Here is a 144,179-nt window from a genome sequence, read left to right as displayed (position 1 = left end):
CAAAATAAAGTCTGATTAAGTGACATAAGTTGATTTGCTGCTGCAAATCAACAGACCCAACAATGTCAGGTTGATGGTGACAGCAACCACTAATTAGTTCTTCCTTGCATCGTTAAAAAATAAAAAGGTGATACCTGGCATGGTCAGTTGCCATTTCGATTTTGAGTGGGCACTCTTGCCTTGTTATACCAAGAGACTGAACAGTTGGTGCTTTTAAATTGCTTTTCCCTGGCATCTGGTGGTTATAGGCATTGTCAGTCAGAGTATAATTTCAGATTTAGATCACTCTGACCAGGTCTTATTAGATCAAGAGTGGTAAATTGTAGTGGTTAGTAAATTAACTTCTCTCAGTACATATAAACTCACACTAATTTCGAGCTTCCCAGAAGAACCTACCTGAAGTAGGAATTTATTTAAAAGTTGTGTGATTTTTCTCCAGGCTGTGCAATTGTCCATATGTTGCTCTAATGGGAGAAAAACTTGGCTTCTTCTAAAGGGTGCTTCATCACAGGACAAAAGGAGAGATCAGACACTAGAAAATTATCCTTTAAATGAAAAGAAGTGGGAATCTGGTCTGCATCTACAGAGAAAATTTGTCACCAGGTATTCACATAAGCAGAAATTAAATAGTTCCAATTCTGTCTGCCACTCTGGGAGGCCATCTGTGTAATTCCAGATACTCATATCATTGACCGTTTGGAAACTGAGCATGGTCTTAAAACTGTGTGACCATATTTTTGTGTGTTTTTGCTTATTTCTCTATATGAATTCAAGTCTGATAAATCTTTGTACTATTAAGAGTCCTTAATGATCCATGACAGAAAATTCTTTTCAAGTTTTTCTAAACAAAAGAAAACATTCTTTTAAAACTTTATTTATTGATTCATTGATTGATTGGTTTTGGGGCCACATCCATCGGTGCTCAGGTGTTACTCCTGTGTCTGCACTCAGAAATTGTCCCTGGCAGGCTGGGGGACCACATGGATGCCAGATTTGAACTTGGTCACTCCCAGGTCGGTCGCATGCAAGGCAAATGCCCTACGACTGTGCTCTCTCTTAGGCCCCCCCAAAATACAATTTATTCCTCCTCTAACTTAAGAGTTCAATAAACTGCTTACTATAGATGATTTTCAGCATCTTTCAGATCATCACCAAGAATTTTGTCACCCCTTTGCTCTTCTTCCATTTCTATTTGTTCCTTTTAAATCACATATTCACCACTTATTTAATGATAGAGACTTCCATCCTCAGTTCCCTTTGTCTGTACCACTATCTTATTAATACTCAGTAGATTCAACATAATTCTTGATGAAAATATACATGGGCTTTTCATAAGCTTGGGTCAATAATGTAACACCTGAAATGTCCATTCAAAGTGCACACACTTTCAGTGGGGCACAAATAAAAAAAAAGATTGCCTTAATCAGAAAACAAAATAAAACAATGGAATAGGTAGAGACAATAATCCTTCCCTATATGTTCTGAGACAGTCAAGCCTTTTGTGCTTTTTCTTCCTGGCCACATACAGAGACTCCATTACCCAGCGCGCTTTGCAATTTGGTGTGATCATGTGACTGTATTGTTCTCAATGAAAGCGGAAGTAATGTCCCAACTTTCCAGCGTGGTCCACTTGTGACTCCCAAGAGAGGCTCAAACTCACTTCCTTGTGCCCCATCTGGATGTGAATGAAACACCATAAAAATTTCATGTTGTGAATGATACTTCACTTTCTCATCTGAATTCCTGAGAGGAACAGAAGAATTAAGAACCTCACCATTTCTTTGAACAACCCAACTATGATTTTATGTAGGTAAAATAACAAGCAAATGTATTGCCGAACCATGAGAATGCCACTAAGAAGTATTTCATTCTATCATTCTTGTCCTGTAAGGTACCCTGTGCATATGTACTAGAACCTTTAGTCAATCTCAGGTCACTTCTTTCATGTTAGGTCATGTGCTTTTCAGAGCACAGGTCAGTAATCAGTTGCAGGCTATATCATGATATCTCCCTCTTTATGTCAGATGGGATGCCACTTATCACAGTTTGATTTTATTTTCATATAGTTCACATCCTGAAATTGTTTGCCTAGCTCAAGATCATAGTTTCTCATATTTTCATGTCAATATTTCCCAGTTTCAAATCATATTTGAATAATTTTTCAGTTAATCATGTGAGGAAAAGGCCAATATTTGCTTCTTTCCTCATGGAAAAACTAGTTTGTTTAAAAAGAACTTCCTGCTTCCACTACATTGATTTGGCAACTTTGTCAAAATCTTTCTCTTCTCACTTCTTCCTGCCCATGTAATTCTAAGCCTTTTGTCCATTGAGAATAATTCTGCCTTTTGTGCTGGTGAAAAACTGTTAATTATTGTGCTTTTTTCAATATAGATCCATTTCCAGTGATGGAAGTTGGAGCCTGGTCAATACTGGGACCAGTAGAAGAAACCTAATGGTGCAATATCCACAGGCCCTGTGAGAATTAAAAGTAGGATCTCAAGTGAGCTAGGAGTATACCCTACCACTTAGGCTATATCCATAGCCTATAATTATTCTAGCTGTATAATAAATCATTTTGTAAAATCAGGTATATCCTCCAACTCTTCTCTTTTGAGAAGTCAACTGGTTTATTTTAAGTCATTTGCATGATCTTATCAATTGCAGAATCCTTTTAACGGAATAAAATGTTCCAAACTTATCCTGTCTATGTTCATATACATTTCTAAGAACCAATGATTTATCCAAAGATCCACAGCTTTTTATTTTTACTGGACAATGCTGTTAGAAACCAAGATATAGGCATGCTCCATACTAAAGTGTAAATGTTCTCATCTAGCCGAGCACAGAGAGATGTGTGTGCTTGCTAAAGAGAAATATCTAAAAACACTATATATATATATTTTTTTTTTCAAATAACCATGTCTGTATATGTTGAGACAAATATGAATCCATACTGTGGTTTCCTATTCCAATTCATTAGTAGATGAACTTTTCTATTCTCCTACCCTTGCTTTTCAATAACTTCCATCCAATTGCACAGGCAAGAAATATGACCCTCACTTCACCTTAATTCAATAATAGTTTAGTGACAACATGTAAATAAATTTATCTGCATGTAGAAATATCAAATTATGAGCTCAAACTCCAAGATAAATTATAGTGCTTGTATAGTTTATTTGACATTAAAGATTTCACTCACTTCCAAAGCTATTTATATTCATATCCTTTGTTCCTGTTCGTTCAACGAACTGCTTGATACAATTTTTATATAATTAAAGTGTCCTGAAACTTTTTGAATCTCATAGTTTGATGCTCTATCCTAAATAATCTTTTATATTTACATGCATCTAAGATTTACTCTAAGCATGTATCGCTTTGCGAGTTCTGACAAATGAATACTGTCAGGTACCCATAATTACAGAATCCTAACATGCAAAACAGTTTATTGCCACAAAGAATTCTTTGTACTTAACTTTGTACTTAAATTCAGTTTTATTAAGCAATTTTCCTTCACCTCATAGTGAACTCCTGAGAGCTAATAATCTTCTGATCATCATTTTATCATCACTATAGTTTTCCCCTTTTCAGAGTATTGGAGGCTGCATTTCTACAATATGTTAACCTTTTCAGACTGAGTCCTTTCATTTAACAGTATGTATTTTAGATTTATCTATTTTGTGCGCATGTAATTATATTTCTCTTAGTTCTTTAAAGACTTTTTTTCTTTATTGATTTAAGATTAGTGTTTTACAAGTTGGATATGATATATCCAAGTGACATTTTGAGGAACTCACCATACTTGAATTTTCATTAGCTCCTGAATGCAAAGAGTATATTTTCAAAATAATTTTCACCAAATAGTAAGATTTAACATTTGGCCAACATTTTGGTGAATGTGTTCCTTTAATCAATGTTATGAATTTTCTTTGTCTTTTTGGGGGATTCCAGAATATATATACTTAATATTATGCTACATGTTCCTGATGTTGTGCTTATTTTTATTCAAATTGTTTGCATATGCCTTGGTTTTGTATTTTCTATTGTTCTACATTACAGCTAGTCCCTAATTATTTTCTTTACTTTACCAAATCTATTATGACGGTAAGGAATAAATTTTCCACTGCTACTGTATTTTTAGGTCTAAATTTATTTTTGATAGTTTTAATTTATCTAATATGATTTTATATTTATTTAGCTGTTGATATTTCTCCTAATAGTTATCTGATTATTTTCTAGAACTACTTGAATATATTGAGAAGATATGAGGTAAAACCTTCATCTGCACAACTCAACGTGTAATAGCACTCAGAGACAGTTTTTATCTTATTGCCAGAGCACAAAGAAACATATTTCTGCTTTGTCATATGTTTTAATAATTTTCTATTTAAAAGAAACTAAGTAGATAATACATTGCAGCAATTCTAGATTAGATTCCATTCTTTCATGACTGTTTAATTTAAAAAAAAAATTGTATATCCACATAATATACCTGCATTTAAACTGCAATATCTATCTCCTCATGCAAAGTAGAATTTGCAGATATTTCATTTCTTTCTTTCTTTCCTTTCTTTCTTCCTTCCTTTACTTTTTCTTTTTTCCTTTACTTTTTTCCTTTTTCCTTCTTTCCTTCCTTGTTTTTTTTCCTTTCTTTCTCTCTTTTTCTCACTTTTTTCTTTGTCTATTTATTTCTATAATATTTTTTTTTTGATTTTTGGGCCACACCCGGTGACACTCAGGGGTCACTCCTGGCTATGCGCTCAGAAGTTGCTCGTGGCTTGGAGGACCATATGGGACGCCAGGGGATCTAACCATGGTCCTTCCAAGGCTAGCACAGGCAAGGCAGGCACCTTACCTCTAGCGCCACTGCCCAGCCCCCTCCTTTTTTTTTCCTCCCTCCCTCCCTCCCTCCCTCCCTCCCTCCCTCCCTCCCTCCCTCCCTCCCTCCCTCCCTCCCTCCCTCCCTCCCTCCCTTCCTTCCTTCCTTCCTTCCTTCCTTCCTTCCTTCCTTCCTTCCTTCCTTCCCTTCCTTTTACTTCTGCAGAGGCTTTTCATAACTGTATGATTAGCAATTGGGCAGAGGTTATAGTCACCAACTTTAAGTTATAGCAATTTTACAATCTACTGCCTGAGTTTTCTGTGGTTTCAAGATTTGGTTGAAATGTGGATACAGTCGATAACACCTTTTCAGATCTCTCCATGTTTCTTAGACACATCTTCTCCTGCCACCAATTCAGTTTGGGGTCAGCTAGAAATGTACGGAGAATATTTTCTCTCAGTCTTTTTATTGTTTTCTATTTTTATTACTCCCCACTTACCTGCCCAATTGCTCTGTATTCTACCCTTACGTCTATCCATTGGTGAAGAAAACCAGGTTTTCGTTGCCTGTTCATCAGGGCGAGCCCTCTAAGCTTGAAGACTACAAATTTTACATATTTTTTGCTGTTTTAGGGCACACCTCATAGGACTAAGGTCCTAATTCTGGTTCTACATATAGCCAAAGCTCTGTTGAGACTCAAGTGGCCATGTGAGGTGCCAGGGTATTTACCAAGGTTGGCAGAATGTAAGGCAGACCCCAGTTCCCAAATGAGCCATTCTGACTTGAATAGAATCATTCATCAACAAACATTTTTGAAGTTCCTCTATTTGGGAATGTTTTGTTGTTATAAAGGAATATACCCTAGGAACACAAAAATACAATACAAAAACCCCTTCCTTACACCTATATTCATTGCAGCTCTATTTACCATAGCAAGACTCTGGAAACAACCAAGATGCCCTTCAACAGATGAATGGCTAAAGAAACTGTGGTACATATACACAATGGAATATTATGCAGCTGTCAGGAGAGATGAAGTCATGAAATTTTCCTATACATGGATGTACATGGAATCTATTATGCTGAGTGAAATAAGTCAGAGAGAGAGAGAAAAACGCAGAATGGTCTCACTCATCTATGGGTTTTAAGAAAAATGAAAGACACCCTTGTAATAATAATTTTCAGACACAAAAGAGAAAAGAGCTGGAAGTTCCAGCTCACCTCAGGAAGCTCACCACAAAGAGTGATGAGTTTAGTTAGAGAAATAACTACATTTTGAACTGTCCTAATATTGAGAATGTATGAGGGAAATGTAGAGCCTGTTTAGGGTACAGGCGGGGGTTGGGTGGGGAGGAGGGTGATTTGGGACTTGGGTGATGGGAATGTTGCACTGGTGATGGGTGGTGTTCCTTTTATGACTGAAACCCAAACACAATCATGTATGTAATCAAGGTGTTTAAATAAAAATAAAAAAAAAATAAAAAAAAAAAAATTTTTGAGCCAGAGAGATAGCACAGCAGCGAGGACGTTTACCTTGTACACGGCCAACCAGGCTTGATACCTAGCATCCCAGATGGTCCCTGGAGCCTGCCAGGAGTAATTTCTGAGCACAGAGCCAGGAGTAACCCCTGAAAACCACTGGGTGTGACTCCAAATTTAACAAAAATATTTTTTCTAGAGTGATGCTTACTTCCTGTAGATCAAAATAATTGCCTAAACTTCTCAAGCTACTAAACCTGTGGCAAAACTTAATGATAAATGTAAAAACTTTTCATGACCAAAAATGAAATAAACATATTAGAATACAGTGGCATCTACCATATTCATTTTAGAAGGAAATAAATATAATATATTTAGAGCCTTCTCAAGATATTAAAAGCTTCATTAAAATATTTTTTGCATGTTTTTTATTTTTATTTATTTATTTATTTTTTGCTTTTTTGGGCCCTACCCGGTCATGCTCAGGGGTTACTCCTGGTTGTGTGCTCAGGAATCGCTCCTGGCTTGGGGGAGCATATGGGATGCTGGAAGATCGAACCGCGATCCGTCCTAAGTTAGCATGTGAAAGGGAAAAGCCCTACCACTTGTGCCACCGCTCCGGCCCCTGCATGGCCTTTATATGAAAATATATATTGAATAAATAATTTAATTTTATATAGCTGTTTCCTTGAATATATTTCCCTTAACTTTTGTATGTTTAATATATTTAAAATTTTAGATTATAAACTTTTGCAATTATAAACTATAATTGATAAAATAATAGATAACTATATTTCCTACATAATTCTCTATAAAAAAATTAGACCAAATAGCTATTTGAAGAAGGCTTCTGTTTTACATTAAATTATTTTTTTCTGGGGCCCAGAGAGATAGCACAGAGGTGTTTGCCTTGCGAGCAGCTGATCCAGGACTAAAGGTGGTTGGTTCGAATCCCGGTGTCCCAAATGGTCCCCCGTGCCTGCCAGGAGCTATTTCTGAGCAGACAGCCAGGAGTAACCCCGAGCACCACCAGGTGTGACCCAAAAACAAACAAAAAATTATTTTTTTCTTAGAACCACTTTTGTGTCTTTTCAATATTATTGTTGATTTATTCTTGCTTAGACACAGATATACTGCCCCAGATTTATTGATTTAAAAAAGAGCATAAAATAAAAGTCATACATCTTTTAAGCCTAACCAATTCAGCATATCTATAATGTCCTATTGGTTAAGTTGGTCATTTGAAACAGGAAGGGACTTCATTGGGGCAATCTACTATATGGTGAAAATTATTGGGAATTATGTTCTGGTTAAAGAAACAGTATTTTTTGTGGTCTTTGCTCTATATCTATCTAAACTCCTATATATCTGTTCATACCAATTATTTAAAATACTTCTCACAGTTTGAAGAAATCATACAGCAGATAAAGTATTTGTCTCACACACAACTGACCCAAGTTTGATCCTGGGCCTACCAATAGTCTTTGACTCCTACAAGACCAAGATCTGAGTACAGAGCTAGGAGTCAGCCTTGAGCAATGTAGGGTGTTCTCCAAAACAGAACAAAAGATAATTCACACATATGGAAAGAGAAATTTCTAGTTTGAGAATGACTATTAAAATATGTGTGTACTTTGCAGGGTTTTTTGTTGGATTTGCCAAAGTGTTGTTCATAGAATCTAATAATTCATTTCATGATGAATTGTTCTTGTTTCAATTTCTAGTCCACCTAACTCTACTGAACTACTTCACCCCACTATACTTTGTCAATGATGTAGATCTTTTGATGATTGAACCCACTACAGCCCTGTCTATGAGTCTAAAATCCCAGAGTAACTGACAGTTCTTCTCTATCTACGACCTTCCTCTTATTCCTATCAGATTTTGGAAACCATTAATCTAGTCTCTCCCTCCTTATTATGGAACAATTCATATAAATGTATTTATACAAAACATGCCTTTTTATCAGTTCTTGCCTACTTTTGGGGGGTTGATAGAGCATACCCCTGGTGCTCAGGACTTACTCCTGGCTCTGTGTACCCAGGTCACTTCAGATGATGTTTGATGCATCCTAAACAGTACCAGTGATAAAACCCAGATCAGCCATGTGCAAGGCAGGCAAGGGACCTACCCAGTGTACTATCTCTCTAACATCTCTTTAACCTTTATAATATTTTCCAAGGTTATTAATATTTTAGCATATATTTTCTTTATAGGACTTAATAATATTCCATTGTCTGAATATACTACATTATTTTTTTGTGTGTTTCTTTTTTTCTTCTTGATTTTTGAGTCACACCCGGCTGCACTGAAGGGCTACTCCTGGCTCTACGCTCAGAAATCACTCCTGGAAGGCTAGGGGGACCATATGGGATGCCGGGATTCGAACCACCTTCCCTCTGCATGCAAGGCAAACACCCTACCTCCATGCTATCTCTCCAGCCTCATTGTGTTTTAATTAATAGACATTTGAATTAATTCTATTGTGGGGGTCAGGGGTCTTGAGTTTGGAACACAACTGGCGGAGATCAGGGATTATTTCTGACTCTGTTGTGTTCAGGAATAATTTTTGAATGTGCTCAGAGCATCATACTATGGTGCTGGGGATCAAACTGAGATAGGTCATGTGCAAGTATATTTACCTTTACTAGTTCACCAGAACCCACTTTTTGTGTTTCATGAATAGTGTTGTTATCAATATTTATGTAAAATATTGTGTGAGTATGGGCATATATTTTCAGGTCTCTTGCATATCTATCCAGCAGTGAATTACTGGATCACATAAAATTCCAAATTTCATTTCTTGAGAAGTATTGATTACTGTATCTTGCTGCAATGGCATTGCCAGTAGTTTTAAGTCCATGAAAGGGTAGAAATCATTATCAATATTAGCTCAATTCATGTTGAGTAAATATTAACAGCTATTCTTTTCACTCTTTTTTTTTTTTTTTTTTTTTTTTTTTGGTTTTTGGGTCATACCCGGCTGCGCTCAGGGGTTACTCCTGGCTGTCTGCTCAGAAATAGCTCCTGGCAGGCACGGGGGACCATATGGGACACCGGGATTTGAACCAACCACCTTTGGTCCTGGATCGGCTGCTTGCAAGGCAAACACCTCTGTGCTATCTCTCCGGGCCCTATTCTTTTCACTCTTAATTTATATAACATGGCTTACTCAACAAATTTTCAAGAAATGTATCTGTATATATGAATCCTAAAATTTGACTTGGTATCATGTGTTTTGTAGAACATATATGCTTAGGTTTAAAAATGGGATTAATACTTGCACCATGATTTTGCAGAAAAAATTGATAAAGAAAGGAGTTATTATTCTATTTATTAAAGGTTAAAGTCACTCATTGTGGTGGTACTCTTTAATTGTAGAAGCTCCATTGTATTTTCCTAATTTTATGAATGATGATGATATGCTTTTATGCTGTTCTTAAAAAATAAATAATTAACTCAAAGAATATTGCATTTGGTCTCTTAACTTCCAGTGATTTTCTGATTGAGTGTTTGAGAATTCAAATTCTTTTAATTTGGAAAGCTTTGTTATTTTTAGTTTTCATCAAGATAACTGACACTTTGTAAAACAAATCAAAACTGTGCATAAGACAATTGTGATGTGTGTGTGTGATTTTGGCAATGGGTCTGTATTGAAATTTTTCATTTTCATTTTGATTCAGAGCTTTTGAGGGTTTTGGTTGTTGTTCCTTCAAATATGTCGTTTAGGTACAAATGTTTGCAGATGTTCCAAGCTTGATTTATTAAAATGGTTTCAGTACAAATCCCTTATGCAATTAAATGCCTATTCATATGTTCTTTTCACGATGAAGTGTTGTTAACAAATAGCTCTAATATAATAACAGAGCAGTTAAGGGAAAGCTGGAGAGAGTGCCTAATAGATATGAGCTGGTGTGGATTTTCCAAAAAGGAGCATTTATTCTTTTTTTTTTTTTAACTCTGATTTAAAAGTGCTATCATTGTGGATAATTTCGAAAAGTGGGAAGGTACAGCAAGAAAACATGACTTTTAATTTCAATATCCATTAGAAATACTTGAATTTGCTATTTGCTTTTCTGATGTCTGGTCTTGAAATTTAAGAATTTTACCCATATTTATCTTTATGAATGTCGCTTTCTGTGAAATTTGTTTAGTGACACTGAATAGCTTAGGAAATAAATCTAACTGTAGTCCATTTTAAAATTTATTGAATTTGTATCTCAGCTTTAAGTTTGAGAAATATTTTAATATATAGAAAATGTATAAAAAATACTATGTAAAATTAATTTCATTTTATTCTATTTTTTATCATTTACTTAATCTAATTCACATCTTACATGTTACTTCTATAAAATGTTTAGCTTTTGGCTGTACACATTTATAAACATGTTTTAATATATTTTATTAGCTTTTAGTAATACATATTTCATATTGCAAAAGAAATCTAGTGAAAGAATCTTTTGATATTTGAATCATCTGAATAGCACAAACTATACAGAAAATTATCATTTAGATAACAAAAACCATTCAACGATTTTTTCTTACAGGTGGACATTGACGTGGCCTTAATTCAGTTTTTTTATAAAAATCTTCTAAGTCAAAAGCTGTATCATATTAATTAAAGGCCCTTTTAAAAGTTTCAGTTTCTAAACTACTGGTCTCCACCACCAATTTCTATTTCTTTTGTTTTGACACAGGTTCATCTTTGTCTGTGCCCTCTCTTGCTCTTTTTGCCAGTCCAGTTACAACTAGTTTTTATCACATTCATCATCACTATCAAATCTAGGTTTCTTGCCCTGAAACTGCACTTTTCATTTAATAGACTGTCTTGGCAATTTTATTTCCTTTTCCTTTTCTTTTAAATCTGGTATCTTTAGATTTAGATATTTATTTAGAGATTCTTGTTGACTGATTTTTTTTCAGTGCTTTCTTTTCTTCATCTCCACCAAGACCTTCCACATCACATCACTTCCATTGTAGTTTATCTTATTTACATCTTTGGCTTTATCCAGTGCATTATTTTTATTTTATTTATTTATTTATTTTTATTTATTTATTGGTTTTTGGGCCATACCTGGTGATGCTCAGGGGTTATTCCTGGCGTTGTGCTCAGAAATTGCTCCTGGCTTGGAGGAACATATGAGACTCCGGAGAATTGAAATGCAATCTGTTCTAGGTTAGCGCATGCAAGACAGATGCCTTACCGCTTGTGCCAATGCTCCAGCCCCTATCCAGTGCATTCTTAGCTTTTTCTTTTAAGAAAATTATTCTCTTAATGCAATAGTATAGCAGGTAAGACTTTTGCATTGGATGTGGCCAACCTAGGTTCGATCCCTTACACCCATTTGGCCCTTTGAGCCTGGCAGAAGTGATTCCTAAGTGCAGAGCAAGGAGTAACCTGTGCGCACTGCAGGTGTAGCCTAAACAACCCTCCCCCCCCAAAAAAAAGAATTATTTCCCTTTTTGCTTTTCTTTGGTGGGGGAGGGCAACTCCTGTTGGCACATAGGGATTACTCCTGGCTCTGCACTCAGAAATCGCTTCTGGCTGGTTCAAGGGAATATATGGGATGCCAGGGGAACGAACCCAGGTTTGCTATTTGCAAGGCAAATGCCAACCCACTGTGCTATCACTCTGGTCCCCCTCTTTTGCTTTTCTGACAAAGTTTATCCATTTCATTTCACCAATTTTCTCCACAGGTCTGGTCACCTAAATGACCTGACAATTTCAGGAAGCATTCAATCTTTTAGAGATTTTTTTATCTCAGCATTTCTGCTAACTTTTTGTTTTACTTCTTGCTCTTGCTTAGCTTGTAATTTGGCTTCCACTTTTTTTTTTTTTTTGCTTTCTTCAATTTTTTGACAAAGTAATCTTTCTTGAGAAGTCTTAGCAGATTCTTCCCTTTGTACATCTGTCCAGATATCTCCACAAACTTCTTTGCATATTCAATGTTATCAAAGAGAGAAAAACATCAATGCTTTGTGTTTGTGTAATGTTTGTGTAATGTTCTTCTCACCTGAATATTAGAACTTAATCTTTATTTTCTCTCTTTTAATGTTTTGTTTTGTTTTGGAGCCACAATAGGCAGTGCTTCAGGGTTAATCCTGGCTCTGCACTCAGAAATTACTCCTGACTGGATCAGGGGAACAAATGGGATACAGGGGATCGAACCTGGGCCAGTTGAATGCAAGGCAAACTTCCTAATCACTGTCTTATCTCCCTGAGCTGTATTACTATTCTTTTATGTCATCAAACATTGCATCAATTGGAAATCTTTCATGTGAACAGATCTGTTGTTTACATCTTTTTTAATGCTCATTAGTCATTTCAGAAAGGAGTTTGCTTGGAGATTTTTAAATTTTAGTTGTATCTTCACTTATTTCCCTGAGTTCTGCCTTAGGTTATTTCTTGCTTCGACTATTACATTAACATCTGTTGTTAAGTGATTTAAACTGCTGAATTTTATCATTCTCTCAAAAGGCACCCAGACTTTATCTATTTTGAGGAAAGCAATTGAAGTCGCCCAAATAATATTAAAGAAACTAAAGTATACTAAAGATACTAAATCATATTAAAGTAATTTTTAGAGCCTTGTATAATAATGAATTCATTCTCATCCTGATGACAGATTTTGGTTTTGAGAAGTCCTTTATTTCATCATTACCACTTTCAGCCATTGTGGATATCTTATTTTATTTTACTTTATTTTGATTTTTGGCCACTCCTAGTGACACTCAGGGGTTACTCCTGGCTATGCGCTCAGAAATTGCTCCTGGCTTTGAGGGACCATCTGAGACACTGGGGATCAAACCAAGGTCTGTCCTGGGTCAGCCGTGGGCAAGGCAAATGTCCTACCGCTGCGCTATCATTCCGGCTCCTTTTTGTGGCTATCTTTAAGCATACTCACAGCAATAACAAAGCCTTGACTTCCCAAAACCACAGACTGGCCTACAGTGAACAATAATGGACCATTCATCCAGCCCTCATGGCCTGGGTGATTTATAAATTATTCTTGATCAGAGTCTTGTAATTTATGTTTTTCTGAAATGAAAACATAAAATATACTAAACATAAAGCATTATAAGAATAATAAATGTCTTCACTTGTGCACTAGAATCCAGACATTTACAATAACAATTAATCTTGCTAAACTTGGTGTAGTTCCCTTTCACTTTCAGAAAAACTTTACATTTATATATTGAAAATAGTTTCCCTTCTTTGCCAAAATACAATGATTTTTTTTTAGACACTGTTTTTTAGACACTGTGATTTACAAAGTTATTTGTAGTTGCATTCCAGGAATACCGTTTCTTTTTTTCTTTTCTTTTTTTTTTTTTTTTTTTTTTTTTTTTTTTGGTTTTTCGGGCCACACCCGTTTGATGCTCAAGGGTTTCTCCTGGCTAATCGCTCAGAAATTGCCCTTGGCTTGGGGGACCATATGGGACGCCGGGGGATTGAACCGTGGTCCTTCCTTGGCTAGCACTTGCAAGGCAAACACCTTACCTATAGCGCCACCTTGCCGGCCCCAGGAATACCATTTCTAAAACCAATCCCAGTACCAGTGTCAACATTCCCTCCATCAATATACCCATTTTTCTTCCCACTACCCAGCATTTCTTTTAGATAGGCATGTTTTTTTAAGTTTGGTGGTTGTAGTTTGGATCTCCTACTTTCTATTTTGTTGGTTCTATGATTCAGATAAATTTAGATACAGTGAAAATGTCCTCTTAAAACTCTTTAGACATAACCCCATTTGTGTGATGAGGTAGAAGTAAATTGAGAAGGGTTATTATTGTTTGGAAAGAACATTGCAGGAGAGTCGAGGACACTATCATTGGCATCTATTGAAAAGGTTCTGCTGAATGCAGAAATGAATAAAAATGGAATAAGTAATATGTGTATGTGTGTGTAGACCTGCACATATGTTTGTGATTTATGCTTCTGTTTGGGGCTATCACCCCGTTTTCCAAAATGAAAATCATGTCCAAGTAATTTGTGTATCAGTAATTGTTATTATCCACTGTTCTAATTCCTGTTATGATAAATATTTGGGAAAGCACCGAATGCTGAACTTGGACAACGCTATCTCAGATGGATGAAGCCTTCCTAATTCAATTTTTATTTTGTTACTTCATTCACATTTCTTGCATTTATATCTGTTCTCTCTTAGCAATGCCTTCTCTGGCCCGAGTTGGAGTGATTGCACTCTGAGTGAATAGTTATACACTGAAGGCTGAGAGGAATGAAAACAATTAGATATGTTAATGACAATTATGGTAGAAGTGCACTTCCATTATGTTCTCATCTGTTTAATGGCAATTTTCAAAATCCAAATATGTTAAAGGGGCATTTACATAGCATGTTTGATTAATTTTATGTTAACAGCAATTATCATCATTTAAACAAAGTTGTGAGTCTGAACTAGTTTTTCCAGCGTATTGAAGACTGCACACAATTTTAAAGCAGGTTTTAAGAATGTAGGGGGTCTCTATTTCATCTTTTGTTAAGTAGTTGTCAAACACAACAGCTTTAGGGCACTTTCCATTTTTAAATGTGCAATACCAATTCCTCCATTTCTGACTTGATTTATTTTTTAAATGGCCAACATGAACCTCTGTCCATTCATCAGGGAAGAATTTGTGTCTATGCTCACAGTTCTGCTTTTTAATTGTTCTGCCACATACTGTCACGGCTTTGTTCCTTTCAGGAAGATGCTAAGCACTGTGTTGGCTATTAGGCCTGTACGACATTGTCTTCATAGAGCTTGAAATCTGAGAATGGGATTTGACAACATACAAAAGGCAGGGTTGGAGACACAGTACAACAGGGAGTCTTTGCCTTGCAAATAGTGCCCGGGTTGCATCCCTGGCATTGTATATGATTCCCTGAGCACCCCTAGGAGTGATTCCTGAGCATTGCTCAGTGTGGCCCCTAAACAAAACAAACAAAAAAGAAAGAGAAAAGAGACATCTTTTTCAATACTTAGAAAGCACTTATTTCAGAACTAGAAAACTACCCTGTGCTTTTAGAAGAATTTATAACTCAGCTGATTATCTTTCATTGGAAATGAACCAGATAGAGTCGGGGTAGGGGTTATGTGGAGAGTGACAGACAGGCGACTGCACAGACACAATGTAGGTCGCAAGTTCGCTGCTTGAGAAGACACTAGAATCTTAGGCGCTAGAACCATAGCATAGCAAGTAGGGAATTTGTGAGTTCTATCCCTGGCATCCCTAATGTTCCTTAGAGCAGTGCCAAGAATGATCCATGAACATTTATACTTGCAGAGTCAAGTGTATCCCCTGAGCACCTCTTGGTGTGGCCCCAAAACAAAAACAAAATAGGAATAATCTCAACTAAACTTATTTTATGATGACTTCAAAAGGAAGGGGTTCAGACCCTTAGCAAATTGTTATTGATGACATTGGGTAGAGGCGAGTGTCCAGTAATTCTTCCCAGACCTGTCTTCTACTCCTAAATAGCACTTGCAATGACTATTTAATGCACAAATCATCAGCCTAACCCCAGGAATCTTCCACCACAATTTTAAAGAGATGGAGACTGTGTTTAACCTATAGCATAGGGGATGCAAATGATTAGAAAAAGTTCTTAACACTGGAATGGGGATCGAGATGCACTTGTGATTTGAATGATGAGGTAGAAAGTTACCTCTTTAAAGAAAGCAACATGGGATAGGCTGGTGGGACAGGTGAACAACATGGTGTAAAAGTTTGAATCTTCATTTCATAAGCGTTCAGAAATTAAGAGGAGTCCTAGCCTGAAGACTGGTGGATAAGAAAATGCATAGATTAGAGAATGATCTTGTTTGAAGGTTATGAGTCAGCCACTTCTAAACTGGTCTTGACCTTGAGTGTGGCTGTCCTGTAGGGAATTAAAACCGAGGAGGTCCCACAGCTAAACCAGTAAAGGATAACAAGGGAAAGTATTTGAGTATTTGGGGGAAATACTAAAATTTGAAATTATTTGAAAAGTATTTGGGGGGGAGATGAAAATTTATAAAGGATCGGTTGTCACTGATGCAGAAACATTTTTGTGTGGACAGAAGGCAGAATATGATGTTGAGTAGAATAGACTTCCTAAGTCAAAGGAAAGAGGATTATTAGTACCAAGAATTCAGTTGAATGTAGGATAGTCAAGCACTTGGGTATGTAGGTCAAGAAGCTTCAATTTTTTAAAAAATTAATACATTTTTAATTGAATCAATGTGAGATACAATAGCAACAAAGTTGCTCATGACTGAGTTTCAGACATAAATTCCAGCACCCAGAAGCTTCAATTTATAACACAGGAATTATAAATTAATGAGTTGTTCTTGCAGCTAATATATGATCAAAAGCTTAGATGCATAGTATATACATTCAGTGGAGAGCAGAGCAGCTATAATCATTAATTGTGTGAGGGTCAAATGGGGCCAGATCCAGCCTTTTGGGGAAAAATATGAATTTTCCTTAAAAAGAATAGAAATTGAGCTTCCATGTGGCTCAGCAATTTCACTACTAGGAATAGAAGTAGCCCAAAAGCACAATGCAGAAAAGATCTCTGCACCCCTATGTTCCTCACAGCACTATTAACAATAGCCAGAACTTGAAAACTATTTATTTATTTATTTATTTTTGTTTTTTTTGGAAGGGGTCACACCCAGCAGCTCTCAGGGGCTACTCTGGCAGGCTCAGGGGAACCATATGGGATGCTGGGATCCAAACCACCGTCCTTCTGCATGCAAGGCAAATGCCTTACCTCCATGCTATCTCTCTGACCCCTGGAAACAATTTAAATGCCCAAGAGCAGAGAGTGGATAAAGAAACTATATTTCATCTACATAATGGAATACTATCATCAGTTGTACAAATGAAGTTATGAAATTTGCTTATAAAAATATGGAGAGTATTATGTTGAGTAAAATATTAGAGGGAGAGAGATAGACATATAATAATTGCACTCATTTGTAGGATCTTAGAATATAGTATGGTAATAATAACCAGAGATGAGAAATGAGGGCCAGTAGGGCCAGTCAATTATCTCACAAATAGTGGAGATTACAGTATGGACAGAGAAGGGACCACTATGACATTTATAGTTGAAAATGATCACTGTGGACAAGAATTTGGTGCTAAAATAAGATAAAATAATAGACATGATACTCCTCAATAACAATACTTAAAACCAAAATATCTAAAAGAGTGGGAGAGAATGAAAGAGAGAAAGAGAGATACAGAGATAGAAGACAGAGAAAAAAAACTGTCTGCCCCATAGTCAGGTGGGGGGGGGGGAATGTGGAAGGGAAACTAGGGACATTAGTGGGGGGAAATAAAATAATTTATTTAAAAAAGAAGATGGGGGGGGCCGGGCGGTGGCGCTAAAGGTAAGGTGCCTGCCTTACCTGCGCTAGCCTAGGACGGACCGCGGTTCGATCCCCCGGCGTCCCATATGGTCCCCCAAGCCAGGAGCAACTTCTGAGCTCATAGCCAGGAGTAACCCCTGAGCGTCACCGGGTGTGGCCCAAACCAAAAAAAAAAAAAAAAAAAAAAAGATGGGGTCAGAGAGATATGCTGCAGGCTGGACCCTGGCCTTACATGCTACAGATCTGGGTTTGGAGTTGGTCTTCTGAGCCTTACCAGGGCAGATTTCTGAGTAGAGTCAGGAGTGAGCCCTCAGTACCAGCAGATCTGGCTCCCCCCAAAACAACCAACCAACTAAACAAATAAAAACAACGAATAAAAGGAGGAAATAAAAGGAATAAAATGATTTTTCTGTGTATTTCTTTTCTATATTTAACTGAAACCTGGAAGTTAGCTGGAAGTTTGCTTTGGCACAGTTTCTTTTTATTTTCCTTTGCAGTTATAGAGACCAGAAGCCATATTTGGAGGTACCTACAGTGCTGCTTTCTGGAAATTATTAGCATTGGCTGAAAAGACTTACTTCATTCTTACCAGGATCTCAAGAAACTAAACTCTGTCACAAATTCATCAGGCTAGTGAATCCCAAAATAGTGTGGTTGGGTCAACCCTAGTCAGTGACTTCCTCCTGACTTTTCCTGTCTGGCCTGCCAGCACTAAATAATACAGACAATGTCTGTGAACGCAACATTAATGTGTTGGGGGGAAAAGAGACAGTAAAGAACCCATCCTCATGTTTCTAGGTTATAATCCATGTGGTCTTGAAATAGACAGAAATTTAAGTGAAAAAATATGGCATATATCTATCTTGTTATACTTACTGTTAACAAATGATTCACAAATGTTTTATGATTTATTTTATTTCTCCTGGATGTTATTTAAATTCTTTCTGGGATTTTGTCATTGCACATCTGAAATCAATATAACCCTTGCACAAATGTTAGCAAGTATCTCCAGAATATATTTTGATCAAATATATCAGATGTATACCTAGACTATTTAAAGTGCCTAATTAACCTTTTCTTATAGTCACAACTTTTTGGTACTCATTGCAATGATAACCAAAACAAGATCACAAGGATGATTATAGCACTGAAAATATAGAGCTGCCTTTAACAGCCATGACTATAATATTTTCATTATTTGCTACTGCACTAAAACATCGCCAAGTCCTGGTGGCATTAGGAGATCTGATATATCTATATTAAGGATCTATCAAGTACCAGATTTCCACTTGATATGAGTTGGACTTGTGCTTGACATGCAATCATTAATTCAGCCTTCAATTATCCAAGCAAGCATGTACTATTAGCATTGAAAATACTTTTACACTTGACAACACTGAGTCTTTCTAAAGATAAATAAAATTGCAAGATTTTGTGTTATGATTAAGGTAATAAAGAGGATTACCATCTGCACAAGTAAATCTCAGATTTTTGGTTCTAGAAAGATCACATCTAGTGTCAGTTATTTTCTAATAAGTGAAAACTTTCTTTTAGGGCTGGAGTAATGGAGATAGCTGGTAGGGCACTTGCTTTGCACATAGCAGACCTGGACTCTAGACCCTATCATATATGTTTCCCTGCATGCTTCCAAGAGTGCAAAACTAGGAGTAAACCCTTAGTACTACCAGGTGTGCCAATCCCAGTCTCCAAATAAAAAGAAAATACTGACTTCTACAAACTTGTCTTGAATAAAAGACTGAAATGACCTTTGAGTATTATTCATTAAAATATCTTTGGAAGTGTGCATGCATCCATTCACATAGAAAAGTACTATTTTGTGGGGTGGGAAATTGGGGCCACACCTGGTGGTGCACAGAAGTTACTCCTGGCTTTGCATTGAGAAAATACTCCTGGTAGGCTCGAGGAACCAAACCCAAGTCAGCTACCTACAAGGCAAAAACCCTACCCATTGTACTATCGTTCTGGCCCTGCAATATATTATTTTTGTAAAATAAATATTAAGACAAATACTACTATAATGTTGGTTTCCTAATAATAGAACTTTGCATTTGAGTCTTTCAGTGGATATTGGTATACAAATGTAAAATCCTATCCTGAATCTATTTATTGTAGATATTTTAACTCTATTCATCATAATAAATATTATTTCTGTGAGAAGATTAATCTATGGACTAAGATGTAAGTTTTTGAACTTATATGGAAAGTAATGAGTGTACACCTCTGAAGTATAAAAACCTTCCTTCTTTCTATCTACTATGATTTTTATGCTTACCATGACTACATATGTGGTTTTAATTTTTTTCGGTGTTCTATGCTTCAAAAATCATCTCTTTCCTACACTCTTCTACCTTTTTCACATAACTCATTTTTGTCTCAGGGGGTGCCTGAGAAACAGCTGAATAAATGGTATTTCACCTTTGACCATGGATGGCTCCTGAGTTCCTTTTGGCATTTTTCAAACCTCAGAAGGGTCCAGGAAAAGTCCTTTGATCTTAATTGGATTCGGAGTAAACTTTTGTGTCCTTAAGTTTCATGTCTAGTGACCCAGAAAAGTTGTGAAGCTAAGATGGATAAATTCTGTTTAACTTGAGAACCTAAGTTCTTCAACATGAGGAATTCACTTTTTTCCTGTGTCCATCTTTTCTTTCCTAATTTTATTCTTTTCTTTTCCTTTTCCTGTTGCCCTAATTATCTCTCTCCTTTCATTAAGCCTTCCTTCCTCTCTATATAATTCCTTCCTTTATTCTTTCTTGATAGTTCCTAGGGTTTGAAAATAAGTAGTCCTTTTTATAGATAATATCCCTATACACTTGCCAATCACCTAATGATCATGCAACACAATTAAATAGATTTTGGATAGAGGTGTCTTTGTTCCAAATTTTACAGAGAAAGGCAAATAGAGAAAAGAAAGGAAAATCATCAATGCTTGAATAAGACTCCCAAGAGACATGCTTGGATCTTTTGGACTTCCTGGCAAAGTCATTACCAATGAAAAATCCTCCTGTGCAATAAGCTGGTAGAAAAGGTTGGTGAAAGGAAGTATCCATGATTCATTGTCCTTAGTGATTTAGGCCCCAGCTCTGTATTCATAGTGAGACACTTCCCAGATTTAGGACATACTGAGTCAGCTGCTACTTACTCACTCCACATGCTGAGAATGATACATGAAAAATAAACTGGATGTCCCATTCGTAATGTGGAGAATTTCTTACAGGAAAACAAAGAGGCAAGTCATCTCCCAAATCAGTTTTCTGCTAGTTGAAATGGAAACTGTCAGAGCATTGAAGAGGGAAGAGTCATTAAATTGAACATATTGAAGGATGGAGACAAACTCAGAAGACCTAAACACACATTTTTTATGTGTTTAATTTCTGTGACCTTAATCACCCCACAGCCAGGACCTGTATTTATTTTCTCACCTCTATATTACACACAGTAGGTGTTCAACTCTACTGATGTTGATGGGATGTCATGTGGTTAAGCCACAATGGAAAGCAACAATTCAAAAATTAGGACAAGGACTCCTCTATGACTCGGTGATATCACTTCTTAGTATCTCTAAAACACAAAAATATTAATTTGCAAAGAGATGTGTACACAGTGTTCATCACAATGCTTTGTATAGCTTTGTAAGGAAACAACCCAAATACACAACTAGGGATGAATGGATCAAGTAGTGGTAGATACCTAGCAGAATATTATGCAGTTCTTAAAAAAACCAAACTATAAATATCAAGCTGAGAAAAGTCATTCAGATGGACAGAAACCGTACAGAATGATCTCTTTCTTAAAGATACACAGAAAGGAAGCAATAGAGGAGTGAAAGCAGCACAAGAGGAGAATTGATCTGCACAACTGATTTTGTAGGGGAATGTTTGAAAGGAATGACAGTATTGGGGTCTTTGGGGGAGGTCAATAGGCACACTAGTGATGGGTCTCGTATTGAAATAAGTACATAGGAAACTATCACTAACGATATTATAAGTCACAGATCACCAATGAATTAAAGAATGTTTAAAAGGGGCCAGAGCGGTGTCACAGCAGTATAGCCTTTGCCTTGCATGCGGCTGACCTAGGATGGACCACGGTTTGATCCCCCGGCGTCCCATATGGTCCCCCAAACCAGGACCAATTTCTGAGTGCATAGCCAAGAGTAACAACTAAATGTCACCTGTTGTGGCCCAAAAACAAAACAAAAAATAATGCTTAAAAGCATATATGATTATAAGAAATAAAATGCATGTTTTCTTAAAGGTCATTGAGATATGAAGGGGGTCCCCCAAATATTTATTTGTTATGTTCTGTTGCTATCTTCTCAATTGGTTAATTCTTTTAATCCATGACCAGTGTAAACATTTGCATTTATATTTTCTTTATTTTCAATCAGTTGCATTTGTAACTTTGTGTTGACAAGAAAACATAGAAGTAACTCTATGCATAACCATTTTATTTATACTGACATTATCTAAAATTAACTAATATATTTTTAAGGAGTAATGGAGGTAGTCTTTCATTTCACAGGTAGTAATAAGAATGCAAGTTGCTAAGAATGGTATTCATCTGTCTTTAAGACTCACATGTACAATGAAAATACCTCTCATTTGTAAAAAATATTTTGATCTCACTTTTTATTGTATTAATTTTAGATTTATTTATAAGTATTCTATCAGGGGTCCTCAAACTTTTTAAACAGGGGGCCAGTTCACTCTCCCTCAGACCATTGGAGGGTCTGACTATAGTAAAACCAAACTTATGAATGAATTCTTATGCGCACTGCATATATCTTATTTTGCAATGAAGAAACAAAGCAGATATAAATACAATATGTAGCCTGCGGGACATAGTTTGAGGACCACTGCATATGGTGGCATTTCATAAAACTCACAAAGTTCAAAATTGGTTATAAGATTCTTCTGTTGAGAAAATGATAATGAAAAAAGCAATATATGTGTATATTTATGTATTTACAGTGAATAATGATGTACCATTTTAATACATTTGGATCTTTGAAATGCTAGAATACTGGGACCAAAGAGATAGTACAGTGATAAAGACACTTTCCTTGCACATGGAAGGCTATTTGGGTTTCAAACCCTGTCACCACATTTGATCTCCTGAGCTCCCCCAGGTGTAACCTCTGCTCTCTTTCCCCCGCAAAAAAAGAACAAGCATAAAAAAGTAGAATTGGGTAAAATATAACTCTATTTCAAATCAACTATATTTTCTGTGGGTTCTTGTTTGCCTCAATTAAATCACTGTGAGAATTAACAGTTTTATACCTATAATTTTGTGTAATGTTCTGTCACAAGATGGTAGGATCAGTAGGCTGTTATTTTATCTTTGGGGTTTTAAGCCTTCTATTGTATAATTTGAACACAGGCATGAGTATGTGTGTGCTTATGTATATATGTGTATATATTTTATGGCATTGAATATGTAGTGTAGAAACAGACAACATAGCATACATTTAAGCATGTAAAATATATGCCAGAAAAATGTTATAAAGTTACCCATTTCTCACTATCCTTTGGGATACTTATTTGATGTCTTCTGGTGTTGCCTAACCATTGATGATTTTATAAAAAAAAAAAAAGCTCTAGTTCCAAGCTCAAATAGCATGATCATCATACTGGTCATAATCACCATTATTTTATTAATATCATCAAAAATTGGTCTCATTTTATTTAAAGGAAATAACTGGGTCCAGAGCAATAGCAAAATGGGTAGGGTGTTTGCCTTGTATGCTGACCATCTGAGTTCAATCCCTGGTTAGGTCTCTGGATTTAATACTGGGCATTCCATATGGTACCCTGTGCCTGCCAGGAATAATCCTTGAGTGCTGCTGAGTGTAGCCCCCACAAAACCTAAAAAAATAAAACAAAAGGCAAGAACTGTGAAGTACATATCACATGTATTTCTATCATTCAATCGTCCAATGTATTATATTGCACCTCACAATTTCTCACTATTGCTTTAAGGAATGGAAAGTATGATCTAATATATAACAACAAATATATGATCAGTGTGTATGGCTTATAAAACCTCCAGATTTCACCCTGTAATAACCACAAGTCATCCATTTTGATGATAACTATCACATTTTGAAAATATAATAAAAACAAGTGCTTAATATTCGAGAAGATTTGAGTATTAATTTATAGACGTCCTCAAATAATAGCAATAGCTTATCCAGGGCTCTTCTATCGTAGGAAAGAAGCTGTACTTCCATCACAAATCATTTTTATCAACCCATTAAAACAGAGCTACCATTAAGAAATGCTTGGCCTGTTTTCATTCATTTTGTCCATTAACTTGAACATTAAAATATCATAGAAAATTTTTATTATTTTTTAAAGCTTCTCATTACAGTGCATGAAAAGAAGTTATTTTTAAGAGCTTATTGAAGTTTGGGTTGAAGGTAAGTTAAATAGAGTACAGGAGTATTCTTATTGTTTGAACATTTGTTTATTGATGAAAATACTTTAATGTATTGTTCTGAACATGGTCCCTTCCTAGAATTATTTTAATGAGATATATTCCTAGACAAAAACATACAGTTGTCTGTTCTTATTTGACTCTATACACACTTTTCTGACAATATTATAATATATTACTTGGACTCTTCTTTCCTTACTCATTTCTGTGAACCTGCTGATTTTGCTTTAGGAAACACAAGTTGACCATGATCAATTCAATAAAAATAATTTTAGAACTCTAGGAATTTGAGGGGAAGATGGTCAATCTCTTGGAAATAATTGTTGGTATTAAACCTTCTACCCATGCTAAATAATCTAAATTGGAAATCAGAACCACATTCTGTAAAAGACAGCCTTGTTCTAGGTAGTGTATGAACTGGCTCAGTTCTGTACTGGGACCTACTCAATCATTGGAAACAAAAAGTCAATATTTTTGCTTTGGTCCACTAAATTTCATCACTTGTAAAATATTTAAAATATACAATTTTGAATCTTCCTCATAGTCAAAGGTAGATAGAATTTGAAGACTGAAAAAATGTGGAGATGAGAAAATTTTTAGAAGTAAATGTTCTAAGTGGGAAGAAAATGATTGATTGATATCTTTTTGGGTGGTGACTGGAAAAAATAAAAGATTTTCTGTGGCACCAAAAAATATGAACAAATATGCTTATAGAACACATATTCTATACTATTTTCTTGGCAGATTCAGTTATCACAACATTTTATGAGAGATAACCATATCTAATAGTCTTCAGTCTTCCCTAAATGGCATCAAAATATTAGTCCAACTTAAGAAATAAACTGATTATAGAGTGAATGAGAACTCAGGTCAGAAATGCTTACTGAAAATCATGTTAAAGAATTTGTTTTTGTATTTAAAATCATATTACACCTTGTCCATGTGTATTTTGTTACTCATATCCTTTCGTTAAGAAAAAGAATACCGTAATATTGTAATGCCAGCTATTTAATATGAAGCAATGATCTTTTTTGTTTGGTTTTCACTTTTCAAGCCATATCTACCTGTGCTCAGGGCTCACCCCAAGTTTTATGCTCAGGGATCATTCCTGGAAAGCTTGAGTGACCACACAGGGTGCCGGAGCTTGAACCCTGGTTGGCAGAATGCAAGACAAGTACCCTCCAAAATGTACTATTGTGCCAGCTTCTCAAAGTGCCCTTTAAAAATGCACCAGTTTCTTCAAAATGTGGTTATAATTGGTACTTCTCTAGATCACTTACAGAATTATATATTAAAGAATATATACAAACTAGCTTATATATAGTTCATGAATATTGGAGTCCCAAGAGTGATAGAGAATTGTACAGTGTCCTGACAATCGATTGAACCATTTAAACTCAGCAAAATCAACCGTGGGATGGAGCTAATAATCAGACCACAAGGTAAATGTACTTAGCTTGGTGTTGTTTTATAGTACCTAGGAAGTGCACTTGTTGCTCTGATATGGCCCTTTCTATCACTGTTTTCATTTTCTCCTCTGTGTAACCAAGAGATGTGTTCAATAACTGGGAATTCTGAAAATCAGAACCCTGTTCCAAGTTCTAGTATCAGCTACAAGTATTTTACACCACTGTCTCATGGTCTCTTCAATGAAAGATATTAATTAGGTGGTCTGCCTGTACTTCCTTCACTATATCTGCTTATGTCTGGGGTTCTTGCTTCTCTTCCTTTTTGTTAATATCTAGTCAAATCTAAAGAGAAATGACCACTGAAGTGATAACTGTGGGGAACTTTACTTAAAAGTATTTGCTGCATATTCAGTAAATTTAGTTCTACATACTTTCGCACAAATATGGGAGAAGTAAGATCTTTCAAACAATACACCCGGGCAACAAATCTTTGATTCCCTTGGTCCCATTTATCCTAAAATCAAAATGCCTGCTTCTGGGTTCAAGAGCTATTTATCTGTGTTCTTGATAAATACTTCCACTTTCCCTCTGTTCCCTGTAATAAAAAAATATGCTCTAGGCATACCAAGGGGAGGGAAAGAGAGAAGGTAGTCAGGAGAAATGGGCGGGGGGAAGGGGGACAGATTTATTTTCAATTAATTTTTTTGAAGAAAGCCTTTGAAAGTTCTCCTATCAATTTCCCATCTTTCTCCACTCTGCCCCTCTCTGGCTCTCCAGACTTTAAACAAGATGAAGGGTTAAACGTTTTACTGCTGGAGAAGTATTTATGAGTATTTACGTGCATTTAGCCAAGAGAGAAAATATTTTATTAGCCGACTGCTCCTGGGGAAAATTGATCTGCCTGCTTTATGTGAGAAAGTAAATGTGTCCCTTTAACCTAAAATTGCTGCATCAAATTCTACAAACTCCAATTATCTTGACAAAAGTGATTTAACCATCCACAGAACAGTAGAGAGACCAAAGAGGAAGGCTCAGAGGTAGGAAAGATACTGAAAGAGCTTAGCCTTGGGCCCCTCTCCATGCGAAGCCTCAGAAGTAGAACCAAATAGTTCCCCATAGGGAGAGCTGCTCTGGGAGAATGTGGCCTCTGACATTAAATACTGTGGTCTTTCTGTTTCTGCTGAGCAGAGGCAGAATCTGTCTCTCAGTTCAAGGAGACTCATTCTATTACCTGGCAAGCGTGCCATAAAATCCCATAGTCTCCAAACCATAGGAAGTATTTTCTTTGTCCCCAGAGCTCAGATCCACTATAAGGAGTGGGTACATGAATGAATAAAATCAATAGCAATCCCATGCATTTGTAAAATGTTTTTGAAATCTGAATTCAAGGCCCATTCCCCTGGCTTTTGTTTTACTTGTGACCCATTTTATTTGTGTAAGGTCTTTAGTCCATTGCCAGCTCAGAGTGGAATAGGATTGATTTGCAGTAAATCAGACTTGATGTGACCTTTGTCTTCCTTCTTTGGATATGTGTTTCTTTGATTAGGTTCTTCTGTGATTAGTCAGGGGGTTGACAAGGACAGTCTGTGGATGTGACCACTGTTTCAAGGTTTGATTATGGGCTGAAGAGCTAGTGGAGAGGGTAGGAAACTACCTTACATGTGGCCAACCTGGATTCATTTCCCTACACCACATATGGCAACCCAAACTTCAGTAGAAGTGGTTCTGAATCCTGTCTGGAGTGACCCTTGAATACTGAGCCAGGACTAAGTCCTGAATACCACTAGGTATGACCACTTCCCCCAATATTTTTGAATTACTGGGTCTGGAGTGATAGCACAGTAGATAGGGCATTTCCCTTGCACTTGCCCAAAGTGGATCTGATTTCCAGATTCTTATATGATTCTCCAAGCCTGTCAGGAGATATTCCTGAGTGCAGAACCAGGAGTAATCCCTGAGCACTGCTGGGGATAGCTCAAACACACCAAACACACACACACACACACACACACACACACGTCTGAATTACTTTTCTACAAGGAAAACTCAGAAAAATCCATAAATAGGCTTCGATTTATTTCTTCTTTTAATTTCTTAAGAATTATTCTTGAGCTAATGGGAAGTGACAAGGCAATAGATGGCTACTGTGGCTTGAAACTACCTTCTACAGCCTTAAGATGGAGTTAGCCAAAACCCATCATCCCATGGGGACCCTTGTGCAAATTTGTGTTATTTACTGAGGTTCTGGAGATGCTGAGTTTGCTTGCTCTTGATTTATTTGATCATGCCAAGTGGAGGCACCATTGTTTACACCCACCTTGACAAGCTCCCTATTTTATTGTCCAAAACAAATAAACCTTCACGCATTTAGATGGACCTTCAAAGTTGGAATGAAATTTCTATAGGGATAAAATTAGGGGCTGTCTCTTTTGAACCCAAAAGACTGGGCTGTGGACACACACACACACACACACAAACACACACACACACACACACACTGACACATTCACATATCTACTAGCTAAATGGCAATGCTGAATTGACAAAACAGCAGCCTTGGTGACTAAGGAGAAGAAAGGTTTCTGGGCACTATCTCCATGGCAACACATCTGTTTTGTAAGGAGGGTGCTTTGTAAAATTAATATGCCTAAGATAATAAGAAAAGAGCAGACCCTCTAAAGGAAAGATTAAGAGGATTTTTCCACCACGTTCTATTCTTTTTTGATAATGTTGCTCTAAACTCATATGTTTGTGGCCTTTGAAAATACCAGTCCAGCCTTTGCCTTTTCCTTGAGCCCCCACGATCACATTTGCTTATCTCCAGCGCCCAATGCCGTGGAGATGTTCATGATAATTTTACTTTGTTAAAAATGCCCAAGATTTCAACTGAAACTTGATAGGAGCTTTTGATCATCAGTATTCATCAGTTCAGGAAATTGCCTTTTCTCCTCATTTTGATTTAAAGTCCAACAAATGGATTATCTAGTAATATCCAGAAGTAAACTAAGATTTCTTTTCCTTCTTTATCAGGTGCTATTTTAGAAGTTCTTAGAATCAGAACACTGTTTCTTATTACTCTCAAATATATTTTATATTGAAATTCTGTATGCTGATCTGACAGTCTGTTAATCTTCTTGAAAATGGGGCTAGTTTTTAAAACTTGCTTCCCAGTTACACTGAAATATTGTTGTTCCTCTTATCTCCCACTTTGTTGACAAAGGTGCAATGTCTAAGGTTTATACACTTGAGTTGCAGTGTTTGTATATATTTGATTAAATACACTTTGCTGGTACACAAGGAATATCAGCAGTGGTGCTCCCAAGATTGTACTTGACCATGTGAGCAGTGCTAGGGATCAAACTCTATCCCTCACACCACGAAACTATCTTTTATTTCTCCAACCATTAATCTTTGTTGTTGTTGTTGTTGTTGTTATTTTTTTCCTCTAGGTATTGTGGTATGTATAGGTTGTATACAAACAAAATAATCTTTTGTAAATTATTTTCTCAAAAATTTTAATATATAGTTTGGCGAGAAAGTATAGACTCTATACTATAGAAAATAGGGCACTTGCCTATCCAGGGTTGGTCCCCAGTACCCCATGTACCCCAGTACCCATGTGGTCCCTTGAGTCTGCCAGGAATGATGAATACAATGCTAGGAGAAAGTCCTAAACAAAGCTGGGTGTAGCACCCAAATTAAAAATAAATATAACATATTGGACTTAGCACATGCTTCAATTATGAACACAATCTAAAATACAGATGTGAGAATTTCTCATGATCCAAGACCTCCAAAGCAATGGTTTTAGAAAACAGTTGTCAAACATTTTGATATACACATGCTCCAAAAACAAAATGAAAGTCAACAGGTAATAAAATTATTCTTTTGCAAAAGGAGAAATTCATGTTAAATGTCCCTGTCTTCTGACAGAACATTCACAGCAGTGCAACAATAGCACTGTCTCTCTGTGTAAGACTCCAGAAATTATCCCTTGCTCACTAAATGGCTGTGAGAATTTTTTTACTCTAATAGAAGATAAGGTGTTCTTGGAATAGGAGACTGTTGTCCTGGAGACTGAGTTTTGTTCTGCAGCCAGCCCACAGCCTCATAGCCAATGATTTGCACTTAGGTCATTTGCTCTGTTGAACATCTCAAACACCAGCACAAACAGAGGCACCTGCTTTCCTATATTTTTGAGCAGGACTGTGTTGACATTCTTCTGCAGAATGCCTATTAAAAGAAGCAAGGAACCTTAAAAAAGAATAAATACGCACCATCTTACAACTATTTTCCTGAATAAATGCCAGTGCCTGTCCTTATCTTTTGGTTCTGCTTGGGAGTGACTTTTCTGCAACTCTGGACTATGGGTATTGTCAGAGAAAAAGACATCCAGGTTTTATTATGTAGAGAATTATTCCATCTTCCTCAGACTTTTTTTTTAAAGATTTTACTTAAGGGATAAATAAAGGCTGATAAAATAGGTCGTTCATAATGTTATTTTTTCACCAAGAAAAATCAGAAAACAAATTGGGGGCAGTTTAAGCCCTGATCCAGACATAAGTCAGTAAGAGGATGTTATGAAAGAGAAGCTAATCGAGAGAATACAGAATTTCCTGAAATAGAAGTGAAAATATCATTATCCGAAGAGCTATCCTTCAGGCTTTGCAAGTTCTGCTGTTTCTTTATCATCTGTAACTATAAAGTTTGCCTGATTTTTTTGCTGCTACTCTAAATATGAGTGAATCAGTGGGGGAAGTTGCTTGTCTGGGAGGCCAGACCCTGTGGTTCTCTGGGGCTACTTCTAGTTAGCTCTTGGGGTCCATGTGATACCAGAGATCAAAACCAGTTCTCATGGCATCTGAAGCATGTCCTCAGCCCACTGAGCTAACTATCAAGCCCTATGATTATATTGTGAGTAGTAAATAGAAGTAATCAAAAGTTAGACTTGTTTTTCAAACTCCCGTTCTCCCTTGAACATACTTGTTTGTCTTTCTGCTTGCTTATTTTCACTCTGAAGAATCCTGTGATCTCTCTCTTTCTCTCTTGAACATGGACTTCTCTCTCCCCTCACATCTTTATAGCAAGTTTCAGTAGAAAGCTATCTTGCGTCACAGAAAGAAGTACTCAAAAATTGTGAATAATTCATTTTCTACAAATATTACTTCATGAGAGTTATTTACAGCAGGTAGGGTACTTGCCTTGCTTGTGGCTGACCTGGGTTCAATCTCCAGCAAAAAATATGGGTCTCCACCTAGAGTAATCCCAGAGCACTGAGTAAAGACTAAGCCTGAGTACCATCCCTGTAAGCAAAATTTAAAAAATGAAAAAAAAATAATACATCTTTTTAATATCTTTATTTAAACACCTTGATTACAAACATGATTGTGGTTGGGTTTCAGTCATGTAAAGAACACCCCCCCTTCACCAGTGCAACATTCCTATCCCCAAGTCCCAAATCCCCCTCCTCCCCATTCCACCCTGTGTGTGCTCTAGACAGGCATAAAATAGTAAATCTTACAATATTGGCTAAATACAAACATCATTTCGTGTTCAGTGAGTGAAAGTCTAGAGGGAGGGTACAGGATGCCAAGGAACATGCCTTCACTCCAGTGCTACATGGTCCCCTAAGCATTGCTAGATATAGCCTGGAGATAACAAGCAATCTCTCACAGAACATAGCTTCCTGCAAATCTCTTAAAAGGCCCTAAATTAATGAAGTAATAATAAAATAAATAAAGGTGTGTCCTCTCTTAAAGTTAGGCTTGATTATGCTGTTGCCTTCCACTTTCTGAAAACAGGTGGAAGTTGACTAAGCCTAGTCTTGGTTGCTTCTAGCTCATCTCTGAAAAAGTGTCATTATTTAATACTATTATCATTGGCTTGGAGTTGACACCTGGTGATGCTCAGGGATTACTTCTGGCCCTACACTCACTCCTAGAAGTAGTCAGAGAATTATATGGGATGAATACAGAAATCAAATCTAGGTCTGCTATAAACAACACAAGATTCTCACCTGCTGTACTTTCTCTCCATTCCCAAAAATGCTATTAATCAGAACTCTTTTCATTATATGTATCAGCTATTTTGATATGTTCAACCTTGAATAGAAAAAACACGAGGAAGACCAGAGACATAAGAACAGTGGTTAAGTAATTTGACTTGTACACAGTTGACCTGGGCATGATTCCAGCATCAAATAAGGTCCTCTGAACCTTCTCCAGGAATTATTCCTCAAAATAGAGCCCACAGTAACCTCAGAGCAAGGTGCATCCCAAACCCACCACCACCATCACTGAAAAAATGAGAGTGAAAAAAGATAGAGATATATAATGACAAGTGAAGTTTAAGTCGTATAGACATTGACTTCCAGTTGCTACCTATATTTACTGCATCAGGGCACCTTCACAAAGATGGTGGAGAAAAAGACATTGTTGTTTCCATCTCAGTCCACTTAAATTCTTCCTTTTGAAAAACTCCTTCCTGATTCCATGCTGTCCTGCATGAAAACACAGGGGAGGGTCAATAACCAATATGCTAGGAAACCAAGGGACCACAGTTTTGGAGTCAAGAGTTCAATCTGTCTTTTCTCGGAGTATCCAGTTGTGAGCATGGTATATAAGAATTAAACACAAGGGCCAGAGAGATAGCTTGGAGGTATGGCATTTGCCTTGCATACAGAAGGACAGTGGTTCGAATCCCGGCATCCCTTATGGACCCCTGAGCCTGTCGGGAGCGATTTCTGAGTGTAGAGCCAGGAGGAACCCCTGAGTGCACCTAAGCGGGTATGGCCCCAAAACAAAACAAAACAAAAAATAAGAATTAAATGAAGTTAATGTCTGAGGATATTTAAAGATGGATTTTCTGCATCATTGTTGACAGCTTTCTAAACCAGAGGGGAAGTCTAGTAGATCTAATGTATCCCAGAAGCTGAACTCAAAAGGAAAGAAAGAAAGATTTGAGGACTTTTGAATTATTGAAGGAGACTGCTTTAAAAAGACTCCTTAGTTCGAACTGATGCTAAGTTCCTGAAATAGTTGGGTTTAGTTTCTATGCCTTATGCCCAAGAGGACTGGCAAGGAAAAGACGAGGTATACTACATGCCAAGTCTAAGATTATTCCTAGCTGAAATTCACCTATATATTTTCATTGCACCTAGGAGAAAAATCCCTTTGCTCCTCTCTAATGAGAATGGTTTCTTGAAGTCTCTTAGGTCAGTGGTCTCAGGAGAAGTATGTCTTTATGTCCATTTTACTAATCCAAATTTATGTCTCTATGCCTTCCCTCCACCTGGTCTGCACATCCACTATTCTCCCTGTTTCTTGGCCAAGGAGAAGAGACCTTTATACTTTTGCTCCTCTGCTGTATCTAATGAGATTTATCTCTACTCCCCCAGTTTTGAATCAGATAATACAATTTAGGCATCTCTTCCTGTAATTTCTCCAAATTCACTCTTTTAATTAGTTATTTTACATTAAGTATCTTCATTTTCCAGAACTACCTTTGTCTCACTAAAGTAAGTCCTGTTTATTTGTATCTTTACATACAGATATGTCTTTTATTAATAATATAAATATATAAACATATTGAATTTTTAAAAATATTTTTAAAAATAGTTATTCATAGAACTTTACTCATAACCTCCATAGAGTTTGGTTTATAGTGTAAAATTCTGTATTGGGGGGAAGTGATGGTACATATTATAAATTATTCAAACATTATTGTTCAAAATGACTACATAAAACAGCTACATCAATATCATGTTGAAATTTACTTAGATTATAGATTCCCAGGCACTTCCTGCTAAGCTCTTGAGCTGAGAAGACTTGATTGAATTTTGAGAGTTCATAATATTTTTTAAATGCTTTTTTGGGTTACTTGCCATACTTTTCCCCAAAACTTTCAGCACTACTTATGAATTAAATAAAATCAATAATAATTAGCTCAGATAATTGAACCTATGGGGAAAATGCTAATGAATAAGATTTACTTATACAATAATGGGCAAGAAGTTTACAGTTTTGAGATAACAAATTCTTTCCACAATGATTCCCCTGAGAAGAGACATGCCTCGGGTGGGAAAGAGTTTGGGTTCATCACAAAGGCAATTAGAGGAGATTTAATTTATCATGAGGGAGGACATGGTTAGTTTCAGAACACAATGTGACTCCGAGTCAATCTCTTAACTTTATCAGTTTCAATTTCTCATTAGCCAAGCCCTGTAATGATAATAATTTTTCTTAATATTTTATGGAGGTTAAATAAATCATACAAGAAAATGTGCTTTAAAAACTACAAATAACTCACTTAAATTCAGGTTCTGGCCACAAAGAAATAGTTGGTGATATGTAAGGCCTGCTTAATGTTAAAGGTGATGGAAGAAACATAAGAGGAGGCATCTAGTTTCCAATAATACCGTTGCTGGGGTGTTTGGTGCTATTTACCCGAGGTCCTGAAACCCTTTGATCATTTATTTACTAACAAATATTCTTTCAGAACATTTGTAAAAACACAAAATTTTGAACTCTTTTGGCTCTCATGAATGATTGTAGAAGCCCTTGTTTTACCTTTAATGTAGTTAATTTCTTGTTCTTTTATCCTACTTAACTTTATGCTTTGTCTATAGCACATTGCTATACCAGTACCACCATCAAAAATGCTGGGTTCTTCAAAGGAGTTCCACATCTCACAGTTGAATGGATAAGTGGGCCCTATGTACATAGGAACAGGTGTAGGTTCATGGAGGTAAGGAGCTAAGGAATTTAGGATCACAATGACTGAGCTGGAAAGAGCAGTAGAAAACAGGCAGACAACCATATTGAGTGCTAAGGAAGAATGCAAGGCTATATAGCAAAGAAAGCATACCGTGCTTCAGGAGTGTTACAGAGAAAATGCCAAGAAAATGACCTCTGATCAGCATCATGAGTAGAGATTTCAAAACTTGAAGGAGTTAGGGAGTGAATTGAGTCAAAGAATGGCTCAGAAAAAGTGTACAGAAAGAAAATAATAAGGCAAAGTACAAAACCAATAGCTTTTAGCTAAGTTTCACTAACAAATCCTCAGTAGAGCACCCCTGATGTTTTTGAAGTGAGAATTTTATTTTTAAGTAAAATTTTCATTTCAAAAACATGTGAGATCCTACATTTGATCCATGGTATCTGAAAACATAGATATTTTTTTCTACTCTTAAAGTTTAAGATGTGGCAGTTCTGACCCCACTGCTGGAAAACAAACTATTTCCCTTATTGGATGAAATTCATATTTGTTCTTCTCTTAGTCAAGATATGTTATTGATGCTTGCCATATCAGTCATGAATTACTTCACTTTGCAACCCCTGAAGTCTTCACTCTAGTTCTGAAAGGTCTAAACTATTTCAGATATCTTTGTGAAAGGGGCAATTAAGGACTGATTTCATATCTGTCTGTGTTTGGAAAACTGTTTTTGAAGACCACTGTTGTTGAAGTAGATAAATTTAGAAGAAAGCACTTCAAAAAGTATCATGTTCATAGGACTGCTTAAAAATTGAATGGTAGCACTGGGGGGCTGGCGAGGTGGCGCTATAGGTAAGGTGTCTGCCTTACAAGCACTAGCCAAGGAAGGACCGTGGTTCGATCCCCCGGCATCCCATATGGTCTCCCCAAGCAAGGGGCAATTCTAGCGTTTAGCCAGGAGTAATCCCTGAGCATCAAATGGGTGTAGCCAAAAAAAAAACCCAAAAATAACAAACAAAAAAAAGTTACCCCTGAGCACTGCCGGGTGTGGCACCAAACCAAACAAACAAAAACAAACAAACAAACAAACAAAAATTGAATGGTAGCACTGGAAACACATTTATGAAGTGTGTAATAGTGAAGGAGTTACTGCAAATTATAGAGCTGTTGCAAAAAGAAGGGAATCATTGGTGAATTTTAGGGATTTTAATAATTTCACCTGATCACTGTATTCCAATATTAAAACCTCAGTTTCTAATGACCAAAACATCATGTTAATTGATGTTATCCCATACCCTTAAATAAAAAAAGGGTCAAGTTCTGGCTTTGTTCATAGCCTAAGCCCAAGCCAGAGAGAAGACAAGACATAGAAGAAAGATTAAAAACCTTTGCAGTCAGGGCTAGAGGAAGAGAAAGTAATTTGCTTTGACCCAGGCAATAAATCTGCTGGGCAGTAATGACCATCTCTTGACACCAGTAGTGACATTGATCAACTGCATTGTCCCGGACTCTTCCCTGGCTCCTCAGAACCACAAAGCCTCTCCCGATTGTCCATGTCACTATTTATGAACGACTGTCAGGGAGCAGAGATAAAGGGATGATAAAGGTACAGTGGTCTCTTTAAGTTAATGTGAGACCTGATTGAAATCATCACAGATCCCATTCTGGGCACCCAAGAAGGGCACTTGCTTCTGTTTATGTTATTTTCCACCTGTGGAAACATTCTCGCAGCATGATAGTCACAGCATTGCAAAGTTCTCTTTGGAAAGAAGGAAAATGAGAGCAGACTAAAGGGGTTGGTTGGTGCAGTTTCATTGTTGACTCAGCCCAATGACAGGGGTTAAGAGAGAGGGGTCACTGGAAGTTATTAATTTTCTTTCTTAGGAAATGTTATGGCTTGTTGTTGTTGTTGTTGTTGTTGTTGTTGTTTGAGCCACACCCAGTGGCTCTCAGGGGTTTATTCCTGACTGAACTCAGAAAGTACTCCTAGCAGAAAGTTCAGTGGACCATATGGAATGCTGGGGATCCAATCTGGGTCAGCTACCTCTGCAAAGCAATTGCCCTCCCTCTGTGCTATATCTCTGACCCCAAGCGCCATTATTTAAATGGGAGGTTAAGCCAATTCTCCCCAGACTTAATATAATAAATATCCTTTATATAAATTGTTGGAAACAATGTCCCTGATATTTGAACTGGTTGCATTTTATTTTTCTTGACATATAAAGTTAGCGTCATGTTCAGAACTAATATTACACCTGAATTTTAAACTGTGGTTAATGGTCTAATATGTATGATATTCATATCTCCTTCACATTGAAGACATTAGGAAAACTAACACTCAAATGCGACTTTTCTATCTTAAGAAAACATTTCCAATATATCTATCACATAAACAGCCACAAGGAGTATAAGATCTGTGATCCATCATTGCTTTATTCTTTGTAGTTGCGCTTACTACTATGTGTGTGCACAGTCTTAAACACCATATTGCTTACTTTTACATGTTTTGAGTTCCTATAAGTCAAATTACCCAGATAGTATTTTTAAATTCACTTCCCTACCCAGTACTGAAGATTTGGAATTCATATATTTCAATTTAAAAATGTGCTGGCTGCGATCAGTATACTACAGCCCCTGGCCAGAAATATAAACCAGTTCCCATACTTGAGGATTTTTATGGAGAAGAGGGAGGGTTTGAGTCACATCTAACAGTACCTAGAGCTTATTCTACTCTGTCTCTATATTCAGGGGTTACTCCTTGTGTGGCTCAAGGGAAATAGGCAGTTCTGGAGACCAAAACATGTCAGTTGAGTACAAAGTTAGGCTCCACCTTTCCCACTATTTCTCTAGCATGATCCTATGTTTTTCTGACCAATTAGTTATATATTTTTCTTCTCATACTTTTAACATCCCTGTTATCAATAGTTACATAAAAATAATGGTTCTGTAAGTACCTACCTAATATATTCTTTTTGTCCTCTTGGTCTGTGTTACACAAAAAATTTATTTTCTGGCTTTCAAAATTTGTTGGCCAATGAGATTTGAACTCCCATACTATATAAGTTTCTTTGAGACAGTGCTTCTCAATTATTTTTTGTCATGCTCCCCTAGGAAGAAGAAAACATCTTTTGTGCACACACACACACACACACACACACACACACACACACACACACACACCGCGTGACTGTAACGCTCAGCTCCAGAGGCATAAAGAGACATAAACACAAGTCTTAGCTTGTTATGACAGTATTTTTAGAGATCAAACGTCCCCCCCCCCCTTTACAGAGTCTATTTGAGAACCACTGCTCTGAAAGAACGGGCCAGAGATAGCCATTGAGTAGCACCACAAGTTGTGGTTCATCTTGTGGGAAGTAAAATACAATAAACTATCTAGTCCAAGCTACAGGCCATTTGGTGGGGTCCTGTTTACATGGTTGTCATTATACATAGCTTAAACACTCTAGTCCTATTTTCTAATGGGCACTTTTCTCCATAAATTACTGTTCATAATATGCATTATGGAAATGTCCATAAATTTTGTGTAATTTCCAAAATAGTTTTTTCCATTGTGGTTTCACTGTAAATGCTAAAATGGGAGTCTATTATCTCTACTTCCTCTCCACAAATTTGCCTTTTGTAGTTCCTTATTTGGGCATAATACAGAGACACCAGAAAAATAAAACCTAAGTAACCTATGCCCTAAGCAGCATGCATAACCATAATTGTTTAGAATAAGGCTTTTAATAGTTCATCAAGAGTGCTGCTTTATTATGCTGTTAGTCTATCAATTTATGTTATGACAATTTCATTAAAATCATAAAGGCATATTGAGTTGTATATTAATTCCATTTTACTAATCAATGATGTTGAAATATTGACATTTTGGTGTACATATTTTTTTGAAAATCAAAGCACATTTTCTAATCATTGGTGAGTTGATAAAAAAAAATCAGGAGAAAAAAAAGAGGTTTCAATTGAAATAGGAATAATAACAGCAGTCTCTCCAGAGTGAAGTATGATTTGTGTGTGTGTGTCTAAAAATGTGCAAGAAGACAAGAAAACTGGACAATCAGGTGGCAACCTCTAAAGACTGCTAGGCTCTCAGGACAGAGAAATTGTATTTCATCATGGAAATGGAAGTCGATCCATCTTGGGGAATGGTGCTTATGTAGATGGCTCTATTTAAAAATACTATTATAAGGCTAACCTAGGAAGTTCAATTTCCCTCCCCAGCTAGCATATCTTTGGAATTATTTTCCTTGCAGATCAATGGAACAGAGAATAGAATTGACTTCTCTTTGTCGGCATTCATACTTCAGGTACCCCCAAGTGCTTTGTGTAATGAAAAACAGCAATGTTGGTGCCTTTAATAAAACATTGACAATAATGCTTTCTTTCTCCCTGGCATTACTGCAGATATAGAACTGATTTGGAGTCAAACAGCATGAGAAAATGATGCATTCTTTTAAGTTAATGTATCTGGAAAGCATACATAATTATAGATTTGTCAAGTTCTGAAACAGCAAACTTCCTGTTATTTGGAGTGGCAGGAGAGCGAAATGTCCCTGTTTATTTTCAGCTGTGTGTCTGCCTTCACTCCAGCAAATATGAATAATTGAGGATGTGGATTATATTGCCTTCTCTGGTGTATTACCTGGCACATAGCGGCCAAATAATTCTTTATTTGAACAAAATACCTGAATAAGTTGAATAAATTAGTGCTCCCCTATATTCTAGTTGATGATGTTACTGATTTACTAAAGTTTGCTTGATAGCGATCATCAAGTCTGAAATTAGTAGTTTCCAATATTCTAACCAAAACAATATAAATATGATTCCACTAGTTATCATATGAAACCAGAAATTCAGAAACATGTTTTCTATCCATTGTTCAGAATGTCATTTGGCTTTATTTGTAGGTGTAGAAATCAGAATGAATTAAATTTTGTAAAATTAAAAAGTAGTTCTGGGGCTGGAACAATAGCACATTGGCAGGGCATTTGCCCTGCAAGCGGTGAACTTGGACAGACCCAGCTTTAGTTCCCAGCATCCCATGGGTTCCCCAAGCCTGCCAGGGGCTATCCCTGAGCACAACGGGGTGTGGCCCCAAAATAAAACAAACCAAAAAAAAGTAGTCTTCAGGGCTAATATAGGCATATCACTGCATAGATTCTATGCCATACTCCTTTCAAACCATGTTCAGAATAAACTTGCAAGATTGTAGGTTCACAACCAAAAGCATCAGGAATCCCAGTTTGGACTGAGGCTTGCAGAAGCCCTGAAAAATAGAGAAGTGAGTGTCCATCTCCCAAAAGACAAATTTAAATTGAAAGGAGAAGTCCCTCCTTGCTGAGAAAACACAAGCTTCTCCTGCCCAGAGACACAAAAGAAGAGGAGAGACAGATTCAGTGAGCTGGAAGATGAGATGCATAACAACTCCGTACAACAGAAGAGGCTGGAAAAGAGCCTTAAAAAAATGATCAGTCGATGGAAAAAAATCTTCAAAGAATGTGAACAAATAAAAGTAGAGGTGTGCAATAAACTCAAGAGAAACAACAAAAAATCATTGGAGTCTCATAACCCAGGAATAATCTGCATAAAAAAACAACAGTCAAGGACATCATTGCAGAAAATCTACCAGAGTGATAGAGTGCATGCAACCAAATGCTACATGCCCAAAGAGAACAGACTAAAATAGATTAAAAAAATATAAACACCAAAAGGCACATCCTAGTCAGACTTACGAATCCCACAGATAGGGATGTAATACTGAAGGCAGCAAGATCAAAAGGGAAAATATGTACAAAAGTGCATCTTTAAGGTTTACAGCATATTTGTCACAGCAACCATCAAGGCCCAAAGGCAATGTTGGGATATAGTGACAAATCTGAATGAAATTAATGCTTTGCCAAGAGTACTTTACCCAGCTAGACTTACATCCAAGTTTAAAGGGAAGATACACAGCTTCACAGGTAAACAAAAACTGAGGAACTTTACAAACTCAAAAACAACCTTAATATAACCAAAAGGTATATTTTAGGCAAGGTAGACTAAAAAAAAAACAAAAACCCACAAAACTTTTTAAAAATAAGATGACACTAAATCCCATGACAATGATCTATTTTAATGTCAATAAACCAAATGCACAGTTAAGAGACACAGAAAGGCAAAAATAGTTCAAAATGATGCCTCTAAGAAACACAGGGAAATATAGACTCAAAGTCAAAGGTTAGAGAACAATCATTAAAGCAAAAAGTTCTCTTAAAAAGGCTGGGGTAGCCATACTTATATCAGATTACACAGACCTTAGACTCAAAAAAGTGATAAGATAAAGAGATGAACACTTCTTGATAATCAAGCGATATGTGCACTGAGAAGAAACTGCACTCAAAAATATCTATGCACACACAGTGGGGCCAGAAAAATAATTAAAATAATTGCTGACTGATCTGAAGAAAGTCATCAATAGCAACACAATAATAGTAGGAGACTTCAACACTGCCCTGTCAAACCTTGATAGGTAAACCAGGAGAAAACCCATAAGAAATGAATAGACTAGCTTTGAAGAAAGAAATGGAAAAGAATGGCTTTGTAAATGCATATCAGGCTCTCCATCCGCAGAAAATAGGATACACATTCTTCTCCAACGTTCATGGGTCATTCTTCAAGAACATACCTCCATAAAATGAAGAGGATAGAAATTTTAAGAACTACTTTCTCAGATCATTATGCACTGAAATTAGAAGTGAATCACAGACACATAGAAAAATTTTTAAGTGGAGCCGGAGTGGTGGCACCAGAGGTAAGGCATCTGTCTTGCAATCGCTAGCCAAGGATGGACCACAGCATTCCGTATGGTCCCCCAAGCCAGGAGCTATTTCTGAGCGCATAGCCAGGAGTAACCCCTAAGTGTCACACCACACCTGGTGTGTCCCAAAATAAAAAAAAAGAAAAAAGAAAAAACTTTAAATATGGAAAATTTGGGGGTTGGAGTGGTGGTGCAGGGCATAAGGCATCTGCCTTGTGCATGCTGGCCTAGGACAAACTGCAGTTCAATGCCCCAGTGTCCCATATGGTCCCCCAAGCCAGGAGCAATTTCTGAGTGCAGAGCTGGAAGTGTGGCCTCAAAACCAAAAAAAAAAGGGGGGGATTTAAAAAGCCATTACTGAATAACCAGTGAGTCATGATGAAATGAAAGAAGAAATCAATTGATTTCTGGAAACAAGTGAGAATAAAGATGCAAATTATCAGAATTAAGAGGAAAATTTATAGCTTTACATGCATTCATTAGTAAAGAAGACAGATCCTACAAAAATAATTTAATGGCACAGCTTAAAAATTTGGGGGGGGGGGAAATAAAGAAAAAATAGGCAGGTGGAAGAAATAAAGCTTAGAGCAGAAATTAATGTAAGTGAATACAAAACAGTTCAAAATATCAATAAAAGCAAGATTGACAAACCATTAGCCAAAGTCAAAAGAGAGGGAGAGTAACAAAATTATTAAATAAAATTAGAAATGAAAAGGGAAAGATTACTACAGGTAACACAGAAATTCAAAGAGTTGTAAGAGATTACTCTTTGATAAACTATGCCACAAAACATGAAAACCTAAAAAAAATGATAAATTTTGGAACATCTACACCTCTGAAAGTATAACCAAGATGATCTGGCATATCAGAACAGACCTACCATTACTGAGTAAATTAAAATGGTAATCAAAAGTCTTCCCCAAAACAAAGGCACAGGCCCAGATAGATTCACTAGCAAATTCTTTCAAGTCTTTCAAAAGAACCTACTGCCAAATTTTTCAGGCTCTTCTGGGAAATTGAAAAAACAAAAATACTCCCAAATAGTTTTTTCAAAGCTAGCATCACCGTGATAACAAAAGCAGACACATATGCCACAGAAAAAAAAGAAAAATGCAGATTAATATTCTTTATGGACACAGATGCAAAGATCCTTAGTAAAATTCTAACAAACAGGATCCAACATCTCATCAAGAAGGTCATACACTATGATCAAGTAGGGTTCATTACAGAGATACAAGGATGATTTAACATGTGCGATTCAATCAATGTAATCACTATATCAACAAAAGGAAAAATAAAAACCATATGATAATTTCAATAGACGTAGAAAAAGTATTTTATAAGGACCAACACCCATTCATGTTAAAAATTCAACAATATTGGAATCATAGGAACTTTTCTCAATATAGTCAAGGCCGTTTACCTAAAGCCCCTGGCAAATATACTCAACGGAGATAAACTGAAAGCATTTCCCCTAAAATATGGCACAAAAGCGTTCCCTCTTACCATTCCTATTCGAACATGATAATGAAATCACTTGTCATAGCAATTAGACAAGAAAAATATATGAAGGGCATCCAGATAGGAATAGAAGTAGTCAAACTCTCACTGTCTGCAGATGAAATGATATTATATTTAGAAAACCCTAGAGATTCTACCAAAAAGCCTGTAGAAACATCAGATTTGTATGGCAAAGTGGCAGGTTACAAAATTAACACACACAAAAAAATCAATGGCCTTCTTATATATAAGTAATGATAGAGAATAGACATTAAAAAATCTCATGCACAATAGTACACACAGAAATTCAAATAAGTTAAGTAAACTTAACTAAAGAGATAAAGAATCTCTACAAACAAAACTACAAGACACTGCTTCAAGAAATAAAGGAGAACACAAAGAAATGGAGGCACATGCCCTGCTTATATATTGAACAGAGTAACATTATTAAAAATGCATTGTACAGGTTTAATGCAAAACCTCTAAGGATACCCATGACATTCTTCAAAGATGTGGATTAAACACTCCTGAATTTAATTTGGAAGAACAAACACCCACAATTTGAGAAAGAAACCCACAGGAAAAAGAAAACAGGATGTGTCACTTTCCCCAAGTTTAAATTTTACTACAAAGCAATAGTCATCAAAACATCATGGTATTGGAATAAAGACAGACCACCAGGTCAGTAGAATAGACTTGACATTTTAGAGACAATTCCCCAAACTTAAAATTAATTTATCTTTAATAAAGGGGCAAAATACACAAGACAGAGCAAGTAAAGCATCTTTAAGTGATGTTAGTCAGCTCCATGCAAAAAAAAAAAAAGTGAACTCAGACCTCTGTATAACACCATGCATAAAAGTCAAATCAAAATATATTAAATACTGTGATATCAGACTGGAGCCTATAAGGTATTTAGAAGAAAACAGGCAAAATACTCCATGCTATTGAGACTAAAGGCATCTTCAAGGAGAAAACACTGTCTAAACAATTGGAAGCAGAGGTAAACAAATGGAACTACATTAGATTGAGAAACTTCTGTACCTCAAAACTAACAGTAACTAGGATACAAAGACCACCCACAGAATGAAAGAAATTATTCATCCAAATTATGATAAGGGGCTAATAAGGTACTAAGAGAACTTAACATAAAAAAAACATCTAACCCTATCAAAAAATGGGGAAAAGAAATGAACAAACATTTCTTCAAAGATTAAATGCAGATGTCAAAAAGGCACATAAAAACTCCACATTGCTAATCATCAGAGAGTTGTAAATCAAAACAACATTGAGGTATCATTTCATGCCACATATATTGGCACATATCACAAAGAACAAGAATAGCCAGTGTTGGCAGAGATTCGGTGAGAAAAGAAATATCATTCACTACTGGTGTGAATGCCTCTAATCCAGCCTTTCTGGAAAACAATATGGATATTTCTCAATAAACTGGGAATTAAGCTTTCATATTATCCAGCAATACCACTCCTAGGAATATACCCTCAGAACACAAAAACAATACAAAAATGCCCTCTGCACCCCTATGTTTATTATGATACTATTTGCAATAGCCAGAATCTGGAAACAACCCAGATGCCAAACAACAGATTAGTGGCTAAAGTAACTGTGGTACATTTACACAATGGAATACTCCACAACTATTAGGAAAAATGAAATCATGAAATTTGCCAATACATAAATGGACATCCAGACTATTATGCTGAGTGAAATGTGCCAGAGGCAAAGAGATATAGACAGAATAGTTTTAGTCATCTGAAGGATATAAGATAAACAAAAGACAGTATGGCAAAAATATTCAGACAATAGAGCTGAATGTCTGGAAGACTAGCCCACACCAAAAACAGTGGTGAGTGCAGCTAAAGCACTACCACATAACAACTACTATGACAATGATACTAAGGAAAAGGGGCAGAATCCCTATCTGAGAGACAGGCAAGGGTTTGGGATGGGAGAGGAAAATGGGATCATTGGTGGTGGGAAGATTGTATTGGTGAAGGGTGGTGTACATTTTATGACTGAAACCACATTATTAAAATTTTTGTAAACATGATTAAATTATAAAAAGAGATCTCAGACTTGCATCCTCAAATTAACCATCTTGACTGCAGAGTGCAAATAATGCTTTATTCTAGGAAAAGAACAGAGAGGCCTGTCTTTTAGGCAGGATTGATCACAGACCAATGACATTTAAATTAACAGTAAAATCCCCTAATATAAAGCACTCTCTGTTTTATTGCTTAAACATTTAAAGGATCAAAGTTTGGGCAGGAAAACGTGATATTGTCCTTATTTTTGGTCAGGGTAAGATTTGGTCTGGCCTAGATAAGTTTTGATATTATTCTATTATAGGTTTTGGAACAATCCTTGTCAGAGTCTAGAGCTACAAAATTGATTCATTGTCCAAGTGACTATTTTGCCCTGGGAACTGCCTGATCTTCCAATTTGGAAGATTGTCCTAGATTTAGGAAGATTGTCCTTGGAACAGGGTCAGCTAAGGGAGGAAGGTTTTCCCTTCTACACTGGATGGAGACTTTGTTTATTGACTTTTGTGTGAATAAATAGTAAGGTATCTTTTTACTGATTAGTAGGATTTTTTTTCAATTAGGTCTACATTCTACAAGACTACATAGCTCTAATTTCTCCATTTACCCCACTGGGCCTCTCTCTTCTTAGGTCTTTCCTCACACATTTTTTTTATTTTATGGGCCTCATCCGGTGTCACTTAGGGGTTACTTCTGGCTATGAGCTCAGAAATCTCTCCTGGCTTGGTGGACCGTATGGGACACCGGGGATTTAACCACGTCAATCTATCCTAGGCAAGGCAGATGCCTTATGCCCTGTGTCACCACTCTGGCCCCTTGTCTTGTCCTTTTATTCATATTCATAGTTCATTTTTACTTTAAATTTTTTTTCACAAAATGGGCCTGTTACATTAGTAGTCCAGGGGACTAAAGTGGATATATGGGATACATGCAGGGAATTATGGTAGAAGGAGGTCAACACTGGTGGTGGGAATGGCCCTAATTCACTGTCAATATATGCCTGAAATACAATGTAAAAGACTTGTAACTCACAATGGTCTCAATAAAATATTTTTTAAAAACTTCATTTTAATTTTTATGGCTGATAATACTATTAGTAATGGTTTCTCATGAATATAATTTTAGCACTACACTCATCACCATCATATCTATTCCATATACCCAGGGATATTCCATCATATCCAGGAACCCTGAACTCAGTTGTTGTGTCAGTTCCTCATTAGGTTGCCTTTGGGTTCTGGTTGCCATCTAACTCATTGTGTATCTTAAGTCTCCTGTCTGAGAGAGATCATTCTGTATCTATTTCTTTCATTTTGACTGACTTCACTCTTGTTAATGCATTTGCTGCAAATTGTATTTTTAATTAAAAGTTTATTCATATGATTTTTCATTTATGTGCAGTTGTAAAAAGTAATGAGAAGCCATGCATAATTGAACTCATACCTATACAGTAATATTTTGCAAATTTATAAATGTTTTCTGCAGGTAAGCTTTATTTATAAGTAAATCATAAAATAAGTATTAATCCTTTTATTTTGTGTTAGGTAAGATAGTTTCAGTAGTGTTAAAGTAGGACTGGAGATATACATCAGTGGGTCAGGCACTTACTTTGCCAACTTGGGTTCTGTCCCTGACACTGCATATGGTCCCCTGAGCACAGTCAGGAGTAAGCCCTAAGAACCCAATGCAAAAAAGAACAGAACAAAAGATAATGTTAAAGTGTATGACATTTACATCTTAAGTCACTATACTCCACTCTCTCCAAAGCACTCATGGCCTTCTCCCACCAAGCTTGTGCCACCTACTAGAATCTTCATTGCCATCCTCATCCTCCCTCTGCTCAGTTATTAGTTTTTATATACCAAGACCAAGAGTTTGATATTACTTTATTAACTATCCTCATTTTTACTTGCAGTCCTCTGGTGTGTCTGTGTGTATGCATGTATTTACAAATGCACATGCAGGGTCCCTTCTCTGTCCTGGGTCAATACCACAAGAATTGATAATTGCCTGCTCTTTTATTAAAGGCTCATTTGTCCTATTTTGAATGGGAGCCTTTTCCACTTTAAAATATATCACTGAGCTCTTCTTGTTCCTGGATTTCTTTAAAAACACACACACCAAAAGACCATCTTGATTTTTCAACATATCAACAAAATCAGTTTCGGATCAGAAATTCCCCTGAAGCCAAACCCAAAGTCTAGACTGGCCAGCTCCAGACAGAGCTTGGAATAGCTTACAGTCAGGTTAGTGTACTCTAAATAGAGAGCCTCTGACTGTGTCTGCAATGAAAATTTACTGTTGTCACAATGGCTGCCCTTCCCGGGTTATAAAAATGAAACATTTGTTTGGAAAAACTCTTCTCTCTCTGTTTCTCTTTTGAGCTTGCCCCAGCTCTGATTCTGAGTGTGTGCCATACTGTACTGTTCATTTATGTGCTTACTCATATTTTTGTATTGTGGGGTACAGCAGGCTTTATCCTGGCTCTGTGCTTAAAGGTTACCTCTGATGGGGCTTAAGGGAAACATCTGTAGTGCCAATTCTTAAACCCAGAGTGCCTGTCTTTACAGTAAGCTCTTTTTTAGCTGTACTATCTCTCTGGCCCTGAACAATTTCTTTACATAAACTTGGTGAGCTCTTGAATTGTTTCATGCAATATGGAAGAACCTAAGAAGTAAGGCTGTCAGCCCAGGTCCTGACCTAACCTGCTTTGCCTGCCACTGTTTTGTGTATCTACATTTTTTGTATCAACTCACCACAACCATGACTAAAGAGATTGAGGTCCAAAAGATAGCTCAAAAGACTGGAGTGTATGTTTTATGTTCAGGAGGCTTGAGTTGAAATCCTGGAATTTTGCAATCCAGAGTAACTTCAACACCCAAGCATTAAGCAAAAACGTCAAGCAATTCCTGAACTCCTTAAGTACAGCCTCCAAGCAGCACGAAAAGATCGAGTCAATCCAGTCCACAAGAAACTTCAATCTTCCCCCTTTGTTACCATAACCAAACTCATTCAAACAACTGAGATAAACACAAATACTAAAGTTGCATGACTCCAAACATGTTTAATATATGTGTACTGATTGATTATGCAGCCATGAGGCCACAAATATTAAAGAACAAAAGAGGGTCATCTGATATCTGAGCTTCCAGACAAGAACCATGGGATCTAGAGATGTCAAAGGTCAGCACACATGAGTAGATGAGTGTTGTGAAATCAAGGCAGCAAAAAAGTGGTCTGGAGTCTATAGCATACTTTCAGGCATGTATGGTTAAACAGGTTAGCTTCCTTCTTGAACCACTTAGAGAATCTACAGAAAGTGTAATGAACTTTCATGTAATAATGTAATAAACAACAGGAAAACTTTATTTTTAGCAAAAGTGCTTTAGAAAAGTGAAGGTATTGGAAAGATGAATGAATTGTTTCTCTTTTTTTTTCTCAGAAAGAAAAGACCACTGCGTAGAATTAATGAGTCTATTAAAGGTAGTAACTGCAGAATCAAGCAAACAGAATAAAACGCTAATGGATTAACCATTTACATTGGGATTTTCTAGTATGTGTTGGAAGAAGCAAAGCCGGCATAGATATCGATACATAAAGCTTATAGAGAACATAGACTACAAGCAATGATAGTAACAGCGTCTAAGAACAAATATCATGTAGTAATATATTCCTGATCAAAGAAATCGATCAGTCCCAGTGGAGGTGTCAGGAAAGAGATGTCTGTGTTCCAAAGAATAGGCTTTCAGAAGAGTCTAGAGCACCTCTAATCAATTGAGGGAACAATTTTATACCCCAGATTACTATGAGAAGAAAATAAAAATTGATGCAGTTATTCCATATTTACAAGGTTAACACTCAAGCTAAACATTTTTACATCTGAAAATATTTAGGTGGAGTCTGGCACAAGACTCACTCATTTTTAAATTTTTCCCTTTTTTATCGCTTCAAGAGTTGACTCAAGAGTTCATGTCCCTCCATGAAAGCAGTCATCACTATTCCAAGAAATTTAACAGCTACCCTGTGGGCCAGAGATCTTATCTTATTCATTACTATACCCTTAAAATCTGGGATCATTATTGATTCAACACTCATTTGTCTGATCTGTGCAAGGCCCAGAAAAGACCTTCAGGACACTGAACAAAATAGACTTAAATTTTCACCCAGTAAAACTGAAAGTAAGTAGAGTATATAATTTCAACCCAGAAAGCATTTGAGAATTACCTCCCCTGAACAAAATTCAGTTCTATAAATGAAGCTAATTTATGCAGACAGATAGGGAATTTCTGGTAATGAGTTTTGAGGAATAAATCCAAGATCTTATTTAAAGAAGAAAAGTTACTGTACCACTCGAAAAGCATGAAGGAGAGACCCCTTTGAGGCAGGATTTGAGATCTGATAAATTCCAATGACTCTAGAGATGACTGGACCTTCATAGAAAAGAAGACATTTCAGCATAAACAAAAGTCTGCAATAAGAATATAAAGACCAGGACCAGAGCAATAGCATAGTGGATAGGATGTATGGCAGGAGTAAACCCTGAGCACTGCCAAGTGTGACCCCCAAATCAAACATAAAAGAAAAATAATTAATATAAAATACCACCCAAAGTTTTAAACTAAATATACTCTGACAGTTATTCCACATAAAGATCCCCAATCCAGGTGATTTTAGCAATGACCACCTATTAACCCTTCAAGAGAACTGTTTTGTTCATTAGAAGAAGCCACACTCCCTCTTTCCCATAACAGGGGCTGAGAAGAGGAAGAGTTAGTACATCAGAACTCCTCAGAGGCAGTTACTATCTCTGTGCGCAGTAGTGACTTCTGCCAATGCCTTGGGTACCATATGCGGTGCTGGGTATCCAACCAGGGTCAGCCACAAGCATGCCAAACATCTTATTTTCTCTACCATCTTTCTGACACAGTTTCTACTTTAAATAAGTTTTCTTTACTATTATTTGTTGCCTCCTAAAAATTCTTGTCTTCAAGAGTAGAAAATAAACCTGGGAAACCTTGGTGGAGGTCAGAACTGACTTTCCTTTTTTTTTGCCAAAAGCAGTATCTCACCTCTGCCTGAGGCCACAGCTCCCTGAAAACACAGGTTTTAGGGACCAGTTATTGTACCTTATAGACCCCAGGTACAGTTTGATCTTGTGTCCTGCACATTCTCAGGACATACTCTGACCATTTAGATCCAAAGCATTTCCCCCCAAAAAACCAAATAAGTAGGCCAATTAGAAGGACAACATCACTTTTTTTATTGAGGGTGTTACATCCTTTACTCCTCACATCAACCATTCCCAAGATGACTATCTGAAATAAAAATTGTCAAACTTACCAGATGATTAGGAGGGAGATAGACAGAGGACTGGTATCTTGAATAAGGAAACAGAATAGAAAGACATGCAGAATATGGAGGAATAACAACGGAGCCTGAAAGATGTGACAAGCATCCAGATGAGAAAGAATTTTAACATAAAAGTGTGTGACTAAAGTTACTTAGTAAGGAGACTGGTGGGTAGGGAGGGAAGATTCAGATTGACCGGTACAAGTAAATATAATTGCTTCAGTGTCATTATCCTAAATGCCATACTGGTTCTATAATAGCACTTATCCTTTAAACATTTTTATTATTATCCACTGTTCCTAAATTTCTATGGCTGTAAAAACATAACTGTCAATTTTCCCCCAATATAAAAATTTCTCCCCAGGTGGTTAGCAACTTTGATAGGTCTTCTAGCTCCTAATTTAGTGTGCTTGTTGACAGTGCTCAAGAGATAAGACTCGATTTTTTTTTTTTGGCTTCTGCCTTTAGGGAAAGACACTGAAGAGCTAGACTTTAATGACTCTAGAGGTAAGCTACTAAGAATAAGTGGGATCACAAAAAAATAAAATAAAACAAACAGAAATGCTCATCAATAAACATGCCCCCGTATAAAAACATAAGCTAAATAGACCAGCTCTCATTTCAATGCATGAAGAATGCTCTTCCAAACAAGTCTAGGGGAAGGGGTGTGTTTTGATTAAAAGTTGCTCAAGGCAGCCTTATAATGACAAAATTCTCAAACCTGTGCTGATGCTAAAGCCTGCAAGTGCTCTTCATTGATTTTTCTTCACTGCGTATTTTATGTGTTTTGAAAGCCACTGGAACTCTTTCAACCTGGGCTACTTCATAGCTGCCAGCTTTTATGAATGATCATTTTCTGCTGATTCAATCTGGGAAAAATCCTTCTGCTGAGACAATCCCTTGTGGCCACCTTTATCGTTTTCTTCCTGTTTCCTTTCTCCAGGGACCTCCTCTTAATCTCTCTGAGCACAGGAGATCTGAACACTAAAAAAGAGCTGTTGGATTGCTTTCTTCAATTGGTCAGTTCTTGCTGAGACAATTGAGACAGTATGGTGGTCTCAGAATTCCAACCTGGTTCACAGCGCCAGGACGAGACCAGGCTTACAAGCGTACTGTCATGGGGGACAAAGCTGACTTCTGTGTTTTCACTTGTGATTGCCCTAATTTCTGTCATAATTCCCCTACTCCCTTGTATAGAACCTTCTATCTCCCTCTATGTGTAGAAAGATGAGTATGTGGGCTCTAATGATCTCAGTGAATTTTATTATGTTTACTCCATATGTTATCCAAGACCAATCTGATTTCTTGAAAAGATGCTTTTAGGAGCAATTTTTAAGGGTGTGAAAATCAGGGCTAGAAAGATAGCATAGTGATAGGGAGTTTGCCTTGCATATGGCTAACCCTGAAGGGACCTGGTTCCATTAGTTCAGAGCCAGGAGTAACTTTTGAGCACCATTTGTTTGGCCCCCAAACCAATCAATCAATAAATAAACTTTAAAAAAAAAAAGGGTGTGAAAAGCAGGAGAGAGCAAAAGGAGAAGACAAGCAAAGGTAGCATTTTAGGTGCCTTCTAACTTTCACCTAATACTGCTGGGAATTCTGAAGCAAAAAACTTTTGTTGTTGCTTGTGTAGCCATAATATTTGTATACATAAGTGGTTTGAGGAAGGGGGACAGGACAAACACCTCATATAACAGTTAGCCCTGGACTGTGGGAACTGCCTAGACTCAAGAGGATGGAAAAGAATGAGTTGTTAGACATTTCCAGAAGACATGAGACCTATGAGACCATAGAAGTTCCCTGAGATCTTTGTAATTATAAACTATGAGCTTTCTGTGAGGAGGACCTTGGAATGGGAAATCAGTTTGGCCAATGTGGTCCAAGCAGGAAATGAATGTCAACTGCAGAACCATAAGAATTTGCCTTGTTTTTGGTCATGGTTGTGGTAATTATAGCAGTGACGGTGATCGAAGTGATAGCGATGACATTGGTGATGGTGATAAGATAGTGGAGTGAAGGTGATGTAATAGTCATATTGATAATTATGGTGGTGGCAGTAATACAATGGTGGCAGTGACAATGGTGGCAGTGACAAATGGTGGTGGTAGAATGATAGTTATGGTGACAACAATGACGATAATGGTGTTAGTGATGTGATGATGGTGAATAAGTTGATAGTGATAGAGATGGTGATAAAAATAGTGGTGGTGGTGGTAGTGGCAATGGTGATAATAATGTCTAATGGTGTTCATAATGGTGTTGGTGATGTTAGTTGTGGTGATGACAATGATTGTGATAATGGTGAAAGCTGTGGTATAGCAATGTTGGCAAGAGTGGTGGTGGTAATTGAGTGTTTTTCCTGCCATTACTGGAGGACACTCATGTTTCCAAAGCAATTTTTCCTTCCGAGTAAACAGTTACCAATTTGTCACTGGTTCTTTTTAATTCACTCCCCAAATGGCTGAGCTTGAGCTTCAAAAGGCAAGAAGCTCCAAACAAAGGGCATAATTACTTGGGGTTGAAAATGTCACTGATGATTTATTGTCTATGGAGTTGGTCACGATACCCTGAAATGGCATGTTGTGTTTGTCAGTGCCGAGGACCTTTAGAACAGCAACGTAGAATTTCCTATTAAGGAGCAAACGTTGTTTTCGAGTTTCATGCTTCGGTTGCATTCCTCCCTGCCAGCCTCTTGGGGAACGGCCTCTGCTAAACAGTACTTAGAAAGCAAGCCAATGGCAAGCGCTCTAAAGGGGTGTGCAATTAAGTGTGATACTCAAACGCCAACTCTCAATTCAGCCGTGAAAGGCTCATTTAAAGATGCCTCACCTGGCACAAAAATTAGAAAAACCACTCAATCTTCCAATCTTCTCAAGATAAGTGAGGCAACCACTGTGTGCAAATGACATGGCCTGGGAGCACAAAGTTGATGCCTCAGCACAGGCCATAATTAGAAATGCGACAATCTCATGGAGGTCTCTGGGCTGATTGAAACACTGTCTTCCAAAGAGGATGTGTCTCATTTAGTAATCAAGTAAACCCTGGCTGGTAGAGAGCATAATTTCTGTTTTCATGATGAAGTAACTGAAGCACAAGGAGTTCTTATTAAATGCCAATTGCTGGAAATCGCCACAGACAGTCTTGGCCTTCTGTAAGTCAGTATGGGATGTAGGTAAGAGTCTAGCTATGATTGGTGAGGCAAAGAAAATATACAAGAAATATGAATATTGGAATAAAGTTGGGTTACATCCTTGAGATAAAGAGAAACACAATCATGTTTTTAATTGACACAACAGCTAGTGGGCACAATCTGTGGCTGACCAGAGCCTGATTCATATTGCAGAGACTGAAGGGAGAGAGGGAGCAAGAAAGAGAGACCAAGAATGAGAGAAAGAGAAAGGAAAGCGAGAAAATAGGGTCGGACTGGTAAACTATGACAAAGGGGATATTTCTTATCATTCTAATAAAAATCCAGAGGAGCCATGAGAAACCATGACATGGAGAGGGAAAAGGAGGTGAAGAAACTCCAAAACAGTGCTCAGGAGATCCAAGGACCACTCCCAGAAATACTTGGCTCTTAGGCCAGAGAATTTGAAGCAAGAGCTTAAGATTGTGCTAATATTTATTCTTGGTTTCAGGCTTATATAAGCTTCATCAAGCAAGGGGTGCTCAAGAAGCCATGTTTTGCTTCAGTTCTAATTTGTGTCTGGCACATGCAAAGTAGGAAGCCCCAACACCTGAGCTGTCTTCCCAATCCAACATATTTTCTGTTTGTTCTTTGTTTTGTTTTGTTTTGTTTTTTTTGGGGGGGGAACATGCACATGTAGAAGGTACTTATGGGAACTACTCATGTTACTGGAGGTCACTTCCGGTGGTGTCGGAGGATCAGTAAAAACTGTTGATCTAAGGGAGGGCATTTTCCTGATCATCAAAATTGAAGAAAACCGATGGGGTACCAAATCCTGGGCTACCACCTGCTGATAATCATCCCTAGCCTTCTGAGCTCCCTGGTCTGGTTAAGTTTTGTTTTGTGTTTTGTTGTTGTTTCTCTCTTTTTAGCAAGATTAAAGGCAGTAGTATAGTATTTGTGTCGCCTGATTTGTTTTGGCTTTTAAATGAATTCTATGATTTTAAAGTGGATAGAGAATTGCAATAAAGCCAGAATAAAACTACAAAGAACAATCTGTTGCAAGCAGCCCTGAATGTTGGTTGTAGCTTCGACTGGAATGTTGTTGATGAAAAATACGTGAGTGAAAATATTATAGAAGTATTTTATCAGAAAAAAAATGGACAGGAATTGATCATGAATTGGAAGGGGTAGGAAGACTTAAATAAAGGACATGCTAAAGTTTACTCCTAGTTTCGAGCTTACAGAAGAATAGTCATGTCAGTTACCAGCACATATTGTATGAGAAATGTGATCGCAAGCCTCTGTCAAGAAAGCAGTTTCAAATTCTAGTCATGTTTCTTCTAAAAAATAAAATAGCACCATATTCTGTAGCTTATCTAAAAAAAAAAAAAGCTAAATGTGCAATAGATTTAATCAACTGAGTAGCATTTTCAGTGAACTGCAATGCAGTCGCATTAGCCATTTTTCTGCACGGATCCAACTGAGAAGGAAGGGAGGGAAGCTGGAACATCTTTGTGGAATGGGGAGACACAGAAAAGGCTCCCCAAGGGCAGAAGTTACTGGTAGCTGAACAAGGTCACCAGTGTCAATATGATCCTTGCCCTCGTGTTGGGCAAGAGATGCTTTTGCTTTGTTGGGCTTTGGATTTCTTCTCTGCAGCCTTGTTCAGGCTTCTGTGTATTTCACATGGTAAGTTGGTTCAAATGTTTGATGGCTCTCATACAACAAGAATTTGGGAAACTCACCTCTAGCTTTAATAAGGAATCCAAGGACCTTTCTTTCTTTCATGTCTTAATGGCATTCTTCAGTGGAATCTGGGATTCTTGGGAAATGGTGTGTCAAGGATTAATATTCAGTAGAGGCTGGTGCTGGTTGACCAGTTGTCTCAGTACGGACAGGCAAAAAAGAAGTTTTAAAAGCAAGCAGCATGAAGGCATGCCTTTGTATTTGGGGAATTGATAATGAATTAAAATGGGTAGGGGTCTTAAATAAAGGACATGCTAATGTTTATTCTTGGTTTCAGGCTTATATAAAAATAGTGTTGTCATTGGTCACTCTGGACAATAACTGGATGTTGAAAGGAAATAAAATGGTATGCATACACAGTAACCCTTCATTAACAATAATGGAAACTACAGTGTATAAATGGAAAGTGAATAAGAGAGAGGGGGGGAGAGAGAGAGAGAAAGAGAGAGAGAGAGAGAGAGAGAGAGAGAGAGAGAGAATATGCCTTCCCCAGAGTAAAATGCCCTGCAGTGAGGGATTGGAGTGGGGAGAGAAGCCTGGGAAATTAATGACAGGAAATGTTCAGGGGTGAAGGATAGTGTCTATTGTAAGATTGAAACTCAATCATGAACAACTTTGTGATCACAGTGTTTAAATAAAAGGGAAGAAAAAACCAAAATAGTTATGTCACTTACTAACATTAATTATGAGAAATTGACTGTAAGAAATGTAAGATACTTCTTACTTTCTTACTCTGGAGCCCTCCTTTGCAAAGGAAAATGTCAAAAATATTTAATGGTTTTAATAGATATTAATCCTACTCTAACTACAAACCAGAAATAGGATTTTTACCATCTCATTAAATATTGGAATATTCAAAGATACTTTTATGGTTACCTTTCACTTTTCACTCCTAAATTTAAATTTCATTTACCTAAATGTCATTTACAATCACAGATTCTGTGATCATATCTATCTCAGACTATTTTGGGGAGATTATGCATGGCAGTTATCATGGGTCATCATAGGGTGCTCAGGGAAGCATCCTATTCCATGGATCAAAGCTGGGCCTCCTGTTCTCTCATCCCGAGTCCTGGCTTATAGTTCAGATATATTCTTCTGCTGCCTCTTTGGCCTACTATTTTCTCTAATAGGATAGTAAATTTGATGTGTCCTGTACTAATTCATGATCTCTCTAACAATCCCTATTCATCATCTTTTCAGTTCTTCACATTAAAGGTTTCAAAGTGTGGGTCTTGAGCAGACAAGAGACTACCATCTGGATCCCTTGAACCATTCCCTACACCAAGTATAATCAAGTGTGTGAATTTTGGTACAATGCACCCAATGTGTGTGAGATCCTTGGTCACCACAACAGGAAAGGGGAGGAAAATTTATATTTATTTATCTTAATTATCGTACTTTGCACTATGGACTAAAAGTAAGAACAGAGGTAGAGGAGTTTGGGGAACTTGGGTGAGGGTAGTTACTATGATATCAAAAACCATGACTGTGTTACCTAAATTACAATTAAATAGTGTAACAACCTGCAACTCATTCTTCATTTCTCTGTATATTGTAGCAATGTTCCTGAAAATATACCCAGAGTGTGATGTTCACTGCATCTTGAGTCTTGCCATTTTTCCCTCTAATTTGCATGATTGGATGATTTTTGTCACTGTCCTATAGCTCAGCCAATTTCACCTTTACTTGTTTCTAGTTTGTGCTCAATACAGTAGACAAGATCATGTGGAAACTTCTGATGGCCATATCACTTGTCTGTTCCAAACTCCAAGGGTTTCCATCTTGCTTAAAAGAGAAAACAATAGCTTAGCATTTTCTTGTTTTGTTTTGGGGTCACACCGGTAGCACTCAGGGTTTACTCCTGGCTCTGTGCTCAGAAATCACTCCTGGCAGGCCATATGGGATGCCAAGATTCAAACCAATGCCGGGATTCGAACCAACGCCAGTCCTGGGTCGGCCGCTTGCAAGGCAAATACCCTACACTGTGCTATCTCTCTGGCTCCAGCTTAACATTTTCTTGAGGATATATATATGTCTAAGCACATCATTTCTGATTCCTCCTTGTCCTCCCTGTCACACAGACTTTTATGTTCTCTATACAAACTCTCAAGGAAGGCATCCTCTTGACTCTTGATTAGGATCCTGAATGTTACTCTTCATCAGTCCCAGAAATCACAGCACCCTTGGCTCCACATTTCCCACCTTTATGGCCACCTCATTCTTTCCCGTCTCTGTTCTGGTATTATCTGAGCAAGCCTTTCCAAGCCACCCCCCACTGCCCTGCTACTTCTGATTCCCTGTTTTGGAGCTCCTTTTTTGTGTTATCTCTCTAAATAGTCTCTTTGTGAACATCCAATTCTCTTGCTAACCTGGAAACTGCACAGAGCAGTTCCTTTTGTTGTGCCTTTTCCCTGGCAGCTAGAGAGCCAGAAAAGCATGACAAATGTAGACCATCCAGCCATACTTAATGGAATCTTCCCCACTGAGAAGATTTGATCAATGAATTTTTATCATTATTTTCATAAAATTTTAGTAATACTTGAGGACATAACATGCTAGCGGATGGCTGAATAGAAGACTATCTTCCTGGCCCCCAATGAGATCATATCATTGGTGCTGTTCCATCAGTACCAATCTCAATACTGCTACACTGAGCTTTGTTGTTGAGATAAAAGTGGTGGATCTGGAAGTAGAGACAGAAGAGGAGTGAGGACTGGGGCAAAGATAATGGGGAAAATATGAGGGATTTGGGAAGGTGAAGGAGATTCAAAGGATAAGAAACCAGACCCAGTTGATCATTTAATGAGTGGAGAGATTATGCAGGTAGCCAGAATAACATCAGATTTCCCTGCCCAGGGAGAAGCATCAGAAAACAAGGGCTGTAGTAGCCACAGGAAGCCATAAGCAACTAAACAGAGCAACCCAGCAAGGCATCAAAGGAATCTTAGGTCTCTACACTACACAGTGAGATTTGGCCAAGTCCATGAAATTCTCTTTCCTGAAAAGGACACACTCTTGGGTCACGCCTATGTCATCTTGTGTTACTGAAGCCCAGCTACCAGGCAAGGCTGCCAAATTTCAGAACTATAGAACTTGAAGCTCATCTGTGGTGTTATAAACTGCACAGCTGATGGTCATTTGTGACGGCAGCATGGGAAATGAATACATGCTTTTAAAACAAAAGTCTACTTTGTTCTCAGATAAATGGCATCACAGTTAGCAAATTACATGGACAGAGAAAAGGATCACAAAATCCTCACCTTCCAGACAAAAGTAGGCTTCCAGCCTCCACATAGGCTTTTTATTCAAGAACTAAAGACCAGTAATAGGAATCATTGAAGTGAGCTGTGTTTTACTAATATAATTATGAGCCTGTACTGCTGATTCAATGAGTATATATTTTACTTGTCAGGGCCTAAGAGGGGGGTTTCATTTTATTCAACAATGATCTTGGGAAGTTTCCCTGTGCTCATTAGGGAGCTTGCCTGAGTGTTTCACTCCAGGCAGTTAATTCAAGAAAATAATCTAATAAGGCAAACTGATCTCACAATTTCAATTACAAATACCAGATTTTTTTTGTATTGGGAGTGGGGAGCACTTATGCTGGTCTATTGAATCTCGCTGGTCTGTTGAATCATGATTATTCTGGCAGCTAAGAGATGTTAATATTATGTGTATGGATTTGAGCAAATCACTGACCCATTTCTCCTATAATCACCAGGAATTTCTCCAAAGATGTGATTGTAGATGCAAAAAGGTTTTTGTGTGAAGGTTAAATTAATGTTAAAGAATGAATATAAGTATTAATAATCTTGGTTAGATTTATGCTTTTTGGCTGTTTAAGAAATGATGATATATGGGGATATTCCTTTTTAAGATTTTCTTCAGCATCTCTTTCTTGGGACATTCCTCAAGCTTTCCCAATTTCTCTTGATCAGTCTTTGCATTCCTTTCTTTTCCATCTCTCAGTATATTCCCAGTTCTTGCATCCGTATTGTTCTGCCTCTGATGTGGAGGGATACAACTCAGATGTGACATAAATGGTCCATTGTTAGGCTACACCTTATTTTACCTAAAACCAAGACCATCTCTGGTTCCTTTGTATGTTAATTTACAACTTGTATTTTTTCCAAAGCAGATTGTCTTACTTGTAAATGTGGGTGGACTAGCTTAGGAAAACTGAGATATCTGTCCTTTCTGTCCCACCCAGGGTGGTCTCTGTACTCAATAAAAAATGGCAATCCTGGCAGGCAGCCTGCTCTCCAAGGTAGAAGACTGCCAGACTCTACGTATTTCACTTCAGCATGGTTTGGATTATTTCATGCACGACCCTGATTCATACTCGTTCACCTGGGGTTGGAGATATGGCATGTGGGATGATTTTACAGTACATTATCTAGGAAAGTCATAGTATATTCATCCTTAAGCCTATGGCTATGGGTGAGACATAAATCAGATACTTAGCACAATGCTAATTACCACCACATTATTTTTAATAAAAATAATAGTTTACACAGGGTGCTTGATGAATGACTCCTCTATGAAGTGAGCTCCTGCACAATTGTAGAGGGTGAAAACCCTTCTCTCTGGCTCTTTTCTGGTAACCAAAAGATTGGTAGAAGAATGTTCTTATTGACTAATTAAGGTTTGGCTGTTTTGGCTAATGGATATTTTTTCTTTTGGGAGGGAGCCCACACCCGTTTGACTCTCAGGAGTTACTCCTGGCTATGCGCTCAGAAATCACTTCTGGCTTGGGCGAACCATACGGGCCACCGGGGGATCGAACTGCGGTCTGTCCTAGGTTAGCACTTGCAAGGCAAATGCCTTACATCTAGCGCCACCTCTCCAGCCCCTGGCTAATGAGTGCATGCATAGAAGATTCCATTTTCCTTCCCTCCCTATAGGGTCATAGTATTGCCAGGATGCTCCCTACAGAGACTCAGCATATTGAAGGTGTCACAGAAAATCTCTAGGTCTTTCGGATCTACGGAACTTTATATCCTCAGTCCCTTGCATTACACTACCAACTCAGGAGACTGAATCAGTATAGGGAACTCCAGCCCTCCTAAGCATTGCTTAGGAGCAGTTCCCCACACATAATGATTCAAATAGAAAAGGCATCCTTTAATGGTATTTGAAGATTTTTTTTTGTCTAAATTGGCTCCTTCATTAAATGGCATGCAACATCGTGTGCCTCCAATTGTGAATGGTTCTTGGATTCCCGACCCTTAGATTGAATTTGAATATAATAAAGTCTTCAGAAATAAGTACAATTTTTCAGGAAATCCTGTGGATTTGGTTAGTTGTCAACCAGCCTCAGAGTGACATAATCAGGTGTATCTAGTTGAGTGAAGCTCCATAGGATAATGGCCATCAACATGGATCCTTGTAGTGGTACTGAGAGAGAATGTGTTATGGCATTTGGGTACCCTGACACTTGGTGTCTTCAACCACAGAAGATACTCCTCCTCAGAACTCTTCTTTGTAGTGTAAAAATTCTAGCAACCACATAATAAGCGAGCAAGGAAAATTTCTGAAGTGGAGAAATGAGAAGATGTACCAGCTAGAGGCCCTGAGAATTAAAAACTGGTATGGAAAACTATTAGCTAGATTTCCTCATAAAATAACCAGGATAAGACAGAAAATCTAACCTGGAACTATCTAAAGGCACAAGGGAAAAATCTGCAAGAAAAGCCTGGTTTCCTTGGAAAATATCCAAGAAAAGTTTGTTGCCTTGAGAGAAAACATTTGATCATGGAGCAAAAATAAAATTGGCCGTGACCTTCACATAGCCCTCTAGCTCCATCCCTTGGTTTCAATCTGGATCATCTGGGATCACATTCAGCAACTCAGCAGCTGTCTCACAGAAACACATGAGAATGGGCAGTGAGAGTTAACCTGTGGGAAGCGTATCTCCGTATCCTGCCTGCAGGACCAGTGTGATCCAGGATTTCAGCCAACTGGTGTTGGAAGGCTGAGGTCTGATGGACTCTGTATTTCACCAGTAGAAAGCAGGTAGCTAGAATCAAATGAGATTTCCCTGTCAAGAGAGAGCTTCAGAACCTACTGCTCTCCTAGGGTCTATGAGAACCAAGTACTGAGGGAACTGGGTAAGGAAATCTTCGTGGGGGACTAAATCTACTGTACAATAGCAGTGAGAGTTGGGGTAGTTAGCTAAGAAGGATAATCTAGATTTTCCTCTGCCTCAACTCAGTGAGACACTCAGCCTTCTCCTTTTAAGCAGACTGATCAGTGTTGCTTTCCCATCTCCTTTACCCTATCCCTTCCTTCTTCCTTCAACCTTTTGGGAACCAAATCTCCCCAACCTGGCACTATAAACAGGTATGGTTCCTGATGGTGGTTCACCTTCTCTTCCTGGAGTTACTGGCCTGACCCAACAACATTGAAGCATCGAGAAGTTGATTAGCCTGCTCTCCCCTTCTCTGTCCCAGTGTTGGGGGCCTCTGGTGGAGCTATCCTGTCATTTCATATAAGGGAAGGGTGCTGCGCTGGTGACTATGTCTCTGGAACCTTCCAGATCTTGTTCCTGGTAAGGCCTCAGTGGATTCTTCAATTAATTTGCATTTTCTTATTACGGGATGAGTTTGTTACGTAGCATCTCCACGACTCAGTCAGTCCATCTCAAAGTCTCTGAACTCTCCATTTTCTTCACTCCTGCTTCAGCTTCCTGCTTCCAGGTCCTTCCTCCAGAGCACTTTAGATCTTCTGAATATTTGGGATCTTCAAGGTGAAAGTACCATGCAAGATCTTCCATTGTAGGTGAAACTTGGAAAACAAATGAGATGAGATAGCCACTAAGTATTGAAAATAAGATATAGTTCTGCAAGTCAGTCAGTTGGATGAATATCACTCCAGGGACCAACAATATAGCTGAGTTAGACACAGGCCTGGATGAGAAGAGCACCAGGTTCAATCCCAGCGAACAACTAAACCCAAACTCAAAAACATGGGCGAGGGAAATAATTGAAAGGACTAGAGCACATGTTTTGCATGTATGATACCTTGAGTTCAAGTTTATGTACTACATGGCCCCTTTTAATTGGGTTTATCTCTAGAGCCCCCAAACAGTTTGGATCCAGTGGTCTTCAGAAATGTTGAACCTGATCATTGAATCATCTGGTTAGATTAACCAAGTGTCCCTGGGATGACCTCCTAGTCGTCTAAATACTTCATAGGAGACCTCCAAAAACTAGCTCTGCACTTTTTCTTCCCTCAGACTTTAGCAAGATCATTAAATATGCACTTAATATCAGCATATCCTGAGGAGACTGACATTTTTGATCCTATAGGAAAATTATAAAAAAATTGAGTCAATGATTTAAAGTAGCAAATGGACAGAAAACATTCCTAAAGTGGTTATTTTTCTATTTGTGACAACTTCTCTTTGTTTCATTTTTTTTTAGAAGTGTATAATTTATTTTTTTTGTTTTTTTTTAAACACCTTGATTACATACATGATTGTGTTTGGGTTTCAGTCATGTAAAGAACACCACCCATCACCAGTGCAACATTCCCATCACCAATTTCCCAAGTCTCCCTCCTCCCCACCCGACTCCCGCCTGTACTCTAAACAGGCTCTCCATTTCCCTCATACATTGTTTCATCTTCTTTTACTTCTATTTTTTTGTGGAAGTCACAAACTGCATTCTTTGGGCCTGGACTCTCCTTGGAATTCACAGCCCATCTCTGTAGGCCTCCATGGTTTATTGGACCCTAGATTGAACTCAGGGCCTTAAACATCTAGGCATGTATTCTACCTCTTGAACTATATCCCTAGTCCCTTTTTTTTTCCCCAAAGTAACCCTGACTAGTTATCTTTTACTTTTTATTTGAAGCTTGGTTCTTAGGCAAATTCTAACCATTTCCCATGGTTTAAAAATATCATTGATTAAAAAAAAAACCAGGGTGATACATTTTCATAAAACTAGAATTTCTATTTAAAAAATTTTTCCCAAATAATATTTGGTGAATAGCTACTGTATTTGAAAAAAGAAAATGTTGTTTTTAACAAGAATTTTTTTAATTTGTTATATTGATTTTATTACAGATCATATAAAAAACTAATAACATTTTTAACTACCCTGGTACTAAGAGGCAAATGTGACCAGAGATAGTACAATGGCAAGACACTTATCTTACGTATGACTAACCCAGGTTCATTCTTCGTTCAACACTCAGTATTCCATATGAACTCCTGAGCCCCTCTAAGAGTAATCCTTGAACACAGAAAGAGAGTAAACCTTGAATACTACTAGGTGTGTCTCAACTTGCCTCTCCCCAAAAGATATAACGGACAAAAATTCTCTGCATAGCTGATTGCACTGAAATCTTTTTATATGAAAAAGTGACCCTCTAAAGTACCTAAAATAAAATAAAACATTTGCAGATTTGAGAACCTCACATTGTAACTTACTTTAGTCTCGATTCAAAAATGTTATTAGGGGCAGTATAGAAAGCTGATCTTTATGACTGGTTCTATTAATAAGATAAACAAATGAACAAGAGTCAAGGCTTAAAGTATAAGCATTAAGTGCTCAGTAGGCATATTTTCATAAAAGCAAGGTAAGTCTGCATTTACTTTGGTTTGTTCTGCTGTTCTGTTAATGTCATCTGAATGTAAGATATTTTTTAGAGTTATAACAAGACTTCAATTCAGATGTGTGGAACATTTTCATCATACTCTAAGGCTGTGAGTTTATAAAATAAGAAGAAAATATGCATTAGTCTTTGAAAATGAAAACTGACATTCAAATGTTCTGCACAATTTTAACTTGACTGTATTTTAAAGAAAATTTTGTTAGTGGAAGTCACTTTCTGGCTAGAGAAGAGACTGGAAGCAATTACAGTATAGCTAAAGTGGCTGAGTATGGAAAGCTAGAGAAGATGATAGAAATAGAAAATTAGGATTGAATAGACTAGTTTTTCAGAATCTTCCTAGGAGAGGATAAATTCAAATGATAGTCATTTCCTGATTATTTAGAGATGAGCTTACAATTTAGAGATTACATGGGCCAGCAAAGGTGTTAGAGACTTTGAAAGAAATCTCATTCAACAGCCTTCTAATAGTAAAATCAGATTAATATTAAAATTAATATTAATTTTCCTTAGAAAAGGACAGATGGGAAAATACAATATATAATCTTGCAAGGAACCAAAAAGGGGTGAAATATAAGGGTGCATACTAAGTAAAAAGAAAGCTGTGATTGTCAAAAAATTCAACCATCCTGGCTAAGTGAAATAAAAAAAAATCATTGGTCTATTTCATAAACTTCACAAAGAAATACATGTGTTCATTACAAAGCTTTGTCTAGAGAATCAAAGCTTTATAGAAGGATTCAGAACAGATAGTTGTGTGTTAGTGTTTTAATAATTTTATTTGTGGGTGACAGGACTCCAAAGCAATGCTCAGATACTAGAGCCCCAGCAGCAATTCTCAGCCCATCTGATCTGAGGTTCAGTGTTTTAGGGTAGTGCTGGGGCTACTAAGGGTATATTCAGAATTTCTAGGGGAAAGACACTTATACTCTCACTCTAGAGATAACTATGAAGTTGAAAATCAAAGGTCTTTGAAACTGATGAGGAAAGAAAAATAAAAGAAGAGAAATGAAATGGTTATGTACTGGACAATGACAGTTACCTGAAGAAAAATTCCCCAAGAGAAGTAGAATGAAAGTATAGGGGGAAGGAGTGATATAGATGTTAACAGACAATATTCAAGACTGAGTCCAGTGAGTAGATTACCCTTAATTAGAGACACCTAAGGGTGATAAGGGGAGATTGTACAGATATCTGTTCAGGGACCTATCATAGCCTCTTTAGAACATTAGAGAACAACAAGGATTCAGTGACATGGTGGCAGAGTGAGGTTAAATGATGAGGAGTGTGAGATGAAATCTTGTGGAATGTTGTGGTACTAGCCCCAGAAACTTGGCTGCTTTCACATTTTATAGAAAAGTGATACACAAGCTTTGAGCCAGGTCATGGCTGGTCATTGCTAAGTGAGAGCTGCCTTATGTACACAGACAATTGGGGACACCAGCTCCACCATTTCCTCAACCTCCCTGGCTTCAATCTTCTTCTCTACTTATTCTGGAATGAAAGCTCTGACTTCCTAGAGTTGAGTGAGGAGGAGTGAAGTGTTATTCGTAGAACACACAGAACCATATCTAGCCTACTTTGAGGTGTACACAGAGAAAAAGTGACTGTAGATGGGACTTGGCTGCAAAATCATGGTGAGATTCACTGTGGACACACAAATGTCAATCCCACAGGGAAGGGAAAAAGCAAAGGATATAAGATGCTACCTCAGCATTTGAACCTACAAAGCCATAATTTTCCAGTTTGAAAAGAAAGATTAGAAGAGCAAACAGGGAGACTGAGGCCTTGTGTGGAAGGAACTCTGGTTTAACTTGACCCTGTGAGAAATCTTTTAATTCTCCAATGGGACAGCACAAGCAAGCAGTTGGGCAGAAATATGGAGGCACCAAGAAGCCACAACCCCATGGTTTGAGACAAGTAGAATATGATGCCCTTGCACATTTTTCATAGTTTCCATTAGTATTGTGTGTTTCTGCTGAAAGCAAAGTTTTGAAATGGAAATCCTCTATTGTATATATTAAAAAGTCACATTTAACACAGAAAATGGCTGCTCCACCCAGAGTCACTCTCCACCGCCACACAACTACAGAAAACAATGAAGATGACAGTTGCAACTTGCACCTGCTACCAGCTTCTCAATTACTGTAGGAACGTTGCATATTATTAGCATAATGGCAGTAGTTATCATTATCCCAAGCATGCAATTATGAGTCCACTTCATCCGTCCATCCTGCCAGCTTGATGCTTGAACTTGCTTCCCATTATAAGAGATATTCCCTTCTCTAGCATCCTCACAGCCACAGTTAATGGGAGTTTCTACGCATTTCCTTCTGCTGACCCAAATTGGGGGATCATTGATGTTGTTTTAGTGGTTAGTAGAGAAAACCTTTTGTATTCCTCATGCCCTTTCGCTGCCCATAACAGTAGAGGTACAGACAGATGTAGTAAATAAAAAATACTAACAAAGCAGTGGCAATGCATTGTGGGGATTGTGGCCTATACAATGGGAGGAGCCTAATTTATTTTTGGTATTTTTGTCTGATTTTGTCAGTCTTGCTTTTCTTCCTTTCTGAATCTCCACTGTTCTTTTCAAAAGTGTGAGAAATGCTGAGACAAACAACCCACTCAAGTTTTCTTTATTGTCTGTGATGCTTTCAACTTGGTTTGGCATTGAGTTAAAAAAAGTCCAAGACAAAGTCTTTAGCCAGCCTATGTATTATTGCCGCATTTATTTTACTCATTGCTCCATTCTTCCTAATGGACTGTTAAGTTCCAGAGTCGAAGGACAAGACCATACAATTGAAATAAAGCAAAATAAAGCTTTATTCTATCTACCAACAAGCTACAAACTGATCGATTCAGGTCAGCTCCTGAAGGAGGAAACCTCTCCCAGGGATCACAAGCCAGGTTATATAGGGCTAGAAGCAGTAAATCTTGACCTTTAAGTTGATAGGCTGTTGGCTAGGGTGTTTCAAGCGTGTTTCATAATGTCCTTTTACAGCTAGATATTTAGGGTGGTATATGTGGTTTCTAGGGTCTTGTGGTCTGTGTCATTAATGTTGGAATAGAAACTTTAGCCCTTATATGGAACTGATCCTTGTTAGCCTTAAATGGAAACTTAACTTTAGGTTGACAAAATGGAGTCCCTTCTGCTTCGGACTTCACAGTGACCAGGAAGTAAACTCACGGGGATTGTATAAAGATCTTGAAAATGCTCTTTAATGAAATAAAAGATTTCTTTCAGAGACTTCACAACCTATTACCTTTCACAGGAACCAATTTTCTCCAGATGAGCATGGGGAAAGAAACCCAAAACTATGTTCACAGTTCTAACATAAACCTAATCTGCCTTAAAATAGTCAGACAACTCTCCCTGCCTGGGATTAATTTAATGCTGGATATTTTCATCTGGAAATAAGTCCTATATGTTACTAACATTACAGGCAGGTCTTCAGGAGATTTTCAAATATCTTTAGGAATAGAGGAAGACATTTTTACTAGGGTCATTTAAAGTAGTTTACTAAATCATTTATTTTAGCTTTTCCCAAAAAGAGAATTTAAAGATCTGTAAGACTGAGCTGAAGTAATTGATTGTAGCTCAGAAAATGCTTGCCTTGCATGTGACCAACACAGATTCAATCCCTGGTACCCATATAGTTCCCTAAACCCAGGGCCAAAACTGAACTCTAAACATTGCCAATGTGTCCCCACAATAAAATAATCCTGTGGCTATATCTCTGATATTCACTACACTTGACAACCTACACTCTATTCATTCACTGCAAAGAACAGTTAATTCTCTCCTGTAAAGTCAAGCTGACCTCTGAGATCTAAATACAATTAATGCTAAAAACAAATTCTGAAGGAGAGTGGGAGGGAGGTTGGAAGAAAGGGAGGAAAGGGGTGAGAGATTGCAGGGAATGCAGTTCATGTTTTGCAAGAGAAAGACTCTGGTCTGATCCCCAGCACCACATAATCCCCTGAGCACCACCAGGCCACCTCTACACTAACTGCTGAAAGTAGTCCCTGAGCAGAGCTGTTCCCCAAAATAGCAAAATTCCAGGTATTTGGAGTTAACTATTTCTTAGAATCATATATGTAGCAGATGTAATGAAGTAAATTATCTTGCATTGTGTGTAGAGCTGAGTAGGTAACATAATGCTTAGAATCAAATAATCATTTCCATTGCTTTTAATTTTTATAATCTTTTTATATTTGTTAATTAATCATATTGTCTTTTTGTTTTAGTCGTTGACTGAATAGTCATATTTAGTCATTTTTGTTAAAGGCATTATCATATTGTTTACAATAGTCTTACCTATGCCCAAAGTGCCAAGATAATCTCCACCCATATCCTTACGTTATTTCAAGTTTGCCATTTCATTCCAATGTTTTAGTAATCTGAAATAGAGAAAATATTTAAACAAAAATGATTTTAAAAAGTATAATAATCCCATCATAGCAAATATGAACTTTTAAGCCTGCTTTTTTTTTACCTTCAGACAGATCTGCTAGCTTCAAACTTCCTTTTGCACAGCACTGTAAAGACCAAGTAGAGCTCCCATTCCAGACACTCTCCATCAATGATGATCTTTTGCTATTTCTACATATATATGTATGTATGTATGTATGTATGTATGTATATTATGGGGTGGCATTGAAACTGAATCACTCTTGTTGGCACTGAGAGCTTACTCCTGGATCTGTACACAGTGATTGTTTCTGGTGGTGCTTAGAGGACCATATTTGGTGCTAGGTTGAAATTAGGATTGACTGAATGCCAGGCCAGTGCCTTACATGTTGTACTAATAATCAGTTCCTTTTTTTAAAAATTATTTTTAAAAGATAAGGGTTTGTGAAGGTGGCATTTATTTTGAAAACCAGATGTCAACTGGTAGGTAGTAGCTATTTTCCCCATATCTATGTATCTCTGATTAACCAATGAGTTATATGACTATAATCCATTTTTCTCAACTGCATTGAGTCTGCCCTCCAAAACATTTGGAATTGTTTGAAGGCTGGTGTGTGTGTGTGTGTGTGTGTGTGTGTGTGTTCTCATTTTGTGTGCTCTCATTCTGTCCATGTTTCAGAAAATAGATTCAACATTTCTTACAGCTGCATAGTATTCTATTATGTATATATACCTCTTCATCCATTCATCTGTCATTGGACATTTGACTGGTCTCCGTATTCTGGCTAATGAGTGCTGCAGTGAACATAGGTAACACAGATGTTTTGAGATTCATATTTTTGTGTTTCTGGAGTAGATAAACAAGAAGTAGAATAACTGCATTATAGGAAAACTCTATTTATAGGATAATTTTATTTTTTACATTCTGGAGACATTTTATTTTTAGAAGTAGGGTATACCACTCACCTTAGGAGTAGAGATCAGGAATACTTTTGTTTTATAAATCACAGAACAACACCAATTGCAAATGATACACTGACTCCAATGACCCTAACCATGTAAGCTGGCCTTAAGTTTTAATATGCATATTCGATAGTAATCCTAAGAATATGCACCAGGTAATATTATCAAATAAATACCTTGCCATTTCCAATTTTTGCATACCTGTTGGTTTTAAATAATAGAATAGTAGCTAGTTAGAAATATAAAGCTGACTTATGTTTCTTTTATCATGGGAGAAATTAAAGGTGCAAAGCTAAAAATGGTTTCCTTTATCTATATTATTATTATTAATAATATCCTGTAAACATTGTTTTTATCAGTAACATAATAATATTTAACTTAGATTGTTTAGAAATTTTAATATTGATAAGTTGACCATTTGTGAACTGAACTGGTGAATGAACAAATAAAACATTTTTTCAGTAAATGTCAAACCATGTGATTTTGACTTCGCCCAAGGTACCAAATCTCTCAGATACTGTTTGAGATTCTGAATGGATGAAGAAATACAGGAAAATGAAGACTGAATTTAGTGTTAATCTCCACTCAAATCCCCTGGGAGAATCTGAAGGAGCTAAGAAATTGTTGTCAAATTGAAGCCTTTGCACTGAGGCACTTTCACTTTTCTCTGTTAAAGCAGCTTCGAATTGCAGCCCCCATAGCCCCGTACCTGCAAAGGTAAATTGAAAAGGTAATGATGACTTCACTTGCTGGTGGCCACAGATGCCAGGAAAGGATGGAATCCATTGGTTCCCTTCCAAAGCTACATACCTTTTATGCCTGTCTTCCCTAAGGTCTATAATCTTTGTCTCTGCTTACCAACTTGGAATTTATTCATTCACATTCTAGACAAATGAAGACTTTCCCTCAGTTATATTTCATGGCCACGTTATAGCTAGATCATTTTCCGGCATATATGTTACCTTCAGTATATTTTATATTGAGAATTTCAGTGGTGATGTAGTAGAGTTCAAATAGCTTTCCTCCTCAGAATCCCATCTCTGGGCTTAGTTCATTCCTTTGCTATATGCCATTTTCTCATTTTAAGCTCACTGTGAAATTCTTTTCTTGGATATAACAAGCATCTTATTGAACCTTACTAAAGACATTTAAAATTAATTGTTTTTGATTAGGTCAATCTAGACTTTCAAAACACTGCCTCTCTTTCAGGACCTAAAGTTTTTGTTTCCTTTCCCCAACTTTGTTCTTAATTGCTGATATTTAGTTCAGCCTGTTTTTTCAATTATCTCTCTTTAAGAAGGAAAACTATATTATATTTAACAATCAGGTGAGTAATTCAATTGCTCTTTAATCAACCCACCTTTTTATATTCTTTTACCTTATTTTAATTGCCTCATTATAGCCCTTAGTCCTTAATATATTAATTTTGCTATATTTGCATATATACATAAAATATATGTATATATACATATCCCCAGAGGTGCTCAGGAGCTGTTCTGGGCTACATGTCCAGAGGTCATTTCCAGCAATGCTTGGGCACCATATAGTGCCAGGGATTGAATCCAAGCATCCTAAAACATGTTTTCAGCCTCTTGAACTTTTGTTCCAGCTCTTGTATATGCATATTTTACTTCATGAGGTCAGGAGCTTATTTGTATTCATTGTTTTGTTCTCAGTGCCTATGCTAGTCCCCAATAAACAGTAGACATTCAAGAAATATTTTTGAAAAACTGAGTTACCTGATCAACAATTTTTACCTTTTTACCACAAGACATTATATTGCGATTCAATGTGAATGCATTCAGTTTGTGTTCTACAAATCTGTGAACACTTATTTTTGTAAGTTTATCTAAGCTGATGAAAGACTATTGATCATTATAATAATATCAAAAATAAATATGAAAAATATAGAAATTTCTATCACTCAAGCCATGGGCTATATTTATGGGTCATAATTATAGTGGTCATGGGTCATGACTATGCTCCATAGTCATGGATAGCCATGGATCATAGCCATGAATATCCATCTTGAATTTTAATCCAAACCACAATTTGCTATAATTTTAATTCAATAAAAATATCTAGCCCCGGGCCTGGCAAGGTGGCGTTAGAGGTAAGGTGTCTGCCTTGCAAGCGCTAGCCAAGGAAGGACCACAGTTTGATTCCCCGGCGTCCCATATGGTCCCCCCAAGCCAGGGGCAATTTCTGAGTGCTTAGCCAGGAGTAACACCTGAGCATCAAATGGTGTGGCCCGAAAAACCAAAAAACAAAAATATCTAGCCCCATGTAAGCATGATTAAATAAAGTCATATTGAGGAAGAATGGATCAATGAAAAAGAATAATACATTACCATTATCTTAACAAGATAAGGACTTGGATAGAGGGAATTATCTATTTAAAAGAGAGGAAGGGATTTGGATTCTAAGTGCTATCTATTTGGGAACTATGAAACATTAAACAATGAATATGTACATTCTAATCTTTCCTTATTCTTATGCTACATATACAAAGAATCTGCTTTTGGCCAATAAGTTTATAGAGTAAGAATATACAATGGAGCTAATATTGTCTTCCTATTAGTTATTAATTTAATGTAGTAGTTATTCTTAGGGTAAAACCCATGAGTACCTTATTGCCTACTAAGTAAAATTTTATATTTTCTGATAAAATCCGAAAATAGAACAATAACTTGAACATGTATCTGAGTTTGGAAGATGAAGGGAGATATTTTAGACCAGTTCATTTAGTCTGTCTGGACAACCAAGAAACCTCCCCTTGAGAAAAGTATTGACTTTTTAATGGATGTTCAGAGTTTTGGATATCTATATTAAATATGATCCCAGAGTAAATATTTGTTATAACTCCATTGAGATATCTAACGGTACTTATTTTCTGCAAAACAACCACATGCAATAAAATGTGATTGAAAAATTTGCACTTAGTATGTATATTAGCCCCAGGATATCTTCAACATTTAATTACAAATTTATCTGATGTCTTTATAAAAGAGATCCTGAAAATACCTATGATTTTTCTCTGTTTCCAATTTTTTTGTATTTGGAATTGAGAATTACCATTTCCCAATGAATGGATGTGATTCAGACTTCCCCAATGCTGCTGTGAATCTGGCTACCCAATCCTTTATGTGCAGATTCTCGCCACAAACACCATTTTGTTTCTTTTCTTTTCCTTTTTCCTCTTGTATTAAGTGACATAAAAGAGCTGAGATCTGCTCAGGGGAAATGAACACGTTTCTTGCTTGATGCTACATACCAGCTTAAGTTTTAATGGATTCTACAAGAGAGACCCGTTCACAGTCAGAATTCTTTTATCCCACAATGGCGACAGGAAAAGAGGGGCCAGGGATTTTCAGCAGCAAAGAATAAGAAGTAAAGGAACTTTTACAAAGGGTAAAATGATGTGCAAATTCTAAAAATACTCCATTTGCATTTAAAATATGCCCTTCAAGACTACAAAGAATACAATTTTTTGGTTAGATTTTAGATAATTATACTGACATATTGGTGCTTTTAATAGTCACTGGCCATCTATTATTTAGAAGAAAATAGAGGAGATTTAGGTATAAAAGCATGCTTGAATATGTTCAATATAATAAGAAATATTAGTCATTTCCCCCTTAGTCCTAAAGTTGAATAATAGCAGCATATTAAACTATTTTTATAGCTTGTTTATTTAAAATTTAGTATTTCTAAAGCTGAAATCAGAAATTTTCTTGCACTAAGTTGGTCATTCACTTATTATCCAACTAATTCCAGTTCAATCAAATCACTTTCTTTCATTTGTACATTTGTTAATGCAAGCTAAAGCAATATGTAAAGAAGACAATAAATAAGTAGGAGGGAAGAGGGGAGGAAGAGACTGAGGGAAGGAAGGAAGGAAGGAAGGAAGGAAGGAAGGAAGGAAGGAAGGAAGGAAGGAAGGAAGGAAGGAAGGAAGGAAGGAAGGAAGGAAGGGAGGAAGGGAGAAGGGAGGGAGTGTAGGAGGGAGAGAAGGAGGGAGGGAGAAAGAAGGGATGAGAGAAAGAAGAGTTAGTGAAAGAAAAAGAAATCAAGAATGAGAGAAATGAAGGAAGGAAATAAAGGAGGAAATAAGAAAGAAAGGAAGGAAATACAAAATAAATAAGGAAAGAAGGAACTAGTTGTTTTTTTTAATTTTTATTTTGATCATAGTGGTTTACATAGTGTTGACAATAATATTTTAGGTACATATTTACATAAAGTCAGGGGGGATTCCCATCATCAAATTGTCCTCCCTACACCTCCGTTTCTGTCCTACCTCCCATTTCCTCTTCCCTCACCCCAGGTCGGCTAGAATATGTGGTCCCCTCTGTATCTAACCCACAACTTAGTAGTCTTGCACCTGTTTGGTCTTGATGCCTCCCTTAGTTCCCCCTCTAACTGGAGGCAGGACTAGCTAGTTTGAGTTGCATGATTTTGTTTGAAAAAGAGAAAAGTAATAAACTGGGGTAAGGGTCTAATACACCGAAACTGGGCGGAATCCTTCTAGAGGCTCTCATCATCGAATTGAGAGATGGAGAAAAAGAAGGTGAAACACTCCACCAGTACCAAAAGAAGTGTCAAATATCCAAGAAGGAACTAGTTTATATTGTGTTCTTAGAAAATCTAAAAGCCATGGGTGAAAAACAAAAAGTTTAAGATACTTTTTTAAAATAAATATTATTTTTGACCTTTGAGAAGCTTGGAATTTAATTATTCCCGGTAAAGCTTAAATATATTTAAATACAGATAATGGGGGATGAAGGAACGAGGAAGACATATTGGTTCTTTATAGGGCACTGAAATTACAAACAAAGTCTCTAGTCACATGAAAGACCATTGAATAATACACATTAAATAGATAGTTTTGTAGTATGGGAATGTAGTATGGGAATTCTGTTGAAATAGAGACAGAGACATAGTGACTCAAATCCCAGTTTAGAAAGTAAGAGAAAAGAACACCAATCGGCTCAACCTGGAGAAAGCAGCCAATTTGTATTTGATCCTGGTGGGCTTAACCTCAGAGTTTGTGTTTCACTTGGGGTTTTCTGCATGCTATAGAATCCTACCAGCTAACTTGTCCTTCTTATAAATATTCCTCATAAAGGCACTTAATTAGAGAGCTATTGCAGAGTTCACAGAATTGAAGTGCTGAATGAATAGGCCTCAAAAGAAAAAAAAATAATTGGAAAAATATGGAACCTCAGCAATGAAATGATTTCCATGATGGTCAGGTTCTTCCTGGTGCCTCCTGCAGGCTTTGACTCCTCCCAGGAATACACACAGATCCTGTGTCTCTCTAGATATGACTGTTTTGATTTTGCATCTGCCCTCTTGATTCAGAAGTAAGGATCTAAATGTGGGCCATTCACTTTAAAGGGAAGAGTGGGTGGGTGTTAATCTGTAGAAAGGGCTGTTAACAGCTTCTCTAAACTCTATCTCCCCCAAATAATTCTAGCCATGTTGAGCCCTGGAACAGCCAAACATACATGCCACAAAAACCAAGTGACTCAGCAGTTGGAATAAAGTCATTGAAATAGGTTTTCTCCTGTTTGTGCTACAGAGATCCAGCATTAGCTTAAACAAAATAGTATAGATGTTTTTAGGTTTTCTGTGAATAGTAACATGCATTTGGGAAGCTTCCCTAATTGTAAACCCTTTTTTGTACAAGAGATTCCTAAGCACAGGCAATTAAGAAATATCTCACTTTCCCAATGTCTCACTATCACTTGGAAATAAAAGCTTGAGCACCAGTGAGGGCAGTAGCTAAAAATCACTGTGGCAGATCAAAATAAGAAAGTTGAATCAAGAGCAGAGAGAAACTGAGATTCAGTGAACAGACGAGTCCCTGAGACTGCTGTGCTTAGAAAAGCAAAGGCATGTCAAAAATTAAATTAAATTAATCACTTAGAAAGTCGGATCTCACCATTGTTATTTGTTTTTCATATCTCAGATCAGACAGCCTTAAAATGAACTAGTTGCTGAGATTGTTCAGCTTTTCAGAATTCAGAGGCTTAAAATGCAATATAATTGATGCATTTAGGTGATGTGAAATACACATTTGAATTTATTTTTTGTTTGGGGCTGGCATCTCAAAAAATCCAAATAAATAAAATATATTTGTCTTCATTGTTCACTCTCTTCCCTTAATTACTCATTTATCTCATACATATTTTTATGGAGAATAAACTAATTCTGGGCATTGTAGATGAGTTATATAGCAATGATCTCTCCCATTATTGTTTTATCCACTTGGAAGGATTTGGGCTTAATCAGAGAAGAAAATGTAATACCTACTCACTCATACAGAATTACAATACAGTGTGAAGTTTGGCAGGGAAACTTTGCTTTGGGTACCTGTTCTAGACTGGGGACCACAAAGCCTACTGAGAAACAAGGCATTATACTAAGATCTGAAGGATGTAAAGAAACGACATAGATGGGTGGGAATCTTTTAGGTATGGGATGCGTGGCAGAAGGACATTTCAGGCAGATGGAAAGATGCTGATGTTGGAGGCAAGTTTCCTGAGGGGTAGGCAGAACTGTGAAAAGGCAATAAAGCTCAGAGTAAAGCAGGAGGTGATGTGAGTACTGGAAAGCTCTAGAAGATTTTAAACGGGGAGAAAAAAAATATCAAAGTGGGTTCAAGAAAGATCTTTCTAAAAATACACTGAAAGAATCACTCTGGACAAGAATCAGGTGCTGAAAGGGGATAAAGTGACATGCATGGCACTTCTTCATTAACAGTAGTACAAACCATTCTGTCAAAAAAGGATTGAGGGAGAAGCAAAATTTCTGCCCCAGAGACAGGCTGATGTGAGGAGGGTGGGAAGGAAATGGGAGCACATTGGTGACAGAAAAGCTGCACTGGTGAAGGGTGGTTTATGTTCAATGACAGAAACCCAATTATGAACTATTTTGTAATTACAGAGCTTAAATAAAGTAATTATCTTTAAAAAGAAAAAAGAAAGGGAGGGAGGAGAGAGGAAGGAAGGAAATGAGAGAGAGAAGGAGGAAGAAAGGAAGAAAGGTCAGGGGAAGGAAGGGAAAGGGAGGGTGGAGAGGAATGGGAATGGAAGAAGTGGAGGGAAGGAGGAAGAAAAGAAGAGGAAGTAAGAGAAGAAGAGGGAAGGGGAAGAAAAAGAAGGGAAGGGGAGGGAAGAAAGGAAACAGAGGCATATTCAAAGAAAAGAATTTGATGAGGAAGACCAAAGGCTGGAGGTGACCAGGACTATGATTTTATGTCATCTTCACTTTTGTCTGTTTTATTAATTATTTATGATCTTTTCACATATGTAAAATTTTTGGTTAATTTTGTTGATCAATTTCCAATTATAAGCTGTGTCATTAAATTATTTATGTATACCCCTTCATCCTTTGGATCAGTGCTTGCAAAGCTATACATTTTTCTCTTAGTACTGCTTTAGCTGCACCTCACGAATTCTGATAATTTGTGTCTTAATTCTCATTTGTTTTCAGGAATCTTTTGATTTCCTTTTTTTGTTTTGTTTTTTTGGGTCACACCCAGCAGTGCTCAGGGGTTACTCCTGGCTCTTTGCTCAGAAATAGCCCCTTGCAGGCACAGGGGACCATATGGGATGCCGGGATTCAAACCACTGTTCTTCTGCATGAAAGGCAAACACCCTACCTCCATGCTATCTCTTCGGCCCCATGATTTTCTTTTTGATTTTATCTCTGACTCAATGGTTAAGCAGTTAATTTTCAAGTGTTAAAATTTTTCCTTTTTGTCTGCTTGTTATTGTTATTCACAGAGCATGGTTACCACAGCAGTTGGCACTATCTACACTCCTGCCATACAGTTCCCACAGCCAAGTTCACCCCTGTCTCCAGTTCTTGACCTTAACTTAATCATCTGAACACCTAATATTTAAAAGTATTTGCCTGCTAATTTTATCAACTTTGTCATTTATGTCTGCTGTTTCTTAAGTATAATTTATATTTCTCTTATTATTATTCCTATTTTCTTACTTATTTGCATGCCTAACAACTTTTGATTATTAAACATTGGGAAATTTGGGGGCCGGAGTTATGTTGCAAGTGGTACGGCATTTGCCTTGCATGGGCTAACTATGATTTGATCTCCTGGTGTCCCATATGGTCTTCCAAGCCAGGAGTGATTTTTGAGCTCATAGCCAGGAGTAACCCCTGAGTGTCACCAGGTATGACTCAAAAAAGGGAAAAAAATTTGGGAACATTTCTCTTGTTGAAGAAATGGATTGTTCTTTTCTTTGTTTGAAAGTGTTAAATTTTGTTAGAACTGTCCTACTGTATTTCATTAACTATTTTCTAATAGTTATTTTCTAATAGTCTGATCCCTCTGGTCACTACCAAATGCCAAGAGAGCCTACACTCTAGTAACTCCCAAAGTTCTTTCTATTCTGTTAGTTCTGGAAATAATTTTGTTTATAATTTCTAGGTTATTATTTCCTCAGCTTTGTGAATTTTCTTTATGTAAGTTCACTCTAAAAACTTAATTATGGAGACTACTATATAGATTTTTTAATTATTTTTATCATGTAGCTCTTGCCATAATAGGACTATGGTCTATATTTTCCAGCTTCTTCACATTCTCACTAACTCTAATTTCAATCTGTTCAATTCAGCACAATTAATTATTTTTCTGAGTATCTCTGAAAGGAAAATTTCCTGTGTTAAAGTTCAGGCAACTATAGAACCAAATAACTCCCTGATTTCCCGTGTCTCCACTATCACTATCTTACCCTATTTGTTGCAAACAATCTTTTAATGTGGTTGCGTGTTTTCTAGTTACTTGTTTTGCAGGAGATAAAAGTCCTTACTTTGCTATCTCGTGCATCTGGAAATGAAAGTGCTAAAAAGTTGAACTGCAACTTAATGATGTATCTTTTATTTTAAATTCTCTAATACCAGTATTTTTAACTTTTAATTTCTGTAATCTCTGGAGTATCAAATAGAAACTAAGAATAGAGTTGGCCACCTTCTCAATAGCTTATTACCCAGACCATTCATTTTATATTGACAGGAAATTCCACATGGCTTCAGAATTATAAAACCATAGAACATTATAAGACAAAAGTGTTAATCTATTGGGAAAATAAATCCCATAAAAACCTTAAAGTAGAATGTTAATGCAAATTTTAAAAGTTAGTGTGTGGGCCACAAATAGATAAAATTGATATCAGTGGAACCATCAAAATCTACTTAGAAGATATTAACTTATTTACAAAGCACTTAATAACAGATTTGCTACTTGATGTTCAATAACCCAGTCCCTCAAATATTATATATCACTCCATTCATGTCAAAGAAACGAATGCTTAATGTGCAGTCTTTTTATGATTTAATTTTATTTTGTTTGATAACTCCAAGAAGTAGGCTCAAACGTCCTTGTATATAGCAAGGTCAGGAAGAGCAAAAATAGCAGTATTGTACTAAAATAGCCAATATTCCCAATTAATATAAAAGGGTTACCTAAAGAAGGAAATTTATTGGCTGCCATATAAGAGTCCCCAGCCCATAGAGGTATATCATCTGGACTATAAGACACACATTTACTTATTCTAACTTAGATGATCTATGAGAAGTTCAGGAAATCTCTTGAGAAGACAGAAAGGACAATTTCTTTTCTAACAAATTCCATTGCTCTAGCAGTGCCATTATTGGTATAGGACAAACTCTTCTCAAATGTATTCTAATCCTTACACCAACTAGAACTATTTCACCTTGCTCTGGATCATTTATGTCTGAGTTAAATAGTATTTCTCATTTTAGCGTCTTTAATCTGTATTTATATCAGTTATCTTTTTAAAACCCAAAGTTATGTTAGAATAGCCAGGTAAGACAAGGACTAGATCTGGAGGTTGGAGATACAGTGGGACCATGTGATTATTTCTTTTGCTTTGTGCAGAAAATTTTAGAGTAATCATCTTTGTGTCTTGGTAGGCCTTACTATTTGTTTGGCAATCTTGATATGTGGCCATGGGAAGCTACGTCCCAAAGGTTAATAGAGTGAGCCAGAATTGACACTTTCTACCATAACAAAATTTATCTTTAAGAACAATGTCTGATGAGACTTCAAATTTCAGAAATGGCAATGGGAGTAGTAGCAGTTTGAAATAGGAGCAAATAATGATACTTCATCCTTCTTCTTCATTGCTTTGTTTTGTCTCATTTTTCCAGGAAGATTTTATTTAATATCAAGAGTGCAGTTCCAATGGCCAAGTAGCCATTTGTAGGAACAATTTGAAGGAACAATTTCCTCCATCAACACCAATGACCGTTACTCTTATAATATGTGTCTTTTTCCTTTATTTTTTAAAATATTTTTTATTTAAGCACCATGATTACAAACATGTTTGTAGTTGGGTTTTAGTTATTTAAAAAAAATACCCCTTCACCAGTGCAACATTCCCACCACCAATGCCCTCCATCTCCCTCCTCACCCACCCCTTGACTGTATTTGAGACAATCATTCTAAATGGAACAAGGATTAAATAAATTCTACTACTTAAAAAAATAGCTCAGTAAGTTCCATCAGAACTAATATCCTGATACAATCTAGTTGTGAAATGAGTATGTATAGTGATTCAAACAGTCTAAACATAGTTTTATACCATACCTTATATCTGTACAATATTCAATAAGATCATCTGACAAATCAGCATCCATTCAAAGTACAAACCACTGTGTAAAATCACAGTCAAGTAATACAAAGCCCCAAACAAAAACAGTTAAATATATAAACTACTTGTACTGACACTGCCATTTGCTTCTCTGACTATTGAATTTGTACTTGGGAAATAAACCTTCAGAGGTACCTCATTTGAGTTTTGACCCAAGGTTCAACAACTATCATGAAATCACAGTCTTATTGGCAAGAAAGATGCACAGTCATATTTCCAAGTAACTGTGCTCTACTGAAAGAGACATGCATATTATATTTTATTTTAAATTTTATTGGGATTTTATACCTTCAGTTCATGATTTTAAATCTCTACTTTTCAAGCCTTAGTACTGTCTGAAGTCACAGTGTGCCACCGTGTAAACTTCTGTTTCTCTGTTTTTTTTTTTTTATACAGAACCATTTCTCAAATGTCTACTTGTTCTACAAAGGGGCCTTTCTGGAGGTGGTTAGTTCCAGAATAGACCAACTTGATCAGGACCTTTAAATCAAGAAGAAGGGGAAAAAATATTAGCTGACACACAAGGTCCATCTGATAACTTTGACACCAACTGTTACCAATTGGGCGGCAAAAAAGACAGCTTTTCTGGCTCACAATGTCTGTGTTTTGATGTAGAATGAGGTAGTTGACTGTCCTCTTAACATGTTCTCTGAGTGGACTATTGGGGCAGTTCCTGATGAGAGGAATGATTTGTTGAACTTCTCAGCTAAAAACTTCCAAGCACTTGGTCCATTTGAGGCTTGAGTCAGCTTGTTTCTAGTCTGTTCTGACTCACCTTCGTTTTTAGCAGACACAGGTTGATGGTTCTATCTCCATGGCTGTTCCTGTGGGAAACACTAGGCAGTCACGCTTGTCTGGTATGAGGAGTCGATTTGCCTCTGCATCTATGTTCCTTGATGGCTAGTGGCATTACAGAAATGTTTACCCGCATGCAGTCTCTGAGTGGAGCTTCTGTGTTTTGTTTCCCTCCCTTCAGCCAGTTATACCATTAGAACTAAGATGACTCCACGTTTGCCTGTCAAAGCTTGCATGGAGCCTTCCTAGGGATTCCCTTTGGACTCAAGTGCCACAACTCTGAAGCTTACTCAGTCAAACTTGGGTGGAGGAGAGTTTTTTTTTTCTCTGTCACTTTGAAACTGAAGGGTTCTCTCCAGCTTTGCTTCCCCCCAGCCTCCCATGGAATTCATATGTGGAGTTGGCACAAAGGGCAGAGATGCCAAGATGAAATCCTGGGAGGAGACATGGCTGTTTAGTTTTAGACTCACACTTCCCCTCAACTACTCTACTAGACACATTTTAGTGACTGTGGTTCTTGCCCAGAGATGCACAGATTTTCTACTGAATAGGAGCATCTGTCTACTTCATCTCAGGCTCCTGCTTTTATTCTTAATTTATTTGGGGGTAAACTCCCTTTTTCTTCATTATGGCACAGGTCAAATATCACCTCTCCCCTCAGCTGTCCCTTACTTTTCTCTTTTGAATCATCTCTGCTCAGTTCATCATCTCCATTCCCACAGAAGCCAAAGGGTCTGTGATTCCTGCTGCTATTATTTTCTCAACTCTGAGCTGACTCTGTAGCCCTTTGTATGTTTGCAAATCGATTTTATTGAAAATGAAGTATGGGTGTGTGTCACCTTTATTGTTTTCATAGTGAGGGTGAATAGGGAAGTTTGCATCTCTGTGTGAGCAATGGAAAAACAATAAAACATTTTGCAGTTAAAAAAGTGGAATAAGGTGATATTTTTAAGTTGCCAGACTTCAATCTTGTAATATGAAGAAGATAATATAAAGAAGATGGCAAACCTTTATCCAGACCTGGACTAGAAAGAAGTCAGGATGTCAGATTGAGGTGTTACTTAATCTCAGGGTTTGTGCTAATGATGCATTGATTGTCTGAACCTAAAACAGATTTCTCCTCTCTTAGTGCCTTAATGACCTTCACATCACCTTCCCAGGCTAGGTCTCTTCTAAGAATCTTCTAGAAATTGGAAACATCATCTACAAAGGGAGTCAAAATACTTTCTTAACTGGAGACATCATCTAAAAAGACAAGAGAGTTTAATGTTGACTAACATTTTCATTTAACCAGGCATCCTGGGTTTATTTGCTAAATATGACCACTACTACCAGGAGGTTTTTTGGGGCGATGATCTCCAATGTGAGGTACTGTGACAGTTTTCACCTCTGTGATAACAACAAAGAAGGAAAGTCTCATGAGCCCTGGGAATGATAATATTTGCATATAAATAATGACCTGCTGGGGGCCGGGCGGTGGCGCTAGAGGTAAGGTGCCTGCGTTGCCTGCGCTAGCCTAGGACGGACAGCGGTTCGATCCCCCGGCATCCCATATGGTCCCCCAAGCCAGGAGCAACTTCTGAGCGCATAGCTAGGAGTAATTCCTGAGCGTCACCGGGTGTGGCCCAAAAACCAAAAAAAAAAAAAAAAAAAAAATAATGACCTGCTGGTTGGGTCTCATAGTTACTGCAGCTCTTCATCTTTCAATTTCCAGCTCTTATTTTACCAGATCAAATAAACATCACAATTCTAAGTTTTCATAAAATATTGAACATTTAATCTGAATTTCTCAAAGCAACCAAGCTTGCATCAACTGTTGTAAAAGTGTATGCATTTACTAATAATCAATCCCCAGGGGTTTGTGCTATAGACTAGAGTTAAAATTGGGCCAGATCCATTCCTCCACTATATTCTTTCACCCAGAGTTTAAAATATGTTGAATATGCAGCTTGTTAATAAATTACCCTTTTGCATGGGCTGCTTTTTAGCTCTGGGAAAGGTACCATTGATCTTTGGCTATAGATGATTCTATTTAGAAAAGGATAGACTCTTTCTTTTTTTTTTTAATATAATTTTTATTTTGATCATAGTGGCTTACATATTGTTGACAATAATATTTTAGGTACATATTTACATAAAATCAGGGGGGATTCCCATCCCCAAATTGTCCTCCCTACACCCCCGTTTCTGTCTTACCTCCCATTTCCTCTTCCCTCACCCCCAGGGCGGCTAGAATATGTGGTCCCCTCTGTCTCTAACCAACTACTTAGTAGTCTTGCATCAGTTTGGTCTTGATGCCTCCCTTATTTCCCCCTCTAAGTAGGGGCAGGGGTAGCTAGTTCAAGTTGCGTGGTTTTGCCTGAAAAAGAGAAAATAAATAAACCGGGGTAAGAGTTTAATACCCCGAAAATGGGCAGAATCCTTCTAGAGGTTCTCATCATCGATTTGGGAAATGAAGGAGAAAAAGAAGTTGAAACACTCCACCAGTACCAAAAGAAGTGTCAAATATCCAGAGAGGACTCCAGCTATAACGATAAGCACCACAAAAAAACAGATAAAAAACAAACCAAAACAAACTAAAAACAAACACAAACAAACAAAAAACATGCCGTGGTCTTGAAATAAGAAACATGGCGTAGCACATAACGAAAGAAAAGAAAGGAAGAGAAAGAAAAGAAAAAAAAAAAAAAGAATCGACCAAAATAGCTAGGTAAATAAAAATAATAATAACAATAATAAATGAAGGTAAGATATATATATATATATATATATATATATATATATATATATATATATATATATATATATATATACATAACCAAGGTTTTGTGTTTTTTGTATTTTTTTTTCCCTCCTGCCCTGGCACAGTAAATATTGGGGTCATTCGAAAAGGAATTCACTTGCCCTATAAGATATGGGGTTTCTCCGTCCTTGGAGTATACTGTCATGGAATCAGCTCTAGTCTTTGCTCAGGATCATTACTCTCCAGGTTGTGGTTTTTTTTTTTTGGTGTGTGGAAGGCTTCTGCTCTGTCCAGTGTGATACCGTCAGAGCTCTGTGTTTAGCAGTCCCAGTATCTGTACATATCCTGAGGTGGGACTTATGGTGAAGTCAGTCTTTGTGAATCTAGAGGTTCTGTTACCTCAGTGCCATTTTAATCCATCTTCTGTGGTTGGTGATCTTGGTCTTTGCGCTGAACCTAGGAAGGCATCTAGGATAGCGTCTTTCTTTGTTCTTCCAGAAGCCCCTTTCCGTTACAATTGTCTCTGCCGGACCTTTGGGACTGGGGATCATGCTTATTGTGCAGGTCTTAGTTCAAACCCTAGACTAGGGCTTTTTTATTGGTCCCAAGATGTATACAGTCTGGTCGTGGTTCTAGTATCCAGTCATCTGTAAATCACGATCTTGGCTTTTGGACCTACCAAAGGGTGCCGCGTCTTCTGGTTTTGTCTTGTCGTTAGCTGGTGAGGTAGGCTAAACTGCTCTAAGGTCAAGTTGTTCACATTTTCCTCATTGTCGAGATATCATGTTAGAGCTGGCCCTTGTTGTTGACCCTGCAGTAATAAGGCTGTCCCAGATGGAGATTGTTTCTTACAGCTGTTGTGAGGAGCTGTGCCGTTTCTATGTCTGGGATCCAGGGTTCAAGGCTGGTTGAATGGTATCTAATCACCTGAGGTCTAAGTTGATTCCACTTGACATATTTTCAAGGTAGGAGATAACCCTGTATTGTAAACAACTATGAGTTCCTATCTCTAGTAGATAAGAGCTCTTTTTTTTTAAAAATATGTAAGATTTCCCCTTTATTTAGTGTGCCTTTGCAGGGGGAAGTGGTGCTCCATTATATGTCGGAGTATTTGGGGTGGACAGAGTGGGTAACAGAGATAGGTCACATACCCAAAGACGATTAAAAAAAAAAAAAAAAGGAAATAAAAGTGTATGTGCCCACAAATGTATATGTAAGGCAAACATTTAAATAAATAAGTTAATTAAAAAAAATAAAATGAGTTAGCGAAGTTTTTAAAGGACCAACGTGGTGCAAAAGACTACTTTGCATTTGGGAGAGAACAGGTAAAGAGTTGGTGTATTACAGGTCTTATGCCTATGTTGGAAGTACAGTTTTCCCATTGTCTTTTGGATTTTTCTTGTGGTGTGTGGGTTCCCAGGCATCTTCCAATCACACCCCCTGCCCCCCTTCAGATTGGTAAAAATTTGCAGCTGGGAGGTCTTGGAAGAGTTCTTGCATTGGGGATACTATTGGACCTAAGTCCGGTTTCAAGAAACAGTCCATGTTAGGGGGAGTTGGTAGGGAGGGTCTCGCAGCATGTGTCCACAGGGGAGTTGGCTGTCTTTTCTTGCAGGAGACGATGTGTGGGTTCGGTTGGGTGTCCCCTCGCCTGGGTGCTGGGTACTGGTTCATTGGGTAGGAGGTCGATCTTGATGCCTAAAAGATTAAGGACTGAGGGTGGAGAGTTTTAATATGGTGGGAGATCTGGATGGGATTGAGGGGTGAAGGGATAGTTGGATTTCCGGGGGGGAGAAAGGGGAAGGTATATGGGAGGGGTATGAAGGAAGAGAAAAGAGAAAATACCGTAGAAAGGGAGAAGAGAAAGGGAAAAAAGTAAAGAGAAGAGTAGAAGAGAAAAAGAAAAGAGAAGAGAAAAAAAATAGAGAGAAGAAAGGAGAGAATAGCAAGGGAATGCTGGTTTGGTTGAATGTGTTCGATGACTAGAGCCTGTAGTTTAGGTCTGTACATCGCAGGTACTGCTTTGGTGGTCTGACTGGTCACGTGCTTCGATTCCTAAAAGAAGGTTTAACCTAGAGATAAAGTGTATGTTAAAGAGTTTTCTCGTGGCCGTCTCATAGTGCAAGCAAGGTATGGTATCTCGTGTGGTATCCCGAATTGCCATCTTAGTTTGTCCGCCCTTTGTATCTAAGGGCGCCTGTGGAAAGAAAAGCTGAGAGGTTATTTTCAAAATATAGTAAGGTAAAGGGATTAAAACGTAGTGTTATGGTATGTTGCCATTGCATTACGTGATTTCCCGCGGTGTTCTATACTTGTGTTCCTGTTTACGATCTCTAAGGGATTATTGTGGGCCTTTGTTGTAGGAGTCTGGTTACATACCTGTTCTCTCCATGTTGCTGTTTCTGTTGTTGCTGTTTTCCTTGTGGTATAATGTGCTGTCAAGAGTTTGCATTGTTCCTTTTTCATGTATTTTGGACACTGCTCCCACGTATATGTTGGCTATTACAGTGATCGGAGTTTCTACCCTGTTAAACCCTGTTATATGATTGTTAGGTATTAGTTGTGTATAAAATATATGTTCTAGGTGTTTCAGAATAGTGCTACCATTCTGTGTTTATCTTTTGTCTTCTGGCTTACTTCGTTTAACATAACATGATCTAGGTCCATCCACGTTGCTGCAAAGTCTGTGATTGTATCATTTCTAACTGCCATGTAATATTCCATTGTGTATATGTACCACATCTTAATAATCCATTCATCCGTTGTTGGACACCTAGCTTGGTTCCAAGATTTGGCTATTATACTGAGTGCTGCGATAAATAGTGGGGTGCATACGTATTTTGGAATGAATGTCCTTCCATCTTGTGGGTATATGCCTAGGAGGGCAATTGCTGGGTCAAATGGCAGCTCAATTCTGAGTTCTTTGAGCACTCTCCAGACTTTCCTCCATAGGTGTTGGACTAGGGGACATTCCCACCAGCAGTGGATGAGAGTTCCTTTCATACCGCATCCCCGCCAACAAAGGTTGTTTCCATTATTTTTGATGTGGGCCATCCTCACTGGTGTAAGGTGGTATCTCATTGTTGTCTTGATTTGGATCTCCCTGATGATGAGTGAAGGTGAGCATGTTTTCATGTGTTTGTTGGCCATCCTTCTGTCTTCCTCAGAGAAGTGTCTATTCATTTCGTCTCCCCATTTTTTTATAGCTTTGTTTGGTTTCGGGGGGCTCAGCTTTCTGAGTGCTTTGTATGTTCTAGATATCAGCCCTTTATCTGATATGTCGAGTGAAAAGATTTTTTCCCATTCTGTTAGCTGTCTTCTTGCGTTAAGCAGGGTTTCTTTTGCCATGCAGAAGCTTTTTAGTTTGATGTAGTCCCATTTGTTTATATTTGATGCTAACGTTCTTGCCATTGGTGCTCCATTCTCAAAGACCTTTTTGATATATAGGTCTTTGAGTGTTCTGCCTATTTTATTCTCAATAAACTTTATGGATTCGGGTCTGATTTCAAGGTCTTTGATCCACTTTGAGTTGATTTTTGTATAAGGAGTAAGGTATGGGTTGATTTTCACTTTCATACATGTGGTTTTCCAGTTGTACCAACACCATTTGTTGAATAGGCTTTCTTTGTTCAATTTCAGATTCTTGCCTCTTTTATCAAATATTAGTTGGCTATATACCTGGGGGTTTATGTCTGGGAATTCTGTTCTGACCCACTGGTCTGATGTCCTGTCTCTGTTCCAGTACCATGCTGTTTTGATTACTATGGCTTTATAGTATAGTTTCAAGTTAGGTAAGGAGATGCCTCCCAGCTTCTTGTTTTTTCAGTATTTGTTTGGCTATCCTGGGTCTTTTGTGGTTCCAGATGAATTTTGTGAATGCTTGTTCTAATTCTTTAAAGAATTGTGTCTGGATTTGGATAGGGATTGCATTAAATCTATATAGGAGTTTGGGTAGGATAGTCATTTTGATTATGTTAATTCTACCTATCCATGAGCATGGGATGTTCTTCCATTTCTTTAGATCATCTTCAATTTCTTTCTGGAGTGTTTTGAAGTTTCCCTGGTATAGGTCTTTCACTTCTCTTGTAAGGTTGATTCCTAGATACTTGATATTTTTTGATACTATCTTAAATGGAATTGTATTTTTAATCTCTCTCTCCTCAACTTCATTGTTTGTATATAGAAACGCTACTGTCTTTTGTGTATTGACTTTGTAACCAGCCACTTTGCTGTATTGGTTAATTGTTTCTAGGAGTTTTACTGTGGACTCTTTAGGGTTTTCGATGTATATCATCATATCGTCGGCAAAGAGAGATAGCTTGTGTTCCTCTTTCCCAATTTGAATTCCTTTGATTTCCTTCTCTTGTCGGATTGCTATTGCTAGGACTTCTAAGGTTATATTGAATAAGAGTGGAGAGAGTGGACAGCCTTGCCTAGTTCCTGATCTTAGTGGGAATGCTTCTAGTTTCTCACCATTGAGTATAATGTTAGCTGTAGGCTTTTCATAGATAGCTGTAACTATCTTGAGGAAGGTTCCTTCTAACCCTATTTTGCTGAGTGTCTTTAACATGAAAGGATGTTGGATTTTGTCAAATGCCTTCTCTGCATCGATTGATATGATCATGTGGTTTTTGTCTTTCATGTTGTTGATGTGGTGTATAATGTTGATTGATTTGCGTATGTTGAACCAACCTTGCCTTCCTGGGATGAATCCCACTTGATCGTGATGTATGATCTTTTTGATGAAGTGCTGGATTCGGTTTGCTAATATTTTATTGAGTATCTTTGCATCTATGTTCATTAGTGAGATTGGTCTGTAGTTTTCTTTTTTGGTAGTGTCTTTGCCTTCTTTGGGAATGAGTGTGATATTAGCCTCATAAAAGGAGTTGGGGAGGATTCCTGTTTTTTCTATGGTTTGGAAGAGCCTATGGAAAAGTGGTAGTAAGTCTTCTTGAAATGTTTGATAGAATTCACCTGTAAATCCATCTGGGCCTGGGCTTTTGTTCTTAGGGAGTTTTTTAATTACATCTTCAATTTTCTCTGAGGTGATTGGTCTGTTTAGGATTTCTAGATCTTCCTTTTCCAGTCTTGGAAGAGGGTGTTTTTCCAAGAATCTATCGATTTCTACTGGGTTCTCTAGCCTAGTTGAGTATAGTTGTTCATAATATGATCTCATGATATGTTGTATTTCTTGGGGTTCTGTTGTAATCTCTCCCCTTTCATTTGTGATCCTACTGATTTGGGTGTTTTCTCTCTTTTTTTTTGGTGAGTTTTGCCAGTGGTTTGTCTATCTTGTTTATTTTTTCGAAAAACCAACTCCTGGTCTCATTGATTTTTTGTATTGTTTTCTTGGTTTCTATGTTGTTTATTTCTGCTCTGGTTTTTATTATTTCTTGCCTTCTGGATGTGGTTGGACTTCTCTGTTGCTGATGTTCCAATTCTTTGAGGTGATCTTTTAAACTGTTGGTTTTGTTATTTTCCTGATTCTTGACATAGGCCTGTATTGCTATGAGTTTCCCCCTAATTACTGCTTTTGCTGTGTCCCATAAATTTTGACATGTTGTCTCTTCATTGTCATTTATCTCAAGGAATCTTTTTATTTCTTCCTTGAGTTGTTCTTTGATCCAGCTGTTGTTGAGCAGCATGTTGTTTAATCTCCAGGTATTAGTTTTTCTCCATTGCTTCTTCTTGACCTCAATTTTGAGCTCTGTGGCATAGTGATCTGAGAGGGTACTTCTAATGATCCTTACCTTTGTGGTCTTATATAGGTTGGCTTTGTATCCTAATATATGGTCTATTCTGGAGAAGGTTCCATGTGGGCTTGAGAAGAATGTGTATTCTGCTTTCTGGGGGTGGAGGGCTCTATATAAGTCTATTAGCCCTAAATCTTCTAATTTTTCATTCAGAGCTCTTATTTCTTTGCTATTTTTCTGTTTGGTGGATCTGTCCAGTGGTGATAGTGGAGTATTGAGGTCCCCTGCTATTATCACATTTCCCTTCATGTGTTTCTCCAGGTTTGCCAGTAGTTGCCTCACATATTTTGCTGGCTCTACATTAGGTGCATAGATATTGACCAGGGTTAGTGTTTCTTGATCTAATGTTCCCCTGATCAGTAAGTAGTGACCCTCTTTGTCTCTGATCACTTTCTTGAGGTTGAATGCAATTTGGTCTGATATAAGAATTGCTGTCCCTGCTCTTTTTTGTTTTCCATTGGCCTGAATAATTACTTTCCATCCTTTTATTCTAAGCCTGTGCTTATCCTGCATCTGTAGGTGTGTTTCTTGCAGACAGCAGAAGTCCGGTTTATTTTTCCTAATCCAGTTCTCTACTATGTGTCTTTTAATTGGAGAGTTTAGTCCGTTAACATTTAGGGAGATTATTGAGAGAGAGGATTGTTGTGTAGTTGTGTTGTGTAGGGTGGTTTTTGTTACAATCGGGGGTTTGGATTGTGTAATTCGTCTTTGAGTAAGTCGTTTAGGATCGATTTTGTTTGCACAAATAGTTCAAATTTGTTCTTGTTTGAGAATGTTTTTAGTCTATCCTCCCATATGAATGTAAGTTTTGCTGGGTATTGGACCCTAGGTTGGAAATTTCTTTCATTCAGTCGTTTAAATATGTCATTCCATTGTCTTCTTGCTTGAATTATTTCAAATGGGAGATCTGGTTTGATTCTTATGTCCCTACCTTGGTACTTGAGGTTTCTTTTCTTCCTTATTGCTTTAAGGAGTTCTTCTTTCTCTTTGTTTTTTGCCAATTGGATTACCATGTGTCTTGGTGTTTGTTTATTGGGGTCTATCTTATTGGGAACTCTTTTTATTTCCTGTATTGGCATTGCAGTATCCTTCCAGAGGGTGGGGAAGTTCTCCACTATTATCTCTCTGACTACTTGTTCTTCCCCTTTCCCTACTTCCTCCCCTTCTGGTATACCCACAATTCTTAGGTTGTTTCTTTTGTCCTTGTTCATTAGATACTGGACCTTTCCTTCCAGTGCTTTGCCTTTTATTTCTTTGTTGGTTTCTTGATCATTTTTTGTTTGCAGTTTTCCTTCGAGTTCTTCAATGTGTTTCTCCAATTCTGTGTTTCTAATTCCTGCACTTCTTTTTGTATGGAATCTCTCATGTTCTTTAACATTTCTTCTTTAATTTGGCTGATTTGTTCATCCATAGATTTCTTATACTCGATAGCTAGGGTTTCTCTCATTCCTTTTATTAATTCTTGCATTTCCTTCCTCATGGCTGCTTTTAGGTCTTCATCGCGTGTATCTGTGCGTTTTGGTGGACTTGGAAGCTTGCAAGAGTTTGTCACCATATCTCCAGATATTAGTGATCTCCTTGATTTACGCATACTTCTTTGTATTTAATGGTGTGTTTTAGAGTGCTGTGCTTCTAATTTTCACCTGTTTTGATCCCCTGTGGTGTGGGAGTTGGTTCCCTCCCTGAGGGTGGTTCTCGAGGGACTTTTGGGTGAACTCGCTGAGGTTTTGATCCTCCTGTACTCTTTATGTGGCCTGGTTAGTTGTTTTCCCCTTTTGTTGGCAGCTAGTACTGGCCCTTTCCTGACCACAGTGGTGGGGGGCACTGTTTCTCCTCTCCTTTTTCTCCTCTCCTCTACTACTTGGAAGTCAGTCTTCCTCTTAATTTCTGTCAGCAGGTGTAGTTCCGCTTCTGGCCACACTGGTTGCGGGCGCTGTTGAGCCTGACTCTCTGTTCCCTCCCTTATCTGGGGGTCAATGAAGCTCTGCTCCTCCGAGTTACCGCGGAAGAAATTCCCCCAGTCAAGCCCTCCCGGTAGCTGCTCTCAGCCCTAGGGGGGGTCTCCGGTCCACTCTGGGGCTCGGGGCTAGGTTGCTCTAGGTTACCTAAAGGTCCAGGGGGCAGGCCCAAGCTCACCTAGTCTATTCGTCCCACCTGTCCCAGCTGGGCAGGTGACTCCGGCCCACTAGGTACTAGGGAATGTCCTCCCCAGTCTACGCTCGGGTCAGGTGGGATGAACTCTGGGGCCTGGAAGTTGAGGCAACGGGTGGTGTGGTCTCTGTGCCAACCAGCTGGCCTCTGCAGTCTATGGGGGGGGGGGGGTCGCGCGCAGGGTGGCTGGCGGCTGCGGGTCGTCCACCTGTGAGCGCCCTAGGAGAGTGCACTCACCCTGGACGCCTGGGGTCCCTACTCCCCGGTTGGCGCGGCTGGCCTCTGCAGTCTATGGGGGGGGGGTCGCGCGCAGGGTGGCTGGCGGCTGCGGGTCGTCCACGTGTGAGCGCCCTAAAAGAGTGCACTCACCATGGACGCCGGGGGTCCCTACTCCCTGTTGGCGCGGCTGGCCTCTGCAGTCTATGGGGGGGGGTCGCGCGCAGGGTGGCTGGCGGCTGCGGGTCGTCCACCTGTGAGCGCCCTAGGAGAGTGCACTCACCCTGGACGCCTGGGGTCCCTACTCCCCGGTTGGCGCGGCTGGCCTCTGCAGTCTATGGGGGGGGGGTCGCGCGCAGGGTGGCTGGCGGCTGCGGGTCGTCCACCTGTGAGCGCCCTAAAAGAGTGCACTCACCATGGACGCCGGGGGTCCCTACTCCCTGTTGGCGCGGCTGGCCTCTGCAGTCTATGGGGGGGGGGTCGCGCGCAGGGTGGCTGGCGGCTGCGGGTCGTCCACCTGTGAGCGCCCTAAAAGAGTGCACTCACCATGGACGCCGGGGGTCCCTACTCCCCGTTGGCGCGGCTGGCCTCTGCAGTCTATGGGGGGGGTCGCGCGCAGGGTGGCTGGCGGCTGCGGGTCGTCCACCTGTGAGCGCCCTAAAAGAGTGCACTCACCATGGACGCCGGGGGTCCCTACTCAGGATAGACTCTTTCTTTGACTTTCACTTACAAAACCTTTCTCAGACAACAGCATCAACAACAACAACAACAAAGGGGCATGTGCAGGTAGCAAAATCCAATTCAGCAACATCAGATAGGAGGTTTCATGCAGAGTAACTGAATACCCACAAGATAAATTATCTGTGATAGAATAAAAGAAGGAATTTGTCAAAAGACAATGTGGTAACAAACTCTAAGTGAACAACCAATAGTTAAATATTTTCTAGCCCAGAATTAAAACCACTGTTTTTTATAGGAAGAACAAAGTAGCACGTACAATTTTAGGAAGAAAAAATTTATCTTGATTTTTTTTCTGGTTTTTTTTTTTTTTTTGGTGGGGTTGGCCACACCCAGTAGTTACTCCTGGCTCTGCACTCAGAAATCAATCCTGGCAGGTTTGGGGGACCCTATGGGATGACTTGTGGTAGAAGCTGGGTCCTTTCTGGGTCTCTGCATGCTAGGTAAACACCCTATTGCTATGCTATTGCTCAGGTCCTACATTTTAGTTTTTATAAGGTCTGTCTGGTCACTTATCTGTCTGGTGACTTGTCTGAATCCCAGAGATATAATGTAGCATCAAGTTGGTTCCAAACCTTGCTAAGGACACTCACTATTAAAATGGCAAAATTGCATGGTTTGCATGCAAGAGACCTGTTCAATATATGATACTGAGGAAATGAACAACAACCAAAAAGAAGCCTTGCAGAAATACTAGACCAACAAATAATCTAAAAATAACTCTCCTGTCTTTTATTTTTTTCCCTCTGAGTTGAGCCTCTGGGTTAGTTCAACCTTGAACTCTTTATTTTTTAAAATTAAATATTTATTTAAGCACCATGATTGCAAACATGTTTGTAGTTGAGTTTCAGTCATAAACAAGCACACCCCCCCTTCACTAGTGCAACCTTCCCACTACCAATATCCCCCATCTCCTTTTCTCCACCCTCCTGACTGTCTTCAAGACAGGCATTCTATTTCTCACACTCACTACCATTATGATGATAGTTGTTGCAATGATGATAGTTATTTCTCTATAGTTATGTCTCTAACTGCACTGACCCATCTTTGTGGTAAGCTTCATATCATGGACTGGTCCTTTCAAACTCTTCTCTATTGTCTCTGGGTATTATTACCATACTATCTTTTATTTTTTTTAAATCACACAGATGGGTGTGAGTAGGAGGAAACACCACTGACCAAACAAGTGGATTCAGAGATTAAACAAATGGGACTACATTAAACTGAGAATCTTCTGCACCTCAAAGGAAACAGGGACTAGGATACAAAGGCCACCCACAGAATTGGAGAAACTATTCACCTAATACCCATCAGATAAGAGACTAACATCTAAAATATTACAAGTTACTGACAGAACTTAACAAGAAAAGAAATATAACACCTTTAGTAAATAGGTAGAAGAAATGAACAGACACTTCCTCAAAGAAGAAATACAAATGGCCAAAAAGGTACACAAATAAATGTTCCACATCACTAATCATCAAATCAAAAACAACAATGAGGTCCCATCTCATGTGACAGAGATGGCACACATCACAAAGAATGAGAGCAATCAGTGCTGGAGGGGTTGTGAGGAGAACAGTACTCTTATGTACTGCAGATGAGAATGCATCTAGTCGAGCCTTTATGGAAAACTATATGGAGATTTCTAAAAAATACTGAAAATTGAGTTCCCATATGATCAAGCTAACCACTTTTAGGGATATAAACTGGAACACAAAAACACAATTTAATGCCCTCTGCACACCTATATTCATTGCAACACTATTTACAATAACCAGAATATGAAAACAAACCAGATGCCCGACAACAGGTAAATGGTAAAAGAAACTGGTACATATACGCAATGGAATACTCTGCAGCTGTCCGAAATTTTCCTATACATGTATGGACATGGAAACTATTATGCTGAGTGAAGTGAGTCAGAGGGAGAGAGATGGCTCATATTTTAAATCCTCCTAAGAAATTCTGATAGGATATGTTTGAGGAAATAGCCACTCTTATTTAATTTCTGTTTGGAAAAATACAAGAAACTTTGTTAAACAAGATAAAGCCTCAGTATAATGACTTTTATTTTTTTTGGTCAGATTCCTTTTCCCAGAAATTTTTATTCTAACAAAAAAAAAAACCCACAAACATAGAAAACTTAAAAGTAAGCCAATGGTATGTTGAGTAGTGAAAAGGGAAATAAAATGGATGAAGAGGGGAAAGTGTACTGATGGCAGTGAGTACTATATTTAGAGTGGTGGCCATAAGAGTCTGAAATAATATAATATAGCACTATTAACAAGCCAGACATGGAAAATAGAAGGAGTTTGGGGACTTTTCATGGAAGAGAAGAAAGGCTCGTAGGTCTGGGGGAAAATGGAACAAGAACTGTTGGTTCACGACTTACAACTTGTTTTCACAAAACAAAGGTCATTCCTGTTTCTTTTTTCTTCCCCTTGAATACCCTGTGTTAGATCTGGGAAAAAGTAGGAAAGCTTCTGCTTGTAGGGTTCCTTGTCCCACTCAGCATTTATCTGTGGCTTTATTTCATCATTTGTAAGAAATCTGCCTTTGATAAAGTGTAATGGGACCCATAATATTTTGGTGGGGATTCCATCGTTAGAAACATAAGCATATCACATTCCTCAAATGAGATTAATTGCTACCTATTCTTTGTCAATTTTTACCCATAGGTGCGTTAGCTATTTTTTTGAGCCTGTACATCTTCTAGAAAATGTTTTCCTGCTGCTGTGAGGGACTCTTCTTGGGGTAAATTCAAGAAGTTTAGTGAAAATAATGTTAAGGATAAAAGTCAAGCAGTGGCATAAAGGGGATATGTGTGTTTCTTTGCATATATTTCCTGGGGAACAGTGTTATTTATACCTTTGTATCATGAATTATAAAGTATGAAATCTTCTAAAGAATAGTTACTACAACCTAACCTGGTGCCCCAATATTACCTTGAGGCAATATCCTTTACTCCTTTCTTCATAGACCTAGTACAATGGGGAAATCTTACAAAAGAGAGGAGTTCCCATCTATTAGGGATATTAACTCCAAATTTTTCATGTTGTAAGTAATCCTTTAATTATGAATATTTGTCATATTGACTTGATTTAAGCTTAAGTTGCTCTAAGATTTACCATAGGGCCTCAAACTCAATTTACCTGTGGGCCGCAGGAGGCAAAGTCGGGGTGATCCTTGAGTGCAAAGTCAGTAGTAAGCCTTGAATATTGGGGGGTGTGACCCAAACAACTAAAACAAAACAAAACCAAAAAAGATTCCTCTAGGGCAGGGCCACAAAATGTTGTATGGAGGGCCGTTTGCGGCCCACGGGCCCTGAGTTTGAGACCCCTGCCATCAACATAACCAGCATCAGATTTTGAGCCACCTTGGCAATGAAGGGACCTGGAGCAATCTTTGTGGCACCATAGTAATGTCTTGACACAAGAGTATGCTTCATGATAACCTGGCAATGACTTAAGGCTTATCCAAGCATAAAGTATTCTAGAGCAATGCCCAACAGTGACAACCACCAAAAAGAAGATGGACAGAGAGCCTTTTATTTTTCCTGATATATAGAAGAAAGACTCTTTGAGGTTAGGCAAATTATAGACTGGTTTGAAGCCATAGTTGGCATGTATGACCAAAAAATTCCTGGAAAAGATCATGCTGTTCCTATCTAGGTTAAAAGGATTTATTTAAATTATTTTATTTACCCAGCTTTTACTGACCTATTCAAAGTAACAGCCATTTTTTATAGCTCCTATTTGGGGTTCTCACCGGATCCCACTTCCGTGTTCTAAAATTCTATTCTGGTTTATCTCATATTTATGCTTTTCAGTAAACAAAAAAAGGGGGAATTGTTGCTTCACAATTTACAACTTGGTTTCACCCATAAAAAGGTCATTCTTGGTTTCTTTGTATTCGTTTGTTTAAAACTTGGTTTCACCCAAAATAAAAAAATCATTCCTAGTTTCTTTGTATATGTTTGTTTACAATTTGGTTCCACCCGAAATAGAGATTTTTCTCCTTATCATCTTGTTTTACATATCTCAAGCACACCTGGGCAGGACTGGCTCAGGTTAAGCCTTTTGTCCTTGCCTCTCTGCTCCAAGGTGGTCTCTGTACTTAATAAAAACTGCACTTCTGGCAGGAAGTGTTCTCTCTTGCTCAATGAGTTAGACAGCTACCCAACCATCTATGACCCCCTCAGCTGAGTTTGGATTGTTTCCTGTGGCACCCCCTGCTCCAGACCTGATTCCTGCGGTGAGATTACATAATATGGAACCACTACAAGGGATGGTTTTGATAACCAGGAGATGCTAAAGGCATGCCCAGGACCGAGCTAGGTATAATGAAAAGGTTGAATTTGATTGAAAGGTCATAAACAATCATGCAAGAGTTTTATTTTAAAGTATTACTCTGGTTATGGAAAGTAGATATCCCAGCAACACAGTAATGACATTGTCTAGGTTTCTAAGGTGCTTGTACCAAGACGGTAGGAGAACTGAAGAGAAAACAGTAAAATTCAGGTCATGTTTTTTTGAAAGTCAGTGGAATATACTGGTCAGTTTGTTTTCCAGTGAGATCCACATGGCAGGCGGGATTACCAAATGCCTTAATATATTTACTATAAAATATTGGTCAGTGGAGATAACAAATAGGAGGTTGGGGAGCGCTCAAAACCACACCATGATGTTGAGAGATTTGAAGTGAGTTTGTACCTTATTAAGCTTGGAATTCTTCACAAAGAGCCAAGGAGAACTATCTAATACTACTGAATCATGAGAAGTCACGCTAGGATGCTTTCAAGACTGGGGTTAGAGATTTGGGAATCATCAACAAATAAATAACATCTAAGCCATGAGATTAGCTAAATCACCTAGGAGTTAATAAGTGGAGAAGAAACATGAGAAAAAAAATCAAGCTAGTCTTGTAGTGGAGAAAAAAGCTCTGAGAGGTGAGAGGAGAAAGAACCAATGTTGGATTTCCCAAGAGCTCCTTCAAGCTGCAGATATGGACATATGAAAAACACATAAGTTTATGATTTTTGGTCACACAAACAAGATGTGGCCATTTTGGGGTGCTTAGTATCCCTGGACTTATACCCCACAAGCTACCAATATTCCCTCACCAAAATAGGAGTAAATATTTCCCCATATCTTTGCAAAACAAACCACAAATCATCCTGGTATAAAAACTTAAATTTTTGATTATTCAAAACACTACTGACTTAAAGTATCTTATCTATAACTTATTTAAGGAATTAGAAATTACAGATATATTTTGATTAAAAAATACATATTAGAGTCATTACAGAATATGGATATTGGCTTGCTAATATTTTATGAGGGTTAAAAATAAAGCTCTAAGAAGGCTGTACATCTACATTTATCAGTTTGGCATTTATCCAGGATTAACTGATTAATTGGTTTTTGTAATAGCCTTTGTAAAACATTCTGACCTTTGCTTCATGCATAATAATTGCTGGATTGGCAAACCAACTTTGGTCATCTCAGGTGTTTCTTGTTTTGTTTTTTTTTGTTTGTTTGTTTTCATTATATTTGTTTGGTTTCTGAGCCACATCCAGCTGTCCTAAGGGTTTACCCCAGACTCTGAGCTCAAAGATCACTTCTGATGGTAAAGGAACAAACATATGGAATGCTTGAGGTTGAAGCTGGCTTGGCCTCAGGGAAGTCAAGAACCCTATCCACCATATTATGTCAAAGGTCAATGAAAGACCTTTACATCCAATTCTTTGGAAGTATATACTTACTGAGATGCTTTTTCTGTTCTGTACATTGCCTTTGATGTTGTGTATATGCTTTTCAATTTATCATGAAACACATTCAAAAGAAATCCAAGTAGTGTGATTTTTCAAAATCTTCATTTCATGGAGTATCAGCTGAGAAATATATCCATTCAGTCATCTCTGGAATGATGATACCATTAAACATCAATCTGAATCAGGGCTTGAATTACAGATACATACATTTGTCAAAACTGCATCCCAGCTTTAACCACTTGTTTAGGTTTTTTTCCTCTGTAGTTTCTTTGCCTAGTCTATAAATTTACATACATTGAATTTTTGTATCAGTTGCATCATTGAGTATACATCCTATGAAAAGTCGATTTCACTCAACAGAATGTTTCTGAGGTTTATGAGTGAGGTGTTAAGATGCATTGGATGCATCAGTTGTTACTTTGAAGTTCTTGTGTCTGTAATCCACAATTCCTATATGCAGTTTCCTGCTGGTAGATATCTGTGCTGTTTCCAAGGCGGTGTTATTATAGGAAAAAAGCTGGTATCAGCATTGGCACACACAGTTCTTTGTGCGCATACATTTTTATTGCTCCTAGAAAAATGCAGTTGAGGTCAGTATATATTACTTTGGTAAGAAATCTTTCAGAATTTGTTCCAAAGTGATTATGCTATTTTATGTTTCCACTCCAAACCTGGGGAAGTTTGTCCTATATTCTTACCTTATTATGTCTCTTTACATTTTAGTGATTTGGCAGGTGTACAAAGAACATTTTTAAATGTATTTTTGGTGTTTTATTATTTTTCCACTAATCTAAAGCTGAGGATATTTTAAAATGTTTATTATCCACTCATATACATATACTCACTCGGTAGAGATGCTATATATTCAAAAAGCTTGCCCACAGAAATCTCTTCTGCAGGTATTTAAATGCTGAATTAATATAACAAATTTATCTTAGAGTACTTTGACAGTCAATATAAGAGGGATTTTGTTTACAAAACTCCCAATAGTGAATAAAACATTTATTTATACTACATGGCTATAAATAATCATATTTAATTTTATAAGTATTTTTCTCTGTTCACTTCAATTGAATTTCTTGAAAAGTTAATATCCTGTAATTCTACAAAATAATGCTACTATTCAGCACATGCAAATTTTACAGATTTTAATTGTAAGAGTGTAGAAACATAGTCACATGTAAGTATATTAGACTGTTCATTGATTTTAGTTTTCAACTGCTGAAAATACGAAAATATTTAAACTTTGCTTAAGAAATAATATTGGCATAATTTGTTCTGATAAAATTCTTTACAAGCCTGCCTGAGCTTGCTTCACTCACTACCTAAAATGTAAATCAGTAGTGATGTCAGAGGAAATTTTATGTGAAAATCAGTTTTTAATAAACACATACTTGTGTATAGTTTCTGAGTTGGTATGTTAACTTTTCAAGAGAGGAAAAAAAACTGAATAAGAATGTCAAGAAATATAATCAGTCTTGACTTTGTAGTCAGAAAGGATTCACAAATGTACTTTTTCTCTTAAGAACCTGAATAACATAAAATAATATTCAAATATTCAAAGAAACTAGAACACAGTTTGTTCATCCTTATGGAACAAATCGAGTTTCTGAATCTGGAATTTAAGTGGCCATTGGAGATTTTTATTTTCTCAAGTATGCTTCTAACCTACTGTATTAGAATATAATATGGTTCACATAATTGAACAGACTGAAGGACAAAACAAGGTATTCCTTCAAACTTTTAGTTAGCAACCACTTTCCCAGGCACTTTTCAGACACTAAAATAGTAATTTGTAGAATAATGGGTTTCAATATTGAGCACAGATATACAAAAACACACAGCTTTATCATAATCCTCTGGACAGTCTAATTTTCTCATGTTAAACCTTCTGTCAGCCTGCCTCGGGAATGTGTTCGAACAAAATGACTCACAAGTCTAAGTAGCTCCCTACATTCCATAGTAATACCATTGTACACCTGGCATTTGATATAATAAATCTACCTTGGAACAGTTAACTTGTCAGGTGGTATTGAGTGAAGGTCAGACCTGGCAGTCTCAGACAAGGCTACTTGAGGTACATCATCCCAAGTCTTTATGAAACTGTAATCAATATCCTAACATGAACCCAAAGAGTCTTTAGCTGAAGCAAAGAAAATTGATGACAATGCTATTCTTTGGTAATTTTTCATCTGTTCTTGAAGTTGTTAGTAGAGTGTAACATAGACTGACATTTGACTGAAAAAATTAGAGGGGTTTTACTAGATTCAATAGAATGATATAATTACAAAAGAAAAAAGATGTATTTATTAAAAACTGGCAAATGATTACAAGCAACTTAAGTCACATTAATACCATTTTGAGGTGTATTCACTGATAAACTGTGGCCATCAATTCAACTGTGAATATACGTGAAATGTCTGCTTAAAACTCCTCCTCATATTTCTGCAACATACAATATCCTTCTGATTTTATTTGTAGTTCATAGGGTTATGTGACATTATTAATATAGATACAGCAGCCGTCACTAACACCACTATTTAAGGTTAAATTATTCTTCCCTACTCTACATTTTTGTAAAGAAAGTTTATCAGAATATTTTGCCATAGCATCCCCTCATTTAGAATGTATGGAATATTTGTGCTACAAGAACAGAACCAAGAAGCCAGGATAAAAATCACTGTTGTTACCCCCAAATCTCCAAAAGACAATATAACTAGCCCTTTGAAGAGTTTATTGATGGTTCCTCTCTATTTTATACTCCAGTGAAGGCTTTCTAAAATATGGATGTATATATAAATATGAAAACATTGGGGGATTTGGGGGGGAGCAACGTTACTTTAGAACATTATTTCCCACTAAGTGGCAGTACTACTCACCAGGAAAATAATGCACTATATAAGTTCTAGTAATAGTCTCTAGTATGATTAAAAAAAAAAGGCACTTTCTGTTCATTCCCTTAAAGAAGGTAGATTTTCAGAGAATCATTTTATTTTTTCTGCAAAGGAGATGGTAGGTATATCAAATAAGCTTGTCAACTTCCGCTTTAGAGATTCTTAGACTTTCTCCATAAGCATTGAGACGTTGAGAAAAATCTCCATTAATTAAAAACTGCGTTTTCAATTAGGCCTTATACCCTGAACATTGGCATAATGATTTGGCTTAGGCCTCAGAAGAATGGGCATCGCCCACGCACACCTGAACAATGGATACCATCTACGGAAACAACCACAATTGTCTATAACATTACCAGGATCCAAGCCTCTACCAGGGAAGACCTACCACTGCTTTGGCATTGACTTACTCCAAAGAGTGCTCCCAACACCCAGACGACTCAGTAACAGTCGGCATGCAGGGCAGATCACTCTGCATTTAATGGTATGCTGAAACTAGAGGATGCTCCACATCAGCCTGACATCGATGAAAGAAATGCACAGAATCCAGAGTCTTTAAATATAAGAACCTGATACCAACAATAGCTAAAGTATGAAGAAGTTTCACCTGGACCACGGAGAATGACTCGGGTTGGACAGATGGTATGCCTGGAAGCCAGAGTTGGTCTTATGCCAATAAACTTCTGGGGTGAGGCCGTTTTGTAATCAGGTCAAGGATTTTTTTCCGTTTTTCCCATTTTTCTGGATCTATGCAAACAAGGGCGATTGCCACTATCACACCTTTATTATATTTTTTTTACTCTTATCCTTTAAGGGGAAAAAAACAATTTACTGAACTTAAAAACAAAATAACTGTAGTAGAATGCCTGTCTCGATTACAGGCAGGGGATAGAAAGGGGGAGAGGGGAATGTTACACTGGTGAAGAGGGATGTTCTGTTTTTTTTTAATATGGAACACTTCACGAATTTGCGTGTCATCCTTGCGCAGGGGCCATGCTAGTCTTCTCTGTATCGTTCCAATTTTAGTATATGTGCTGCCGAAGCCAGCACAGGAATGTTCTGTTTGTGACTGTAGCCCAACTATGATCATGTTACTTAAATAAAAAATATATTTAAAAAAAACTGCGTTTTCTTTAACAGTCGTTAGAGAAATAACTATAAGCACTAACAACTAGCATGACAATGGTAGTGACCTCAGAGCACCAATGGGTGTGGCCCAAAAACCAAAAAACAAGACAATGAGAGGAATAGAATGCATGTCTCGAGTACAGGCAGGGGGTATAGGAGGAGGAGGGCATTGGTGGTAGGGAGGTTGCACTGGTGAAGGGAGGTGGTCTTTTTATGACAAACCGAACTACAAACATGTTTATAATCATGGTGCTTAATAGTTATTATTTTTTAAATAAAGATCTTATTCAACATATAATACTAAAATAATATATGATGTAAAAAAATTAAAAACTGCATTTTTTTCAGATACAGTTTTGTTTGTTCAGGGGCTTCACCCTGTGAAGAGAGAACTTCTGGTTTTGTGCTCAGGGATCATTTGTTGTAGAACTCAGGAAACTCTAGAAGTGCCTGGAATGGAACCCAAGTCAGTCACATGCAAGCCAAGTACATTATGTCTCCAGTCCAGTCATTATACCAGTTTAAATGAGAATAAAATAGATTAGGATAGAAAATTTTCTATCATATTTGATAGCTAAATTTGACCAAATTATCAGTTTTCGACTGAAGGATGTACATTTGGTATAAACTTTCCGCTAAGTTGAATGCATTTTTTTTGATCTTCATCTGTACTACTGATTGAAGCATTGACAGTTTTGGTCAGTCCAGCAACCTTATTAACAAAGAGCATATGATCAGAAAAGCTGATTCAAACTCAGTAAGGTTCTTGTATTCTTCATAAGCAATGGTTGCCCCAATCTGTTACTCTTTGAATTTTCTTTGTAACAAGATTTGGGTCTCCAAAGAACTGACTCACAATTCTTTCACATTCCATCTTGGAATGCGTATAATCACAATATGATTTCATAGGGGAAAAAAAAGTCCACAATCTAATAATGGAAACAAGACAATTGAACTGCAAAAAATGGGGTGTGTGGATTGCAAGCAACTTAAAAGAGGGACTCAGAATCTGACTTGCTAGCATGTCAGCAAGCTTGAACAAATCATTCAGGAATGAGGCTCCATTATCACAGAGTCCAGAATGGCGTCCACTAAGACCAGAAAGATTTCAGCATGATGATTCAGAATGTATGTCAACTTACCTCAATTGGCTGCCTAACTTTATACTTTATTACAGAGGAATATTATCTGAACCATGGTCAGAGTTCCTCATAGTTAGATTTAAATCTTTTTTTTTTTTTTTTTGGTTTTTGGGTCACACCTGGCAGTACTCAGGGGGTTATTCCTGGCTCTGCACTCAGAAATAGCTCCTGGCAGGCTTGGGGGACCATATGGGATACTGGGACTCGAACCACTGTCCTTCTGCATGCAAAGCAAATGCCCAGCTGCCCTGCTATCTCTCCGACCCTTTTAGTGGTATCTTTGCAAAAAAGAAGTTACTTTTAATTTGACAAAATAAGTCACCCTATCTCTATTGTTCCCGCCTTTCTATCACATGGATTATTATGGTGGTGTCAACTCATGGAAGTCATAACTGGTGCAAGCATCTGGAGTCATGTCATTGTTTATTGGGATCTGGAATTTCATGCTATTATTCCAAACTCCTATGAAATATTATCATCATAGGAGTTGGTGACAAAAATATAAAAATATTAGTAGTATATGCCTTAGGCACATGGCAGGTTTGTTCTTTGGCTCGCCCTTCCTGGCATATTTTACCTCTCCATCCGAATGGAACCATGGAATATTTACATTAAAAATAAAAACTTCTGATAAAAAAAGACATTTCCTCCTCACTTGCTAGAATCAATTGAATCAAAAGACTCAAATGTGACCAGTCATTGGTTTGGAAAATGTTAATACAGAGGTACTGTGAAGTCTGAGATCACTCTAATTTCTGATATTTGTATTTAGAGGAAAGGAAAGGCTATGGGAAAAAAAGTAGTCGTCTAATATATATAATCAAAAGGCAACCATGATTTAGCAGAACTTTTCATGGGAGTATGCCTGAAACGCATAGTTGGTCTTATGGCAGAATGCTTTATAGGTAGGGACACCCCGTTTTTAGATCAAAGGCTTTTCATTTCTGTTTTCCCCAACTTTTGCTGCATCTATACAAAACAAAAACAAAAAAAACTGCCACACCTTTTTATCTATTAGATAGAGACTCCTGCCTTTTCATAGAACCTTGGAATATGAATTACTTTTTTACGTCATATTTCTACATTTTTTCCTATAAAAATAATAAGGGAGAACAAAAGAAAGAATGGGGGCTAGGGGACAAGTTGTCTGGGATCCAAAATAAAGAAAAAGATAGAGAAAAGGACATAAAGGAAAAGGACATAAAGAAAAGGACAGAACTAAATATCCAAGCCAAAGTCAACAACAATAGAATCAAGAGACCCAAACTATAACAATCTAAACTTAAAATGAACCTATTATACTGGCAAGCCAGAGGGCAAAGGGTAGAGGGATAGGATGTACTCAGGGAACAATGGTAGAGGAAGGTCGACACTGGTAGTGGGATTGGCCCTTATTCATTGTATGTCTGAAATACAACTATGAAGAATATAAATCACAATGGTTTCAATAAAATAGTTTTTTTTATTTAAAAAGAGCCATTGTGAGTAAAAGATAATGCTCTGAGAACTCAGAATGTCTTTGTCTAGTCCATTCTATTTCTTTCTTAGGGTGTCATAAAATGCACCCCTAAGTTGTAGGTAGAATTTACCAATTTAGAATTGAGAATGCCTGGAACTTTGTGCTTTGTTCTCCTCTCCCTAAAATTAAATTCTCTTCTGAGGAGCTCCTTTTTGCCCTGGTCTAGAAACTTTAATTTTAAACAATGCAGGGTTTTTCTTTCTTTTTCTTCAGGTTACATCTCACTTCCTGTAGTTTTCCTTTGAGTAAACAGTTGGAGACCTTGATTCCTCAGACAGAAATATTTTATCATTGAATCCAACTAAACCTATATCAGTGCTTTATTTTAATATCCCAAACATGCTCTTGAAATGTATAATAGGCTTTTGTAATAGCCAGTAATTTTTTAATTTTGTTAGGCATATGAATTAGGTCTCACAAGCCCTAGTGAATACTCAGCCAATCAGCCACTATTTAAGTAACAATGTTCTGACTACATGATATATATAAATATGACACATTTTATTTATTCCATACCTGTTTTATATTATCTATTTATATGTATGAGTTTATTAACATGTTCCAAATCCTCTATGTAGATATTCTAAAATTTTTATAAACCTTTTGTTTATTTTTTTATAAGCTGAGACCCTTTATAATTTGATTTTTAATCTTACCATCTTATATGCTATGATTACCAGCTGTATAACACTGCACTGAATTAAGAGAAATACATTGAGGTAGAGACTTTACAGAATGCCTATGTCCTTGAGTTGAATTTATTTTTTATGCATTTTCCATTAATTGGGTATAGCATCTATGCTGCTTACACCATTAACGTGAAGTTAGAAAGGGAATAATAGAAGTATGAATGAGCTTTCAAAATAAGTACCAGGCTGCAGAAATAGTATAGCCAGCTTGTCTTGCTTGAGGCTGACTCAGATTTGATCCCTGCAATTTTATCTGGTCCTCTAAATCCTACCAATAATAATTCCTGAATACAGTTCTAGGAACACCTTTGGGTAGGTACCCCAAGAAAAAAAATTAACAGCATTATTGTATCATTCTTACTGATTTTTTTTTGGATGCAGTAGGTAGCTTCCTATTATAAGTCATTTTTATTTATTCTCTGTGACCTCAGTATTAAAAATCTGCAAATACCTGAGGCTTATTCTTCAAATTTGTGTTCTCCCTTAAACATGTATTTTGCTTGCATGTCTTGACGTTTCCTTGATTACTGTTTTTTACTCTGGAGAAACCCAGGTTCTCTCTTGCACATGTACTTGCCCCACATCTTTCTAATACATTTCAGTCAAAATTTTCATCTCTCTCGCTCTTTCACAGAGAGAGAAAAAGAGAGAGAGAGAGAGAGAGAGAGAGAAAGAGAGAGAGAGAGAGAGAGAGAGAGAGAGAGAGAGCCTGAGCTACATGTTTTGTGACTTCAAACACAGTCACTACTGATCTCTTACTTAGGTGGACACCAGTTTTTTTTTCTAGGCAGCTCAGTAAATAGTTTATTTATTCTGAATCCTTCCTCTGGGAATTTTCTTCTGACTGCAGTCAAGCATCTCATTTGAAAGAGGGCAAGGAAAACAGGAGATACTGAAAGGCACTGCATTTTTCATGCACAGCTTGAATATGCTGCATCTGGTGTGTACAGAAACACATCTGTTCATGCAGCTGTTGAAGTTGGGTCATGCTTCCTACATGCAGAAATAGCTTCACTTACATAGCATCCTAGGGGCACTGCCTGGAATTCCCCGGCCTTTGGTGCTATCAAAACAAATGCTCTCTTTTTTCAGTTCTCTCTCAACATGATTAAAAATCCTCTGGTAGGCAAATAAAAATAGATTTTGATATCCTTATTTCCAAATTAATTATTGCTGCCCAAATCTGACCGTCTATCTCTTACAACAGTCAAGCAAAGCAATAATCATAATAGCAACAAACACTTTTTTTCTCCCTGCCACATCAGAGAGTAGCAGAGCTCAAGCCTTACTGAATCTTTGGTTCGATTGTCAAGGTAAGATTTCTCAGTCCCCTTAGAAGACGGAGATGAGAAAATGTCGTCTGATGCAGAAACCAGAGTTACAGCACAAGGTTTTTGATCAAGAATGAAGAGGAAGAGAGCCTTTGGGGTGGGGTTCAGTGATACAAAGAACAATCTTTTCAGCATTAAATGGCCTGCAGCCCTTGTCAGGGATGCCTTGGGCAAAGCAAAACATGTGGCTTTCTGCTTCTCTTGCTGCTCTTTCCTGGAACTCACCAGATTATTTCTTCCTTATTCAAGGAAGTCACAAACACAAATTCATCAAGAATTCATCCAGTGATATCTTTGGAAATCCTTGTCACCACATCTTACTGGTCTTAGTGCTCTTAAAATGTGACCCATGGAAGTACATTTAGATTTTATATTATCTATGTTTGTCATTATTCTTCATTTTCTATTTATTTATTTAGTTTTTGCTTTTTGTGCCACACCCAGTGATGCTCAGGTGTTACTCCTGGCTCTGTGCTCAGGAATTATTCCTGGTGGGGCACAGGGGAGCAGTGTTACTAACACTACATGTGTTAGTAGTGTCCCCCACATATAGGAAGCTAAAGATCAAACCTGAGTTGGCCACATGCAAGGCAAGTTCTCTAACCAGCTCTAATATCACTTCAGTCCCCTCATTGGCTAATTCCAAGGTTGTTTGAAACTAATAATTCTGTATTTAGAGAGAGAAATAATATTCCTCTTGATATAGAGAAAACAGAGGAGGTACTTGCCTAGTGGGGCAAAATGCTGTTATTCCTAGGACCAGCCACACTCAAAGGCCGACCATCTATGTTTTGGAGGAGGCATGAAGTTAGTAGTGTTCCCCACAACTTTTGAACTTCATTCTGCAGTGAGTCAAGTTCTTCAGATATGCATGTTCATACAAACTTCTCACCCATCTTTTCATAATTATATTTAGGCTCTTTGATTTATAACACTGCTAATATTTCAGGCATGCAATTTCTACCCAACACTTACCTCTAGAATATCCACATCAGTCCTCCCCTGTCTGAAGGGTTTCTCTCAGTCTATCTTCAGATTTAACAATCTGTTATCATTAATCATTTTTATTCTCTTACTGTGTTTGTACTCCATATGTGAGAGAGATTATATAGTATTTATCTCTAGATTTCTTCTTTTTTTATAGCTACTTTCTTATTCATTCATGTAGAATGAATAAGCATTCACAGAAGCATTAATATCCTTTCTAATTACTTTTTTTTGCATTGTTGGGGGTAGATGTCAAGAACTGAAATCAATGGGTAATTAGCAAATATAACTCTTAATTGTTTGAGAAATCTTCATACTATTTTTCCAGAGAACACCCCCTGTCTGTTTTTTCGTGTTTTTCCAGACAATTTCCCCTCCCGTATTTCTTAAAGTTAATTTAAACCTTTCTCTACCTTGAGTTGAGAGATAGTACAGGCAATATGGTATTTGCCTTCTACATATACAACCCAAGTTCAATTTCTAGTGCTCCATATGGTCCCTTGAGCCCCTCCAGGAGTGATTTCTGAGCACAGAGCCAGGAATAGACCCTGAACTCTGGTTGGTATGCCCTCCCCTCCAAATAAAGATAACTTTTCTCAACCTGAATATCTAGCATGACTCTTTGTATCCTGTGTGTTCAAGAAATGTTGGGATATAAATGTCAATTATGGATCAAGGATGCCCCCATTTTATACTCCTTTGTCCCTGCCACACGTTAATGATAGTTCAGCTTAACCTTTGCTCTATTCACAGGGTACTGTTTTTGAGTAGACAAACAAATTAGTCATAATTATCAAAGACTTGAAACCTAGTTGTGATCTTTGTTTGCTTGAAATTGACTCTATCACTACTTCTTACTCCTTGTATAGGTCCTTGATATATACATATTATATACCATATTTTCCGGCATATAAGATGACTTTTGAAATGAAAAAAAAATCAACCGAAAATCGGGGGTGGTCTTATACACTGAGTATAGCCCGAAAAACATGTCGATATGCCGCTAAACGAAAGTCATCTGGATATTGCCACAGAACGAATTTTTCAACTTGATCCTGCACCAATCAATGCAAGGTTGCTCAGACCGCCTCTCTAACTCAGCCAATCCAAGCAGGCTTTTTATGCATGCAAATTAGACAATGTTCTGGACCCGAATCTATACTGTAAAAAGCCTGCTCTTATGGGGTTCGGCAGGCCCCCGCCATGCCAGAGGCCTACTTAACAAGGCCTAGGGGGGTGCGGGACTTGGGTAACCCCAGCACCCCTCTACCGCCTTGCTCCAGATCTCCAGGGCTTTCCCGGGACACATGCCTGGGCAAGCTGGTGAGTTGGGCCCCTTGGTGGAGCTTGAAGGTACCCTAGGCTTTCCCCCATTATCCATTCAGCTCCTTAGGGAGGGTCTGGGTGGGGCTCTGAACTTCTGGCCTTCCAGCTTCTTGAAGTCACTGGTAATCTCTTTCCAGTCTATATATTCAAAATCGCGGCGGGGGGGGGGGCATAGCCCCCGCACGTACAAGAAACATTAATAGTACTCACTATCTTTGAATTACGTTCTTATGTATGCAGAATGTCCATTTTGTAATCTGCCCTTTTGCATACCCCTTCAAAAGATCATATTTCCCTTTAACTTCCTTAACTCCTATCATCATTACTCCTCATTTACCCTTTCTTTCTTTTTTTTTTTTTTTTTTTTTTGGTTTTTGGTCCACACCCGGTAACGCTCAGGGTTACTCCTGGCTATGTGCTCAGAAGTTGCTCCTGGCTTGGGGGACCATATGGGACACCGGGGGATCGAACCGCGGTCCGTCCAAGGCTAGCGCAGGCAAGGCAGGCACCTTACCTTTAGCGCCACCGCCCGGCCCCTCATTTACCCTTTCTAACTTAAGTACTGTAGAGTCCTAAATCACAGACCAAAGTGGTGCCCTGGATTTAACACCCACCCAACTATTTTAAAAGGCATAAAAAGGACACTTATGTCTTTTCAACATTTTATGGGTGTTTTCTTTGACGGCTATAACTTTTGCTGAATATTTTCTTATACAGTGATGATCCCCCCCCCATTTTTTTTATCTTCTCTTTGTGAACTACTCAATATGGAATTTGGTGTGAAAGAATCCCTCAGTTTAATGCTTATGTTTGAACCAAGTCATGGGTATTGTTGGAAATGTTCTTACGCCCCCATATACTCTGATAGCGCCACGTGGCTTTATTTCTTGTTTGCTTAGGCACACTAAAATGGGAAAATACTATACATACCAATAAGTTCTTATTTAATAGAGATGAAACACACAAATCTTGTAGTGCAATGAGACCTTACACCCTGAACATTGACATAAAGACCTGGTACAGGCCTCAGAAAAATGGGCATTCTCCATTCACCCCTGATCTAGAGAAGACATCTACAAAACATCCAAGGTTGTATATAACATCACCTGGAGGCATTCCTCTACTAGGGAAGACCCTACAGCTGCTCTGACATGGATCTACTCAAAAGAGACTTCCCTTAACATTGAGAAGACTTAACAAGAACAATGACCTGCTTACTGGACAGGGCTTGCTGTATTGCCCCTTAATTTTGAGGTTTGTCTATAACATCACCTGGAAGCAATCCTCTACCACGGAAGACCCTACCACTGCTCAGACATCGACCTGCTCAAAAGAGACTTTCCTTAACACTGAGAAGACTTAACAACAACGACCTGCTTACAGGACAGGGCTTCCTGCGTTGCCCTTTAATGGTGAGGTGAAACAAGAAGACACTCCACATCATGACTTCAATGTAGGATATGCAGATTCCAGGATCTTTAATACAGAAACATGATACCAACAACAGAGACTTTGTGAAAAGTGTGTTGGCACTACGGACAATGTCTTAAATTGGACGATCTAACTTGCCTGGAGCCTAGAGTTGGTCTTATGCCAGGAAACTTCAGGGGTAGGATCTCTTTGTATTTAGGCCAAGGTTATTCCTTTGCATGCCTCTCATATTTTGGTGGGCCTATGCAAACAATTGCCACTCTAACACCATTTTTACTGTGCTCCTTTGACTCTAATCCTTAAAAAAAACACTTAAAATTTGAGGTTAACTTAAGCTAATATGCATGTACATGGAAATGTAAAAAATACTATGCCTCTAATATTTAAGGAGTTACATAAGTTTTATGGCTTTAGATTGCCTTGTGTGCTGTTAAGAAATATTATAATGTGTTACAATCTGGGGACTTGAGGGACAAAGTAATTGTACATGGATTCTGTTTTATTTTTCTTAACGTTATTTGGCTGAAAGTTCAAAGTTAAGATATCAGCAAGGGGACTTCTGAGAATTATGTTATGGGTGATTGTCCTTCCACTGTAACTTTACCTTGTCCTCTTTCTTTGCATCTTTTGTTTTCATAATTCAAAATAAAAAAAAAAAAACCCTGCTCAGATTGGCTAGAGTCAGAAAGTCTATGACAGTATAACCTTTGAACCTTTGCTTGTTGTGATTGGCTCACTGTGGTACATACAGTTGCAGCAAGGAACATTCTGTCTTATACAGTGAATATAGGCCTAAATCTATGTTTTAACTTTAAAATTAGGGGGTTGTCTTATCTTCCTGGTCAACTTATATGCCAGAAAATATGGTATACAAATATATATATTTATATATATATATATATATATATATATATATACTCCTTGTATAGGTCCTTACATATGTGTATATATGCCTTGTATAGGACTTTGTGTATATAAATGTTTACATATGTATATATACACACAAGACTCTACTTCTACTCAATGTATATATATACACACACACATATATTTATACATATTGATTTGCATCTGTAATTAAATCATCACCATGCCCATAGTTGCAATGCCTCAGGGGAGCAAACAGGTCTTAATGATTTGGATCCAATGGGTCTTAGCTCCTGTTGATTTTTTTCCACTTAGGACAAATTCAGTCTGTGGAAACATCAGCTTAGCCACAATTTCCACAGCCTTCAGTCCTTTTCATTTTGGCTTCCTAAGTGCCAGTACATTAGCTAGTCAAACAAATAATGCCAGCTTAGTTTAATTATTGCTCACTCATAGTTTAATAGACTTTATGGGATATGTTGGGAAAGTCAGCCTTTCTCTCATAAAACCATTTAGGAAACAAGTTCTTTGTTGTGTTCCAGGATCTCGGGGTCATCTATATTGACTCAATTAAGCCAGTGATAAAATAGAAAGAATGTGGAGAATCATGCACATTGCCTTTTATAATTGAGGTCTGAATGTAGATGCATCATTTTCACCACATTACACTCACTAACCTGCATGGAATGCTAAGAAATTGTGTCTATTAATGAAACTCAATTGGGCAGGCTGTACTTGGTCAAATAATATCATAGATTTTTTTTTTAACACAAGAGATCAAGATGTGTCTTTCCCATTTTCAGGAATTATCAGGCAACTGGATCCACCCAAAAACAGTTTGAGTAACCCTGTGGGTCAGTTCCCCTCCAGGCAGTGACTCAAGACTTTAGATTGCTTTCATTTTGTTTATTCACATCATGGTCTCCATGGTTACTCTGAAACCAAAAGAGAGAACATAGAAGTGTTCACAAGGCTTAAATGCTTCAAACTGAAAAGTAGCACGACTCACACTACCCACATTTTTTTTATAAAGCTAGAAATAGTCACATGACCACCCACAACAAACAGAACAAAAACTTGAAAGGCATTTGTGGGCAGGCTTTCCTCAGGACTACTTTACCCAAGAAGGAAAACAAGATTCTGTGGCCATTAGTTCTCTCTACCACTGGAAAAGGAGACAGAATGGAATGTAGTATCATTGGCTCAGTCACAAGCCATCACTCACTTCCCTTCAGAATATTCTAGAAGACCTTGGGCCCTATCTCATTTAAATAGAATAGTCTAATTTCCATACTCTGATTGTAAAATAATTAGACTGAAACTCTTAATAAGCTGATATGTAATTCTTAATGGGTTTTCTTTCCTAGGATAGCTTGCTTTCAGAGATTGCTCTGTGAAGGTATTCACCAGAAACATTTTTTGGTCAAAAATGAGAGAATTCGGAACTGTCATAAATCAACAGAGAAATGTATTGACTCACATAGTTGAAAGGTTTAGCATGCCAGGCTCTGGTGCAAAAATGATACATATTTGTGCCCTTTCTTCATCTAACCCCATTTCTGCTGGCAGACTTCTTCCACAAACAGACTATTTTTAAGTATGGTAAGACAGCAACCAGCAGCTCTGGAGCCCCCTGGGAAAGAGTCGCTGTCTCAGGAATTACAAAGAAAGTCTAAGAGAGGATCCTCACTGGGCTGCATTGAGGCACTGTCCATTCATTTCATCAATACAAGAAGATAATGGAATTCACTAGGTTTGGAATCAGTTGTTATATGATCCCAATCTAATCTGAAAAATAAAAGAAGACGATGATCAGTTTCCCAAAGAAAAACCTGATAGTTATCTGTTACTAGAAAATAGAACTAAAAATGTTCACATAGTTTAAACTATCTGCTTTGATGCCTCCTGGTGAGTGTACCTGTTAAACATGACATTGGTTCAGAAACCAAGCCATTATATTTGTAGATAGAAGGCATTCATTTATGAGAGCATTAAAAAATAAATGCACATGGAAAAACCTGTGCTTACTTCCCCTCATGATTACTCTAAATCTACAACTAAATATGGATTAATCCACACAGAGACTGAACTAAAATGTGGACAGATGAAGTTTTTACAGTGAAGATAAATCAGCGCCATGATATATAGGAGAGATATATAGACTGTCTTGCCAAGGAAGATGTTACTCCCCATCATGTGGACAACAGGGTTTTATCATAAAAAAAAGTTTCATAAGGGAGTGCACTTTTCCACAGGGCATAGTTGTGCCAAAATTTTGGCACTTCATTCATCTGCTTCACCTTAGTGGAGTTATGCTCTGAGGGACAGAGGAAAATGAGGACAGAAAAGCCAAGGAAAAGTAGAGAGTCATAAGTCCACAGTTGACTCACTTGCCTGGGGACCTAAAGCAATAACAAAAGTCAGATCAGTGCCTAATCCATTGATAAAAAAAAATCTTAACTCTTTTCCTTATAGTATTGGACTTATGCCGGAAGCTTTCTGGAAAAAGCCAGGATTCAAGTCACTGGCAGATGCCATCTTTACAAACTTTTGTCATCTTACAGGTAATAGCAGAGCTAGACGCCATATTGGAAGCTATCCTTCATACTGCTGAACTCTGTTGGTGAATTTCTAATGAGAGCTCTACCCACCCCTTTGGGCCTAGAAACAATCAACTGTGCCCATTCCTGGTATCGAATAATCATTCCCCAACCACCTGTTCATAAGCAAACTATGCCCACCCATCAAGTCTGCTGATCAGCCTAGAATATAGATGATTAGCAAGTGTGCCCAACCATCAGCTGTGTTTCCAGGAAAGCTCATGTATTGATAGATGCTCTCCCCTTCCAGGTCTCATGTGTATATTCTCCCTAACTTTCCTGCAAGTTTCTCATGATTCCAGTGCTTTCAAAGATCTCAGCAACTGGGACCACTGCCACTTGAGGTTGCTGCCAACAATTATCCAAAAGCACTTCTGACAGCCTTGCTAGCTACCTGAGCATCCTCCAGAATTAGTTCACTTCACTATAACTTCTTACTGCTGTTATAACACATCACTACTGACTTCATAGGTACCAAAGCTCCAGACAACCTGGATTTACTGGGCCACATCTCACACCACCTTCAGGGATACAAAGCAAGGGCTGGACCCACAAAACCATCCATCAAAGCCATCTTTATTGAGAGCTGATATTAAAACAAAATTCCACTCTCTGGCAGGAGTAACTATTCTGTCTACTGTGCTGCTCCCACATAATAAAGCTGGGTACATCAAAAAAAAGGGAGCACACATTGAGCAACTAATTTGGAAAGCCGAGAGCAGGTGGGTTCTTCTCCTTCTCCTACATGCCACATTACACAACCTGCACAGGCTCAAACCTTTAGCACTTGCATACGTAGAAACATTTCCTGAAACACAGACATAAACACAGAGTAGAGGAATGAGGTACTGAAGAATGCACCAATAATGAAAGAGCAAAATTTAACTCTGGTGAAAGATAGTAAAAAGGCTGCACTGACAGTACGGCAGGTAGAGTGATTACCTTGTAGATGGCTAACCTGAGTTTTATCTCCAGCATTCCGTGTGGTCCCCCAAGCCTACCAGGAGTATTCCTGAACACAAAGCCAGTAATAACTCCTGAGCACTTCTGGGTGTAGCCCCAAACAAGCTCAATGAAGAGATACTAAAAAAATATAAATAGAAATAATGTCTAGTGAGATAATACAGTGAATAAGACAATTGTATACACATGGTCAACTTGGGTTCTATACCTGGCATTATATAGGTTCCCTGGACATCTTTAGGACTAATTATTGAGTGAAAGTGAGGAGCTAGGAGTAAGCCTTGAGCATGCCAGGTGGCCCAGAAAACAAACAAAAAGATATGCGAACTACAAGATCTCAAAATAACTGGTTATACAGATGCTCACCAATTTCAGGAAAAGGATGGATGAACTCAAAAGTTTAAGATTCAGTTACAGGTTAATAAAATAGAGAGCCTAACAGAAAACTGATTAAGTTTGGGCAAGTATGATGGAAGACAAAATAATTGAACCCAAAGAGAACAGTAAAATGAAAGAAAGCAATCAAACAAAAGTTACCTGAAGAGATTATAAGAACAGTTATCTAGATCACTAATATTTTCACTGGTGGGTTTAGGGGGCCATCCCAGAAGAAGATAAGCAAAAAGCAAAGTTCACCACAAAGTTGAGGAAATAGCCACTGAAAAATATTAATCTGGAGTGGAAAGTCAATATCCAAGATACCCAACATACCACGATCCTAGAAAGTTCCAAATAAGAGGAATCGAAAAACACCTATACCAAGACACATAATGAAAATGTCAAAAAATAAAGACAATGAGAAAATCTTTGAGACAGGAAGAGAAAAGCAGTATGCCATTTATAATTACTACCTCACAAGATTTTAGCAGATATTTCAACAGAAACCTAGCAGGAAGTAGAGATTGGTTTTATATATTTAATGTGCTAAAAGATTAAAAGAATTCTTGGGACCAAATAGTATAGTCAGTAGAGCACTTACCTTGCAACCAACTGATTTGGGTTGAATCCTAGTTCTCCGAATGCATCATATAACACCAGAAGTGTCCCTGAACATAGAGACAGGACAAGCTGAGCTCCAAATATTATCAGGCACGATCAATCATTTCCCAACCTCCCCCAAATGAAAATTAATCCAACGTAGAATTCTTTCTCTGGAAAGGTGGATATACAAATTTGGAGAAAGAGCTTTTCAGACAAGCAAAAGCAGAGGGAATTCATCACCACAAAAGCACCATTGCAAGTAAATAAAAACTACATTTTAAAAAAATCTCACATAAAAGCAATGTATACACAACTAATAAAGCAGAATGAATATTAAGAGGAACATTAGACAATTACAAAATAAAGCTATAAAAACTATTAGTAAAAAATTAACAAAAGCTGCAATTAGCCAAGAGAATGATATCTCAGATGAGGTTGTACAATGAGACATCAATGTAGGAAAAGTAGGGAGTAAAAAGTTTCTTAACATATATTGTTTAAATATTAATTATTTTCAATCCAACGTAGCTCAGCAATACATGAAACCTTTTATCTGAGCTTCACAGAAACCAAAAAGATACAAATCTGCAACAAAAGGAAAAGAAAAGAAAATCTAAACATACTACTAAAGAAAAATGTCAAACCTTTAGGGAAGAGAATCAAAGAACAGAGAGTATAAGAAAAATATCCTCAATTACTAATGCTGGGGAAAATGGAAGAGTCAAATACAAAGAAATGAATGATCATTATCTTATCTCTATACTATAATTAACACAAAGTGGATTATATAGTTGGTTTTAAGATATGAAAAAATAAAATGCATAAGAAGAAAACATATGAGATAAACTAATTGGCATGGTTAGTAATGTCTTTGAGGATTTTTTGTCAACATAAAAATAAACAAAATACTTAAATATATGAGAGTACATTGGACTTGAAAACTTCTGCACAGTAATAGGAATCAAAAAACAATAAAAGGAAAAACATGGGAGCTAGAGAGATAATACAATGAGTAAGCTACTTACCTTACATGTGACTAACCAGGGTTCAATCCCCGGTATCCCTTATGGTGCTCTGAGCACTTCCAGGAGCGGTTCCTGAGCACAGAGCCAAGAGTAACCCATGAACATCACTGGGTGCAGTCTCAAAGCAAAATAAGATAGTTGGGGAGAAGATATTATTAAATTATATATTATACAAATGTTAGTAATTAAAACGTATTCCTGGCTCTGTGCTCAAGGATTGCCCCAGTTGGGTTTGTGGAATCATATGGCAGTGCCTGGCTCAAATCTAAGTTAGCTGCAGGCAAAAATAAATATGCCCTATCTCTCTAACCATAATATTCAAAATTCAACAACCAAACATAATAAATAAAAATTATATATATAAAATGGGCACTTTGTGGATGCCCAAAATAATAGCATCCTCTAGGCTCTTTTTTTTTTCTACTATCAGACAAATAGTTCTGAGAACCAACCCCGCCTTGTTCCAAAATGGAAAGAGAATTAAAATACATTTACAACATAGAGTTGTGAACTTTTGAGTGCTTGAGGAAAGTTTGAGGTAGAAGAAATATCTCGTGCCAAAGGCCTGAAACAGTAATATTTTAAAAGGTTTGAGGAAGAAAACGAAGTTAATATGTTAGAGCAAAGTAAGTGAGATGATGACAAAGAGGATGATATCAGTGAAATGACCAAGAGGTCATATTATACAGGGCAATGTCGTAAATCAAGATTTATTTCTAAGGAACTGAAAATAATGACAGAGTTTGAGTCAGAGACATGGTTTATTTTCTATTTAAATGCATTATTGACATTTACTGAATAGGTTCTTCTGAAAAATATATGTTCAAGCAACTATTTCCCAATATTTTAAAATAGAACCTTTGCAAATATAATCGTGTTAAGATAAGATCATGCTCAATTTGAATGGGCTATAATCTAATATTATTTGTTATACCATGTGAAGAAGAGGTGTGTTGAAATGACTCATCTAGAAGCCATTGATGCAAGGACCAAATATTGCTGATAAATGCAAGGAACTGCAGAAAATTTTTAGAAAAAGAGCCAGAAAGAGACCATGCTCCCACCGGGAAGTTTAGTTTGAACTTCTGGACTTTAATACAATGATAAAATAAATCTCAGTCATTTTAAACTAGTTAGTATATGATCATTTTTTAATGGCAGTCTTGGGGAATTAACACTTTCATTTGGATCTATGTGAAAATTAGCAGTGATAACTGTGCAGGAAGAAAGGTATTCCATGATTCCCATGAAAGACAAAGCTGATTCAGACAAAAATAATAGAGAGGCAGGAGAGGGGAGTACAGGAATTAAGACAGTTACCTTGCCTATAGTCAGCCTGAGTTCTGTTCCATTCCCATACTAGTATGTGATCCCCTGAACACCACAAAGGGTCATTCCTTAGCACAGAGCCAGGAAAAACCTCTCAGCACAAGGGACAGCAAATAAACAAACAAAGAAGCAGCAGAGATGGAGATGTAAGACCTAGTTGTATTCTGTTACGTTTTGCAGGTACACTGAACTGAATTTGACTTGGAACTGGTGAGTCTTTTCACAGTGAAACAAGGTGTTACTGTGAATTGAGGAGGCAATATAAAACCTAGCTGAGAGCATACAATTAGTGAAACCGTGGCTTTTAAAACAAACCAGATTCTACTGAGACTCTAAAACTTGATTGTAAAGTATTGGGTGACAAGATTTAATTATTTGTGAGACAGGAAATATAGCATGGAGGAAAAATAATAAGACTTTTTGGAGTGACTAAAATTTGAGCTCTTGATTTTAGACCCCTAAATGGACATTTGAATATGCTGCTGAATGAAGGAACATCTCTGCAAGTGAAAGTTTGATCTGTATATATTAATTTAAGTGGCTGGTTATGATGTTGCAAGCCATGAGACTGTATGAAATCTAAAACCCTAGGAAATTAATGAGGACAAGGAAAACAGTGAACCTTTTGCATTTTCCTAATAATCGCAGTTTGACAAGAAATAGAAGGTATTTGGACCAGTGCTTTTGTTCGTTTGACGTTTGAAGGTAAAAATATCCTGCATTGTGTACTTCATTTTCTAAAATTATGTTACGACCACAGCATCTGTCTGAATCTTATAAGCAATCTGAGGATGATAAATGTGTGGGGATGATGTCTTTATCTATGACTTCACAAATCTGTCTTGAGCAGAGAAGCTGTATTCGAACAGATAAGCACTTATGGATTGGAATGGAGACACTTGGAGAAGATGAGGTCCACTCACTCACTGCCTGGCTGGGTTCAGTGTCAAGCCTTTTCCCTTCTCCCTACACCCCGATATGCAGCTCACAATGAACCGCCCCTTCCTGGAGACCTATGACCCCTCATCTCCAATTTCTGATTGCCCGTGTCCATCTGCTTTTTCTACCTCTTGGAGATATGTTGGCTTTGTTTTACCTAGCATGCTAGTCATTCCAGATTGATTCAAACTCAAATAGGCAGTTTGATCCCCCCACCAATCCCCTGTCTATATGTCATCTGCTTTCATACATGAATATTAATCCTTGGGAAAATATATTAGAATAGTGGTAGTAACAGCAGACTGTCTACATATTTAATTACTTTATAATGTTCTGAATGCTCTCAGTTAGCTAACTACAGTCTCTGCATGATTGGAGAAACATGAAGGTTCTATTCCTAGCACCACATATGGTCCCCTGAACCCTGCCAGGACTGCCCTTAAATATGACAGGATGTGTCCAAAACCTATGTACCCCTTAGAAGTTTGACAGAGGCTCCAGGAACATATGTATTTTTATTAGATTTTTAAAAATGTTCCCTCCTTGCCACAAGTATTGTAGCTTTGTTGAATTAGAGCCTTGAGAAAAAACAAAACAGGACTGAAGAGATATTACAGGAGTTAAGGTACTTGTCTTGCATCACATTTATGCTTGTTTGAACTTCCAACATGCATAAGTCATCCTGAGGTACTTCTAAGAACAGAGTCAGAAATTTGGGCCTTCTATATGGCCCAAATAAAATCTCACAAAATAAACTACATTCATATTTTTAGAGAAAAGGAGCAACAAAAAGAGCAAGGTAAAAAGTTTAGAAGATGCTATTTTTCATTAATTTTCTTACTTAAAGAAGCATTTTAATACTTTTTGAGAAAACTAAAGATATAAAGGGTTGGAGAAATAGTAGAGTTATGTAAAGTGACAGCCTTGTATTCAATCCCCATCATCCCATGGGGTCATCTGAGAAATTCCAAGAGTGATCCTTGAGCATAGAGCTGTGTGCCCACACAAAAATTAAAAAAAAAAAAAGCTAAATGTTTTTAATAATATTTAAATACATTTTGTTTAAAACTCTGCTAAAAACTGCACATAACATTTTTAGTCTTCAAATATTATAGCTAACAGCTACAAATACATTTAAGCTATACAAATGAAGGATTTAATACATATGTATGTTGTGACATGATTACCACAATGAGTTAGTCAACATATCCATTACCTCAGACAGTTGTATATTTCAGGAGGCCATATTGAAAACACTACTTACTCTCTTGGCAAAATTCAGCTATATGATACCATGTTCTTAATTATGATCATTATGCAGTGTATGCTGAGAAATCCCAAAGGGAAAACGATCACCTTGGCAACTTTCATTTTTCCTTAATTATGCATGAAAGCATACGAAGAATTCATTTGTTAAATAATTAACTCATCATCCCGTAAACCCCTGTACATATACTGTTCTACAAGGATAAATGAAAAGGTATAAATTTGTCCTTAGAAGATCACCTGAGCTGATTCATCCTGCAGCTAATATGGCATGACAAAGATAGCCTCTAGAAGGACCCCCCCTCATTTTTTGCTTGTTTGATTTTTGCACCATTTTATTTTATTATTTTTTTTTCTTTCCTTCAAACAGAATCATGCAACTTGAACCATCTTGCTCCACCTCACAAATGGAGGGGGGAATAATGGAAGGTACCAAGACCAAACAGTCACATGAACATTAAGTAGAAATAAAAAATGGTTCAAACTTAAGCATCAAATCCAAAACCAATGACAACAGAATCGATACCCAATTTACAACATACTAGACACAGAGAGGCCCACCTATACTAGCAGCCTGGAGGGGGTGGTAAAAGAGGAGGATATGGGATGGATGCTGGGAACAGGGGTGAAGGGAGGACAATATTGGTGGTGGGAATGCCCCTGATCGCCCCTGATTTACTATCACTATGTACCTAAAATATTACTGTGAAAGATTTGTAGTCCACTTTGATTAAAATTTAAAAAAGTGGAGTTTGAGGTTTGTAAGGAGCAATACACATCCATTCCAGCATAACTAAGGCTTTTAAATTTGCAATACTGCTTTTTAAAAATGGTTTATCTAAGTAGGCATGGTTCTCCAAAAAAAACAAAGCCAGTGGTAGATTAAGTATAAAGACAGATATTCACGCAATTGTGTAGGCTCAAATGTGACCAGTGACATATCATTTATAAGTTAGAGAACCAGGAAACAATTCAATGGCCAGAGAACAGAAACGCGGATATATAATTCTGTGTCCTATTGCTATAACCAACAAGATAGTCAAAATGAAGAAGGTAAGAAGTATATCAGTTCATTTTTCCCAATGATCCCCCCCCAGATGGATCATTCTCCCATTTGACACATGATTCAAAAATGGAACCATAAAATTGAAAATATAAATTGCATTTATAGTTTAATACTACATTTAAAAACAGCAGATGGTAATACAAGATTAACTGTGGACTGCATTGTCTATAGTTTACGTAAAATCATTTGCCAAACATTTGGTGAAATATGAGAATGCAAGACATGGTTATAGCCATACATCAAGCGGACAAGTTTCTTTCCTTAGTTCAGGGTTCAAATATATGTATTCTGTTGTTGAGTACAGAGCTGCCTGGTCAGCACAGATAATCCGTGCATCAAGTGGACAATAGTTAGGATACACATCTCCTGAAATTTTGCTCAGAGCTACCTACAGATCAGCCATACAGCATCCCAAGAACTTGATGTTTGCAACTTTTAACTTTTAAATGTTCTGGCAGCATGGAGATGTTTTTTAACCAATTTAATTACAATTCTACTATTGAAATTTTGCATGAAACACTGAGTGCTAGAACCAAGACCAAGCAATGTTTGATGTTAGAGCTCAAGAGAAGATCGACTCAGCTTGAGCAGGGAAACTGTTCGCCTTGCATCTTTTTTTGTCTTCTTGCCCTCAATGAGCTGAATGAGGCTGTCCACTTGTTTCAGAATAATTTGTATTACTTTATTTAAACACTGCCGTTACCAAACTGTTTATGATTGAGTACACCACTCTTCACCTGTGCACATTCCCCACCACCAATGTTCCCAGTTTCCCCTCCCATTCAGCCCCCTACCTGCTTCTGTGGCAGACATTCTAACTCTCTTTCTCTTCTATTTTTATGCCTTTTAAAAACTGTGGTTTTCACTACATTAATTAAGGGGTGCTATGTACAGCACTTTATCTCCTTTTGTGAGGCAATATAAACCCCCCAAATCTAGAATAGATCTCCAAATCCTGGCTGGAGGCCAACATTAGACATGCCCAAACCTAAGTTGAATATGGTATACGTAACCAGTTGTCAGGCTATCATACCTGCTATATGTTGCTTATTTCGGGAATATTCAGAAACAGTTTAAAGTGAATAATTTAGAGATAATGAGACAGCTCCTCCACACCAAAAAAAGTCAACAAAGATTTAACCTCAAAGGGACACTTCCCAGACAGACAGTAAACAGAGATAAGGAAAATTTGATGAAAAAAAAATGAAGATAAGGGGGAAAAGGCCCTGAGGAAAGGTGCTCTCTCAAAAGACTGATATCCCTCAAGAGCATGAAAATAGAGAAAGCAACCTGATAAATTAGGTAAGTGTCAAAGGCTAAGCAGTATGTCTCTGGTATGGTAATGTAAAGTAAATCCACAGGCTGTATTTCCAACCCAGGTGGTCTGGTCTGAAGCAGGGTCACATGTGAAGTAATAAACCCAGGCATTCAGGACTGAATCATGGAGTCAGGTGGCTTCTTGCCACATGATCTTATTAGAGTCCAGAACTCGGGTTTCGGCACCTAAAAAACTATCAGGGAGACAGGCAGTAATGTAAATACAAGGAAGTTTAGTCCAGCATGCTGGGGTCCAACATCTCCTAAGAAAAGAGGACCCAAAGAATGGTTCACATGGTAAACTTAAAGAGTACCAAGGCTCAATCTAGAGGATTCCTGCCTCTGAGTAGCTGACCTTTAAAATTATTGGTTCTTAGTACAAGGTTGGGCTAGGATTGGTTGTAGTTCAAATGAAACATCAGACAGACAGCAAGGTGGGCTGCAGTCTCCAGACCCAGGGTGTGGTGTCATCTGACTATCTGTCCTGTGCTGTAGACACAGGGGGTGGTTGTCATAGGTCATTTGTCAGCTGCTGTTTAGCCTTAGATGGCTGTATTTTCTGGCATTTACCCCTAGGGTCTGTTCCAGAAACTCCAGAAACTGGCTGTTCTTTGTGTCTAGTCTTTATACTTAAAAGCTGCACTTAGGCTCACAGCAAAGCCAGGTTTACAGTTAATTTCTAAACCAAACTTTAATTTCTAACAGTCTCTTTTGGCTCACCGTACTAACCTTTCTTTATTTCTACCTCTATCATTTCAACCATGCAGGGGAGAACTGATTGAGATCCAGGTAGACTTTAACAAGTCAAAGGTCTTGGTCAGGGGTGGCGAACATGAGGCTCTCGAGCCACATGCGTTCCCAGCCAAAATGAATGCGGCTCTTTGCCTCTTAGCATTATTTTGTATACTGTGGCTCTTTGCCAAGTTTGGATTTTGTTCTGCTGCTTCTGAGGAGGGACTTCTGAGGAGAGATCTCCCAGCAAGGAGTCCCGTCTCCCATCCCTCGGAAACAACTGCATGGGCCAGCGAGCGGGGGACCCGTGTGTCACATGTTGGGTCACATCTGGCTCTTAGTGTGGAGGACGCAACACACCCTCATCAGCACTGCAGGATTTTGACCCTCACTCAAAATGGCAAAATGCAATATGTGTTTAATAGATTATTATAAAAATTAGATGTTTTTGTGTGAGTGTCTGTTTTGGCAGGTCCCTGCGTGGTGTGGCTCTCTGACTCGCACAGTTTAAAATTTTGGCTCTTTGCGTCGAACTTGTTCGCCACCCCTGGTCTTGGTGAAAAGAAAGAGGAAGTTGGGGAATGCCTTTGCCCTGAGCAAAAACAAAATAAAAAGAACACTCTAACCTTGTTTTTGGTTCCTATTTCCCCCACCTTGTATCAATGAGGTGTAATGTGTCTTGTTTACTCCAGTCTTTGTGTTAGAAAAGTATATAATGTGTGCTAATAGAAAACTCCAGTCTCTCAGTGTCTCTTTGGCCCAGGGGTCCTCAAAGCTAAGAGCTAATAAATTCTTTTATTTATATATCTCTGGTGTCTCTGTGTCTCTGTGGGTCCAGCCTAACACTTTTAGCACTCAGTTCTTGTCCAGAGTGATCAATTCCAACTTTCATTGTCATAGTGGACCCATTATACCTTAACTGCAGTGCTTTACTATTTGTGTTCTTTGTGGCCCTTATCTCTATTGTCTCTGGATATTATTACCATACAATCTTTTACTTTTCTTATATTCCACAAGTGAGTGAGAACACCCAATGTCTCTCTCTTACTTATTTCATTCAATATAATATCTTAATATACGTCTATGTATAAACAACTTTCATGACTCATTGTTCTTAACTGCTGACTAATGTAGCTTCCATTGTATAGATGTACCACAGTTTCTAGTCACTCATCTGTTCTTGGGAACTTGGGTTGTTTCCAGATTATGCTTATTATTAATAGTGCTATGACAGACATAGGAATGCAGAAGGTTTTTTCTGCATGGTGTTTTGGGTAGCTAGAGTGTATATCAAGGAGTGATTCTGCTGGAATATATGGAAGCTCAATTACTAACATTTTTGAGGAATATCCATATTGCTTTTCAAAAAGGCTGAACCAGTCTACATTCCAACCAGCACTGAAGGAGAGTTCCTTTCTCCCTGCATTCACACCACCACCGATTGTTCTTGTTCTTTTCTTTTAGACTGTCTATCAAGTCAAATCTAATCTCTTCCTGAGACACCCTCTTGGACATGCACCATATCATGTTTTAGCAGCATTCTGGACATCCCTTCAAGTTAACACTGAAGATTGAATGTTGAAATTTGAAAAATAAATTCACATGTTCATTCAATACACATATATTATCTTTATTACAATGGTAGTATCTGTTCCCACTTTCTAATTCAGTTTGTTTTTATTCTATTTAAAAATTCTTTTCATGTTCTGAATATGTGCTTTGCTATTTTTTTCATATATGTAACCTTCTTTTTCATTCTTGCAACAAAGCTCTTTGCAAAAATGAGGTTTCAGATTATGACTGAGCCCACTTTATTAATATGCTTTTTATTAATCATGGCATAGCTGTTATGACTATGAACTCTGCATGATCTTAGATCATGAAAAAAATTCACATTTTTCTCTAGCAATCAAAGAAATTTACCTTTTGTGCTTGGATCTGTAATATATTTTATGGTCCATTTTACAATATGAGTTTTGCTTTTGTGTATTTTGGGGGTTTGCCTATAAATAAATGTACAGTTGTTTGAGCATCACAATTATTTCTTCAGTGAAGAAAAATAAATTTACTGAAAGAAATTTATTTATAGAAGAAGAAGGGCAGAGAGAGAAAGAGACTGAGACAGAGAGGGAGACAAAGAGAGATGCTCAAGAGACAACAAGGGCTTCTCCAGAAAGGAAAAACAAAGTGAATCTTAGAAGATTTCATATATTTCCAAATTTTATGACCAGAAGTTTTTGGCATACATAAAAGTTAATCTGATGTTGTCACAGGAAAAGCATTATACATGACTTTTTCATAGTCTTATGTGTGTATTTTTTTCATAATTTTTCCACAACCTTTAGAAATGAGCAGTTCCTTGTCCTTCTCTGAGATATGAGTGACTCAGTTTCTGCATCTACGTTACATCTCAGTTTATCTTTCTTCAAAGAGTTTAAGATTTGCATCTCTCGGGGCCCAGCAGTGGCACAAGTGGTAGGGTGTTTGCATTGCATGTGCTAACCTAGGACAGACCGCAATTCGATCCCCTGGAGTCCCATATGGTCCCCCAAGCCAGGAGCAATTTCTGAGCACAAAGCCAGGAGTTATCCCTGAGCGTCACTGGGTGTGGCCCAAAAAGCAAAAAGGAAAGAAAAAAAAAAGATTTGCATCTCTCAAAGGAACCTGTTTCTCATGCCTTTGACTACTTCAAAGTTTGTCCACCATTTCTTTTGGTTTCCTTATTTCCCAAAACTTATTATCAGGTCCCTTGATCTGTCTGCCTGCAACATTGCCTTCTAGACATTTAACTGCCTTAGATATTTAAGGGATATGTGAGTGAAGGTTGCTTTGAAACACGATCTTTTAGAAAATATTTCTGCTTCCTCTCAGTATCTCTTTTGTACCTGGGTCAAAAGTCACCTAGTCTGAGGGCCAGAGCCTCATGCAGGGAAGGTATGTGACTCACATGCTATTGTCCCAGGTCACACTCAGCATCACCTGTGGTGCCTGAGCCCTGCCAGGAGTGACCACTGAGCACAGAGCCAGGAGTAAGCCCTCAACATCACCCAAAACCAAAAAAAATAACAAAAAAATCAATATGTGAAATATATGCATAAATATGTATAAATAAATATGTAAAAATGTAAAAATCATACAATTTCTGAGTTTTCATTTTCATTGATCTGTTACTAAATTTGTTAATAGGACACTCTTCATTATTATAGATTTAAATACCTCTTAATATAAAGTGTGTAATTTTTCCAATTTTCTTTATTTTCTTTTTTTGGGGGGGGCACACCCAGTGACACTCAGGGGTTACTACACTCAGAAATTTTTCCTGGCTTGGGGGACCATATGGGACACTGGGGATTGAACTGAGGTCTGTCCTGAGCCAGCTGCATACAAGACAAATGCCATAGCGCTGCATTATCATTACGGCCCCCAATTTTATTTATTTTCTAAAAATATATAAATTTTTTGCTATTCTAATTGATTTGCCTTTTCAAATAAATTTTAGGAAAAAATAATATTTACACAAAATCCTCCTAGGATTTTGACAGTCAGTTGCTCAGTCTTTGGATAAATTTGGGGGAGATCCTGGGGGTTGGAGCAATATATTGTACAGCGGATAGGGCTTTTGCTTTACTTGTAACCAAACCAAAGTTGGATCTATCATCCCATCTAATCTCCCAAGCACCACCAGGAGAGTTCCTGAGCACAGAGCCAATTACCCCTCCATATGACTGAGTGCTCTCCCCACCAAACATTTGGGGAAAATTGGCATTTTTATTTTTCTGAGTCTTCTTTATTTTACTGAATATACAACATACTCCCATTCTAGGTATTCATCAATTCTTTCATTAGCTTTTTGTAGTTATATAACCAAAAACAGTACCTGTGCTGTATCCTATACCCATTTGTTAAATTTAAGTATATTATTTTTTTGCTTTGGACAGTTGTTGTGAATAATAACAAAACCATTTCATTACAGTATTGATATGTTTGTTTTATTCTGAAAATTATCAATTTATTCTTTCTTTTTATATTTTACACTCAAAGTTATAAAATCATATGAAGACAAATGTTGGAATTTATTGTTCTAAACAAAAATTCAAACTAGGTAGGAATAGGTCACTGACTTAGATTAGGAAATATAAATTTTCTGAATGAATAAATAAATGGAAACATTTATCAATTGATATGCTCACTGAAATCATAAACATAAATGCATATATAGTACTCCTCAAAGTAACTAGGAAAGCAGAACTTCTAGAACTTTTTTTCTAAAAAAAGACACTCTCTCCTAGCCTTCGTCCTATGACCTACACAAATAAAAAGATCTCTAGCTACATAGGCAAGATATCAAAATCCACAACAGAGCAGAAAGTTTCCTGGAACCATAGAAAGACCTTGAAGTGTGAAAATGAGCATGTATGGAGTCTGTAGTTGTGCCCATGTCAGTATGCTATTTTTAAATATTTTTTCAACACATTTTTATTGTAGTAAAAAAGTAACAAAATTTACCATGATTTAGAGAGTAAATAGATACTGAAAGTTTTTATCATAAGGAGAAAATATGGTTTTCATTTTATTTTTTAATTTTTTTTCTTTATTAAAACATCTTGATTACAAATATGAGTGTGATTAGGTTTCAGTCATGTAAAGAACACCCCCCTTCACCAGTGCAACATTCCCACCACCAATGTCCCAAATCGCCCTCCATCCCACCCCACCCCCACCTGTACTCTAGGCTTTCCAGTTCCCTCATTAATTCACATGATTATGGTAGTTCTCAGTGTAGTTATTTCTATAACTGCACTCACCACTCTTTGTGGTGAGCTTCATTGTCTCTGACGATTGTTGCAAAGATGACTTTTATTTTTCTTAAAACCCATAGATGAGTGAGACTATTCTGTGTCTCTTTCTCCCTCTGACATATTTCACTCAGCATGATAGACTCCATGTACATCCATGTATTGGAAAATTTCATGACTTCATCTCTCCTGATGGCTGCATAATATTCCATTGTGTATATGTACCACAGTTTCTTTAGCCATTCGTTTGTTGAAGGGCATCTTGATTGTTTCCAGAGCCTGGCTATTGTGAATAGTGCTGCAATAAATATAGGTGTAAGGAAGGGGTTTTTGTATTGTATTCTTGTGTTTCTAAGGTATATCCCTAGGTAGCCAGCAAAATTTCTATCCTCTTGATATTATGGAGGTATGTTTTATGTGCTAGCATGTAGTCTATCCTGGAGAATGACCCATGTACATTGGAGAAGAATGTGTATCCAGGTTTTTTGGAGTGGAGTGTCCTATATATCTACTAGTCCTCTTTCTTCCATTATTCTTTTCAGGGCTAGTATGTTTTTGTTGGGTTTCAGTCTGGTTGACTTATCAAGTGTTAACAAGGCCATGTTGAAGTCTCCCACAATTACTGTGTTATTATTGATGTCTTCTTTCAGATTTGTCAGTAATTGTATTAGATAAGTTGCTAGTCTCCATTGGGTGCGCATATGTTTAATAGTCTGATTTCTTCCTGTTGCACATATCCCTTGATTAGTACATAGTGACTATCTTTGTCCCTTACAACTTTTCTGAGTATAAAGTTGGTGTCATCAGATATTAATATGGCCACCTCAGTTTTTTTAAGGGTGTTGTTTGCTTGGATGGTTTTCCTCCAGCCTTTGATTTTGAGTCTATGTTTGTTCTGACTATTCAGGTGTGTTTCTGGTAGGCAACAGAAGGTTAAATTAACTTTTTTGACCCATTTTGCCACTCTGTGGCTTTTAATTGGTGAATTTAGTCCATTGACATTGAGGGAGATGATTATCATAGAATTTAATGTCATCTTTGTAGATAAGTTTGCTGTGTTTGTTGGTTTCTCTTGTCTTAAAGTGGACCTTTCAGTTTTTCCTTTAAGGCTGGGTTTTTATCTGTGAAGTTTCTGAGCTGTTGTTTATTCATGAAGCTATGTATACTTCCTTCAAACCTGAACGTGAATCGGGCTGGGTGCAGTATTCTCAATGAGGCATCCATTTCATTCAGTCTTGTCACAATATCCCACCACTGTCTTCTGGCCTTGAGAGTTTCTTGTAACATGTCTGCTGTAAGTCTTAGGGATGCTCCTTTGAATGTAATTTCCCTTTTTGATCTTGCTGCTTTCAGTATTCTATCTCTATCTGTGGGATTTGTCATTGTAATGAGGAAATGTCTTGGGGTGTTGTTCTTTGGGTCTCTTTTAGCTGGTACTCTTCGGGCATGCAGGATTTGATTGCATGTAGTCTTTAACTCTGGGAGTATCTCTTTGATAATGTCTTTGACAGTTGATTCTTCCTGGAGATCTCCTACCTAGGCCTCTGGGACTACAATGATTGTTATGTTGTTTTTGTTGAGTTTATCAAAGACTTCTATTTTCATCTGTTCTCATTCCTTGAGTACTTTTTCCATTGCCTGATTGTTTTTCTTAAGGTTCTTTTCCAATTTCTTCTGCTGTGTTGAGTTTTTCTGGATCTCATCTTCCAGCATGCCTATTCTGTCCTCAGCTGCTGTAACCCTGCTGGTGAGGCCATCTACTGAGTTTTTCAGTTCAGTTACCGTGTTTTTCAGATCTGTTATTTCAGTTTGGAGTTTTCTGATTTCTGTCTTTGTGTTTTGTTCAGATCTATCTATGCTTTCTTTGAGTTCTACAAACATCTTCCATATTGCTATTCTAAACTCCTTATTTGAGAGGTTAATCAGATGGTTGGAGTTTTTTAGGTCATCCGAGCTATTGTCTTCATTCTCTGTGCATGGTGTCTGCGTGTGAGGTTTCCCCATTTTCCCACTTGTAGTGTGATTTTTTCTGTGTGTGTGGTGGGACTCATTGGTTAGAAAGAGTGTGGCCATGCTCTTCTGGAGCCTCTGGGAGTGCTATTTTTCTGGGCCTTTTTCAGCTCACTCCCAAGAGGTTTCGAAGATAGGACAGTGGAAAAACATGCACAGGCAACACTCACAGTTGGAATCACTCGGCAGTATGCTTTAAAGGTGGAGAAACCCTGTATCTCTTAGGCCAAGGTAATCCCCATTCTAATTTCCCCAATATTTACTGTGCCTTTGCAAAAAAAATGGAGGAGGAGGAAGAGGAAGAGAAAGAAGAAGAGGAGGAGGAGGGGAGGGGGAGGAGGAGAAGGAGGAGGAGGAGGAGGAGGAGGAGGAGGAGAAGAAGAAGAAGAAGAAGAAGAAGAAGAAGAAGAAGAAGAAGAAGAAGAAGAAGAAGAAGAAGAAGAAGAAGAAGAAGAAGGAGGAGGAGGAGGAGGAGGAGGAGGAGGAGGAGGAGGAGGAGGAGGAGAAGGAGAAGGAGGAGGAGGAGGAGGAGAAGGAGGAGGAGAAGGAGAGAAAGAAGGAAGAAGAAGAAGAAGAAGAAGAAGAAGAAGAAGAAGAAGAAGAAGAAGAAGAAGAAGAAGAAGAAGAAGAAGAAGAAGAAGAAGAAGAAGAAGAAAACAAATCTTTTTAAGTGGTTGCTGGTTTGGGGTTTTTTGACTATTTTTGCTTTTGTTTTGTTTTGTTGTTTTTGGTTTTTGGTAGTTGATGGTTTTGGTTTTTGGTTTGTTCTTTTATTGCTCTTTTTGTACTTTTGATGTTACTGCCCTATTATTTTTTGTTTTTGTTTAATTTTTTGTTTTATATTGTTACCATTTTCTTCTTTTTTCCCTTTCTAAAGGGAAATTTATAACATCTAGATAGACTCCTCCTAGTTCCCTTTTTGTTCTTTTTTCTTTTGTTTTTGTTTTTCTTTTCTTTGCCCTTATCTTTTTGTATATCTCCAACATAACCACATTACCAGAATCATCTTGTTCAGTCTCATAATTTGAGGGGGAAAATGTATGGTACCAAGACCAGACAGTCATATGAACATTTAGTGGAAATAAAAAATGATCAGACTTGAACACCAAACCCAAAGTCAATGACAACAGAATCTATACCCAATTTACAACAAGCTATACAAGTGGGGAACAGTCATACTAGCACTATGGAGTGTGTGTGTGTGTGTGTGTGTGTGTGTGTGTGTGTGTGTGAAGGAATTCCATCTAATTCAGCCTTTTTGGAAAGCAATATGGATATTCCTCAAAAAATATGGCAATTGAGCTCCCATGTGATCTAGCAGCATCACTCTAGGAATATAGTTGAGGAACCACAAAAATACAGTACAGGAATGCCCTCTGCACCTCTATATTTATAGTAGCACTATTTACAATAGCCAGAATCTGGAAACAACCCAGGTGCCCAACAACAGGCGAGTGGTTAAAATAACTATGGTACATCTATAGCATGGAATACAATGCAGCTCTTAGGGAAAAGAAAGTCCTGAAATTTTCCATACGTAGATGGACCTGGAGACTATTATGCTGAGTGAAATGAGCCAGGGGGAGAGAAATTGACATAGAATGGTCTCACTCATGTATGGTATATAAGAAAAATTAAGGACAGTATGGTAATACTATTGTCCAGAAACAGTAGAGATGAGGACTGAACCAGCCCATGATATGAAGCATACCATAAAGAATGGTGAGCATAATCAGAACACTAACTACACTGACAACTATCATGACAAGGACAGGGAGGGAGAGAGAGAGAGAGAGAGAGAGAGAGAGAGAGAGAGAGAGAGAGAGAGAGAGAAGTAGAATGACTATCCTAAGACAGGTAGGGTATGGGGAAGGAGGGAAATAAAGGACACTGGTGATGGGAAAGTTACACTGGTGAAGGAAGGTATACATTCTATGACTGAAACTCAATTATGAACATTTCTGTAACCATAGTGCTTTTTTCATTAAGTAACCATAGTGCTTAAATTAAGAAATTATTTTTAAAAAAGGAAAAGTGAGAGAGAGAGAGACAGAGAGAGACAGAGAGACAGAGAGGTAGAGAGAGAGCAGAATTGTTTCCCCAGAGGCAAGAAAGGGAGAGGGAAGTGGGGAGAAAGGGCAGAAAGGAAACTGGGGACATTGGTGGCAGGAAATATGCCCTGGTGAGGGTGTTGTGTATTGTGTTACTGGGACTCTATGTGAGCAACTTTGTAACTGTAAAAAAAAAACAACAACTGTATTATGAATAACCTTGTAGCCACAGTGTTTAAATAGGGCTCATTATTAGAAACTGCCACAGCATGGAGACTATAAACCTCTGTCATTCCTACAAAGAAAGATAAAATAAAGAAGTGAAAGGAGACTTCCCAAAACAGAGGAACTAAAGGCAGAGCTACTAAAACAATATTCCAAAGAATATACAAATTATAATGAAGAAGAGAAAAAGGAAGCAAAAGAAATTTGCCAGGAACCTGGTCATCCATCAGGAGCTGGAGAAGAAAAGGCAGAGGGTCGCACAGCAGAAGCAGCAACAATTGGAGCAAGAGCCATTTTTTGCCTTTGAGGAAAAGAATCAGAACCAGGAGCTTGAAAAAAATGCTGAAGATTGAACAGGAGTTTGGGAAGGTGGATACTGTCCCAGGCTGCCTTTTGTTCCGTGACTTGCCCTCCATATCTGTGTTCCCCACAGCTCCAGTCCCATCCATGCAGATCCTGGACTCCAACACATAGGCCCAACAAGCATCCTGTGGTGGACAGGTCCTTGAAACCCAGTGCTTTGCACAACTCACAAATTATTCTGACCTTTGACGATGGACTACACATGTGAAGATGCCCAAACAGCTCTGCCTTTAGTTTTCCCAGGTAGTCAGTGCCCACACCACTCAAGGAGTAGAAACATGTAAAATTCTCCGTGGAAAACTGATGAGGAATGAATTTTCCATTACCCATGTTCTCCTTCCCCAGGGAAGAGCTGGATCTGATTATTGAAACATTGAAGATGAAGAAGAGTTTTGTTCATACAGGATCAGTAGAACCTCATCACACTGGACTGCATTCATAGTCATTCCACACAGACCACCTTCCTCTCCTGTGATGACCTATATATTCACTGTTCCTACCAGATGATGTTGCCAATGTCAATAGCCATTGTGTGCTCTCCCAAGTTCCAGGACACTGGATTCTTTAAACTAACTGACCAATTGATTCAAAGAGATTTCTTCTTGTAGCCAGAAAGGATTTCATCCACATCCATAGGATCTCCCTCTAGTCTGTAATTGCAGCCATGTGACTGTTGTGGACAGAGCCATGATCATCACTGATCTCCAATGAGAGTTTGATCCAAGAATTATTACTCTATATCAATATACTGTAGACCCTTAATTTAAATGTCTGGAAAGGTCTGGAAATTATTTTAAATACAGGATAAAAATATTATCTGATTTTCTCTTTCTGATATGAAAAATAATAATGGACTATGTTTTTAGACAAGCCTAGAAGATAACACCATCATACTTCTGTAATATTACTGTCTACCTCTAATGGAAACATTCAGTGGAAAGAATGCTAGAAATGAACATATATATATATTTGTATGTACATATATATATATCTTTTGTTCTATATTGGCCAATTATTAACATATATTTCACCTCCCAGCTATCCTAACTTTCTGCCAATTTCTTTCTTACTTACTATTAGACTAAAGTAAGAGCATCTCTGCAGAAATTTGAAAGTCATTTAGAAGAAACTTGGGTGTTTCTGTGGTTTGTAGCATTGTTAATAAAGCTGACCAGTGGGGCAGACAACTTAATGTCACTGAACAGGTGGTGAGGCTTAAAAAGGCTCAGTAGTGATTTTTGTCAGGAACTATTGTTATTTAACAAATATCTCAGAATTTTTTTATCTATAGCAACATTAAAAATAAGGACTCGAAAAAGTACTGTAAGTTCAATGAGGGCCTACAATATGTCTCATTTACTGAAGAAAATTGCCTACATTTAGTACATTCTCTGAGATATAGCAGAAACTCTATATTTATTGGAATAATTAAAGAAATGGGTAAGGAATGCTTAAGATAAGAAATATATGACCTCTTTTTGTCTCTGTTTCTTTATAATAGATTTTACTTTCTCAAATTTGGATAGTATTACATTCAGGGTTGTTTAATTTTTAATTAAACTGATTAGTGTATAAACACACATCCTTGGGGTCAGAACAATAGACTAGCAGGTTGGGCACTTGCTTTGCATGTAACTGTCCTGGATTTGATCTCCAGCTTGCCATATGATCTCCTGAGCACCATCAGTAGTAGCTCATGAGCATCAGCAGGTGTGGACCAAAACTCAAACCCAAAATTTCCTTAATTTATTAATAGTTCTTTTAAAAATTAATGGTAAGGAAATTCAGTTATTGAGGTATTTCTATACCCATATCTGATGAGAATGCACTACAATCAAAAATTATTTGTCATATACTGGTCATGCTGTTTTCTACATTTGTATTTGTAGATAACAATTGCATGAAAAATACACGAGTTTTGATGCATTTGGTGATCTTTTATGGTGTGCCTTCATAAAAGAATATTTCTATCTCATATTTTGAGACAAATGACAAATAATGCAAAATGACCTCTAAAGAATTTTTCAATCAATTCTCACAATATAGCATTAGGGAGTTCTTTATACTCAAAGCAAGTTGGTTGCAAGAAATTGTTCTCTCCTATTTCAGAGCTAAAAAAATGAATTCTCATTAATCTTTTTGTTTTTAGTAATTTGGAAGAGTAAAGATTTCCTTGCAAGTTTCTGTGCCAACAGCATGACAAGTTGTTTTAGGAATCCTTAACAGAGCTGTTTAAACTTTTTTCTACTCTCTACTCACCTCAGGCATTCCAGAAGTGACTGAGGAAATCTAGTACTCATCGTGGAGCAAAATTGTGAGTCTTGCTCTTTGTAACAAAGTCCATCCTAGTCCTTGCCTAGGCTTCTTGTAGAAAAAGAATTTTCAGCAGGAGACAAGCAAGGATGTAAAAGTTACTTTGACTTAGGAATTCGGAGGAAGGAAAATGAGAAGAATGTGCTCCAGAGAGACTGTAAGCTTCTCTAAGATGGAGAGAGCTCAGTGTCCACGTCTCAAGTGAGGAAATGCAGGTAGCACATACTAGGGTATCATGTCCTCAGCAGCATAACATGAGCCCAACACGTGCCTCCTTTTTTCCAAGTTGACTTCTATACGGTTTTTTCCAACCTGCCCCCTGTGGGGCTTTCTACCTACATAAGATTTTATTGCTAGAGTGGTTGCCAAAGGGGAAGGTTGGGACTAGATGGTGGTCAACTTTGACCTTCCTTTTTCGGCCTTTGTTCCCACTGGGGCTTTTCTCCAGTTCCAGTCTGTGTTGGTGTCAGTTATAGGTCTTATCAAGTCTTCATTTCTGTGTCTACAAGGTACATCCTGGTAGTAATGCTTTTATCAGTTGAAGGCTAGAATAATTTCTACAAATCTCATCCTTTGATTTTGTGTCTCCCCTAACTCCCTGCCTGCCTTGTTTAGTTGTGCATGTCCTTAGAAGAAATTGTATGGGCTACAAATGAGGTACATATGAAAAACCTGAAAGTCAACTGGAATATGAGCAGGAGGGTGTAGGAAACTAGCCAGACAGAGTGGAGTTCGAGCCAGGGAAGTTAAACTCTTGGGAATGCGGTGCGTTTGGTGTGTTTGTCTTGTGGTGTCAGTCCATGCCCAAGGAGAGAGGTATGATGTTCTATTTTGCTTTTAAAAATATTTCCATCAACCGCATTAGATTTTGCAAATATAAAATATATTGTTATATGAGAACACCTCAATTCCTACAGACAGGTGGAGACTGGCTTGACAGTATGTATTTATTTTTCAACTCAATGATCTAACCTTGCATTTATTATCTTTGCAGTTTCTGCACATCTACTGTTTTACTTTCTATTCCCTCAACTTTGAAAGACTGATGAAGAAATATTAAAAATCTTACCATAAGATTATATTTTGAGAGATGAGTAGAAATCAGAAATTATTAAAGCCAAATAAGCTTTGGGATAAATTTTCTCAGAAGATATTTATATAGTATATAAATTCAATATATGTGTGTGATCTTTCCTTCCTTTTTTCTTTTATTATTATTTTCCTCCCAAAGCAAACCATGCTACAACCATACTAGCTTTGATTCAAAAGAGCATTTTCCAGCAGGCATTCTTGTCCTAAAAATGGCAACAAAATAATAGTTCTAGGGTTTTATTTTTAAGTGGAAAAATTAAAATCCTATGGGCTAATAATGCACAATTATTGTCTTTCATCTAAGAAAGGCTTAATTAAGTATTTAAATATTGTGATGAGTCTACAATTATTGTCAAATCTAAACACTATTATTTCCTCAACTACTTTTCTTATAGACTTTTTTTTGGCTGTTTATTTGGGGCCTTACTTAGCAGTATTCAGGGTCTACTTTTGGCTGTCAGTGATCATAGTTGCAATCAACTAACACATGAAAATTAAAATAATATTCAAAATAAAAGTGGAGGGGCCAGCACGGTGGCACAGGTGGTAGGGTACTTGCTTTGCATGCACTAACCTAGGATGGACCTCGGTTTGATCCCCCAGCAGTCCATATGGTCCCCCAAGTTAGGGGCAATTTCTGTTTGAATAGCCAGGAGTAACCCCCTGAGCATCATGAGGTGTGACCCAAAAACCAAAAACAAACAAACAAACAACAAAAATGAAAGTGGAATTTGGATTAAAAAATTAACACTACCTGTACATCTACCCCCAATATGAAATTTTTAGACACAATGCCTAATTTCAGATGTAGTTAATCATAATGTACCTCATAATTCTTCAGTATAATTATAAATATTAAAGGTATTAGGTATAATATTAGGTAAAATAGGTACAAGATTTACAAAATTTTTATAAAAGGAAACAGAGAACAAGATCAAATAAAGGAATAACCTATGCTCATAATAGAAAGATGATATAATTAACACATGGCTTTTTCACAAGTAGATCTTTGACCTCAATGCGATCTGAACCAAAATATCAAATTTATTTTACAAATATTAACAAACTGATTCTAAAGTTTATGTGAAAAGGGAAAAATACTCAAAATATATAAAGCAGAATGACATTCCCTGACTTCAAAATCAACTATCAGCTACGGTCATTAAGACAATATTGCAAAATAATAGACATAAATTATAATGCAGACGAAGAGCTCAGAAACAGTCCTACATGACTATAGTCAGCTGAGCTCTGAAAGCAAAGGGGCAAGGATAATATAATTTAGATATTATTATGTTTTCAAAGATGGTTTACAATAACTGGTCCAAATGAAAATATAGTCCATCACCCCTAATATAAATAAACTTTAAATGAATTACAGGCCTAAAGATCAAAGAAAACAATTTGTTAATCTTGCTATGGCAAAGATCTTTTATATACAGCAGCAAATGCATCAAAAGAAAGAGAATATTTTAGTAAAAGGATCTGACATGAATTATATGGTGAAAGTTTTAGAATAAGCATGAATAGAGCAAGAAATTGATGTTGATTGGGGTCAAAATATAGAAGAAATGTCATTATAACCATGAATTTAAGAAAACAAGGGAAATAAGTGATTAGTAGTCAAGAACAGGATAAAAGTTAAAATGGTTTTTAATAATGTGCTGGCAGTATAGTACAGTGGGCAGGCCACTTTCCTTTCATGCAGCCAATCCTGGTTAAATTTCTGGTACATTAATGGTCTCCAGAGACCCATCAGAAGTGATCTCCTAATGCAGAGCCAGAAGTAACCCCCGAGCACTACCTGGTATGACCCAAAAAGAAAAAACAAAATTGTTTCTAATGAGACCTCTGTTGGATCCCTACGTTTCAAAAAGAAAAGTGACGATAATTAGTTAAGAAATAAGGTGAACACAGAGAAAGCTTATCACAAAAAAAATTGGCTCTACAATTGAAATTTAAGTATAATCCTCACTTACATGCAAGTGGCAAGAAAATAGAATAATACAATTGGAATAAAGATGGAGATATTTATTTCCATACTTACATCTTATTTGAAATGTGATGTATGAAATGAATAGAACTTGATTGAAATAGAAAATTGGCTATGATGCACTGCAGAGGGGGAAATGGATTTTATTGTAAATAATGTAATTTCAATTTTTTCCCCAGAAGACCTATTTCTACATCCCCCCTAACCTTACTACCTCCTTTGCCATTTAGGTAATTTTTTAATGAAAAGAGTAGAGTGAGTTAATATCAAAGAGAAGTGATTTGGGCTGTTACGGTAGACCATCCACAACAGGAACTTATTATTACTAATGATGGGAATAATAATGACAAAAATACTGCACAGGTAGGGAGTCTGGAGTCTGCATTTTGATGTGAAAGGAAGAAAGAGGCCCTTTCTGCCTATGGCCCTACACAGTGTGGAAGCAAATGCGGGCTGGAGAGCAATTTTTCCAACAGCTGAAATTGGTTTCTTGCATCCTTCGACAGAACTTCATCAGATAACAGTTAACCAAAAAGTAGTGGGGAGAACCCAAATGCCCACTAAAATTAAAAGTCATGATGCTGTGCAGGGGTACAAACTGTCAGCATCCAGCACTGCTGTTAGGATAATGGACATTATTTGACACATACCTATGCCACCCATCTGTTGGCTGTTCCCCGGATTAGTGCAAAAAGAGCCGGCAGACTTCTTGCTTATTCAAAGCATGAGCAGTTTGCCATTCCTCATTTAGGATTTAATGTGCATTTTAGGCAAATTGCTCCACTAGAAAATGATAAGAAAGGGAAAAAGAGAACAGCTCCTGGAGACCACAAATTATTTAGAGCTAGCAGAGAGAAGAGCTGGGGCAGATGCTGGGAGTGCTTGCTGAATGCAAGTTTGAGGAGGCACCTTGCCTCACTGCAAAAAAGGAAATAGACTGAGAGATTTTATTGAGCACAAATGTATTTCCTTACTACAACTCACGTTTGACACCAGGATCCTTGGTTAGTCCTCCATCTCTTTCATTGCCTCACCTCAAGTCTATTTGAATTGTGAGCAAGTCATACAAGAGGCTTTGGTGGTTAAATCTGGTGGAATTCTTTTTTTATATATATTTTATTTTATTAAAACAATTGTGATTAGCAAAATTCTTCATAGCTGAATTTGAGATATACAATGAGTCAGAGCCCTCCCATCACCAGAGTCAACTTCCCTCCTCCAATGGCCCCAGAGTGTAACCTATTCCACCACCTTTTGCCCCATTACCTGCCAGTGTAACAGGCCCCTTTAAGTTTAGATTGTTAAAGTTTAGGTACCTTGATTTTATTTATTTATTTATTTATTTATTTATTATTTTGGGGTCACACCCAGCGGTGCTCAGGGGTTACTCCTGGCTATCTACTCAGAAATAGCCCCGGCAGGCACGGGGGACCATATGGAACGCAGGGATTTGAAACAATGACCTTCTGCATGAAAGGGAAATGCCTTACCTCCATGCTAGCTCTCCGGCCCCATGTACCTTGATTTTATACTCATTGACTTTGGCTTGGATATTTAATCTGGTGGAATTTTAATTTTCTTCTTATATCTACCCCATAAACCATGGAAAATATCAATTACTGTATTCTTGTTTGCCCAGTTGATTGCAAACACTTTGAAAGCTGGGTCTTTTTTATCTTTTTTTTTTTTTTTTTTTTGGTTTTTGGTTTTTGGTTTTTGGGTCACACCCAGCAGTGCTCAGGGGTTCCTCCTGGCTCTATGCTCAGAAATCGCTCCTGGCAGGCCCAGGGGACCATATGGGATGCCGGGATTCGAACCACCTTCTGCATGCAAGGCAAACACGTTACCTCCATGCTATCTCTCCAGCCCTCTTTTTTTTTTTTTAAATCTTTGAGTCTATATATATTGTCTATTAAAGCACTCAGAATGGGAATGTTTAAGCAAATATTTAAAGATCAGGAAAAGGTACTATGGGACTTTAGACCATATGTTGTATCTATGATCAGGTCCTCTGTTAGCATTCACATGGATTAAAATAATTGTTGCCACTTTAAGAACAATTAAATGTAAATAAGTATAAAACGCATTACTTTCAGAGAAGTCCCATTTGCCAGAGAAAAGAGAAGGTAAGAGACCTCCTATTTCTTGGGGCCAGAGTGATAGCATACCATGTGGGGTGCTGGGATGAAACCCAGGTCAGCTCTGTGCAAGGCAAGTGCCTTAACCACTGTATTTTCTCTCCAACACATTTCTGGATTGTGTATTGGCTAACGAGTAGCAAATGTTGCACCAGCTAAATATTGTTACCCCAGTTTATTTATCTTCTCTTTTTCAGGCAAAATCATGCAACTTGAATTAGCTAGTCCTGCCTACAATTAGAGGGGGAGATAAGGGAGGCATTAAGACCAAACAGGGGCAAGACTACTAAGTAGTGGGTTGGATACAGAGGGGACCACATATTCTAGCCGCCCTGGAGGTGAGGGAAGAGGAAATGGGAGGTAGGACAAAAACGGAGGTGTAGGGAGGACAAATTGGTGATGGGAATCTCCCCTGATTTTATGTAAATATGTACCTAAAATGTTATTGTCAACAATATGTAAGACACTATGATCAAAATAAAAATTATATATATTAAAAAAAAATATTGTAACTTTAGGGCAGAGACATAGAGCAGTGGATAGAGATTTTCCATGCAGGTGGCCAGTTCAGGTTCAATCCCTGGAACCTAATATGGCCCCCCGAATACTTCAAGGAATGATCCCAAAACACAGAGCCAAAAGCATGTCCTAAGCATAGCCGGGTGTGATCTAAAAACAACAACAACAATTATTTTTTTGTTTGAGGTCCATACCTGCCTGTGCTCAGGGCTTCATCTTGACTCTGTTCTGAGAGATCATTCCTGGCAGATTTTATGGAACCATATTGGATTCCAGATAAAGAATTTGGATAAGTGCTTGCAATACAAGCACCCTGCCTGCTATATTATCTCTCCAGCCCCAAACTATAATTTTATAATGTTGACTTTAATAAATAAAATATGATCTACATTGTTTTATTCTTAGCCATCATCTACTCTGTGAAAAAATTCTATTTTCCTTGGTCCACAGGTATATATAATGGTTGAAGTATGCTTTTAGATCATTATGCCATGAGCATATTGAACATCATAGTTTTCCCTGAGTTTTTCAAATTCATCACCATCTTATAGTCTTTGAATTTCTTGTCATTTATTCTGATTTTTTATGTTATCCTGAGTTGATTTGAGGATATTCTCCTTCCTTTCTAGATCCCAGTTCAGAAATCACTCCTGGTTGGGGCTGGAGAGATAGCATGGAGGTAGGGTGTTTGCCTTGTATGCAAAAGGACAGTGGTTCGAATCCTGGCATCCCATATGGTCTAAGTCTGCCAGGAGTGATTTCTGACCTTAGAGCCAGGAGTAATCCCTGAGCGCTGCCAGGTGTGACTCAAAGCCCAAAAAAATAAGGAAAAGAAAAAAAAGAACAAAACAAAAGAAATCGCTCCTGACTTGGAGACCATATAGGCCACCGGGGGATAGAACCATGATCCATCCTAGGTTAGCGTGTGCAAGCAAACACCCTACTGCTTGTGCCACCACTCCGGCCCCAGGCTTGTGTTATCTTTTAAGCTTTTATTAATCTCAATTTATATAAGAGGTTTCCTAATAGAATCAGTGTTTGATGATATGGGTGTTTGGTAATTTTTTATAAATGAATGTCCGAGATATATTACTGGCGTTAAGGAGTTTGCCTTAAGTGTGTTCAATTCCAGGTTCCACCATATAAGGTTCCCTGAATGCTACTAAGGGTGATTCCTGAACAGAAAGTCAAAAGTAAGCCCTGAAAACATCTGATGTGTCCCCCACCAAAATCATAAATGAATAAGGGTGGGGGCTCACAGAAACCTTCCTTGAACCTTAACTCTAGAGGTCAATAAAAAATAAATCCCATCATTTAGTCATTAAAAAAGACAGAACCTAAGACCAAAAGGCTATCCCTGATTTTAGAACCTGAAAGAAGTTTTCCATGTTGCTTTTAGGCTCTGAAACAGAATATGTCAAACAATAAAAACAAATCTAACAAAAGAAAAACAAAATGGACAAGTGTACGGTTGAAAGTGTTTTCTAACTCTCCTATCACCACACGCATATACTCCAACACAGACAGACACACATGCACAAAGTCAACACAAAAATTAGTCCCTACGGGTTTTCCCTGATCTAAGGCCAAGTGTTTTCTGGGTTAACATTTGTCTTCAACTCTTGTAAACACCTGACCTCTGCTAAAGGGGAGGCATCTTAGCTGTTTCATCTTCCCAGAAGTATGCTCTGCTCCACTCAGAATCCTAAACCCATGGGCAGAAGCAAAAGCATCCATGACAGACGGAGCAACAATTGTAGGCATCAATCTCTTCCATGATAGACCCCCTTTTTCCGTTTTGGAAAAGAGAGTTCTGTTGTGGGGATTCAGTAGGCAAGGTAACCATAAAGTCCCACGTATCTGTAAGACTCATAAAGGAACTCAGTATTTGTTGGCTGCAAACTTGATATGAAATTGCTGCTCCCAACAAGCTGAAATCTTTGTGTGCAGAAGTCCAGTGATTGAAAATGTGAAATTACAGGCAGGAGGGGATTACGAGTTGTTTATAGCTCTTGCTCAGCCAACTAAAAGCCAGAAACTAGTTTTTATTCAAAGAAAAGTAAATTTCCTCTGCAGCTGAAATAAATATATTTAGTGAAAGTCTCTTGAAAAAAATTTTTTTAGCAGGAAGCAGAGCTTGTGGAGCTGGGGTAAGGCCCAGGGGTAAGAAGAGCAGCTGCTTCTCCAAACTGGAAGATCCTGTCTTACAACCATTAGGCTGCAAGCAATGACACCTAAGCTGTCTCTCATGTGTTTGGTTATAGATTTTTGATTGTGTCATTTTTGATGGTCCTGCATATCCTTGACTCCTTGGAAAATGAAAGTTCTCACTATTGACATTGAAGCTTCCCAAATCCTGGTTGAATATGCAAAGCCATGATTATCTTCAATACTCAACTGTTCGTTTTGTTTTTGTTTGGGGTACCACACCTGGCAGTGATCAGGGATTACTCTTGATTGCACTAAGGAATCACTTTTTTTGGTGGTGCTCAGGGGACCACATGGGATGCTGAAATTCAAACCCAGGTGGGCTGCATGAAAGGCAAGTACTATACCATCTGTACTGTCTCTGGCCTCACACTCAACTGTTCTTGGATTCAAGTTTCAAGGAAAAAGAAGATAGGTGTTACCCCTCCCCACAATTTCCTGGCTATCTTACCTGGATGGGAGGGGTCTTTGGTTGCTAATAAAGGGGTTGCCTCAGGGGCAGAAAGGGACATTTAGAGAGATTCAGCAAGAGATTCTGGAGAAGAAGCATCAGGAGAAAGACGCAGGATGGAGAGATCAGAGATGGTTGGGTGCAGAGAGGCTGTTTACCTTAGAAGCCACACATGGTGGCTAGGGTCTTTAGTAAAGCTGCATGTCTCCTGATTTCTACTAACTGCTTGTGGATCATTTCTCGCCATTATTCTGAACCTTCAGACCCACCAGCTGGAAGGGAGTCCAGGCACCTGTCCTGGCAGAGAAAGGCCTCTCCATCTACCCACCATCATCCACCACCATCCAGGACGTTTATTAATTTAATTAATACTACAAATAGGAATGAATATCCTTATTTCTTTCACTTCTCAGCATGTACTAGGTACACACAAGTCATTCATCTGGTTGGTCAAAGTTATAAATAGAACATTTTCAACACACCACGCAAACATGTGGGTAATGTATCCAGAACAATTCAGTGACATGGTAACCCCATCGGCAACCTCAAATTGCTACTTGGGAAAACAGGTACCAAAGCAAAGAATGATAATGGGCTGTGGGTTCTAGACTACTATAAATGTCCAGGGTTGGGACGCATAAAAGATGGGAGTGATTTTTTCAATGTGTTCCAAATATACGTTTTGGAAAGTATATCACTAAGGTAGAAACTATAGTAACAGTGATTTTTATTTAGACTAGTTTTGGTGGGTAAAAAACATTGAACAAATGTTTTTTTATAGTTTTACAA

At 37.7% G+C, this 144,179-nt stretch overlaps 1 non-coding gene and 1 pseudogene across 1 annotated transcript; one reads left to right on the top strand and one right to left on the bottom strand.

Moving 5' to 3' along the window:
• The first annotated feature begins 65,496 nt into the window (after positions 1-65,496).
• Positions 65,497-133,387, top strand: LOC126014178 (STAM-binding protein-like; annotated as a pseudogene).
• Positions 101,537-101,643, bottom strand: LOC126015132 (U6 spliceosomal RNA). Its single transcript, XR_007498026.1, has one exon. It is a non-coding gene; the product is annotated as a U6 spliceosomal RNA (small nuclear RNA).
• Positions 133,388-144,179: the final 10,792 nt, after the last annotated feature.

This window comes from Suncus etruscus, chromosome 7 (assembly GCF_024139225.1).
Source record: "Suncus etruscus isolate mSunEtr1 chromosome 7, mSunEtr1.pri.cur, whole genome shotgun sequence".
In the NCBI taxonomy this organism is placed as follows: domain Eukaryota; kingdom Metazoa; phylum Chordata; class Mammalia; order Eulipotyphla; family Soricidae; genus Suncus; species Suncus etruscus.
This window is presented reverse-complemented; position numbering and strand designations above follow the sequence as displayed.